The sequence below is a fragment of the Quercus robur genome, chromosome 5, assembly GCF_932294415.1.
Source record: "Quercus robur chromosome 5, dhQueRobu3.1, whole genome shotgun sequence".
Classification (NCBI taxonomy): domain Eukaryota; kingdom Viridiplantae; phylum Streptophyta; class Magnoliopsida; order Fagales; family Fagaceae; genus Quercus; species Quercus robur.
In genome coordinates, this window is record NC_065538.1 from 9190535 (window position 1) to 9314956 (window position 124422).

The 124422-nt window shown below is 33.6% G+C and overlaps 6 protein-coding genes and 1 long non-coding RNA gene across 7 annotated transcripts; 2 read left to right on the forward strand and 5 right to left on the reverse strand.

Annotated features, from left to right (window-relative positions):
* Nucleotides 1-26607: 26607 nt before the first annotated feature.
* Nucleotides 26608-37344, reverse strand: LOC126725070 (uncharacterized). The gene is made up of 2 exons (XM_050429570.1): nt 36335-37344; nt 26608-27045 (listed from the first exon to the last, which is right to left on the reverse strand). The coding sequence occupies exons 1-2, from the start codon at nt 36617-36619 to the stop codon at nt 26935-26937; spliced, it is 396 nt and encodes a 131-aa protein (XP_050285527.1). The 5' UTR covers nt 36620-37344; the 3' UTR covers nt 26608-26934.
* A 5992-nt stretch (nt 37345-43336) lies between these two features.
* Nucleotides 43337-45338, reverse strand: LOC126729002 (uncharacterized). Its single transcript, XR_007656454.1, has 2 exons — nt 45174-45338; nt 43337-43614 (listed from the first exon to the last, which is right to left on the reverse strand). It is a non-coding gene; the product is annotated as an uncharacterized LOC126729002 (long non-coding RNA).
* Nucleotides 45339-51834: 6496 nt separating this feature from the next.
* Nucleotides 51835-55386, reverse strand: LOC126727756 (receptor-like protein EIX2). The gene is made up of 4 exons (XM_050433674.1): nt 53724-55386; nt 53060-53676; nt 51951-51962; nt 51835-51882 (listed from the first exon to the last, which is right to left on the reverse strand). Exons 1-4 carry the CDS (start codon nt 55384-55386, stop codon nt 51835-51837), a joined length of 2340 nt encoding a protein of 779 aa, XP_050289631.1.
* Nucleotides 55387-67949: 12563 nt separating this feature from the next.
* LOC126727757 (receptor-like protein EIX2) lies at nt 67950-70673 on the reverse strand. Its single transcript, XM_050433675.1, has one exon. The coding sequence runs from the start codon at nt 70671-70673 to the stop codon at nt 67950-67952; it is 2724 nt and encodes a 907-aa protein (XP_050289632.1).
* Nucleotides 70674-89378: 18705 nt separating this feature from the next.
* LOC126727758 (F-box/LRR-repeat protein 25-like) lies at nt 89379-90859 on the reverse strand. The gene is made up of 2 exons (XM_050433677.1): nt 89711-90859; nt 89379-89567 (listed from the first exon to the last, which is right to left on the reverse strand). The coding sequence occupies exons 1-2, from the start codon at nt 90857-90859 to the stop codon at nt 89379-89381; spliced, it is 1338 nt and encodes a 445-aa protein (XP_050289634.1).
* Nucleotides 90860-97750: 6891 nt separating this feature from the next.
* On the forward strand, nt 97751-102250 carry LOC126725072 (IQ domain-containing protein IQM1-like). Its single transcript, XM_050429571.1, has 9 exons — nt 97751-97840; nt 98344-98864; nt 98966-99080; nt 99751-99816; nt 100103-100191; nt 100281-100368; nt 100819-101049; nt 101243-101344; nt 101444-102250. Exons 2-9 carry the CDS (start codon nt 98455-98457, stop codon nt 101894-101896), a joined length of 1554 nt encoding a protein of 517 aa, XP_050285528.1. The 5' UTR covers nt 97751-97840; nt 98344-98454; the 3' UTR covers nt 101897-102250.
* Nucleotides 102251-105171: 2921 nt separating this feature from the next.
* On the forward strand, nt 105172-109471 carry LOC126725073 (protein IQ-DOMAIN 6-like). The gene is made up of 5 exons (XM_050429572.1): nt 105172-105539; nt 105627-105827; nt 107507-107734; nt 107832-107945; nt 108105-109471. Exons 1-5 carry the CDS (start codon nt 105468-105470, stop codon nt 108816-108818), a joined length of 1329 nt encoding a protein of 442 aa, XP_050285529.1. The 5' UTR covers nt 105172-105467; the 3' UTR covers nt 108819-109471.
* The last annotated feature ends 14951 nt before the right edge of the window (nt 109472-124422 follow it).

Here is a 124422-nt window from a genome sequence, read left to right on the forward strand (position 1 = left end):
TCCCCCTCCCCCTCCCCCTCCCCCTCCCCCTTCGTACCAATGTAACCAAACACTTCTCCCAACACAATTCTCTCCTATTTTCTCTTTCCCTTTTTTTTTTTTTTTTCATCATCTCTATTTCACCCCCAACCAAACACATCCTTAAGGAAGGGGGAATGGTAAAACACATGGAGTGTCTTCCTTCTTCCTTGAGTCATTTTCCTTCCGTCTTCTTTCAAGAAATTAATACATTTTTTTACCGTATTTAATATACCTTTATGTATTACTTTTCCTTCCTCTAACTAAACATAAATGATAGAAAATAAACTCTTGGGCCCTACCAAAATTCCCTCCCCCCCCCTTCCAAAAAAAAAAAAAAACCAAACCCTTCTCCCAACACAATTCTCTCAAATTCTCTCAAATTTTCTCTCATTTTTATTTTTTTTATTTCATCCTCCCTATTTCACCACAACCAAATACACCCTTAAGGAAGGGGGAAAGGTAAAACACATGGAGTGTCTTCCTCCTTGCATGAGTCATTTTACTTCCATCTTCTTTCAAGAAATTAATACTTTTTTTTTTTTTTGACCGTATTGAATATGGCTTTATTTATTCCTTCTATTCATCTTTTGGCATTTTGGCACGAGAAAATGGAAATAGCTATGGAAAACAGTTCAAGTGGTAAATTAGCTTCACTATATATAAATCCGATCCGCTTACACGTACTGCTATTGCTACCGTTAATAAAGAAGAAAATGTTGATGCAATGTGAAAGTCTGAAAGAATGAAGCAGCATTCCAATCAATTGGCCAAGCGTTTGCCACGGAAATGGTTTAGTGGATCTAGTCCTCGTTTTCGGTGCATGTGTTAAGAGAATTCCAGGAAAAAAAGTTCAATTTCAGGCACTTGAACATGTTGATCTATCACCTAAGCCTACACTGGGATACTTTCCTAGCAATGCTCTTATATCTTCGCCTAATTCTGCATGTATAATGCGACTTACTTCCCCAAGAATACATACTTCTCTCTCAGTTATGCCATTGCACATGTGCCTCTATTTTATTTTATAATTTTTTTTTTGTTATTTGGAATTGGGTAAATATATAACAATATGATAAATTGCTAAATTAGTGTTTAAATAAATCTTATGTACTTGTAATAGACAAAGATTATATTTCTATTTGAATTTAAATATTAGTTTTATCTTATAAAGCCATATATTTATACTGCTTAATGTTGAATAATAAAGGATGTGAAAATATTAGTATTATTCAGTAAAGATTCACCCGAGAGATCTAGACTCCTTTGAAGTTAGCCATTTATTAAATCAATAGGTCTTGGTGGAAGCAACCATAAAGACTTGGACTAATTACACTTTCAATCTCAATAATAGTATTCACACCAGTCAATGCATAATAACTTAAGGGGTAAATTTTACTCATTCAACCCTAAAAATCACTCACATCAGGTTAAACATAATTGTGCAAATTGACAATTTACCTGCAGTAATTGTGTAAATATATACACAATTACTGTACATGTGCATATCAATTTATTTATTTATTTCTTTCTTTAGCTTCTATTTTTTTTTCTCTCTCTCCCCTTCTATTAAAATAGTATTGATATCCATTTTCGCAACACATTTTCTACAAACCCAATTCAACCAAGCCTGAGTTCCTCGTGGGTTCAATTCATGTATTATATTATATTTTATTCTTTTAAGCATGACTCAAGCCCATGCGACTTATTGGGAGAAATTGAGGAAATGTGGTTTGGAGGGTATGCATTGGCCGGTTTCTATCAGATCTTTTGCATGAGCCAGCCTATGCATGCTACCAAGTGGGCAAGGGATACTGGTTGCACCTTAGGCTTATGGAGAAGGTCTCATACCCAAATTCTCACCCCAAAAGAGCTTTTATGCTCTTGTTGACTGTGGCTCAACTTTTCTGCTCTACACTTTTTTTGCCTAAAATGCATAGTTGACCCTAAGTGGCTAGCCTTGTCTACTACAACAACCAAATGCAGACTCCAAGGACCTATCATGTCTAGGAAACATCAGCCCATGAATTTAGGCCATTTCATTTTCCAAATTATGCAAAAAGCAAGCCAACCCTTTTACCCTAATTAAAGCAAATCTGACCATAACCTCATTGATTGATACCTTGGGGTTCAAAGCCTCTTTTATTGACCAAAAACTAGTCACTAGCAGCACCCCAAACTCAATATAAAAGCCCCTATTCAGATTCAAAATGGAAGGAGAAAAGGAATTGTGTTTTACTCTGAGAGCAACACCCCAAGCTCAATACAAGAGTCTCTCTTCAGCTAAAAAACCAATGAACCACGTTTTCCCCACGAAGCTAAAACTTTAGAACAAAAGCTCATTTAGCTAGCTAACATCCTCACAATTCCGAAACCTTCCCTCTCTAGCTCACAACCTTTCTCAATTTCCTCTTCTTGCTGACTATGGATCAAAGTTTTGGACCCGTTGTGTACTTTTTCTACATTTTCTTATATTTCAGTTATGGCACCATTAGCCTTTGTTCATTACATTTAGAATTTTGGGCTTAATTCTCCACAAATAAACACTTCTAAAAAACCCAATGGGAGATTTGGGCTAAGCTTGCATTTTTGGTCCTTGTTGCAAAATGTCCCCAACAAATAGTAAAAAAAATAAATGAAGAATGAATATTATATTCCATAGACTGTAATATAGATAATTTAATATGGGAGCTTTTGAAAAGTTGTGTAAAAAAAAAAAAAAATAGTTCTTATGTTAAAATAAACAAAAATATTTGCACGAGCTAATAAGAATGCTTTAATGCCCAGTATCCTCTCTTCTACTACATTGACAAGTACACTTTGCATTTTTAAAACTTTAGGTAAGCAGTCGCCAAAAAAAAAGTAGTCGCTGAATTGATTAGATCTCATGTCTAATACTTTTTTTTTTATAATAATTTTAGAGGAATGATATGTTCACAATATTTTTACAACATTTTCACAACATTTTCACACCAAATCCTAAGTGGCAGGTTGTTACTAGTTGTTATTGTTGGGTTAAAAAAGTAATTTCAGTGTTAAATTCAAATTTGAACCAATAACAACTAACCACCTGTGATTTGTTGTGAAAATGTTGTAAAAATGTTGTGGACGTAGCACTTCTCATCATTTTATTAAACATGTATAATACTTTCGGACATACTGAATTTATAAGTTAAGATCTCTCATGTCTTGTTGTTTCATGCACATGATTTAGGCAATCTGGTGTCATGGAGTCTTCTTTCTCTTGCTTAGTGATTTCGCATTATACTAAAACAATAAAATTAAGATAAAAGAAAGTGGTTGGTTTGATTGAAAACGTTCATCAAATTAAATTTGAGATTAGGGATGTATGCTCGATTGTGTGTGCCAAAGGAATCGGACAATGTAATTGTTGAGTTATGTAAAGAAGGGTAAGAAATTGTATTACAGATGAGTGATTGAGAATACTCTTTTTCAGTTATTTAGGGGCTGTTTGGTTTTTGTGTTTCCATCACCCATAACTCAAAATATGTGGGTCCCATAGCTGAATGATTTGTTTGGGGATGCTTTCAGTTTTTGTTTTCATCACTCAATTATTTGATTTTTGAGTGATGAGTTATGGAAACTGAAAACACATTTTAGGTGTTTTCAATTTCCAAAACTCAGTTTCCATGGCAACTTCGTAATTAAACACACATGCATGGGACCCACTGTCAGTGCAAAGTCACACCAGCCCACCTTTTGATACTACTTGCAACGACTTTCTTCATCAATGGGAGCCAGATCACTCCTCCATCTTCATACCACCATCTTTTTTTTTTTTTTTCTTTTCTTTTTTGGTAAACTATACCACCATCTTCATACCACCACCGATCGAAGCTTAGACCCACCATCTTTTTCTTTTTTTTTGGTAAACTATACCACCATTTCCATACCACTACTGATCGGAGCTCAAACCCACCATCTTTTTTTTTTTTTTTTTGGTAAACTATACCACCATCTTCATACCACCATTGATCGGAGCTCAGACCCACCATCTTCTCCATCCTTCCTGACTCCACCGTTGGCACCATCATCTCAGTCTCAGACCCATTAATCTCCAAAATCAAGAAACAAACTTTTCAATTCAAACAATCTCCAAAATCTTTGACCCACTACTCTGTTTTTCTCTCTCTTTTAGTTTCAGATTTTTCATCAATGGTGTCGCTCGTCAACTTTTTCAGGGGAAAAACGAAGAGAAAATCATAGAAAAATGAAGGGAGAAAAACAGGGGAAAAACGAAGGGGAGAGTAAAGAAAAAAAAAAAGAAAGAGGAAAGTCTTATGACATGGGTCAATGTGTGGGTCCCAATTTTTTTAGATTTTTTGGTTGAAAACATAACTGAGTGATATGTGCCAAGCGGGTGGGTTTAGAAAATTGGGGTATTTTAAGTGATGAGTGATGAGTTACAAAAATTAAGTAAGAAGTGATGAGTGATGAAAAAAAAAAAAAAAACAAACAGCCCCTTAATGTTGGAAGAGATTCCTGAGAATCAAAAGGGTGATAAATATATATATATATATATATATATATATATATTAAGTAGATCTTCTGACCGATTAAAAAGATCTCTTGAGTATCGGTATCCGATTTCTAAAAAATATCTCATTTAACCATCTCAAACGTTACTTTTATCTATTATACCATACCATTTTATAATATACCTCACATCCCAACTTTTATTTTACCTTACAACACATTAAAATAATATAAAGTAAAATAAAAATAATATAAAAATATTTCACACTTCTCTCTCTAATCTCAGTTTCTCTCTCTCTTAACCACCCACCACCACCGCCAAGCTTCCCAGTCACACCACCCACCATCATCGAGCAACCTAGTCACACCACCCACCACCAAGAAATGAGAATAGCAATGCGAGTGAGTGAAGGTGAGGTAATAATAAAAAAAAAAAAACAAAAACAAAAAAAAAATCATTCAACCAAAATGAGAATCATTTTCAATCAAACCAACACAGTAAGTAAAGAAGAACATAACAAGAACAGACCCACTAGGACCAACAACGACCAAACACGACCCACCATAATGACCCACCACGACCCACTAACCACCATGACCCACAACCCATCACACCAAACACCAGAGCCACCACCGAAACTTAGTCCCAAACCCACAACCCACCACGAACTAGGCCCACCATGTCGCTGCCACCACAGACCCAAAACCCACTCTTTCACACCGTCCATGCCGAGAGAGGGAAACCCATGCCGATCCACCAATCATGTTACCACCTTCAACGAGAGAGAGAGAGAGAGAGAGAGAGAGAGAGAGAGAGAGAGAGAGAGAGAGAGAGAGAGAGAGAGAGAGAGAGAGAGAGAGTGAGGTGATGTGTTTGAGGTGAATGAATAAAAAAGAATATTTTATTTTTGCAATTTAGTTATAGTACCTTCATAATTTTAGGATAGTATTGTAGCACAATTGTAAATTTTTATAGAATTAGAAGACCACGTAATGGGCTTTATTTGTGCTTTAATGCAAAAATATAGCATATTATACATTATGCAAGACCAAATACTATTCTCTTAGTATGGCTCCAACATATTATGGCATAGTTGTTGTATTGTTAATTTGTTACCATCAAATTAACAAAAAAAAAAAAAAATATATATATATATATATATACACACATTTTTTAATATACTTGCCCATAATTTTAGTATATAGCTTTTGCCACGTAATATCGTAAGGAAAAGCCGACCATGAAACTGTCATAATACGTTGAGAACCTAATAGGGGTGTTTGCAATGTGGTACGGTTTTGGGCTATTTTTAGCATTGCACTTTGCCAAGTGGTTTTGCCAAAACCATAACTGTACCACACCTCATTTCTGCAGTCACATGTGCAGTGCGGTGCAATTTAGAGTTTAGCCAAAACCATAACCGCACTGCACCTCATTTTTGCAGTTACATGTGCAGTGTGATGTATAAGATGCAGTTTAAATGGTTTAAAACCAGTATGTTTTTCAAATTTTGGGTTTTTCTTGCTCAGGCCAAAACTTATTTTTCCCTTTGATTTGGGCCATGTTTTAAACTATTGAGCAAGTTTTTCTTTATTTTGGGCTGGCTTTCCTAATCAACACTTGTTAGGGTTATTAATCTTTTTTTGTTTTTTGTTTTTTTTTTTAGAAAATAGGGTTATTAAACTAATAATAATATATTTAATATTAGAAAATAAATATATTAATATATAGAGAGGGTGTGGTGCGGTGCAGTTTGTGTGTTTTCTTATTATAAAATCGCAAACTACACTGCACCGCACCATGTGGTGTGGTGCGGTGCACTATTACTTGTTGTATGGTGCCATTTTGCGAGTGGTTTTGGTGTGGTTTGTGTGATTTGGTGAACACCCCAAGCCATATATAAGGTTACGAATAATATTTTGATACATTATGTTAAGGAATTTTTCTATTTACCATCATTTTTTGTTTTTATTCTTTATGATAATATATATATATATATATATATTTATATAAGTGGGTGTATAAAGGAAATTTTTTTTAAATGTACATATTTTTTTCCTAAAAATGATTCAAGTATATAATTATGTAAATTTACAAGTTTGCTACCGTAATAATGTAAATTTACAATGACACTATTCATTTTACATTTAATATTTTATTCTTTCTTTACATATCTCGACGATAAATAAGAGAGTGAATGATGGTTATTGTGTGTGAAAAAAAAATTAAAAGATTACAAAAATTTAATATTTTAACGAAATGTAGTATGAAATAAATAATCTAATATAAAATATTTTGAAAAGTGAGTATGTAAAAAAAAAAATGTAGGTTATTATACTAAAATAAAATGAAATTTTTGCACAAATTAATATGAATGCTCTTAATGCCCATCATTGATGAAAAACATATTCGTTTTTTTTTTATCTTTTTTTTTGGTACGAGGTAGGCATTGCTAGATTGTACTTAAATTTTTTTTTTTTAAGAGAGTTTCAACTTATGGCGTTTGCTCTTGATGACAACTATTTATTATTAGACCAAGACACCAATCAGTTTTTAGTGTAGGCAGAGATTGAACCCTAGATCTCTTATTCAATCTTCAGAAGTTTTACTAGTTGAGCTAATTGGAACCCACTAGATTGTACTTTAATTGATTAGAAAACATTGTTCCTCTACTATTAATTCCCATACCATAGACATTTCCTCGCTTACTTCATTTGGTAAGTATGCATTGCAAAATATTTTTGTCAATGAGCGAAGCCGATCATCAGTCAGCTTAGAGAAGACCATATCTCATGCGCCTGGCGCATATGAAATTTTTCCCAACTTAGAGATGTTTTCTCTTTATTAGTTAATTATCATGAATGGATAAAAAAGAGAAGCAAAGAAGTCATAGGAAAACAACAAATGCACCCAATTTAAAATATTTTTAGTAAGTTGGTGTATAAAATTTTGTGTCTTGTAACTTTCCACTGATATTTGTGTATGACTTGAGTGATTTGATTCAAAGTACTAACAGTATCCAATCAGCCTGAATCTCCCTCTCCCTCTAAGAACTGAACAAATAAACAGGACTACAGGAGAGACATAATTGCTTCCTTTCTTCATCATACTTCATAGACCACTTTCTCCAAGCTACACGTAAAACTCACAAATGAAAAGCAGAAAAATGTTTACAATGTGGAGTTTCATATTATAAATTGTATTGTGTAACTTCATATTTCCATTCCTGTGACGCCATTGTGATTTTGGCACCAATACAATTGATTTGGATTTTATTTTATTTTTTTATTTTTTATTTTATAGCTTTTACCAATCCAAGCTGGAATGTAGAACTGAGGTCATGTGTCAACCCACAAGGCACAAGTCACAACCAAAAGGTTAGGAACCTTGCCCTACCTATATTAATTAAAAAAATTTCAGACTATACCAATTCAAGAGCAGAATTAACTACAAATTGGCAAACACATTCAATGATAAGATCAGTCGTCGTCTATCCAAGTTTCTTTTACACTTTCCATTGCTCTTTTTATAGTACAACACAATTTCATTCTATGCAATCTGTCTCATTTTCATATGTTGCTTTATTTTTTGAGAACAAAAGCATATATATGTGTGGTACAAAATAATATGTGTGCTCTAAAAGTAAAGTGCTAAGAATTATCTACTTCATCAGATCATGCATGTTACAAAATTTAAAAAACTTTTACAGGGTGTGTTGTACGAATAGGTTCGGGCAATTCAGATATACGGTCTATAACATTACATAGAAAGCTTGGTCCAAAATCCAAATTAACAGTGATGTTGTTGAAGTATGCTAATATAAGAGACACACACCTAGATTTATATACATAATATAGGGACGGTTTTTCTTAAAAACCAAACTTTTTTTTTTTTTGAAGAATCCTAACAACAATGGCACTTGGAAAAGGATTCCTAAGCACATTCTGAAAATAATTACTACTTTTTATTAATTAAATTGAAAGAGTAAAATTCGTTCATATGGCACTTGGGCCATTCTCAGTTCTGTAACTCTCTCGTATGAGTCGTATCTATCGAGAGTGATGGGCTTTAATATTTCTTTATTTGTAATTAATGACTCCAATCCCTCTTCTCCAAAAAATGCCTATAATACTCTTCAAAAAAAAAAAAAATGCCTATAATACTTAATGGGCTGGCACATATTCCTACTGGGCCTTCTTTTTTTTTTTTTTAGTAGTAGTAGTCATTCCTTTTGTATAACTTACATAGGAACTAAAATTCATCAACTCACTCCTTGGGTTTTTTACCCTGAGGGTTTGGTTTCCCTTGACCCCCCTTTGCCTCTTCCCAATAAAGCTTTCCTTATTTACCACCAAAAAAAAAAAAAAAAGCAGAACTAATGAGCCCCAGAAAGTACTTTAGTTTAGCTCATTTTTAATTTAGTATTTATATTGTGCACAAATGTGTTCTTATGGACACTGATGGATGCTGAAACAACAAAGAAACTCATGGTGTAGTATTTACAAGGAGAGGAATTTATTTTCGATTATAATTATATCAATATTATCATTGTTGGAATGGAATTTTAATCTATCAATATTGGTAAATCATCCTTCTCTTTAAGCCTAAATCTCATTAGGAGTTATTTCATCTATAAAATAACAATCTATCAAGTCTCTCTTCAACAAGCCTCTACAGTCAGCATTACTTCAAGCAGCCATAATTACAGAATTTAACCCAATTTTATATCAGATAAAATACATCAAAATTTTAACTTAGTTACAAGAAAATGTCATACTATGAGTCAACACTAAACTAGAATTGACTATGACTAAAAAGATTTAAAAAAAATATATATATATTTTAACCCATTTTTACATCAAATGAGGGAAACCATTGATAAAACTTTGTAATTCACCTAAACAACCAGTTATAATTTTTACCAACTGTTTTCTAACACAAAATAAAGCTCTCTCTCTAAACAAAACTTTCTCTTTTTGTTTAATAGTCGCCAAATTGCCTTATAATTCTTAATAAGCTCTAGGTGAAACATAGAGTTAAATCAATAATTTTCCATTTTTCTTTGTTTTGTTAATGTCCAAAATTCAGAGAAATGAATAACGGAGATGAGCAGATATTCCAAATTTAAAAACGATTTTGTAAATTTAAGATTATAATTAATAAAATTAAAAGATTGAGAATTACAATGTGCATATTTGGAAAGCGCAAAGAAGAGGAAAAAGAAAAAAAAAAAAGAAAAAAAAGAAAAGAAAAAGGGGGAGAGAATGGAAAAAAGTAAAGGGAAGAGAAAGAAAATAATGTTTCCTCTCAAGTGTGTGGACTTTGGTTCACATTTTCAACGAAAATATCCATAGTTCAAACCAACCTCTTCTCCATTATTCTAACTATTGATCAACCACCAAAAAAAAAAAAAAAAAAAAAGCACTACAATGCCACAAAAAGAAAATTAAAATTGTGATTAATCAACAATAAGATTTTTTTTTTTGACATCCGTTGATATATTCACCAAAAACTACAACAATAAAGTTTTAGTCACAAAAATTTTTAAGTTGGTTATGAATCCTCAATAAATTAGTCAAGGTTGACCACATGTATTTTTTTTCCCCTTTATTCTATTTTATTTAAAGTCACACTCTTTATTACTTCCTTAATTGATATGTTTTTTTTACTTATTCCTACTAATGTCGTACTATATATATATATATATATATATTTTTTTTTTTTAACTTATGACGTCTGATCCTGATGATAGTTCTTTATTATTAGACCAAGACACCATATTGTTATTATTATTATTTTTTTTAGAAATTTTTAACGTATGACGTCCACACCTGATGATAACTCTTTATCATCAGACCAAGATATCAATCAGTTTTTAGTATAGGCAAGGGTTGAATTTCAGATCTCTTAATCAACTATTAGAAATTTTACTATTTGAGCTAACTTGAACCCACCACCATATTGTTAATTTGATGGTAACAAATTAACAATACAACAACTATACCATAACATGTTGGAGCCATATATTAGGTTACCAATAGTATATTGATACATTATATTAAAGGATTTTTCTTTTTACCCTCATTTTCTATTTTTTTTTTCATTATGATAATAATAACAATAATTATTTAAATAACTTTTTTGAGTTTTTTTAATTGTTATTTATCAATTATTGGGTATTTTCTTAATAAAATAATATTGCAAGAAAAAATAGGATATGGAAATGGAATAAAAGAAGTTGGAAGATATTTGTGCTTTTAGAACTTGAGAATATGTGTGGATTCCAATTAACTCAACTGGTAAAGTCTTTGATGGTTAAATAAGAAATCTGGAGTTCCATTCAATCCTCGCCTATACCAAAAATTGATTGATGTCTTGGTATAATGATAGAAAATTATCATTAGAAGCGGACGCCATAGGCTAAAGTTATCTTAAAAAAGAAAAAACCTTGAGGATATATTTACAGTGAATTGATTTACGTAATGCACTCATATAAATGTAAACTTTTTTTTTTTTTTTTTTGGGATAAATTACTTACTTTTTTGGTTTGGAATTGTTGGGAGAGGAATGATATAAATGTTCTTTTGTTGAAATAGAATCAACACATTACTCCACTTCCTATACGTTACATCGTTTCCAATGACCTTTATATATATATATATATATATATATATATATATATATATTTGTTTTATAACTTTATCAAATATAAATACATAAATTTATATAATAATAAAAATATAATAATAATTGATGCTTAGATTTATTAGGGTTGGATTGATATAATAAATTAACGATTATCCCAAAAATTTAAATTGTTAAAAAATAATAAATTTAATCATTTAACCATAATTTAACATGGTATGTATAGTTCATTGGCTTCTTTTCCTCAAAAAGAAAAATTGGAAAAACTATAATTGTACTTCCAAATAAAAAGTAAAAGTGGAAGACTTTAAAAAAACCAATACATCTTTTTTTTTTTTTTTTCTAAAAAAAAAAAAGTGTACACAAGTAAACAAGCAAAGCATGCCCAACATTAAGAGTAGTTAACAACATAGTGAACATTATTAAAGTGACACACATCTTAATAATACCTTTAGGAGAAATTATTAGGTCCATCAGGAGAATGGCTGAAATGATCTTCTCAATCAATGAAATGTTGTCATATATGCAAATTAGTGAGTCACCTTCCTAATTAGCACCAAAAAGAAAAAAAAAAAATCACCAGGTAATGTCACATATGCATAGGTGGCAACGTTTTATTGGTTGGGAAAATCAAGAAGGACCACTTTAGTAGTTCTTTGTTAAACCTAATAATTTCTCTAGTTGTAGATGTTAATTCTTGAATAAATTCCTAAAATTTTGGTATGTAGTTTTTATTTCTCCACACACGAAGCAACTATGTTTATATATATTTTTGTAGATTCCAGTTAACTCAATTGGTAAAAAAAAAAAAAGAGGTCTATATATATTTATTTACTATTTTGGGGGGAGGGGGCGAAGAAAGGGTTGGTAAATAAACTACAAATTACCAGGAGAAACAGAAGAAGACGATACAACCTACAAGCATCAGACATATCAAAATGTCTGAGTTCAGATTGTTCATGAGAAAATTGAGCCAATGCTTCAACACTCTTATTAGCCTCTATCTCTAATTCTAACCACATGCAGGAATTCTTAATTACCACGGTTGAACTTGAAGCAGTGGAAACGAAACCTGCAATTATCAATAAAAGGATTTTAAAATAGGATTAGCCTTACCACCGTACACTCTTGGTGTGATGTTCACTTCATAAGTATAAATGCTTGTGGAGTGTGAGGGGCAAGGGTTAGGGTTCAAGTCTCCAGAAGGGAGCTTCACACACTTATACATTTAGATTAAGCTAGCATAGAAAAAAAAAACAGGATTAGCCTTTAATAATTCACTTAAAAAAGAAGCAACCACTAATTAAAGCTTCTAATTTGATAACAAAGCTGGCTAGTGAACTGTGAACCCCATAGAATTAGATAAAGCTAATAAACCATCGTTGTATAAGCAGCTACAACTCAACTACAACACTAATTGTTGTTACAACAATTTTCCTAGTAAACCCACAAATCAAATGATCACCACCGTGATCTGAATAAGGCCACCGCCACTAGCTGGACTTCAATTTTGATGTCCTAACTGAGCTATCCCTGTTTCATTTAACCTAATCAGATGCCAGGGGTTTCCATTTAACTACTAGCAGCTCCACATTGTAAATATCTATATGTTTGGCCCTTTAAAAGGTTATATATATGATCAATGGACATTGAATCCAAAATTAGGGAACATATATCACTGTTTAGGTGGAAATCAGGTATCTAGTTACATTGGTCTATGTAATAATTTGATAATGTATGTCTATTACACACACCCATTTATACACACACTAGTTATGTAGTTATTAAAAATCTAAAAAGCATGTGAGGAAAGAAAAATTGGAATTGTTAGATTTAGACGAGATGTATGTACTATTAGATTTAGGGTTGTGGGGAAGAAATTTGGGAAACTCCAAAACAAAAATTGAAGAGAAGCACAAACAATTAGAAGCATTGACTTCTATGAATATGGCGGACAATATTGAATTAGTATAGAAGGTGAGGGATGAGATTCAGTCACTACTTTTCCAAGACGAACTATTCTAGAGGCAGAGGTCGAGATCAATATGGTTATCAGCAGGCGACAAGAATACAGAATATTTCCACCAAAGAGTTAGTCAAAGGCGGCGGAAAAATCAGATCCATGGTTTCTTAGACGAAAATGGCCAATGGTGCACCTCTTAATCAGATACGGCTAGTGTGGCTGAAGCATATTTTTAGAATTTATTCACATCAACAAACCCAACAAATTTGGAATCAGTGTTGGACGCGATGGATAGAGTAGTAACTCCTGACATGAACCACACACTACTCCAACCATTCACTCCTGAAGAGGTCAAGCGAGCTCTATTCCAAATGCACCCCTCAAAATCAAGAGGACCGAATGGTATGTCCCCGTTCTTTTTCCAAAAATATTGGCACATAGTTGGAAGGGATGTTACTACTGTGGTATTATCTGTTTTGCAGTCTGGTCATTTTTTGCATAAAATGAATTACACCCATATTGTACTTATCCTAAAAAAAAAAATGAACCTAGATATGTCTCAGATTACTGGCCTATCAGCCTAAGCAACGTAGTGTCCTGAATTGTATCTAAAGTGTTAGCCAATAGGCTGAAATTAATTTTGCCAAATGTAATATCTGACTCCCAAAGTGCTTTTGTTCCTAACCAGTTGATTACTTACAATACTACAGTGGCTTTTGAAGTTTTACACAGGATGAGGAACAAAAGGTCAAGAAAGAAAGGGCAGATGGCAATAAAACTGGACATTAGCAAAGCTTATAATCGAGTAGAATGGGCTTTCCTTCAGCAAATTATGCTCAAATTGGGAATTGATAGGAGATGGGTGCGGTTAGCAATGGAAACAGTCCATACTGCATCATACTTGGTACTTATTAATGGTGAACCAAAAGGATATATCACCCCATCCCGTTGTATAAAGCAAGGCGATCCACTCTCCCCATACCTGTTTCTATTGTGTGTAGAGGGCCTATCCTCATTGATCAGGAAGGCAATAGAGTCACAACAACTACATGGAATCTTATCATGCACTAATGGAGTTTGTATATCTCATCTATTATTTGCAGATGACAACTTTATTTTCTGCCAAGCTACAATGGAAGAAGGCCAACGCCTTCTAGAAATTCTAGGGCGGTATGAAGTGGCATTGGGGCAAGCAATCAATAGACAAAAGACCTCTATCTTTTTTAGCAGGAATACAAGTCAACATGTTAAAACAGACTTCCAAAACCTTTTTGGAGCACGGATTATGGAGAATTGTGAGTCCTATCTTGGATTACCTATGATGTGTGGTAAATCAAAGGTTAACACCTTTAAGGATTTACAGGAAAGGATAATCAAAAGAGTCATGTGTTGGAAGGAAAAATTTATTTTAAAGGCAGGGAGGGAGACCCTTATCAAAACAGTTGCTCAAGCTATTCCGACTTACTCCATGGGTATTTTCAAAATCCCAAAAGCTTTATGAGACACAATTAATTCTACTTTGGCAAAGTATTGGTGGGGGTAGACAAAGGATGAGAAGAAAATCCACTGGATAAATTGGAAAAAATTGTGCAACCCAAAGGAGAGGGGTGGTATGGGGTTTAGGATATTCATGCTTTTAATTTAGCTTTGCTGGCAAAACAAGCGTGGAGGCTAATCCATCAAAACCACTCCTTATTTTTTCGGGTTTATAAGGCTCGATACTTCCCAAATTGTTCGTTTATGGAAGCTGAGTTAGGGAATAATCCATCCTATGTATGGCGAAGTTTACTGGCTGCAAGGGATATACTCAAGGAAGGAGCACAACGGAAGGTAGGGGGATGGTCAATCCTAGTGACGGAACTATGGTTGGACTTATGGGGGCAGTGCCCCCCCCCCCCCCCCACCCCCATTTTTTTTTTCAAATTGTATGTATGTGTTAATTTTAGCAAATTGTTTCAATAAATTTGCATTTTGCCCTCTCAACAATGTTATTGATCTTTTTAAAGGCCATAAAATTTTTTATCGATCTAAAATCTGAAATAAATTTAACAAGCTCAACAACAAAACTTAACAATAACAAACTTAAGCCCAAACAACACCCCAAAACAAACTCACGCAAAACACAAACAAAAAATAAAATAAAAAATTCCTAAGCCAATTCTAACTAGTCTAAGTGAACACCCACACATATTTGACAACATACAATACACCCAAAAAAAAAAGGTAAAATAAAAGGTAACAAAAAAAAAAAAAAAAAAAAGCTTAACTTTCTAAATTGAGAAGTGCAACATTCACAATATTTTCACAACAAGTTACATATGGTAATTTGTTATTGGTTTTAATTTGAATCCATGACTTAAATTATTTTTTTGCCCACTCATAACAACCAATAATATCCTACCACTTACGATTTGTTGTGAAAATGTAGTAAAAATATTGTGAACATATAGCATTTCTCTTCTAAATGAATGCTTATTTGGAGTTTCAAAAAATAAAATTATACTTTTGCCCCTTCCTAACTCTAAAGTCCTAGCTCCGTCTCTGGTCAATCCATTAGAGTGTCAGCCCACAGGTGGCTGTCCCATAAGCCAATTTTCCTTGGTGAGCAACAACACAACTTGATGGTAAACCATACTTTCCAATGGGATAGGGAAAAAATACATGACCTCTTTGCACATCGGACACGTATGGAAATTTTGTCTATCCCGTTGCAAAGTTATCCGACTAGGGATGTACTGGTTTGGAAGGAAAACAAATCCCACTCTTTCTCGGTGAAGTCAGCTTATCAAGTTGCCATCAGGTTGCAGGAACAAAATCGTGTTGAATACTCCACAGATGGTAGGGACAGAACTCATTGGAAGAAAATTTGGAAGGTGAATGTGCCCCCAAAGGTCCGCAATTTCATTTGGCGAGCCTGCTCAAATATACTGCCTACCAGGGAGAGCCTACATGGGAGAAGGGTGAATGTGGATGGCCGGTGTGAACTGTGCTGTCAACAACCAGAATCTGCAGGTCACTTGCTGTGGGAGTGCCCTTTTGCAAGAAATGTATGGGCATTATGTCCGGGGAAAATCCAAAAATGCCCAAACGAAGCCAATGATTTCTTCTTGCTGTTCAAAATGTTGGTACAGAGGCTCTCTACAGCGGAATTAGAAAAATGGGCAGTGGTATCTTGGGGAATTTGGAATGCACGAAATAAAGTATACTTTGAGAGTGTCCAACCCCAGCCCAATGCCATTTTGGCAGGGGCTGTTGGGTTCTTGCAGGAATACCAAAATCTCACCAACGCACAAAGGAACAATGGATAAGCTATCAGATTTTAGTGGCCGAAGATGAATTGGAGTACCCAAGCAGCGTTACCCCTTCAGCAATGGACTTTTGTTTAGATGTTTTTATGCTTGTATTTGATGCTTGTATTAGAGGTCTAACTCTTCCCCTGTTTCGGATGTGCCTGAACAGGGCTTATACGCTTTCTTGTATATCGTTTCTTCAAATCAATAATATTTCTATCTTTTACCTCAAAAAAAAAATTAGGAGTGTGCATTCAACATGATCATCTTTTAAGCTTGGGTGTTTCTTTTTTCTTTTTATTTTTTATTTTTCATCTTTAAGCTTAGCTTGGGTCATGCTTAGATTAGCAAAATTGTTAACTAAGTAATCTGACTCACCTAGATGAAACAGGAATATCAAAACCAATCGAATAATTCTTGATTTATTTAATAAATGGTGCAATTAGTTGAATGAAAATCCAATTTTTTTAGGCTAGCTACCCAATTCTACAGCCCAACATAATTCAACCTGATCCCTACGAATTAGGTTGGATTAATTTTTACAAGTACTATGTGTTGGTTTGTTTACATAAAGAATTTAAGGTTCTATTAGTTTATACATACATACATACATATATATATATATATATATATATATTATACTACTTTAAAAGATAACAATAATGTTGAATTTTTTTAATTTTGCTACTTTGATAAATTAAGTGACTACAAGTCTACAATAACATGAATGAACCAATATTAAGAACATAATTTTTTTAGTAATACCTCTTTGCCAGATACTGACGTCTTTCACTTACTAAAGTGGCGTCATAGTAGCTTTTCCAAGAACCAATTCACCTTTAACACTGTAATCACATAAAGCCAATCCTTTATGTCATCGAAAAATTTGAAATAAGCATGCCTCCAAGTCCTATTGAAGAAGAGAATTCCACAAACTGTCCAAAATCCAATAGCAAATCCAACCCCCATACCCACGTAGAAGTTGAAATTTTCAGAGTCATCTTCAATTTTTCCTATTGATGTCCTGTCCGGGTATCCTTCCTCTACTATACAGTTTTTTTTGAAGCGGACCATCATAAAGTTGAGGATTATTAGTGTAACTGAGTGAATCAAAAGTTTGAAATTGGACTGCAATAATAGGATTTCTAAATTTTGAGAATTCAAAATGCTTGATGGTATCTGGCCTTTAAGAAAACTATCGATTAGTTTAAGCACTAAGAGGCTTGAACTAAGATTAAAGAACCAATTGGGAATTTGGTGAAAGAAAACATTTTCTGAAAGGTCAAAGACTTGAAGAGATGTGAAATTGACAGATCCAAGAATTGGGTTTATACCATTGAGTCCACATTTTCTCAAGTGCAGCTCCTTTAGAGATGGGAACTTACTCATTTTTTGAAGCCAATCAACTTCTTTGGAAAGTTAAGTGTGGCTCAGGTCAAGGTATTGCAAGGAAGAGAGAGGAGACATCCAAAGAAGGTTTTCAACAGAAAGGACAAAATTACGTCCAAGATCTAGATGGCGAAGGTGTGACAAGTTTCCAAGTTGCTGAGGAATTAGTCCATAAAATCTAGCATTATGGAGGTCAAGATGTCTTAAACTGCCCATTAAACCAAGGAATCTTGGAATAGGATAATGATTGAAATTATTCAAACTCAAGTCCAAGTAATTTAAAAGTTCTAATTTGAGTAATGAAGGACTGAGCTCACCAGCTAACATTAAATAACTGAGGTGGAGCTCTATGACTCTTCCGGTTATGTTGTCGCAGCGTACTCCGTATCATGTGCAACAATCTTCCCCATTAGACCAGGATGAGAGTAGGTTTTCAGGATCAGTGAAACCACGTTTGAGGCTTAGAAGTGCTTGTTTCTCCTTCTCATTTCAGGAGACACTTGATTCAACTTTGAAGAAGCTTAAACTGAAGGTTGCAGCGAAGAACCATAGTAACAAAAACACACGAGTTGCAAAAGACACACCCATGACAAAGCAATAACAGAGAAAGAGGAGGGTTCAAACTTCAAGGAGAAGTTGGAAGACTTTGACTTGTTGACTTTAGCCAAGCCCCAAAGATCTTACCCGTCTTTCACGGAACGGAGTTGTTGTTCAAAGTTCTAACCCCGTTTTTCACGCTCTTTTAGTCAATTTTTTTTTTTTTGTTTTATATATGGCGCAAAAGTAATGCCCATTATTTCTTCCATGAGAATATGCTATATTGCTCTAAGTTCTAACCCCGATTTTCACGCTCTTTCTTTTTTATTTGCCCTTGTGGATGCAGCAAACTTTTTTGGGAGAAGTTTCTGCCTTTGGCGCCCGACGGTACCTTGGAGGATTAGTCCCAAGCAAAGCCTGTGTATACCTTGGGAAACCAAAAAAATATATATACATATAGCGCAAAAGTAATGTCAATGATTGAGTAAAATCCAATGGCAAGCTGACATCTCTTTTCTCGCAATATTTCTATTCCATAGCACGCCATGGGTGAGAATATAGTAAATAGTTATTTTGTAGTTGTAATTTTTTCACTAAAATTTGTTGAAAATAATTTGTTCATCCTAAATTTTAAACAATTTCTATTCGATTCAATAGGCCTACTTCGGTCCTATTTGGTCCAATTTGTCCGCTCGGTCAATTTCAGTCCCCTTTGGTCCATTTTGAAATAATTGGGATTTAAATTAATTCTTTTTCTAGGTTTCCTTTTCAATTTTAGCTTCAAATTTCGATTTTTTTCTTAATTTTTGGGTTGAAAAGTGTAGAATTTATTATATTTGGACTAAACTCTTTAGTTTTGAGTTAAAAAATACAAACAAATATTGACTTTAAAAATTAGAAATATGAGCCCTAAGAATGCAATAAAAATAATAAATATTAAAAAGTCCCATTCGGTCCATTCTATTTTATTCGGTCTACTTTGGTCTAATTCTGTCCACATTGGTCCTATTCTGTGCACTTCAATCCTATTTAGTCCACCTTTGTCTATTCTGTCTATTTTGTCCACTTCAGTCCTATTCAGTCTACATTGGTCCTATTCGGTCCATTTTTGTGTGCATAGAGAAAAATATATGTTTAGGTTGAGAGCACCTATTCTAAATCTAAATTTATTTTAAAAAATATAGATCTCAAACTCGTAATACCCAAAATCTTAACCATAACATTTATTATTGCTACACATTTGTTGAGTAACATTAATGTAACATTTCAAACCACTTCGATCTGTCTAAATTTAAGTGAAAGTCTTTTTAAACATGAAAATTATGAATATACAAACCTAATCTTTAAAGTAGTTACTCATTTATTTTAAAGCCATTATTTTAAATCAATTGCATGAGCTTGATTATACCTTCAAGATAAATAAATAAATAAATAAGTAATGTCAATGATTGTTAGAAGGTCAGAAAATGATAGTATACAGTAAATACACATCTAGAATTCATATTATGGACTTTTTTCAGGCACTTAAGGCTCATAATTGAGTAAAATCTTGTGAATGTTCTCTCAATGACATGATTGCATTATTGCTCCCAAGTGAAGAGATCATTTAACGTTTATTTGACTTCTTTCACATAATGGCGTAAAGATTTTACATCACTATCAAAATCATCAAGAATTTAACTTGTTGACTTCTTTCATTTATAATTTTTTTGTGTTGTGACTATTTAACCTTTATGCATTTTCTACCATGAAGCATAATTTTCTTCTAAGACCGTGTGTCGAGTGTCCAACTACTGGTGGCCTAAAACCTTTTGTAAGTCTCCTTAATTTTATTTTTCTTCAGTAATTACTAATCATTGATTAGTCAAATAAATTAAATTTCACTAGTAATTTGTGTATGGGAAGCACCAATTAAGCTATAAAACTAATTTACAACTTGAAGTATCTAGATGTAGCAAATAATTCCTTCCATCAACATTTGAGGAAAAAAAAATTGAAAAAAAGCATTGTGCTAGTTATGTAATTATCAAAAGTAGATGGGCATGTGAGGGAAGAAAGAGATTGGCGATAATTAAAGGGGACGTATTAGGGCGAAAATGGCTCACTACCACTGTTTCCCAAAAAAATTAGCAATGTACCACTGTTTTGAAAATATTTAGGGATTTACCACCTTTTTTGAAACTCAAGTTTGTAAAACTCGAGTTTGCCGTAAAACTGGAGTTCCAAAAACTCGAATTCTTTGAAAAAATGTACTTAGAAAAATTTTGAAAATTTTTCCATGGTACTCGAGTTTATCGCTACACTCGAGTACCCAAAAAGTGGTAGATCCCTACATATTTTTGAAACAGTGGTAGATTGCAACATAGTTTGCAAAAAGGTGCTATTTGGCTATTTTCACCGACGTATTAGCGTCAAACAGTCTCTTGCAACTATGATGTAGTGGGAAAATTATTTGGTACACGCAGAATAAATTATTTTGATGTCTTACTTCTTTTTCTGTTTCTAGTTTTTTCCCCCTTTTACTTCAAGATGAGATTACAGTCAGCCTTGCGTTATTTCAAGCAAAACAAAAAGAAAAAAAAATCACTCTTGCATTAATTTTTTAATGACTAATCCCTATTGCATTAGGCATAAAAGAAATGCATCCTTAATAATTAATATATATGTTTAGTTCCTTTAAATGTCTAGTGCTACACATGTTATTGAAATGAAGAACATAGAGGCTGTTTGGTTTTTGTGTTTCTATCACCTATAACTCTGTTTTCATCACTCATAACTCAAAAATGATGGGACCCACAGAGAGAAAACAAATCCAAACACGGATTTGTTTTCAAGTTTTGTTTCTATCACTCAATTCTCTGATTTTTAAGTGATGAGTTATGGAAACTGAAAACACATTTTAGGTGTTTTCAAGTTATAGAAATAGAGTTATGATGACATTTTCGTAATTAAACCCATAATAAGGGACCCACCAGTCGCAACTTTTGACTTCACTCTCCTCTTTTTTTTTTTTTTTTTTTTTTTTTTTTTTTTTTCACTTTTCTTTCTTTTTGTCTCTCTTCTTTCTCTGTTCTTCAGTTCGTTCTTTTTTTCTTTTCTTTTTTTCTTCCTTCCTTTTCGCCTTTCTCATCTCAGTTCATTTTTCATGTTCTTCTCCAAATCAAGGCAAACCCAATTGACTAACCCACTCAAAATCAATCTTAGCACAAAAAATTCCAACTCAATCAACATTGAAACCTCTAGGAAATCAAACCCATAAATCTAGAAAAATATATAAATTCGCATTAAAAAAAAAGAACAAAAACAAACAAACAAACAAACCCATAACAGTTTGGGCAAAATCTCAAAACACAAACAAACTCAGAACACATACAAACCCAGAACATCAAGGGCAAAAAAAAAAAAAACACACACACACACACACACACACACACACAAACAAACCCAGAATTCGCCATCAACAACACCAAATCCGTCGTCAACAAACCTAAATCCACCATCAACTCGCCATCAATAGCACCGAATCCACCATCAACAAACCCAAATCCGCCATCAACAACACAAAAGCACCAATGTTCTCTACCTTCCTTCTCCAGTGGAAAACTCCTCATGCAAAGCGACCTCGACCACTCCGATTCGGGGCTCCAACGTCATCGTTCTCTCCGCATCGTTCTCTCCATTGTTCCCATCGTTTTCTCCGCACCAAGAGAGAAGCTTGATCTGCTGCCTTGATCTGCTCACATTGATCTTCTCGTCATTAGTCTGCTTGTGAGTTTGTGAGCTCCGACGCCTGGTGGAGAAGAAGGCTGAGCTTGTGAGCTTAGTGGTAGAGAGTGTAGGGTGAAGAGAGAGAGAGAGAGAGAGAGTAACAGGGGTGAAGGGGTGAAGGGAAAATGAGAAAAGAGAAAATGATGGGGAATGGGTTCCGCGGGTAGGCTTAACAGAAGGGTCTGACCAATTTACAAGTATGGGTCCCACAAAAAAGTAGAAAAATTGAGTGATAAGAAGCTGAGTGAAGTGTGCCAAACGGGTGGGGTATAGGAAATTGGGATATTTTAAGTGATGAGTGAGGAGTGATGAGTGACGAAAATTGAGTGAGGAGTGATGAAAAAAAAAAAAAAAAACCAAACAGCCCCTCAGTATTAAGGGGCATTTAGTTCACTGTAATGTACTTTTAATGTAATGCATATTACGATGATGTGATATTAAGATTTTTGTTTTATTTTATTTTTGCAAACATTATCATAATTTAAAATTACAAAACAATGTAATGTTGTATTCTTGTATTAAGACTACATTAATATAAGATTACAATAATGTAATATTACGGTGTAATGCAACATCATGGTGAACCAAACGCTTCCTAAATGATTATAGAGTAGGAATCCCTTGAGAAAGATCACAGGGTACATAGCCAAAAGTTTTATCCCATTCATAAGAAAAGATTGCATATTAGAACCCAATGGTGCATCAAGCACTGATAATTACCGTAATGTAAGCATACAGATTATAGAATTCCCTGGAACCAAGGATAGAGTTGAGAGCAGAGCTTCATACCGGTGAAATGGTAAAAGTGACTCCAGTATTTTTGAGACTTTAATGTATAAAGTCTTTTTTTAAGATAGGATTGATATTCAATTTATGTTGTCAACTTCATGATAATTGCTCCTAATCATCTAATTAAGAATCCAATCAATTTTCGATATAGATAAGGTTTGAACCTTAATTATTTTGTTCAATGACAAAAGATTTTACCAGTTAAACTACTTAAAACCCAAAGATTAGTGGCAGCCCAATTGTGTAAGATTTTTTTGATAGACAATTGTGTAGATTTGTGTATTCAATACGATTTAGACTATGAAAATTTTTTTTTCTAATTAATTGACAAAAAAAATTATGCTGACATATCAACATATTTTCAAGCCAAAAATACAATTTAAACCTGCCAATTTTGCCAAAAAAAATTATTTAAGCTCTATAAGTTTGCAATTACTCGTTTAAGTCCGATAACTTTGTCCAAAAATCATTTTAGTCCTTCGAGTTTGATATTGGTCATTTTAGTCCAATAACTTTTCCCAAAGATCATTTTAGTCTTTTAAGGACTTATTTAGTATGCATTTGGATACAACTTATTTTGCTGAAAACTGAAAATTGAAAACTAAAAACAATAAAAAAAAAAAAAAAAAAAAAAAAAAAAAAAAAAACGCAAACGTCCAAGATGTGGACATGAATCCAAACTCACCCTTAGTATGGTAACTTTGCCCAAAAATAATTCAAAACAAACAACTTAAAAGACAAATTAATTTTATGTAAAGTTACCATATTAAAATAACCAATTTCAAACTTAAAGGACTAATTTTTTTTTTTTTAGAAACACTTAAAATGACTAAATTGATTTTGGAGTAAAGTTACCGGACTAAAATACTAACTTCAAACTTAAAAAAATAAAATGATTTTTAGACAAAATTAATAGGTGCAAATTGCATTTTGTTTTTCCTAGCTAATTTCAATATGAACTCCGCTGTATTCATCAAAGGTAGTTACTGATACTGGGTAATCTCAAAAGTCTATTGGAATTGGACAGACGGCATAGAATATTTATTATTTGGACTTCTCGGTTGTCATGCAAACTTCCGCATCCCGCATCAATATATGATAGGTCGAGCTCTGTGACTCGACTGGTTTTGTTATCACATCGAATTCTGTCCCATCTACAGCAGTCTTCTTGGTCAGACCAGGATGAGAGTCGGTTCAGAGGATCAATGAGACCGTGTTTGAGGCTTAGAAGTGCTTGTCTGTCTTTCTCAATGCAAGAGACATTTGAGTCTGCATTGAAAATGCTTAAACTGAATGTTGCAGCAAAGAACCATAGTAAGCAAAACACATTAGCTGCAAAAGACACACCTATGACAAATCAATAACAGAGGAAGAGAAGGTTTCAAAGAGAAGTTTGAAGGTTCATATCAAATTGGTTACTGCTATCTAATGATACTATAGGCTTTAGACCTAACGCTAGAGATCAATTCTTACCCCACAAAAGTTTGGAGGTTCAAAGCAGGTTGCTACAAAGACTTTGACTTGCTGACTTTTTTTGTTTTTTTGTTCGAGGGCTTATTTTCCTTTGTGTACCGTCATTTTCATGCAATTACTCCTACAATGAATGGGAAAACTTTACCTAAAAGTATGTTGGTCTCATGCTTTGCATAAATGTATAATTCAATTATGTTGGTCTCATGCTAAAACAATAAACTTGGTCTTTATAGGATTCTGATATTCATTATTTAGATCAATAGGAATTGAGTAAGCAGGAAAAGCTTAAAGAGGATTCATAGAAATGAACATCTATCAAAATAAACATAGATTTGCTTTAATAAGTTAAATAAGCACATTTTATTAGCCACAATATTTTTTTAAAAAAAGCAATATAAATATAAATCAAGAACAAACAATTAAAAAAAAAAAAAAAAAAAGATCGCATATGGCATACCTTTGTGTTTTATGGATTTGATTGAATGAACATATCACTGATTTTGCCAAAAAAATTATGCTTTAAGCCAAACCATATAATAAAGGCTTAAAAAAAAATTGATGTGTATCTAACTAAAAGTTTACTTAGTACTCTCTAGTTTGTACCATATGGGATACCAAAATTACTTTTGCATCATAGATTATATGCCAAATATTTGTGGCTAAAATCCAATAAATTGTTAGATTTTTAGAAAGGACAAATGTTATCAGAATCTATGAATACAAAATCTCAATTGTTTGTCAATATTTGTACTTATGGTCATCTTTATGCTTACGATGGACCTACCATTTTTGTGCATTTGTGTATTAAAAAAAATATTCACTTGTGGTTTGAGGCATCACAAATAGTTTGGTCCAACTTGCTATAACAAATATTGAAATACTTACTTGATATTCAAGTAGACAACATAACTATTTAAAGAATAAAAAAGAGAAAAAATAAAATAAAAGGTAGAAAATTCCTTGAGTTTTGCCCAAAAGAAATGAAATGTGGATCCAATTTGATTTGGGATACGGGAATATATAAAATAATGGGTGTTGAGGTTAGATTATACACTTCCATTTTTTTTAGAGCGATTGTATATTTTCCTTGACCATACATCTCCATTAGTTTACATTGTACATAGGGCTGAATTAAGACTTGAAAAATGAGTAGGAATGTTGGTTTGATTAGTTGGGATTACGAAAAGATACAAATGAGTGAAGAGGGGTGTTGAATGCTAAATGATGAGTTAGAAGTTGATTTAATTTTCTTTAAAAAGAAAAAATAGAATTGATCAAAGAAGAAGTCAAATGACAGAATCTCGTGCTATTCAAAGGCTTGAAGGTATCCATGGTAGAAGATTGTAATGTCCAAAATTTGATGTCTTTAATTTTTGAAGATGCAGTTAGTACTAAACTAAACAGTTTCACATTGTCAGTTTCTCACTGGAATTTAACTACGGCATATGCGTTTAGCTGGGATGTTAATTTCATGCTATAAGCTTTATCCTAATTAAAGTCCATGTTGAAATGTTACCACTGGCCAATATCATCTTTCCCGACCTTGATAGAACGTTGATCCTCTTCTATATAGACCTGTGAATTTCTTGTTAGCGTATTGAGAAATCTGTTTGTCCTAGAACCCCTGCTCTCTGATGGAGTCATCATTTGGTTCTAATTTTCCATTCTAAAGGTTGATTATTTGGTGAACTATGGAAATTTCCATTACAGTTTTGTTGATACAATAATTAAGCCATGAGCCCTGTTTTGTCAAGTACTTACTACTTAGGCTCATGATTGAGTAAATTAGCTCTTAATAACATGATTGCATTAGTCATCTCAGAGATCAATGCTCACCTCACACAAGTGATGTGAGGTGATAGCTGGTAGGTTAATTTGAAAACCGTCTTTCACGTATGGCGTAGAGATTCCTCATCAATATCAAACCCAATAAAAATTTGACTTGGTGAATAATTGCACTTTACGTTCGGTGACTTGTTAACTACTATGCATTATTTTCCACCATGCTGCATAATTTTCATGCAAGACCATTCAAATCTCCGACTTCTTGGTGGCCCATACCTTTTTTTTCCTTCAGGAATCATTGAATAGTCAAATAAAATAAAATTTCACTAGTAATTTTGAAGCTTAATTTGGTCTGCCTAATAAAATTTCTGATCTTTTTTTTTTCACCTCCAACTTTTATTTATTTATTTACACAAACTGAACTAATTTCTTAGATAAATCACTACTTGAACTAACTAAAAGTAGCAAATAAGAAATTCTTTCAGCATTCAATTCAAATTGATAACAATGAATTAAGCGTTGTGCTAGTTATGTAAATATTAAAAGACAGGGTATGTGAGGGAAAAAGAACATTTGTAATAATTAAGTAGTTGTCATTGCGGTTACATCAAGACTGCGACATTCTCGTGCCCTCGGGACGTGCCTTCCGCTTCAAGTCTTCATTCTGTTTCATCAATTCTTGCACATTAGCTGTCAGTGCTTGAATTTGTTGAGCCATTACCTCCGGGTCCAGCGGTGCAATAGTGTTTGAGTCCATCGGTTTTGCGGAACTTAGTCAATCAGAGAGTTCGACGGCTTATGGTTTGTTCCCACAGACGGCGCCAAACTGATGACGAACGATTTCGCCTCATCAGTATGTTCCTCATCAGTATGATGAACGACCTGAGATCCTATGTAAGAGAAAACACTAAATGGATAATGACACTGGTTTGGGGCCTGCCAAGGATCCTTCGATACTTAAGTTAGCTCAAGCTATTTAGGAATCTCAATTCTATAGAGTAATTTGTGTGTGTCTTTTCTCCTTTTACCTATCTTTCTTGGCTTTATATAGCCTTATGCTGAGTTAATGCTCAGTATAACGTTGCACGGTAGCTAGAGGATTTAATGCTTAATGATGACCATTTAATCCTAGTCTTTGCTATCTGTATCGGATCTTTAACTACACATCATTGGATGGCGATAATGGTTCCATGCTTATTTATCACTCAATCATTAAATGTTGTCTGGAATTAATGCACTTACACTCATCCATTCTCTTACTCGTCATTATTATGGACTGTTTGCGACTGATAGACAACAATTGATGCACTACTCGTTAGTACCTCAAGTTTATTTTAAATGGTTGGGTAAAATAATAATACAATAACCTACGTGGAATAACAAGAACATCCAAAACTTTTTTGAAATTATCAATTTAATCCTTTAACACAAATGGTGTTACATGCCTGCCACATTAATAACATGTTTTATCCTTTTACATTTGGAAGAGATAGTAATCACTCTTGCATTAGGCATAAAAAAGTATCATTGATATTATATATGGTCACGTATCCTTTCACACCAGGATGAGATAGTAATCACTCTTGCATTAGGCATAAAAAAGTGCATCATTGATATCATATATGGTCATTGTCACGGCCAAAACTCAATTACCGTGGGCTTTTGGGCTCAAACCTTATATATTTGTGTTCTGGGTTGGGCTTCTCCCTCAATGGGAGGTCCAAGAAGTGGCTTTACTTTTTACTGATATAATAAAGATGTTATTTTAGCCCTTAATTTCCCTTCTCATGGCCCAACCGAGGTTACAATCACATAGCCGCACCCTTTCCCTAAGTTCCAAGTAGGATCTCTTTGTTCCCAAGGTGGGTGTCTCCTTACTTCACTCGTGTTACTTTCCCTAATTTTTCCATCCCCTGATCCATATTCCTCTTTTTCTATTTATAGCCTCCCCTTAGTGGGGTTGTCATGATGGGGGGATTTTATCATGTTAGTAGATCCATCTGCCCCATATTCTTGATCAGATGGGACCCACCGCCTACTGTAGATGTGACTTCCTGGTAACTTGTGCATGATGTTGGTTACTGCTCGATGGGCGAATTCCCCTAAGACATTATCCTTAGTTCACGACAAACTCTTGGGTTATTTAGGCCAAAGATTTGGTAGGCCCCTCTTGGCTCGGCCTGTGGGCTAGGACAAGCCGAGCACATTGTTGCATGGGCCTACATTTTGGGATTGGGTTGACATACTTGGTCTGTACAATCACGTTTCTTGAATTGTCTAATGCGACAAGTGAAGAACATGATTAAAAACAAAAAAAAAAAAAAAAAAAAAAAAAAAAAAAAAAAACAAAACAAAACAAAACAAAAAAAAAGTGAGAAATAGGGATATTAGGGTTTAATGGGAGAATAGAGAGATGGGAGGGACCTTAAGGAAGGGGGAAAGGGAAAACACATGGAGTGTCTTCCTTCTTGCTTGAGTCATTTTACTTCCATCTTCTTTGATCTCCACTCTGGAATTGCTCTTCTTGAATTAATGACCTCTAAGATTGGAATGAAATTTACTCTCAATAGATAGATCAGCATGCATGCGTTAATCTTCCTTGTTCATGAGAATCTAAAGAGCTCATCAATTGTTAAACAGACGTAGTAGAAAGATCCTTAATTAGTAGATTCATCAATATTGCAGCAACCACGTAATCATATTCTTCTGGCAAACCTATTAACATTTTTTCAACAACCTTTGGTTTGTAATTTCTTCTCCGTAAGTTATCATGTGACTAAGAACCGCGGAGGCATGGAACTCATGCTCTTGGGTCCAACATGTCATCTGGATTTCTTTCGGAAGTTGCTTGGACTTGGGCTAACATTGCTCTGATTGTTTGTCTCTGCCTCGCCAAAATTAATGACCACAATGTCGTTTAGATCCAGTGATGCACCATGTTACTTGTCCATTATTTTATTAAAAAACTCTTACATATTTAAAATTGTTCAGTTTAATAATTTTTTTAATCATAAATTGACTCAACAATTTTAGATAGATGAAAAATTTTTAGTGGAATGATGAACAAGTAGTGTGGTACAAAAAGTTGAATTAAAAAAGAAAAAGTTGAGTTTTCAAAAGAAAATTATTTATTTAAAACAAAGTGAAATAAAATAATATAACGAATGTGATATGGGTTTATTTTTATAAAATGTCATTGTATTAAATTCAACGAGTTATATATTTTTTCTAATATTGTTATATATTAATAAAACTAGGGTAAATTGCAAATTACACCCTTAAAGTTTGGAGGTGATTGGATTTTACACCTTGAAATTTCAGAATTTGAATTTTACCCTTGAAGTTTAGGGTGTTTGGATTTTACACCCTAATGTTTCAGAATTTGGATTATACCTCCTAAAGTTTGGGAGTGTTGGGGTTTTATACTCCAAAATTCTGAAACTTTAAGGTGTAAAATCCAAACATCCCAAAACTTTAGGGAGTAAAATTCAAATACTCTTAAAATATAGGGGGTAAAATCCAAATTCTGTAACGTCAGAGTGTAAAATCCAAACACCTCCAAACTTCAGGAGGTAAAATCCAACATACTTTACCCAAAAGTATGTTGGTCTCATGCTTTGCATAAATGTATAATTAAATTATGTTGGTCTCAAGCTAAAACAATAAACATGGTTTTTATAGGATTCTGATATTCTCTATTTAGATTTTAGATCAATAGGAATTGAGTAAGCAGGAAAATCTTGAAGAGGATTCATAGAAATGAACATCTTTCAAAATAAACATAGATTTGCTTTAATAAATTAAATAAGCACATTTTATTAGCCACAATATTTTTTAAAAAAAAAGAAATATAAATATAAATTAAGAACAAACAATAAAAAAAAAGATCACATATGGCATACCTTTGTGTTTTATATATTTGATTGAATGAACATGTAGGTACTCAAGAATTTTTTTCCTTTGGCTTTGGCTTTTTTGGCTTGATTGCCTTGCCTTGCCTTGCCTTGCCTTGAATTCTTTTGTCCCACATTGGAAAGATTTCCTCCCCCTTTCTACCTTATAAGGGATGAGCCAATGAGAAAGAGTACCACTAGTTTGGTTAAGGCAATCAAGCCAAAATAGCCAAAGCCAAAGGCAAAAATTCTTGAGTACCTACAGAACATATCACCAATTTTGCCAAAGAAATTATGAGCCAAACCATATAATGAAGGCTTAAAAAACAAAATTGATGTGCATCTAACTAAAAGTTAATTTAGTACTCTCTAATATATGCCAAATATTTGTGGCTAAAATCCAATAAAATGTTTAGATTTTTAGAAGGACAAATGTTATTAGAATCTATGAATACAAAATCTCAAAAAAAAAAAAAAAAAATTTTGAGAAACATACAAAATCTCAATTGTTTGTCAATATTTGAACTTATGGTCATCTTTATGCTTACACGATGGACCTACCATTTTTGTGCATTTGTGTATAAAAAAAATATATTCACTTGTGATTTGAGGCATCACAAATAGTTTGGTCCAACTTGCTATAACAAATATTGAAATACTTATTTGATATTCAAGTAGACAACATAACTATTTAAAGAATAAAAAAGAGAAAAATAAAAATAAAAGGTAGAAAATTCCTTGAGTTTTACCAAGAAGAAATGATACGTGGATCCAATTTGATTTGGGATACGGGAATATATAAAATAATGGGTGTTGAGGTTAGATTATACATTTCCATTTTTTTAAGAATGATTGTATATTTTCCATGACCATACATCTCCATTAGTTTACACTGTATAGGAGGGCTGAATTAAGACTTGAAAAATGAGTAGAAATGTTGGTTTGATTAGTTGGGATTACGAAGAGAAACAAATGAGGGAAGAGGGGTGTTAAATGCCAAATGATGAGTTATAAGTTAATTTAATTTTCTTTATAAAATAAAATAATAATAAAAAAGAAAAAGAAAAAGAAGAAGAAGAAGAAGAAGAAGAATTGATCAAACCTCGTCCTATTCAAAGGCTTGAAGGTATCCATGGTAGCAGATTGTAATGTTAATTTGATGTCTTTAATTTTTGAAGATGCAGTTAGTACCAAACTAAACAGTTTCACATTGTCAGTTTGGCTGTGTTTGGTTGCCGTAAAACGTTTTCCGGAAAATACATATTTTCCGGAAATGCTAATTTCTGGAAAAGGAAAATATTTCTGTGTGTTTGGTTGCATTTCAAAAAATTTTCCGGAAAATATTTTCTAGTGTTTGGAAAAGAAGAAAGGAAAACACAAATCAGAAAACACAACCCAGAACACATCCAGAAAACCCGCCGGCGCGAAGGCGATCTCGCCTTCGCGATCGTTCGCGCCGGCGAGATCGTCGATCGACGAGCGCGTTCGTCGATCGCGCTCGTCGATCGACGAGAGACGAGCGCGCTCGTCGATCGACGAGAGACGATTGCGCTCGTCGATCGCGATCGTCGATCGCGCCGCTCGATCGACGATCGCGATCGTGCACCGTGCCGCTCGTCGGCGCGGTGCGATCGTCCCTCTCTCTCTCTGATCTGGGCTCTCTCTTCTCTCTCTCTCTCTCTCTCTCTCTCTCTTTTTCCGGAAGTGAAATGAAGTGAAAATGAAGGCAGAAATCATTTTCCGTGGTCAAACGAAAAATTCGTGGTCAACCGGAAATGATTTTCCGGAAAATAACGTTTTCCGTGACAGCCAAACACCGAATTTTCCGGAAAATCATTTCCGGAATTAGTTTGAAGTCAATTCAAACGCACCCTTTCTCATTGGAATTTAACTACGGCATATGCGTTTAGCTGGGACGTTAATTTCATGCTATAAGCTTTATCCTAATTAAAGTCCATGTTGAAATGTAACCACTTGCCAATATCATTTTTCGCGACCTTGATAGAAACGTTGATCCTCTTCTATATTGACCTGTGAATTTCTTGTTAGCGTATTGAGAAATCTCTGTCCTAGAACCTCTGCTCTTTGATGGAGTCATCATTTGGTTCTAATTTTCCATGCTAAAGGTTGATTATTAGGTGAACTATGGAAATTTCCATTACAGTTCTGTTGATACAATAATTAAGACATAAGCCCTGTTTTATCACGTACTTAGGCTCATTATTGAGTAAAATCTCATGTGTATTAGCTCTTAATGACATGATTGCATTAGTCATCTCAGAGATCAATGCTCACCTCACACAAGTGATGTGAGGTGATAGCTGGTAGGTTAATTTGAAAACCGTCTTTCACGTATGGCATAGAGATTCCTCATCAATATCAAACCCATCAAGAATTTTTTTTTTTTGGTAAAAAGGAAATTTCATTAAAACAAACTAAAGGCTACCAGCAACAATAGGAATAGCCCTGATACAATACACACCCTCCTTATCCGCACTAATAAGATCTAGCAAGTCCACAGGAGGATCCTGATACACATAATAACAACAATCTTGGAACACACCTTTCCTAGCTAAAAAGTCAGCACAAAAATTAGCTTCACGATACCAATGCCCAATCCGAACTTAGCCAAATTGGGATATCAACTGTCTACAATCATCAACAATAGGCATAACAACCCGGTTCGAATAATAAGGATCTCTAATAATATCAACAACTGCTTTGGCATCAATTTGAATATCAACATCTTGAAGATGCATGTTATGACAAAGGTTAAGGCCATCACGAAGAGCCCAAAGCTCAGCTATAAAGCTTGTGGTGACTCCGATGCATCTAGAGAAGCCACCAAGCCAATCTCCACAATCATTCCGAATGATGCCACCGCAACCAGCTCTACCAGGATTCCCTAAGGCTGATCCGTCAATGTTTAAGCGAACCCAACCAGGTGAAGGCTTCTCCCATCTGATCCGGAACATCCTTCTGCTACCTGCAATTTTAGGATTCAAAGCACAATGCAAAAACTCAAGAGCTTGGAACACCGCCTCATTGTGAACACCAGGTCGAAAGTTTTGGCCTCTAAACACCACATTATTCCTTTCTTTCCACAACAACCAAATGACAAAAGGAAAAAGAATTCTCCACGGTGGCTGATTGGGCACTCTGCACCCATGATCTTTGCAATTCTTTTCAAGCCAAATGTGGAGGCTATCCTCAAAGAAGTTGTTGTTTGGCTGAACCCCCAGGCTAGTCCAAGTTGTTTTTGCCATCTCATAGTCCCTAAGTCTATGAATAATGGTCTCAACTTCCCTTAGACAGATAGGGCACCTATCCATCTCACTAAGGTGCCTTTTAACAAGGCAATCTCCCACCCCAATGCTATTATGCAAGCATTGCCACATGAAAGATTTAATACGCGGTAAAGTATCCACCTTCCAAACCCAACAACCCATAAACTCCTCTTCCTCCTCACTGCATCTAGTGGCTAAAGAATACGCTAATTTGAGCTCAAAATCCCCATGCTGATCACCATTCCAAATCAACCTATCTTCCTCAATAGAAGTCCCCAAAGAAAAAGGCATGGCATTAATTTCCATAATAACATCATTTGGAACTTGGACAGAAACTTTTGACCAATCCCATCCATGAGGACCAAAAACCTCTTTAACTTGGAGCCTCTCTTCTTCTTCAAGGAGAGGACCTTGAATTAAAGCTCTTAACGGAGCCTTTACAAACCATTTGTCATGCCAAATGCTCAAACTACTATTTTGCCCCAGAATCCACCGAGTGCCTTTATGGAAAACCTCACTGCCCTTTTGAATTGCTTTCCAAACTCTAGAGCAAGGGAGCTTGTCTTTAGCTTTAGCGTGCAACCGACGGCTAGTACAATACTTGCTTCTAAGAACCTTTGCCCACACAGCATCCTTCTCCGTCCGGAATCTCCAATTAAGCTTGGCAAGTAGAGCTTGATTCCTTCCCCTAGCTGATTGAATTCCAAGACCCCCTTGCTCTTTAGCTTTGGTAACTTTGTGCCAACCAACCCAATGTGTTCTTTTCAAAGAATCCGAAGATCCCCACAGAAAATTGCGATTAACTTTATCAATATCATCCAACAACTTCTTGGGTAACGCCGTGCATTGCATGACATAGGCAGGAATAGTAGATGTGGAGGCTTGAATGAGCACCGTTCTGCCTGCAAGTGATAATAAATTAGCTTTCCACCCCGCCAACTTCTGCTTGACCCTATCCAAAATGAAATTTTGATCTTGATTGTTCCCTCCCCGGTGCTTCAAGGGAAACCCAAGGTACTTTCCAAGATTAGGAGTAGTTTTATAACCTAAAATATCACACAAGGATTCTCTAGTATCCACGTCTACATTTGGGGAGAAATAAACTCTAGACTTACTCTCACTGATGGATTGGCCAGACCTAGTACAAAAGTCATCAAGCACATCCCTAATTGTAGAGCAATTCACATGATCCGCCTTCGCAAAGAGAACCAAATCATCTGCAAAAAACAAGTGAGAAAAAGCCATCCCACTTTGAGAGCTTTTGACAGGAACCTAACTCTTTTCACTACACTTATCTTCAATGATATGCCCAAGAACTTCCATACAAAGAATGAAGAGGTAAGGAGATAATGGATCACCTTGCCTAATTCCACACGAGGGGAAAATAGGCTCAGCAATTCCACCATTAAATAGAATAGAAGTGGAAACAGATGAAACACAACTCATGATGAGATTAACCAAATTGTAGGGTAAATTTGCATTAATCAACACTTCTCGAATGAAACTCCATTCAATTTTTTCATAAGCCTTTTCAAGGTCCACTTTAATTGCCATGTAGCTTCCCAGCCCCTTCTTATTACTAATAGTATGAATCAACTCTTGCACCACAATAGCATTGTCTACACTTCGCCTCCCTGGCACAAAAGCTAATTGGAGAGGGCAGACCAGCTTATCAAGATGAGGTCTAAGCCTAGCTACAATGATCTTAGAGACAATCTTGTACACCATATTGCAGAGGCTAATGGGGCGATAGTTCCCTAAACTTTCCGGGCCCGCTATTTTAGGAATTAGAACAATATTGGTTCTATTGAGGTACTCGAGGATTCTACCTTCTTCAAAGATATACATAACTTCATTCCTCACAGATTCCTTTACAGTGGGCCAAAACCTTTGGAAAAACCCCGCATGGAGTCCATCCGGACTAGGGGCTTTGAACGGTTTGAGAGCCCACAAACCCTCTCTGATTTCATCATCAGACACCAGTAAATTCAGGTTGCCCTTATCATCTTCCGACAAAACCGCTTGCCACCTAGAGGGTTGGGGAATATGTAAAGGAGAGGAATCAAGGGTAGTCGAAAACAATTTACTAAACCCTTCTCTAATGAAAGATATAGTCCCACCCTCACTAGTAATCCATTCTCCCATATCATTTTTTATCCGCGAAATACGGTTACGTCTTCTCCTAACAATTGTAGACATATGATGAAAAGCAGTGTTTCTATCACCCTTAATTAGCCGATTAATGCGAGACTTTTGCACCCACAACTCCTCTTCCTGACAAAGAATATCATTTAACTCTTTATGCAAAGATTTCTCCAATTCCACCAAAGAATGAGAAGGAGTTTCAGCCAAAGCTTTCTGGGCACCATTCAGCCGGGCTAAAACTCGCTTCTTCCTCCTAAAGATATTTCCAAAGTGGTGCTTATTCCAATCCGAAGCCTTCCTGGAAAAACAGTCAATAGCCACTTGGAGAGGTCGATAAAGACCCCAAGCTTCCGAAACAATCCAGGAAAAAATAGGTTAGACAACCAAAAGCTTTGAAATCTAAACGGCCTAGGAAGACGAATCCCAATACTCGGGTTGGGTTTGAGAAGCACCGAACAATGATCAGATGCACATCTTGTAAGATGAGTCACCTTCGCATCGGGGTGAGCAACACACCAGTTTGGATTAGCAAAGAAACGATCAATTCTTTCTTGGACTAACGAATTAAAATTACGTCTGTTAGTCCAAGTAAATCGAGGCCCAGTGAACCCCATATCTATCATGTTGCAATAATCAAGACAGTCTTTAAACATCAAAGACCTATTTGAGTTAACAGCTCTACCCCCAAACTTGTCCCCAACAGCAAGAACTTCATTAAAATCTCCAGCTATTATCCAAGGTTTCTCATGCAGGTCAGCAACATTTTTAAGATTGTTCCACAATATGCATCTTTCATGGAATCTAGTACTGGCATAAATAGCAGAAAAAATAAATTCAAGGGAAGTTGAGATTACCTTCACTAAAACGTGAACCTCCTGCTCAGACATAGCTAAATGAGTAATCTGCACTTTTTCAGAGTTCCAAAGAAGCCAAATTCCACTAGAGAAACCAATCGTGTCTGAATGGATGGCTCCATCAAACGGCAACCTATCTGAGATATCCCTGGCTCTATCACCACCAATTCGAGTCTCCATAACAACCATAATAGCTGGATCATGACAATTAACCAGTTCCCTAACATGATTTTGAAAAGAGGGCTTTAAAGCTCCTTTGCAATTCCACACAATAATACTCATCATTAAGCAATATAAATGACACAGACAAACTATTAGATGGACGGACCTAGTCCGCTTCCTTCATCAAATGCTGGAGTTGGTTCCCATACAAAAGGGATGTTGACCCACTCACTGGTTGTAGATAACCAAAACCCACAAAAGGCAAAGCAACCCGTTAAATAGAGAGCTATTCCAGCAACCAAGACCCACAAAAAGTGGAGCAACCCGCTGTACAAAGCCAGCACACCAGACCCACGCAAGCGCAAAGGAATTCGCCTCCAAGTTGCCAGATGGAAATTAGTCCAATTTCAAAGAGAGACCCACTTTCATGAAGCATCCAAAAACAGAAGAAACATACACCAGGTACCTACACCGAAGCCAGGTAGACCAAAGGAGACAGCTATTGTGAAGTTTAAGGGACAGAAAGATAGGTTAGTGAATACTGAAATTTGGGTTTAGATTTAGGGAACTGTAGAAAGTTAAGAGAAACCCACGAAAAAAAGTGGGTAGAGAAGACCCTCACGATGGAGGTGAAGACGCGCCACACGGAGGTGGAGAAAACCCACACAAGGAGGTGGAGAAGCGCCACACGGAGGTGGAGATAACCCACACAGGGCGGTGGAGGAGGCCACACGGAGGTGGAGGACAAACCCACACAGAGGTGGGAGAGAAAGATCGATGAGAACTCTTGGCCTGCGAGTAATTTTTCTTTGTTTGAACTAACCCATCAAGAATTTGACTTGGTGACTTATTGCGCTTTACGTTCGGTGACTTGTTAACCACTATGCATTATTTTCCACCATGCTGCATAATATCAAACCCATAACCTTTTTTTTTTTTTTTTTTTTTAGGAATCATTGAATAGTCAAATAAAATTAAATTCCACTAGTAATTTTGAAGCTTAATTTGGTCAGCCTAATAAAATTTCTGATCTTTTTTTTTTTCACCTCCAACTTTTATTTATTTACACAAACTGAACTAATTTCTTAGATAAGTTACTACTTGAACTAACTAAAAGTAGCAAATAAGAAATTCTTTCAGCATTCAATTCAAATTGATAACAATGAATTAAGCGTTGTGCTAGTTATGTAATTATTAAAAGACGGGTGTATTAGTGTCAGTCATTTTCTTGCAACAAGCTAAAATTGGAATAAATTATTAGATATTTTTAGAATATAACAACACAGTACATAGTAGTGATGAAAGCTCACCATATTATTAGTATGAATTATTTTGATGTCTTTTTTTTTTTTTTTTCTTCTTCTTCTTCTTGGTGTGTGTGTGTGAACCCCAACCAAATAAACCATATCCCTTCAAATAATTATGTGGTTGTCATTTATCCTGATACTTCAAGATGAGATCACAATCACTCTCACGCTTACCCCATTTATAAGAAAAGATTACTAGAACCCAATAGTGAATGGTGCACCAAGCACTGATAATTACCCTGATCTAAGCATACAGAATACCCTGGAAGTGGAACCAAGGGATAGAGTTGAGAGCAGAGCTTCATACTGGTAAAGTGGTAAAAGTGACTCCAGTATTCCTGAGACTTTGATGTATAAGCCGGTAGCCCAATTTCATGTTATTGATATAGGGCTATCCCAAAGTCCATTGGCATAGAGTATTTTATCAAGAATTGTTGTTACCTAATGAGAGAAACTTCTTATGGGATTCAAATAAAGAAAAAAAGAAGATTCACTTGGAAATGCTGGAACCCAAAGTCACTTCACCAAAAAAGGGGTGGTACTTTGGGGCTCGATGCTCTAAAGCCCAGGAACATAATCCCTATTAGCTTTAGCTAAACTGGTGGCTCAAAAACTGAAGGAGATTTTCTTTGGGCCTCAACCTAAAATACTCAAAACAATAGACCCAATTAGACCATGTGGCCTCTTCTAAAAAAATAAAGCTTGACTACGTGGTCAGTGGTAAAGTAATAAATTTTTTTTAATAGCACAACTAAACACACACACACAGAGTGTATATATATATATATATATATATATACACACACACATACTTAAACTGTATAATATATATATTCAGTAAGTCAATAATCGATATTACATTATTCAAAAAAATTGTAAAGTTGTGATATACAACTATGTTTATGTTGGCTTTTATTTTGTGTCAAATTTGATTGTATTTTGTTCAATCATTTCCCTATATTTTTGTGGGATTTAACATAAGGGTTGAGTGTGAGAGTTTGGTGAAAATCTATAAAGAATAGTGAATTCGCGACTGATTCGCAATTGGCTCGTGAGTGGACAACCTGTGAAAGGCTACGTGAGAAACACATGCTGGAATTTGAACAGTCTCATGCTAGGTAGGATTTCGCATGTCACTTCGCAACTCAAGCCAAGTCACGAGTGACTTGCGAAACCCTCTACCTGGAGCTTTTTAAAGTGTGTTTTCCTCATTTTTACGAACATTATATAAGCTTACATTACCCACGAAATTATAAGGAGTTTTTCTAAGGAACTAGTAAAGACATGGCTCGTTGAAGCTCGTTGGTAACTGGATGGTTTTTTTGATATTCATGTACTCTAACTTTATTCACTAATGGATCAATTTCGGCTTGGAGGACCGTGAAGAGGTATTTCATCGAGTACTTCGGTTTCCTTTTTGATAATACATCTCGGTGTTATCTTGTATTTGCATCTCTCTTCCCTTAATCTTTAAGCTTTATATTTGTTATTGCTTGCTTGTGGTTATGGCTTATAGAGTAGTTAGGTTATTGCGTATCATTTACACTTGTTCCGCACTTAGATAAATTAGAGTAAAAGCAATTAAGCCATGTTTTTAAAATTGAGAGTCTAAACAAGTTATAGTGTTTTACACTATTTGAGCTTTCAAAAAAAATCTTTCATTAATTTAAAATTTTTAAATATTTCACATTAGGATATGACAATGTATGTGTTTGGATAGCACTGAAACGTGCGTTGCATTTTGTGAGTTGCGTTTTCTCCTTCTTCTTTTTTTTTTTTTTTTGGTTAGCTGCAGCAGGGGACAGCGACTACTGTTCATGAACAGTAGCCGCACTTTTCTACTTTTTCGTCCCTTTATCACATCAGTGGGTCTCGTGCATTGTTCACGAGACCCACAAATATCACTTTTCAGCAACTTTTTTTTATTAAAAATGGATCACACAACACTATTCACACATTTAAAAATTATTTTGCTACAGTGTTTTTAGTTTCAGAAAAAATAAGCTCAATCCAAACAGACCCAATGTTTTTAGAAAACATAAAATGTTTGCAAATCAATTAATTTCAATTAGTTTGAATTATAAATATAAGTTTCAATGTCTTACAAATATAATGTAAATAGGAAATATATAATAATGAAAAAACTAAATGAAACACATTCTTCTGTTTATGGATGAAAAAGTAGCATATGTCCCAAACTTTGAACCATAAAAATCATAGCATATTTTCTTTTAATGGAAAATACAAGCATTCTTATATCCCTAACTGTCTAAATGAAAAATGAAAAAAAAGTTTTTTTAAAATATTTTTATTAAATAGATTTACTTATCTATTTTTACGAACATATGGTTTAAATGCTCATACATTTTTTTTAATAAATAAATGCTCTTAAATTTAATAAGTTATATATGAAAAAAAAAAAGTGAATATTAAAAGAAAAATGAGATATTAATACTCATTTCAAATGATTTTTTTATGCAATGTTTTTCTTTAAATATTAAATGGGCCAATAAATAAGAATGGTACATTCTATAAAATTTTACTCATAAATAAGGAGAGGGGGGAGAAATTCAAAATGCTAGAGGGCCATGGGCCCCCCTCCCCTCTGCCAATGTTTTTGATGAAACATGAATTCCGTTTGCAAAAGTTAAACTGAAGTGTGAGAACAACAATCCAAAGCAAACTCTAGGATTTTTAGTATGCACGCACCATGGCATTCCTGCTTAGTATTTTATAATTGTTTGACGATAGGCTTCCGCTCTTCGGCCTCTCTTTTTTGCCCATTTATTGAGTAAAACTAAAATCTCATGTATGTGCTTCTTTAATTCCTCTATTTATGCAAACCTGTTTAGTGGCCTTAATGATATGATTGCAGGTCGATTACCATTTCAAGCTAGATACCCTACCCAATATTCCACTAGTTGATATTGATGAGTACAGAAAAATTGATAAGGTCATCCACCTTAATGGACGATCTTGTGTCATCATCAAGTCATCAAAGAAAAAAATGTAACCGTTCAAGTACATTCATCATATTAAATGCCGATCATTACTTAAAGTCTTAAACTCCCATTAAGATAATAACTGTTACACACAGATAATATAATCACCTCTAATTATATGAACTTATGAAGGGAGGTATTTATAAGCACAACTATTATCTAAGTCACCTATAAAAGGGGACAGTTCTCCTCATTTGCGAATATATGAGAATAAATCTTGAAAATACAATCTTCATACAAAATACATAAATTAATTCTAACTTAATATCAGTGTTGGTTGATGTCTTATTTCAAATCAGGAGAAGAAAAAGAATCACTTGGTGGGCTGAACAAAGTCACTTCACCAAAAAAGGGCTGGTAGTTTGGGGCTTGAATGCTTGATGCTGCAAAGCCCAGGAACATGGCCCTATTAGCTAAGCTAAACTGGAGGCTAAAAAACTGGAGGGGATTCTCTTTGGGCCTGAACCTTAAAAGCCTAGTATCTAAATACAAGAAACACTAGACCCTGGCAGCACAAAAGGTCCTGATCTAGAATATGGGCTGCTTGCATTGCATGGGAGGAAAGAACATCTTCGATAAAAGGAGTGAGAAATGTCATTAATGATGGATTGGCGAAGTTTTGGGAGGATTGCTGGTCTAGTGTGGGACCTTGGAGTACAAACTGGGGCATGACAACAGAGAAGCCAATCAAGCAGTTGACGACTCCCTTGCTAAAAGAGGATGTCACCGATTAGAACTTTTTGTACACCATTCTAGAGTCCCCCTTTCAAAATTGCTTTTGTTTTAGCTTTGCATAACTCTAATGAACCTTTGATTCTGACTACTTGTAGCTAATTTTAACGAAACCTTTATTACCAAAAGAAGAAAAACTTTTATTCTTGTGACACTTTAACCTCTCCTAATGGTTCCTTGAGGCATTTCTACTAACTTTAATGGAGTTCGATGATATGACAATTGCCGACATTATCTAGTGATAAATAATTGAAGAAAAATGTCTTTTTACTCTCACATTAGCGGTTCTCTATAACTTTCTCATTCAATGCTTATTTGGGTTTGTGCTTGTTCACAAGGTGTAAGCTTTAGGGTAAAATATTAATTTTCTTCTTACTATTTTCCGATAGGTGATGTAGGCACTTGACTTATCATAAAATTTAATTAAAGTTAGTGAAAATGCCTGATAGAGTAAAGCATAGAGAGGTAAATATCGCAAAATAAAGTACATCATTGCTTTATTTTTTTTTATTTTTTTATTTTGTATACAGGTAGGAAGCCACAAGACACAAACCACATTTGTTTCAAGATAACAACCCTTGAATCCACAAAGAGAACTCCACCCCCCCTATAAAAGAAGTAAAAACTCTTTGAAATATTATTAGTCCAAAACCAAAATGTCTTGGGAGCTATAGTGCATTTAAATAGGAAGGGAGGAGGGAGTCTAGGGCTGCCATGATGTCCTTAAAAGAACCCTAACTGTACTCCTAGGGTGGCTAGGAGACACCTAAACCCATAATTTGTGTTAAACTTAGGCTAAGAAAATAGGAAAAATTACCAAAAAAAAATGCAAAATTGAGAAAATTACAATATTAAATCCTAAAGTCTCAAGGAGACATCCAAAAAGACATGGCACCTTATTTTTCCATTTAAATCAAAAGTTATAAATAAAATAAAAATTACCATAAATAGCAAAAAGATTAATTAAAGATCTAAACAAATGAATTGACCCAAAAAAGTGATGTAGGTCATGGCTATAAGGTGATGAGTTTTGATCCTCATGACGATTCCCTTCAATTCACTAAATTTCATGAGATTTCGTCGTTGGCTCCAATGATTTCTATAAGTACTTTTCTACTTTTTGAACTTTTTACATGTTTAACTTCTAACAGTCTCTTTGTTCAATGAAAGTCAGTGTTATTCGATGCATCCAAAAATATTTGTTTCTTTGAATGGTAAAGGAATGATCATTTGACTTATAAGAGATTAGCAAATAAAAAGTTGGAGTCAGTGTATCTTCAACCTAATAGGTTCTTTAACACTCAAATTTGCAAAAGTAACCATATGTCATAATTTGAATAATCATTTGACAATTAAGAGATTGACAAGTAACTAATAATATATGTTTATTCATCAAGAGAAAAAAAAAAAAAAAGTGACCATTAAAAAGGCAAGGATAGAGCATTCTCATCAAGAATGCTATAAAATATAACATTTAGCATCTTAAAAAGTTACTTCATTCATTTTAACAACTCACTTTACAAAACACCCAATATCAAAGGTTCTATTATTTTACCATTTCATTTAAATATTATTTTTTTATTCTTTCTTTATGTTTTCTTCATTCTTTCTTTATGTTTTCAATTAGCTACCATAACTAACTACCACAAGTACCCGGCAACATTACTGCGTAGTATTGGAGAGAATTATTCTTAGCTTTTTTTTTTTTTTTTTTTTTGGGAATTCATTCTCTTAGCATTCAATAATTGATAAGAATCCATAAAACACTAGCATCATTTATCAAAGAAACAATAATAGGATGATCACTTATTAAATGGAACATATCCATTTTCATTTATATTGTTGAAATTTTGCATCAAGTTTGAGATGTCAGCAACCATAATTTTTTCCTGCCAACTTGGTGTGCAACTAAAATTACATACTTGAGCTACTCTTTTACCATTACACATAAACAAAATTCTGCAGCAACCAAGCCTTTTAGCTTTGACAGCATCTTCCACCACGGCTTCTTGAGTTGCTGCATTAGCTGTTGATGCTCCACTGCTGGCAGCAGCTATCCAGTACAGAAATCCACCAGCTACCCAGTGCAGAATAAGAAAACAGTAGCCCACACTCTGCAGGCAGCAGCTATCCAGTGCAGAAATCCAGCAGCTACCCAGTGCAGAGGAAAAAGCAGCAGTTAAATTAAAGCCAGTGCAGAAGAAAAAACAGCAGTTAAATTAAAACCAACAGAAACAATATCCAATATAGATGGGAGGAGGTAGTATCACATTATCTTAAAGTCCAGCAAAAATCACATCAATTGAACTATTAATCAAGCCAAAAAATTTTGTAAATCACTTGGGGCATCTAATGAAGACCAGCATTGGTATGAACCCAAAAAACACATGACCAACAATGTCTCTAGACTCAAACAGAAAATAATAGAAAAGAAGATGCTATTACACAATTAATTTCTAATTTTTTTTTGCTAGCTAAGAAAAAGCAGGTAAAGAGAAAAGAAAGAAATAAAACTGACAAATCGTTTTGATTGATAAACTACACATCAATAGTAATAATCCTTGAAACAATTCCTTGATTTAACCTAGTCTCATCATCATCTATTATCCATGAAAGCAAAATCCTCCCAATCCAACAATTTGTTAACACAAGTCTTTTGTAAAATGAAAAACTAGTACATGAACAATGAAAACTAAACATTTTCCTTAGTTATCTTAGCAAACAAATAAAAGGAAATAAAATTCCAGTGCATTTGGCATTAAGTAATCCATCAGAATTCTCAAAACCACCCAACCATCAATCACTAGTTCACATACCAGTTCTATTTTTATTTTTATTTTCATTCTTTGTTTAGGACTTTTGCTCAAGCTTACAAGTGCAGCCCATGATAACAAAATCCAAACACAAATTGTCAAAAAGCAACCAAATTTGCATTGATCACACCATAAAAGGATCAAGATATAACATCAATAAAAGCAACCAATCCATTTGTGAAATCATAGCAAAACTCAAAGCTTTCAATAAACACTCTAAAGGCAGTAATCTAACTATAATCTGTGATTAGACAACAATTTGAGAGAGCTAATTGAGAAGCCAATTGAGTAAATCATGCAAAATAAGGTAGACAGCACAGGGAGTGTAATTTTAGATCACTAATTTTAGATCTTAGTGATAGTAAATGTTCTCATCTAGGCTATTAAGGAGAGTTAACATCAATTTGCCCTTCTATGATACCAGTGTAAAGCGGCATGTATCGTTGTGAGTCCATAAGTAGATAATGTCCAGTCAACTGAAGTTCAATATAAAAATTAGAACCAATAAAAAGAGTAAATAATTACAACTAGAATAAATATGAGTTCTCAACAACCAAGGAAATGAATCCAGATGTCTAAAGGTACAATGCCCTGCTTCTCAATAACCTTTTAAAATTTTCTATAAACATCATGTGTATAAGCACATATGCCACTGAATTCAAACATGATGTATGAAATTTCATACTAGTATAATGTTCATGTGTGAGCAAAGTTTGATTTCATGCGTGTAGAGAAAAATGCAAATCTGTCTAAAATCTGTTCAACATATAAAACTCTAAAGATGATACTAGAATTTTAAGGAGGAATTTCAGCAAACACAAACCTGTGCCTCACATTCAATGCTGTTATCCTGAGGAGTGAAGCAAGATTGCTGGTATCGCTCTAGTGTTTTTGGTTATACTGCAAAAAAAGAATTGAATTAGATAAAATTATAGGAACAGAATTAGAAACCAAAAAAAAAAAAAAAAAGTAAGGTGTACCTGACAAGAGAGAATTAGAGATGAGCCGAGGACTTGTCCGCCAAAGCTCAAAACGACGCCGTGCACTGGTCAACGGTGGTTTTGGAGTGCGAAATTTGGGTAAAGCTTTTAGCTCTAAGATCAGATCGGGAAGAACTGAGCAGCAATACAAGACCCACAAATATGCAAAAGACCATGTCATAATTTTCGAATAGTTTACTTAGTTGAAGACATTATTACTCACATGTTTGTGACTATAGTGTATTGTTTATTGGACAAATTTGGAGGAATTTCCTCAAACCTATTACATGATGATTGGTAAAACTATCAACGTGTTAATTAACTCATGTTAAAAGTCATGTGTGTACATATGAATGGTTTTATTAATTTTTTTTTTTTTTTTTTTTTTATGGGAAATATGGAAGAGATTTCATTCCAATAAAGAAAGGTGTACACAGTGGCAGGAAACCTGCTAGTACAATAGATCATCACTAAGAATTTCCTGAATACAAGGGGGAGGGGATCCTCTCCATATTTTTGTTTGGCCTGTGCGTTTAGCTTCTAAAGCTAAATAGTGGGCAGCTCTGTTACCTTCACGCTTCAAGTGATGAAAGGAACAAAAACTGAAGGAGCTGGTTGCTACCCGAATATCCTCAAGGATATGACCAAAGTCACTGCCAGAAGCTTCAGAGATTAAGTCATGAATAATAGCTAAAGCGTCGGACTCAAAAAGAGCTTGGTGGACTTGCATTTCAGCGGCAAAGAGGACACCATGAAGCAAAGCATATGCTTCTGTGACTTCAGCAGGAAAACAGGAAGAAAGAACCAGGCTGAGAGCACCAATGGGGACGCCTGAGGAATCCCGAATGACAGCTCCAATGCAAGAATTACCACCCCCAACATCAGTGGCACCATCCACATTGATCTTGAAGAAACCGGCAGGGGGAGCAGTCCAATGGACACGGGCAGGAGGAGGAGCAGGGGGAGAGGAGAGCCTAGCATCAACAAAATCCAAATGGGCTCTTTTTGCAGTCTCCCAAACCATGGCTGGCGGAAGAGCAGAGTCCCCATAAATGGCTTGATTTCTATTCCCCCATATTGACCAAAGGACAGTGAAAAAGAGAGCTAAATCCTTGAATAAGCCTGAATCAATGACCTTTGATATAGAGTCCATAAAAGATGCATTTGGGGAAGAAATGCTTACAGGGCAATCTGGCCAATTAGCCCAAGTTAGGTTGGCATGAGAACAAAGAAATAAAGCATGTTGGATAGACTCGATTTCCTTGTCACAGATAGGGCAAAAACCAGAGACATTTAGACCCCGGCAGCGTAAATTTAGCATGGTTGGGAGACCGTTTCTGCAAACTTTCCAAGCAAAAATCCGGATCTTTGGGGGGATATTCAGATGCCAAATTGCTTTCCAGAAGGAGGTTTGGCTGTGTACAGCAGAACACTCACCAAGATTATGATCATCTATTATGCGCATAGCTATGTAGTACGCGCTTTTCACAGTAAAAGAACCTCTTTTGTTACCTACCCAAACAAGCTGATCGTCAGGAAGTCTAAAGCTGATAGGAATCTTAAGGATAGCAGCAACCTCGTGGGGAAGAAAGATAGATCTTACCAAATCCATTTTCCACCATTTTGTATCCTCATCAATGAGAGAAGAAACCATTGGGAAGATGCCAAAGTCTAATTGAGGCGAGGTCACTTTATAGGTGGTTGGAGTTGAGAGCCACCTATCTTCCCAAATGTGAATCCGCTTACCATTGCCCACCCTCCATCGAGTACCCTCCTTTAGGACCCGAAGACTATTATAGATGCTCCTCCAAGCGTAGCTTGGATTGCTTCCAATTCTTGAGTTAAGGACATCCTCAAAAGGAAAATACTTAGCTTTATAGACCTTTGCAACCAAAGAAGTGGGATTAATGAGGATCCGCCACCCTTGCTTTGCAAGTAAGGCAAGGTTGAAGGCTTGGAGGTTCCGGAAGCCCATGCCACCATATAGTTTGGACTTACACATCTTTTTCCAACTAACCCATGCAAGTTTTGACTCATGGTTCCTTTGGCCCCACCAAAAGTTTCTCATCATGCTTTCCAAGTCGTCACACAAGGTTTTTGGAAGTTGAAAACAACTCATTGTATACGTGGGCACCGCTTGTGCCACGGCTTTGATAAGAATTTCTCGACCTCCAATGGAGAGAAGTTTTCCTTTCCAACCCGCTAATTTCTTGCCCACTCTCTCTTTAATTTCAGCAAAGACTTGAGATTTTGATTTCCCAATCAAGGAAGGGAGGCCAAGATACTTCTTGTGTTGAGAGTCTTGCATTGGTCCTAAAGAATTTAGGATCTCGTCTCTGGTTGCATGAGAGGTATTTGGGCTGAAAAAGACCGAGGACTTGTCGGGATTTATCTTTTGCCCAGAGGCAGATTCATAAACTCCGAGAATGCTCATGAGTACATTGCATTCCATGACCTTAGCCTTGCAGAATAAAAGGCTATCATTCGCAAAGAAAAGGTGGGTGATGGCCGGGCAGCCCCTACAGATTGAAATTCCAGAAAGGGCCGTATTTCTTGCGGCTTGATGGATAAGGGCAGAGAGACCCTCGGCACACAGTAGAAAAAGCCCCGGAGAAAGAGGGTCGCCTTGGCCCAGGCCCCTCGTGGGAGTGATGTAGCCATAAGCTTCTCCGTTGATGATGACAGAGTAAGAGACTGAAGAGATACATTTCATGATCAGAGAGACCCAATTGTTATGAAAACCCAATTTTTCCATGACTCTTTTGATGAAACCCCACTCGACCCTATCAAACGCCTTGCTCATGTCGAGCTTGATAGACATGAAACCGTCTTTGCCTTCTGTTTTGTGGTTCAAATAGTGCATAAGCTCAAATGCCACTAAGACATTATCAGTTATAAGCCTATCTGCAGTAAAGGCACTTTGATTTTCAGCTATCACATGGGGAAGGACAGCTTTAAGACGGTTAGTAAGGACTTTTGAGATGAGCTTATACGTGACGTTGCATAAACTGATAGGCCGAAATTCTGTCATTCTAACTGGGTGGCTTGTTTTTGGAATTAAAGCAATGTTAGTCTTATTTATTTCAGTCATGGGCAAATTAAGGTTTAAAAAATTCAGCACCATATCAGTAATATCTCTACCAACAATATTCCAATATCTTTGAAAGAATATAGCGGACATACCGTCGGGGTCGGGAGATTTGGTCGGGTGGATTTGGTGGAGGGCCCGCAAAACTTCTTTACTGGTAAAAGTTTTAGTAAGCTCAGCATTCATATCATCTGTTACCCGGGTTGGAATGGTGTTGATGACCTCTTCAATTCTATTGGGAGAATTGGATGTATAAATCTTTGAAAAATAATCCACTGCTATGCGAGCAATGCTGTCTCTGTCATCACACCAGCAGTCATCATCATTCCATAAGCTCAGAATAGAATTTTTCCTTCTCCTCTCCGAAGCTCTAGTGTGGAAGAACTTCGTGTTCCTATCCCCTTCTCTATACCAGTGAATTTTGCTTCTTTGATGCCAAAGGATCTCCTCACTATCCAGAAGACCATTTAATTCCTTCCTTAAATCATTAATTTCTACACTGTGCGAGCCATCCCGATCAAGAGTGGTTAGAGTATTCAGTAATTTCTTGTGCTCTTGGATTTTCTTAGGAATGTTACCAATGACATCTCTACTCCATAAGGTCAGTGCAGAAGCACACAAGCTAAGATTTGAGTTGATACCTTCAGGTGTGTTTTCAAGACTTCCCCTGTTCTAAGCGGCTTTCACAATGTTGTAGCAATCATCACGCTTGGCCCACAAAGCTTCAAAATGGAAACAGCGGTTCCGGCGAGGGGGAGAGGCAATAGAGTCAGTAATTTTCAGTATGCAATGGTCAGAAGTGGAATCAACAACATGATAAACCTTGCAATTGCTGAACTTGTTTGACCAGTCGGAGTTTGCAAAGGCTCGGTCCAGGCGGAGATAAACTCGGTCACTGTTGTCTCGCATATTGCACCAAGTATACTGGGGCCCTGAGAAGCCCAAGTCTTGAAACCCACATAAATTCACCGCCTCTCTAAAGCCATCCATTTGGCGTTGAGTTCTAGGGGGGCCACCTGATTTTTCAATCACAGACAAAATTTCGTTAAAATCGCCGCAGCAAAACCATGGCAGAGAAAATTGGTTATTTAGATAAGAGAGAAGTTTCCATGAATCTTTCCTTAAATTGGATTCGGGGTGACCGTAGAAACCCGAGAATCTCCAGGTGAAGTTGCTGTCCTGCTCAGTGATGGTTGCATCAATGTGATACTGCGAGAATGATTTAATTTCAAGATTTACATCCATAGACCAGAAGAGAGCAAGGCCCCCACTTCGACCCCGGCTGGGACAATTAGACCATTGGAGAAACCCAGAGAAAATTTTATTTTTTCCATACGTTTGTGTTTTACTTTGGTCTCCACAAGGAAGACTAAATAGGGAGTCCATCGCCGCACATAATCGCGCAACGTATAAACTGTCCGGGGGTTCCCAATTCCCCGGTAGTTCCAACATAAGGCATTCATTGTGCCCGGCGGTGCTGCTTAACAGCTACCGCCGATAATGCAAGAGTATGTTCGGAGTTTTGTGGGAGCATGTCGCAGAGTCTTTTTTGAGGGTGAGTTTCATCTAAGTTATCATCAAAAACTAACTTACCCGGTCTTTTAGTCCCAGAGAGGTTGGCTTTTTGCTCACCGTGGGCTTGTCTACCTTTCTCACGGGCTATTCTTTTTAATTTTGTTTTTCCATTCTGCTGAGATGGCTTAGTGGGCGAGTTGGGCTTCTGTATATGAGTGGGGCTACTAGGACGAGTTGGGCTTTTTAAGGGGAGTTTGAGTGGGCTACTGACTTCTTGGGCTTCCTGGTGAGACTTTGAGGTGCGGCCCACTTCAGAAACCACGTCCATAGCTTCAGCACCTGAGCCTACAGCCCCTTCCTTGTCACGTGAGGCGAGGTCTGACTAAGAGAGTTTGAAATTTGAACTATCACTGTTCTTTCCCTGAAAATCCACTGCATTAGAGCGTGAGCTTTCTTTTCTGTCAGAATTTTGGGGCTTCGCAAAGCCTCTGTTTTCTTGGTTTACTTGAATTTCCGAAGGTGCCCCTGGTTTGGAGGTGGAATCCGAAGGGTTTGTCATTGTTGGAGCCGATCTTCCACTTGACCGGCCTGATTGTTCGTCTTCAAAGCTCCAACTATTTGAAGATTTTTGCTTATCCCCACTGCTTTTCTGGTTGCCTGTGGCCCGCAGCCATTCTCCATATTGCTTGGGAGAATCCGGATTGCCAGAAAAATTTGGGCAATGCTTTTCATCATGACCCAAGAAACCACAGACATAGCAAAAAGAGGGCAGCCTCTCATATTTAAAATTAACCCAGGTTTTCTCCCCGTCGAAGTTGAGAATATTACCTCCTCGATGAAGAGGCTTATTGAGAGGAATGTTAACTCTGATTCTTAGAAATCTAGCTTGCTTCGTTAGCCACATTCGTTTATCTGTTTCAAGGTAGTGCCCCAAGCTGTTGCCTAAATCTTTTCCAACATCTTCAGATAGATTTTCGAACGGCAAGCCCCATATTTGAACCCAGAAAGGGGCATGCGTGAAGGTGATGTTTGTGGCTGAAAGACCCCTTTTCCATCTGCAGAGGAGAAGCAAGTTGTTCTCAAAATTCCAGGGGCCGTTCCTTTCAACCCACTCCAGTTGAAACCCTGAGTTAAACTTGAATTGAAAAAGATTTTTCCCCACATCTACTATTCGCAGATCCAATCCCATCTTCCAGGCGGCTCTGAGGGTATTTTTCAAAGCTCTCTAATTATGTTGTCTATCCGTGAGAAGCTTGCCGAATAAACTAAGAGCACACTCCTCCATTAGGTCCGATCTGTTCATGGAGGAGATCTGGATGTCTTCTTCTTCATCCTTTATGAGGCGTAGGTGTTGCAGATCCTCTATTACAGACACGTCCATTTTGCTGAGGGTAGAAGGTAAGAGTAAGGTAAGGAGAGCAGGGGTTTGGAGTTAAGGGAAGGGAAGACCCTTATCAAGAGGGAGAGAGGCTCGGGGAAACCGAGAGGGAGAGCTCCTAGGGAGAGAGAAAGCTCCTACTGAGGGAGAGTGAATGGTTTTATTAATTACTACTAAGTAGTGGGTTAGAGAAATTTTCTTTTGAACCGGTTTGGTGGTAAATATTTTCCTTGTTTATATATTATTATTTTTTTAAATACCAAAACAAGCTTACATTACCAGCTGAACAATTACAATCAACAAGTACAAAAGATACTTTTTTTTTCCTTTGGTAAAAAGGATAATATAATAAAGGAGGGGAGCTAGCCCCCACCAAAAGGAACCCAATGTTCATACACCATACCAACATGGTCCAAATTAAATAGCAAATACACATTAGGAGGCTCAGGAAAAAAAAAAAAAAAAATCCTGAGCTTGGTAGACACCCCTCCAAGCAAGTCCATCCACACACTTATTAACCTCCCTATAGCAGTGGCAGATCATAACTTGAGGAATTCTCCTTAGACTTTCCCTGCAATCAGCCACTTAAAAGTAAGCACACGCATATAACCCCTTATACATAATATACGTTTCACTAACATTGTAGTCAATCTGCAAGTTTTGAAACTTAATTAGTTAAATAAGGAAAAAGATAACCAACTAGGCCAATATTTTCTTCTTTAAAGGACTAGAACCATATAGATAAATAGTTCTTACAAATCATATACAAGAATTATATATAATATGTAGGATTTTGTTCATGTATGTTTTATGATAAAACCAAGATGAAATAAGAACAAGTATATTTTTTTTGCAAATGATTCTTTCTGGCCTGTTGAAGAGCATGAACCAGTGCCACCTCTTGAAGTATACACAATGAATTGCAATATTCAATAGTGGTGATGTGAATATGAGAAGCATGGCCAGTATGAAGCTTAATTTCAATTCAATAATGTTGAAATTCTAAGAATTCATGTTAAGCCCACGTCTTTGATATTCTATTAGTAAATCCTCCTACTGAATTACATCATATGAAGTGAGAAATCAAGCTATGCATTGAATAATAATATTTAAAACTCCTCTCCACCACATATTTGATGTATTATGTATATTAGTGTATAACCCGTGTATATGCATGGTACAATTAAAAAAAATTACAATTACTCGCATATATGGATTTAAATTATTCTCTCTCTCTCTCTCTCTTATTTTTTTATTTAATTTCTTTTTGATATACACTTGAGTTTACTCTTTTTTTCTTTTTTTGTTTATTGAGTTTTTGATGATTTATTTATACTATTAGACTTTTTGTTTTTTGCACCTCATTAACTCACCTAGAACAAAAAATAAGAAAATTTAAATAGGACACGTGGCAAAAAATTGGACAACAACTGAAATCCAATTTAAAACCTAATTGAATTTTCTCTCAGCTATACTTATTAATATATATATATATATATATATATGTATATGAGAAACAATATAATGAACTTTATTTCAAGAAAAACTAACTAACTACAAATATAGATTGAAGCTAAAGATATGCTATATTTGTGAAATAAATTTTAAATCACTATCACATTAGCTATGAATTAATTATATCTTCAAAGTATGTAACTTTAGAATTAATATTAGGGACATATTGTTGGAAGCAATACCTTTTAGCTAGATAACGATGTTTTACGCTTGCTGAGGTGGCATCCTCTTACCTTCTTCAGTAACCAATTCATCTTTAGCACTGTAGTCACATAAATCCAATCCTTTATATAATCCGCAAATCTGAAATAAGCATGCCTATAGGTCCTGTTGAAGAATAGAGTCCCACAAATTGCGCAAAAGCTAGTTGTGAATCCAACTCCCATACCTATATAGAAGCTAGAACTTTTATATTCATCTTCTTTTTTGCCAATTGGTGACTTATTCAAATATTCCTCCTCTATTGTGCAACTTTTTGGAAGAGGATCACCGTAAAGTTGAGGATTGCCAATGTAACTGAGAGCATCAAAAGATTGAAGCTGAGTGCCTAAAGGAATTTTGCCAATGAAGTTGTTGTATGACAAGTCCAAGTGACTAAGAAATGTCAAATTAGATAAGCTTGGAGGAATTTTACCCGATAGATGATTTTGAGAGAGATCGATTGACTCCAACTCTTTCATGCTCCCTATTTTTTCTGGTATATTACCCATCAAATGATTTCGAGACAAGTTCAAAAAACGTAACTCGGAAAGAATTGAAATTTCAACTGGGATTGATCCAGACAAGTTGTTACTTGAAAGGTCTATGATCTTAACAAATGCAAGGTTCTTTTCATATTCCAATTCATTCCCTTTGGGAACCAATTTAAGATTCTCAATATATGATCCAGAATCATACATATATCGTAAAGAATTAAAAGAGATGTCTCGAATATTGGGTTCCCGTATTGCCATGGCACTATATTTTTCAAGCACTTCGGTATGGTTCCTGATAGACTATTATTTGCAAGGTCCAACACTCTAAGAGAAGAAATTTGGCATATTTGTAGAGGTATATGACCCTTGAATCTATTTGATCTTAGACGGAGAATTAAAAGGTTTGTCATATCTCCAATCCAGAGTGGTATGATGTCTGACAAATGATTATCACTTATATCAATGAGCCTAAGATTTGAGCAAATTTTCAATGATGAAGGAATTTCTCCAATGATGCTATTGTTTTGTAAATGCAGTGATTGGAGTGCAACTAAAGAACTCATGGAATAAGGAATTCTACCTGATATATTATTGCTCCCAAAGTTTAAACGAATCAAAGACGGCCAATACTTCCAGCAATGAGAAAGCTCCCCTGATAAGAGATTGTTTGATGCATCTAAAATCTCTAATTTATTCTTTACATTCCTTTGTTGGCACAAGAAATTGGAAATGGATCCATAAATTGAGTTGTTAGCGATATTGAGCACTTTGACCTTTGTAGACAATTGTGGCATTCGACCTTTGAAGTGATTAGATCTTAAATTTAAGATAGTAGAATTCAACACAATACCTGAGACATGCCCTTCTATACGGTTGCTAGAGAGATCGATTATTTCAATGCTCGAAGTCCAATTCCATAACCAACTCGGAGCCTTGTCTGAAATTCCTGTCTGGAACATTTCTAAAATTTTGAGGGATCTTTGTGTTTGTAGCCATGTAGGAAAGTTAGGACCTATCTTGCAGGAGCTCATCCAAGCATATTCAAGTTGAAAAGGTGGAACCCAATTAGAGTTCACATTAAAGAATAAAGATGTAAAAGACATATCTAGGTACTTTAATTTGGAGAGCTTAGTGAAATGTCCTTCGTCTACAGTGCCTGTTAAGAGATTATATCCAACAAGCAACGCCTTTAAATTTGAGAGAAGTCCAAGACTCTTTGGAATGTTGCCGTTCAACTGATTATCATAAAGGAATAAATCTCCCAAATAAGATAAATTTCCAATGGATGAAGGAATAGGACCACTTAAAGAATTAAATCGGAGATCAAGGTTTATTAGGTGCTTAACCCGCCCTAATGACTCAGGAATTTTTCCAGTTAGGAGATTGGAATTCAATAATAGAGATTTTAATTTCTGAAAATTCAAAATACCATGAGGTATTTCGCCTTTCAGAGAACAGTTCCTTAGGTCAAGCACTAAGAGACTTGTACTTATATTAGAGAACCAATTAGGTATCTCATGATTGAAATGATTATTGGGGAGATAAAGGACTTGAAGAGATGTGAAATTGACAAATCCAAGAGATGGGTTTAGGCTATCAAGTTGACAATCTGCCAAGTATAGCTTCAAAAGAGATGGGAACTTACTTATTATTTGAAGCCAATCAACTTCTTTGTGAAGGTTAGCAAAGCTCAGGTCAAGGTATTGAATGGAAGAGAGATTAGACATCCAACGAAGGTTATCTGCATAAAGGTCAGAATTACCTCCAAGATTTAGATAGAGAAGGCCTGAGAGGTTCCCAAGCTGATGAGGAATGACTCCAGAGAAGTTTGCTGAATTAAGGCCAAGATGTCTTAAACTACCCATTGAACCAAGGAAACTTGGAATAGTAGTACAATTAAATTTATTCCATCTCAAGTCCAAGTAATTCAAAAACTCTAATTCAAGCAATGAAGAACTAATCTCACCACTTGACCTGGTATACGAGCTCTGTGACTCGACCGGTTTTGTTATCACAACGAACTCTGTCCCATCTACAACAATCTTCTTGGTCAGACCAGGATGAGAGTCGGCTCAAAGGATCCGTGAGACCTCGTTTGAGGCTTAGAAGTGCTTGTTTGTCTCTCTCATTGCAGGTGGCATTTGAGTTTGCTTTGAAAAAGCTTGAAGTGAAGGTTGCGGAAAAGAACCATAGTAAGAAGAGCACATGAGTTGCAAAAGAGGCACCCATGACAACTCAATAACAGAGGATGAGAAATGTTCAAAGAGATGTTTGAAGATTCATATCAAATTGGATACTACTATCTCATGACACTATAGGCTTTAAGCCTAACGCAAGAGATCATTGATTACCACACAAAAGTTTGAAGGTTCATAGCAGGTTGCTGCAAAGACTTTGACTTGCAGACTTAGTCTGTTTTTTTGATCGATGACTTATTTTCCTTTCTGCACCGTCATTTTCATGCAATTATCTAAATTCTAGGTGGGTGCTATCCCCTGGCTTGAAGGTATCCATGGCAATGTCCAAAATTTGATGTCTTTAATTTTGAATATGCAGTCGGTACTAAACTAAAGAGTTCATATTGTCAGTTTCTCATTGAAATTTAACTATGGCATATGCGTTTTAGCTGGGATGTTTCATGTTAAAAGCTTTATTCTAATTAAAGTTCATGTTGAAATGTTGCTACTTGCCAATATCATTTTTCCCCACCTTGAAAGAAACGTTGATCCTTTTCCATATTGTCCTGTGTATTTCTTGTTAGCTTATTAAGAAATCTGTTTATCCTAGAACCTACGCTCTCTAATGGAGTTATCATTTGGTTCTAATTTACCATGCTAATGGTTGGTTATTTGGTGAACTATGGAAATTTCCATTACAGTTCTGTTGATACTATAATTAAGCCATGAGCGTTCTCAGAAGCTCAGAAAATCAGAGTATACAGGAAATACACGTCCCAAATTTGAGTCGTGGTAGTTTCATTTGAACACCATCTTTCACGCACCGCGTAGAGATTCCTGATCAATGCCAAACTCATCAAGAATTTGACTCGGTGACTTATTTCACTTTTCGTTAGGTGACTTGTTAAACACTTTACATTATTTTCCACCATGCTGCATAATTTTCATACTAGACCATGTCTAATCTCCGACTTCTAGATGGCCCATAACTCTTTTTTTTTCTTTAGGAATCATTGAATAATCAAATTAAATTAAATTCCATTAGTAATTATGAAGCTTAATTTGGTCAGCCTAATAAAATTTCTGATCTTATTTTTTCACCTCCAACTTTTATTTATATATACAAACTGAACTAATTTCTTAGATAATTTACTACTTGAACTAACTAAAAGTGGCAAATAAGAAATTCTTTTAGCATTCAATTCAAATTGATAGCAGTGAATAAAGCGTTGTGCTAGTTATGTAATCATTAAAAGATGGGTATGTGAGGGAAAAAAAAACAATTGTAATAATTAAGTAAGATTTATTATTGTCAGTCATTTTCTTGCAACAAGCTAATATTGGAAAAAATTATTAGGTACATAGAAGTGGAACCAAGGGATAGAGTTGAGAGCAGAGCTTCATATTGGTAAAGTGGTAAAAGTGACTCCAGTATTCCTGAGACTCCAGTATTTCATGTTATCAAGGATTGTTGTTACCTAACGAGAAAAACTTCTAATGGGGCTCAAATAAAGAGAAAAAGAAGATGCACCTGGAAATGCTGGAACCCAAAGTCTCTTCACCAAAAAAGGGCTGGTACTTTGGGGCTCGATGCTGTGAAGTCCAGGAACATAATCCCTATTAGCTTAGCTAAACTGGAGGCTCAAAAATTGAAGGAGATTCTCTTTGGGCCTCAACCTGAAATACTCAAAACAATTGACCCAATTAGACCATGTGGTCTCCTCTAAAAAAGAAAGCTTGACTATGTGGCCAGTGGTAAAGTAATAAATTTTTTTTAAGAACACGACTAAATCCACAAAAATACACACACGTATATATAATAAAAATGTATAATATACATATTCAGTTAGTTGATAATCGATATTACATAATTCAAAAAAATAATCTTTCATTAATTTAAAAAATTAAAGATTTCACATTAGGATATAACAATGTTTTTAGAAAACATAAAATGTTTTAATTTCAATTAGATTGAATTATAAATATAAGTTTTAATATGTCTTAACATATATAATGTAAATAGGAAAATATAATATAAAAAAAACTAAATGAAACACTTTCTTCTGTTTATGGATGAAAAAGTAGCATATGTCCCAAAGTTTGAGCCATTAAAATCATAGCATATTTTCTTTTAATGGAAAATACAAGCATTCTTATATCCCTTATAACTCTCTAAATGAAAAATGAAAAATAAAAAAAGTTTTAAAAAAAAAAAATATATTTTTACGAAATAGATTTACTTATCTATTTTTACGAACATATGGTTTAAATGCTCATACATTTTTTTAATAAATAAGTGCTCCTAAATTTAATAAGTTATAGCTGGAAAAAAAAAAGTGAATAAGAAAAGAAAAATGAGATAATAATACTCATTTCAAATGATTTTTTGTGCAATGTTTTTCTTTAAATATTAAATGGGCCAATAAATAAAAATGATACATTTTATAAAATTTTACTCATATATAAGGAGAGGGGGGAGAAATTCAAAATGCCAGAGGGCCATGCCCCCCCTCCCCTCTACCAATGTTTTTGATGAAACATGAATACCGTTTGCAAAAGTCAAACTACCCAAACTTATTGGTGGAGCTATTGATGCTGACAAATATAAATCCATGTGTGCACGGGCCTAGTTGGATTGGTCTTTGGAGTATTTTTCAACCCAATCGGACCTTTTTGGGTGGAGAGATCACCAATGCAACACAGAGTAGCTTTAAAAACCACCAAATCTATCGTATAGGGATCGTAATGGAATTGTGTTGGGTCGTTGATTTGGGTCATAGGCCTAAAAATTTGGGTTATCATTCAATTATTTACACCCATTATTAAATAAATGAGTACAATTTATACCATAAAGATGTTTCGTCCACGACACATTTTCATAATAAATTATAGGTGATTAGTTGTTATTGGTTCAAATTTGAACTTAACATTAAGATTACTTTTTTACTCCAATAATAACAACTAATAACAACTTACCTCTTAGAATTTATTGTAAAAATATTGTGAAAATATTGTGGATATATCATTTCTCTTTATACAATTGATTCTACTTTTCTAATTTCATCAAAACTAAAGTGTGAGAATAACATGTCAACAACCCAAAGCAAACTCTAGGATTTAGTTATGGATGACACCCCCACCACCCTGTTGGAGATCCAATATTATTCTCCGTAAAATAATGGATTTGCATAATGGAGCCATTACTTAATTAATTACGAGAAAAGTTTTTTTGAAAAAAAAACTAGAAAATTATACACATACTGATAAATTAAGAAAAAAACGTGTATTGCAAGAAAATTACTAGCTAGGGTTTGGACCTAAGAAATTAAATTCTATAAAATAAAAGTATAAGATTTTGTATTCCTAGTTACAATCCAAAGAGAGCAAAGAAAAAGGAAATTACAAGAAAATTCCAAATTTACATCCCAAAAATTATGTTTGGGAGATAAGTTATCAAGTTGGGAGGTGTTAGACACTCTACCATGCACTCGCTAAGTTGATCTCCTTAAGGTACAAAGGCCAATAAAATAATCCACCATTTCAACAAACAAGGAATAATATATAGAAGTAATCCATGGCAATAAATTGACTCCAAATCCGCATGATGAACGAAAACATCCCGCATGGGAAACAACATATGAGGTTAGCAATGGACATGGAAGATAAGTCGCAATATGATCTGTGATAGGTATGGAACCATAGATCCAAGTTTTTTTGTCATGTAAATATGAATCATTCAACCCTAAGATCTGAATGACATGTGAATGTATAATCAAATTAAAATAGAAAATATTTTTTTTCTTTTTCATATTTTATGTGATGCACAAATAATTAGATCATGATTATAAAAAAAAATGCATGAAAATGTGATAAGAAGCATGAAACCCTAGATCTACACATCAAAAATCCTAGATCTAAATGTTTGAATCTATATAAACATGTATATGTGGTATATGATAATCAAATCTGAAAACCCTGATATGCTATATTCTAAAATGATAAGGGGAATTTTTTGACAAAATAAAAGTTGTTGTTGATCTCCAAAGACTCGTTAGTCTCTAAGTTGAAGACTTCACGCAAGATGAAGCCGTCAATCTCTAAGCTGAAGACTTCACAAAAGATGAAGTTGTCAGTCTCTGAGCTGAAGACTTCACGCAAGATGAAGCTGTTAGTCTCTAAGCTGAAGACTTCACAAAAGATGAAGTTGTCAGTCTCTAAGCTGAAAACTTCACAAAAGATGAAGCCGTCAGTCTCTAAGTTGAAGACTTCACAAAAGATGAAGCTGTCAGTCTCTAAGTTGAAGACTTCACGCAAGATGAAGCTGTCAGTCTCTAAGCTAAAGACTTCATGCAAGATGAAGCCGTCAATCTCTAAGCTGAAGACTTCACAAAAGATGAAGTTATCAGTCTCTAAGTTGAAGACTTCACGCAAGATAAAGCTGTCAGTCTCTAAGCTGAAGACTTCACGCAAGATGAAGCCGTAAGTCTCTAAGCTAACGACTTCACGCAAAATGAAGCTGTCAGTCTCTAAATTGACGACTTCACACAAGATGAAGCGGTTAAGCTGACGACTTCATCTTCTGACCTGTTGGCATCTACGCCTAGATAGGGAGAAAGCTGAAGGCAGGAAAGGATCCCATGAGATATGTGTATTAATGAGTGATAAGGATAAATTTACAATATTAGAATCACCAATGAAAAGGGATGAAGCGAATATGGATAAAAATAATGCTTACTCATATAAGGCATAAGTTGACGGTTTTAGATAAAGCCATCAGGCATAAGCTGATGGTTACATGTAAAACTGTCAGCTTCCATTAGAAGGTGTCAACAAACGAAGTGTAGGGAGTTCGTAAAACGCACCTGAGGGCAGACGCCAGTAAGGCTAAAGGATGTAGGGTAAGCTGACGACCCTGATACAAGTTTACTTGCTGCCCACGATTACATATATAAGGAAATGTCTTCCTCTCCACGTTTGGCGCTACTTAAAAGGATTCCGCTAAATACGCCCAAAGAAGACTCCTATAAGGAAAAGACTTCTAGTCCAAGGAAGAGAGGTCAACCCTCTACTATTATAAAAGCCCCAATACCCTCACCAACTAAGGTACGCATAATTCACCCCAACTCTGGTACTCTAGAGTTGTGAACAAGAGATTTCTCTAACTTGACTGTCGGAGGGTATTTGGCCGGTACCACACCGGTACTCCTCTTAAGGTCTTCAGCTTTTATGTTGTGCAGGTTCTTGTCAAGAGCACGTGAGGACCGTGTGGCTCATTGGTGATTTTTTCAGCATCATCATAAAACATGATCACAAAAGATCCATTCTAACATATTTTTTTGGATTTTTGAATAAGAAACAGTAACTCAGTCCTAACTCTAAAGGTAGAGAGTACTACCAGCATGCAAATTCCGAATTATGATCGGGTAATGGCTAGGGGATGAATTTTAGTTCTCTTCACTCCAAAGAATTGTTTGATCTTGAACCTGTAGAGTTCTTCATCAGTTTCAGTTTCTTTGAAAAGATAGTGGTAGTGACGAACTTTTCTTCACTTACCAATGATGATGATGCTTGATGCAAAGGATGAATCCTATAAATCTAAGCTGATTTGTGTGTTTTTATGAAAGATGTATGTAGAAATATGTAGAAAAATAAATGAAAATTCGTAGCTGTTGGGTATGGGGGCTGAACACTAAGCACTATAAAGCTCTACATTAAGTTCTTGAAAAATCTTGTCCTCCAAAGTTTGCATACCTCTAATATTTAAAAAGGATATTATTCTCCTTGTTATTATTTTTTAATCAATATTCTCCTTACTTTTAGGCTCTGCTTGGGAGTTCATAAGGAAATGGAATGGAATGTATTTAAGTAAGAGAAAGGAATGGAAAAGAATGGAATGGAATGAAATTAAGTAACCGTGATTGGATGTTTTAAAATAAAGGAATGGAAAGGAATAAAAATGAATGGAATATAAGTAATCCTGTTTGGGAGTAACATGGAGAGAATAGAATGGAATCATTTTATGACAATAGTACTATTAAACCCCTATTTTAAAATAAATGGTTGAATATATAGGGATATTTTGGGAGTTTTAGTAAAAAAATCATTAAATCTAATTTCATTCCCTCCCATTCCTCCCAATATCGGGGGGAATAAAAATTTGAGGTTTTAAGGGAATAGAGAGGAATAATTATTCCCTCCTATCCATTTCATTCCCTCTCACTTAAACTTCCAAACAAGGGAATGGACTATCCATTTTCTCCATTAAAACTCTCAAACAAGAGAAGGGAAAAATATTCTAAAATTATTATTTTTTATTCCTTTCCATTCCATTTTATTCTCTCCTCCCAAGCGAACTTAAGAACCAAAAGTTGTGCATTTGAATGAACATCTTTTGGGCCAAAATGGGCATTTGCCCCTTTAGCCCAAAACAAGTAGTAAAATGTCCATATTTTGAAACTATTTAGCCATATGTCCCCGTTTTAAACCCGATTTTTTAAAAATCGAGTTTCAATGAAAAACTTGATTTTTAGAAAATCGAGTTATAGGCAAAAACTTAAAATTATATATATATATATATATATATATATATATAAAATTACATGGAAATTGAATTCCATGTAACATTTTCCAAGTTACTAAGTAACTCGATTTTCATTAAATCGAATTTCAAAACAGGGGCATTTTGCTAGATAGTTTCATAATAGAAGCATTTTGTTACTTGTTTTGGGCGAAAGGAGCAAATGTCCATTTTGGCCACATCTTTTATATTATAAAATGTGTACCACTTCATGTACCATTAATAAAAAATTGACACTTAGCCACGTTAGTCATGTTTGCCTCTCCCGTTAGTTGAGTAGCAAGGTTTTGAAACTCAGACCGGACCGTATGGTCCGACCGGAAAAACCTTGAATCGTTCATTTTTACAGTTCTTTTAGCATCAAAAACCACTTTATGGGAAAAAAAACAGGAACCCGTGCAAACCGCGGTTGGACCTCACGGTTTTGAGAACCGTGATCAGACCGCTTCTCACGGTTCCCTACTTCCCTTTGAATCTAAACCTTAAAAAAAAAAAAAAACACACAGAAAAACAAGCTTTAAATTCTAGAACTGTGATCAGACCACTTGGCCGGCATGCATTGGACTTATTTCAGATCTGGAACCAAAAGATTTGTGAGGGGAAAAAAAGAAAAAAAGCAAACTGAGAAGAAGAAGATGACAAAGTAGGGGTTGTGTGAAGTTGAAATAGCAAGTTAGCAACCAAACACAGATCTCCAATCACAGCCTTCATCTTCGTCTTCTGCTTCTATTTCTTCTTCTTTCTTCTTTTTCTCCTTCTTCTCTTTCTTCTTTCCGTGGAGACTGCTGTGGTTTCTCACCTTCTCTTAGTTTGGGTTTGTTTTGAATTCTTTTTTTCTTTTTTATGTTTCCAATGGCATTGGTTCACGTGACTTGACTTGGAAGAATCTAGAGCCCTTCTCCTACACGTGACTTGGAAGAATCCAGAGCCCCTCTAGCTACACGTGACTTGGCATTGGAACAAGAAAACTTTTGATTTTTGAAATTGGCAAAATGTTTCAGCCAATAGATTTGCAACTTTGAGACTGTAATGTGACTATTGATAGATTGATAAGTAACAAATAAAATATTATAAGTACTTTGTTAATATTTATAATTTTTTTTAAATGAAAAAATATAGTGTTATAAAATATTTCACAACTTTTTGTCACAATTATAATGTAGCAAAGTTTGAATGGTAGAGGAAAAATAGTGAGTCAACGGATACAATTAAGTATATAATTATTTTAATTTAAAATTACTAAGTGCCCTTCTAATTCCTATATTATTATAATATTACTATCACGAGTTTATCTAATCAACATATAAATAAATAAAGAAATATTATATTTATGTATGCTTAGGATATTTTTTTTTTTTTTTGAGAAACAATGTATGCTTAGGATATGATATTTCTTATTTGTCCTATGAAAGTTATGATATAAAAAAATATATTTGAAAGATAGATTTCTATATTTAATTGGGTCATTTAATTTAATTTTTCTATTTATACTAATTTAGTATATTTATTTATATATAAATAATTATTAAATTAATTATGACGTCATCACGGTTCGACTTCAGTTCGACCTTAAAAATTTTGAACCTCTCCCTTTTACAGTTCAATGAACGGTCCAAATCTGAAAACCTTGTTGAGTAGGAGAAAAAAGAGAGGGGGAAAAAGTAGTGAAATATGGAGGAATACATCATTTATGGTTCAGAAGATATTCATTATGTGCATTTGATGCTGAAAGTGAAACCAATAGTTTATCTCTCTTAGTATTCTGTGTGTGTGAGAGAGAGCGTAATCTTTTTGAGGAAATATTAGAAAGAAACACAAATTTCTATGACACTTGAGTTTAGACTAATTAAAAGAGAATAAGTGCCAATCAGCACTTGTGTTTTTCCTATTCAGAAACACTAGTCAGCTTCTAAATTTTCAGTTTTTATTTTTTATTTTTTAAATTTAACTTTTTCTTAAGAGATAAATTAGTCTTTTAAGCATGTCAACTCTATGTTAGGAGAAGGTATACATTGCTTCAGGTGTATACATCATCTCTCTCACAGCAGGCGGTTCCCACACAAAATATAATTCTTCTTATTTTAGATAATGTGTTTTTACTTCATTCAAATTTTAATTAATAAAATAGAATAAATGCATTATCCAACCACATAAATACAATTAAAATCGTATTTATGTGGTTGGGTAATTATTTACACTTAACTTGGATAATTATTTACATTTAACTAGAAAGTTAACACTATTTGCAGGACTCATTGCACACCCTTGATACAATGGTTACTCCACAAGTATAATTAAGTGCTTGTGAGATGTGGGGGGCAAGCTGGAAAGAACTAGAGTTCAAATTTCTAAGAAGGAGTTTCATACACATATATACTTAGATTACGTTAAAGTAGAATTTCTATCCTGTAAAAAAAAAAAAAAAAAAAATTGCATAGAATTATATGTATTTGCATGTTTACCATAATCAGAATTGCCAACCAATAGGATTTTTTCTTTTAACTAAAATTCTATTAAAAAATTTTATGGACCAATTAGAATTAATTTTAGATAATCCCTTGCATGCATGTCTTTGATAGGATCATAAATCAAACCAATCAGATTTTAACATTAATAATACAATTATCTGGACTTTTTTGAACATAAAAAGAGTCCAACTTTCTTGGGATTACACACTTATAGTAGTAGTAATAATAATATAAACAAAGAGAATGAAGCATTGCAAAAGATGGTGTCTATACTAAGTCTCAAAATACGAAAATAAATTAAACTAATTGCTACCTATAAACAATTCAACTAAATTGGCAAAAAAATATTAATAATTTAAGGATGTTAGTGCAACTAGATTAAAGTTCAAGGGTTATCCATGCACATTATCACATGCTAAGCTCTTCTTTAAATGACTAGCACCATGTAAAAGTAATTAGTTCTTAGAGCATCTATAGCAGTGGAGCTAAAAATTTAGCAATTTAGCTCTACCAAAAGTTACTTTATTTATTTTACCTACACACATGCTGCAGCGGTGGATCTATTTTAGCTTTCAACACAATAAAATAATATAAATATCACAATAAAATATTCATCATATACAACATCATCATCTCTATCTTTTTCTCTCTCTTCCTCTTCGTCTCTCTCTTCTCTAATACAGAGCAAGCAAACCACCACACCACAACAACAATCACACCATGGCAACAATCACACCACAGCAAAAATCACACCACGACAATCACACCAACACACCACGACAACCACCACCACCGACCCACAAGCCACAATCCACCGACCCACATCCACGAAACCCACTGATCCACAGGCCACAATCCAATCAGATCACACCCACAGCACAAACCCAGCACAAACACAAACACAAACACAAACCCATCACAAACACAAACACAAACTCAGCACACATACACAAATCTAGCACAACTCGGCGGTGATGGGGCTCGAGTAACAGATTGGTGATGGGGCTTGGGGAGATGGGGTCTCGGCCCGCCAGAACCACTCAACCCACGCCCACCAAAACCGCTTGACTTGCGGCCACTAGAACTGAAGGCCGATTGACCCGAGCACCACCTCGATCGACAAGCTCACTAGTGAAGCAGAGAGGAGATGAGGGAGGCACTAGAGGAAAAAAATGAGAAGGAAAAAACGGAAGAAAGAAGAGAAGCCGGAGAGAGAGAGAGAGAGAGAGAGAGAGAGAGAGAGAGAGAGAGAGAATAATTTAATGAGAGAAGAGAGAGAAATTTAATAAAATATATATTTTTTTTTAGCTTCTTGCTACAATGCACATTTATTTTTAAATGTGCACTGTAGCTGAGAAGCAAAAATTTTTGCTTATAGCTCCATTGCTATACTCTTCTTTTGTGATCAGTGGTATTAAAAAATAGTAATATAGCTATTTAGTACCACTACTGTGAGTGCTCTTACGCATCGTGCGCGGAAACTAATAAACCCTGACATTTTATTCAATGTATATTTTAAGATAAAACAAAGATATAATATCCAGTACACCAATCAAAAAAAAGAAAAAAAAGAAAAGAAAAAGAAGATGCAGTACATTTTTATTACCAATGATTCGTTCTGGCCTCTTGAAAAACATGAACCCATGCATATCGCTTCCTGAAATATACAAAAGGACCTACAATTGTCAAAAATACTGTGTGCATATATATAAAAGTACCATAAACAAAATTCAAAATGTAAATTAAATACATGGGTTAATGTACTAAATCTATTAAACTTGATAAACTTATGCCATTGGTATTGAAATCCCAAATGAGCATGCTGGCGCAGAAATAAAATATTATTAATTTATTATTGTTATTCTCTCCAAAAAAAAAAAAAAAATTTCTTATTGTTATTATTTCTTCTCTAATCTACTTTTTTTTTTTTTTTTTTTTTTTTTTTTTTTTTTAATGAATTTTGAAGTAGACAAATACGAAGAAACAATAATAAAATAGCTGCCAATAAAAAATAATAATAATGATGAAATAGTTGAAATTACAACCCGTATAGTTTAATGACTAAGGGCATGTTTGGTAGACTGTAATAGGCGTTGTAATATAATAATTATTCCTATAATTTAGTTATTCTTTAGTTTGGTTATGTTTTTATTACAAAGAGTTATCATTGCTTATGAATTGCTATTGTTCAAAATGAGGAATAACTATTCTTCTTTAAAAGGTTGTATTAGCTATTCCTTAGTAAGTGCAATAATTTCAAAACTTAATATATTTCCCAATAAGCAAACTTTCCATATACATCTAACAATTATAAAAATAAAAAATCATAAAAAAATAACACATATTTCTCTTAAATTTAAAAATAACAATTTTTAAGGAGATATAATTATATGAGTAAGATATTTCCTAAAATAAATGTTAAGTTTCCTTCTAATGTTATAACTCACAATCAAACTAATGAATATGTTTAGTTATTACATTACAACACACTTTATTACTAGTAATAAAGATTACAATTCCTGTCGTAATCCTTATTCAGTGTACCAAACGTACCCTAAATAAAAGTCCCTTTTTACTCCATATTTTTTTAGATGATTCTTAAGATAGTTATATATTCATTATATGATTTTTATAAATATTTAATTAAATAATTGGTATACAATCCATCACTGACTAGATTATGACTCCATTTAAATGAATATAAATAACTCTAAATTTTTTTTAATGAAATTTATATACTTAAAAAAAATTATTATAAATTATAATTCAAATTTGGAGGTCATAATTAAGCCTCACTATTTTAACTTTTAAAGTTAAGATTTCTTTTAAAAAATAATAAATAAAAAATTGGAGGGGTATTCAATTCGTGGTATTCACATAACTTTTCCCCCTCAAACCTTTCTGAACTAAATTTAAAAACTCCATTTCAGAGCCAATAGGCTAACTTCAGATATAGACTGAAGTTAAAAGACAATTTTTTAAATTAAAAAAAAAAAAAAAAAAAAAACAAAATCCAATTAAATTAATCACAATAGCATTAAACGGTGAATTTATAATGTATTCAAAGCATAATATATAAGAAAAAAAATTTACTTTTTCAAAGTAGGTGGCTACAAGTCTAAAACATTAACATGAATAAACCAATATTAATGACATATAATGTTTGATGTAGTACCTCTTAGTAGATAATGATGGCCTTTCACTTGCTAAATAAGGTGACTGCTTCTTAGCTTTTCTAGTATCCAGTTCACCTTTAGTATTGTAGTCACATAAAACCAATCCTTTATGTCATTGAGAAATTTGAAATAAGCATGTCTCCAGGTCTTATTAAAGAAGAGGCCTCCACAAACTGTCCAAAAGCCAACTGCGAATCCAACTCCCATACCCATAAAGAAGCTAGAATTTTGAGAGTTATCTTCGGTTTTGCCCATTGATGTTCTGTTATGAGCTTCTTCATATATTGTGCAATTTTTTGGGAGAGGCTCACCACAAAGTTGAGGATTACCAATATAATTGAGTGCATCAAAAGACTGAAGTTGGGTGCTTGAAGGAATTCTACCAGATAAGTTGTTGTATGAGAAGTCCAAGTAACTAAGAAATGTCAAATTAGACAAGCTTGGAGGAATTTCACCAGATATATGATTTCGTGAGAGATCAATTGACTCTAACTCTTTCATACCCCCAATGTTTTTTGGTATGCTTCCCATCAAATGATTTCGAGACAAATTCAAAAAATGTAATTCAAAAAGAAATGAAATTTCAATCGGAATTGACCCAGACAAGTTGTTACTTGAAAGATCTATGATCCTAACAAATTTAAGGTTCTCTTCATATTCTAATTCATTTCCTTTAGGAACCAACATAAGATTTGCAATGTAGGAGCTATAGCCAAAGTTGTACTCTAAAGAGTCAAAATAAGCATCTTGAGTATTGGGTTCAGGCACAACCATGGCACTAATATTTTTCAAGCAGTTTGGTATGGGTCCGGATAGGCTATTATTTGCAAGATCCAATACTCTTAGAGAAGAAAGTTGGCATATTTTTAAGGGTATATTTCCCTTGAATCCATTGGATCTTAGACGGAGAATTATAAGATGTGTCATTTCCTTAATCCAAAGGGGTATGGTCCCTGACAAATGATTATCACCTATATCAATAAGCCCCAAATCTAAGCACTTTTTCAATGATAAAGGAAAATCCCCAGAGATGCTATTGTTTTGTAAACGCAGTGATTTGAGTTCAACTAAAGATCCCATGGAATAAGGAATTTTACCTGATAGACTATTGCTCCCTAAATTCAAATGGATCAAAGATTGCCAGTACCTCCAGCAATTAGAAAGTTCTCCCCAAAAGTGATTGTTTGATGCATCTAAAACCTCTAAATCATTCTTTCTGTTCAGCTTCTTGCATAAGAAAGTGGAAATGGGTCCAGAAAATGAGTTGTTAGCTATATTAAGCACTTTGACATTTGTAGACAATCGTGGCAACCTCCCCTTGAAGTAATTAGATCTTAGATTTAAAACAACAGAATTCAACAAAATGTTTGGTACATCCCCTTTTATTTGATTTTTAGAGAGATCGATCGTATTAATGTTTGAAGACCAATTCCAGAACCAACTCGGAGCGTTGCCTGAAATTCCTGACATGGGCATAACTAAGAACTGGAGGGATCTTTGTGTTTGTAGCCATGGAGGAAATTTGGGACCAATCTTGCAGGAGCTCATGTCAACTTGTTCCAGTTGAAAAGGAGGAACCCAATTGGAATTCACATTAAAGAACAAAAGTGTATGAGACATATCTAGGATTTTCAATTTCCAAAGTTTGGCAAAATGCACTTCATCTAGGCTGCCTGTGAGGAGATTAAATGATATAGATAATGACACTAAATTTGAGAGAAGCCCAAGAGTCTTTGGAATGGTGCCATTTAACTTATTTCTAGCGAGATTTAAGTTTTGCATTTCAGATAAATTCCCAAGGGACAAAGGAATAGGACCACTTAAAGAATTTCCTTCAAGATTGAGATATGATAGATGCTTAAGCTGACCTAATGACTCTGGAAATTTTCCACTTAAAGAATTAAGTTGGACTTCAAGATAATCCAATCTTTGTAAATTGAAAATGCTAGGCGGTATATTGCCTATCAGTGAATTTTCACTCAGATAAAGCTTTAAGAGGCTCGTACTGAGATTTGAGAACCAATTAGGTATCTCATGATAGAAATGATTTTGGGAAAGATCAAGGACTCGAAGAGATGTGAAATTGACAAATCTAAGAGATGGGTTCAGGCTATCAAGCCCACAACTTGACAAGTATAGCTCAGAAAGAGATGAGAGCTTACTCAGTATTTGAAGCCAATCAACTTCTTTGTGAAGGTTGACAGAGTTCAGGTTAAGGTATTGAATGGAAGAGAGACCAGACATCCAACGAAGGTTATCTAAATAAAGATATGAATTACCTCCAAGATCTAGATAGTGAAGGCCTGAAAGGTTCCCAAGTTGTTGAGGAATGAGTCCACAAAACGCAGCATTGCTGAGGTCAAGATGTCTCAGATTGCCCATTGAGCCTAGGAAACTTGGAATACGGGAACAATTAAAGTCATTGATACTGAAGTCCAAGTGATTCAAAAACTTTAATTCAAGCAATGAAGGACTGATCTCACCAGCTATCCCATTTAGTATTAGCTCTATAACTCGACCAGTTTTGTTGTCACATCGAACTCCGTCCCACGTACAGCAATCTTGTTGGTCAGACCAAGATGAGAGAGGGCTCAATTCCGAAAGATCAGTGAGACCTTGTTTGAGGGTTAGAAGTGCTTGTTTCTCTTTTGCATGGCAAGAGACATTTGATTCTACTTTGAAGAAGTTTAAACTGAAGGTTGTTGTAAATAAGCAAAATAAGAAAAGCAAATGAGTTGTAAAAGGGGCACCCATGACAAGGCAATAACAAAGGAAGAGAAGTTTTAAGGTTCATAGCATGTTGGAGACTAATAGCTCATCCTAATATAGTGATTATTCGTAAAATCAACTTTTAAAAAACCAAAAAAAAAAAAAAATTATGAAGACCTTGACTTGTTGACTTAATCCAAACACCAAAAATCAATACTCAGGTTTTCTTCTAAAAAAAAAAAAAAAAAAAAAAAAAAAACTCGTGTTTCACATAGTAATTGTGATTGTTCTCATTATTTTGTATCAAAGTCGTCAAGACTTTGAATTGTTGCCTATTCTATATTTCGGTTAAGTGGAATCTCTGTTTGCCTGCAAAGTGTTTGATAATTATTTCAAGATTATAAGACATTTTTTAATGACCATATTGAATCTGGCTTTATTTATTCCTTCTTTTCATCTGTTGGCATTTTGGCACAAGAAAATGGAAATAATGCTTCTAGAAAAAGTTGTTAGCTATGGAAAACAGTTCAAGTAGTAAAATTAGCAAGGTTTTCAAAAAAATAAAGTATTAAATAAGCTAAAGTAGCGATGGGTCCCTCTATATAAATCAAATCCGCTTACACATACTGCCATTGCTACCGTTAATAAAGAAGAAAATGTTGATGCAATATGAACCAATGTGAAAGAAAAGAAGCAGCATTCCAATGAATTGACCAAGCGTTTGTCACGGAAATGATTAGTGGATCTGGTCCTCGTTTTCGGTGTGTTGGAGAATACCAGGCAAAAAAGTTCAATTCCAGGCACTTGAAGTCTTGAACATGTTGATCTATCACCTATGTTTACACTGGGATACTTTCCTAGCAATGCTCTTGTATCTTTGCCTAATCTTGCATGTATAATGGGACTTACTAGCCCAAGAATACATACTCACTTCTCTCTTTCACTTATGTTTCATGTGCCTTCTCAAAAAAAAAAAAAAAAAAAAAATTATGTTTCATGTGCCTCTATTTTATTTAATTTTATAATTGTATATATATTTTTTATTTGGAAATGGGTGAATAGATAAGAATATGATGAATTCTAAGATTAATTAGAGTTTAAATAAATCTTATGTACTTGTAGTAAATAAAGATTATGTTACTTTTAAATTTAAATATTACTTTTATCTTGTTTTTGTAGTTAGTAAAATACGGTACGTGTTTAATACTGTAAATATACGGACGGGTATAATTCGGCATTTTTTATAAAATTACATTTCAAAAATTCAGCATAAAAATACGGAAACTGTGAAAAACGGTATGTGTATAGTACGAGTATCATACGTTTATTTTTTTTTTTTAAATCGTAACAAAAATACAGAAACATTTATCATATTTTTTTTATACAAATACAATAATCTTTGCATCATGACTATTTAATTCTTATTAAGTATGTCTAGAGTCTTATAATTCAATTAGTTAACACATTTTGATGATTTTTATTTTTGTTCTTTTTAGTCTAAAAAAAAAGTTCATAATTTTTTTTAACATTTAAAAAAAAGATAATGTCAGAGTTACAGATTATTTTACAACATTTTTTACAAATTACTAATATAGCGAGTAGTTATTGATAAGTAAAAACGTGATGTTATTGTTGAAAATAAATAAAAATTAGTAAAAATTGATAGCAAAAATATTTTATAAAATTATTGTAAAATAATTTATATCTGTAGCATTGAGTTTTTTTTTTTTTTTAAATGGTTAGATTTAAGTTTTATAATAAGAAATAATAAAATAAGTATATTAAATGGGAATTATTGTGTTTAATATATTTTTTTTAGAAAGTGATTTGATAGTTTTTTAATATTTTATTCCTACCGTTCCAATGTTTGATTGACGCCATCACATGAGTAGGCTTTATTTAGTGTTTTATCCATTTATCCTACTTTGTCAGGCTATTTTTACCCGGTTGTTGAGAAATTATTGGTTCCTCCGGGAGGACCACTGATGTGGTCCTTCGACTCCTGCTAGCCAATAGAAAAGTGTCACGTGGTCATTTTTCTGATTCAGCTTCACATCAGCACTTACCCATTATCTTAACTCTTGTTAACAAAACCAAACTAAGGTTAAAACTCAGCTCCATACTTACCCACAACCTAAAACCCAAAATCAAAGACTTGTTCTGCCTCAAGCTCTCACTTCTTCTTCCTTCTACTTCTGATATTCGCTCTCAACTCAATCTTTCTTTTTCTTTTCTTTTTTCTCTCTATGGAAATTTTTTATTGTTGTTGTTTATTGTGATTTCTGGGGTTCCAATTCACCTTCGCCGAAAACCATGGGTTCTTCGGTGAGTCCATCGTGACTCCACTCTCTCCATGCATGATACAAGTCACTGTCGTTGCCTCCAGATTTCTCTCCTCTACCATGGCTTTCTCGAAAGGTACTTCCCATTTCCAATCTCTAGGTCTTTTTTAACTCTTGCTCTCCGTTTGGTTACAAAGAAAATATTATAGCAAAGCAAGTTAAAAAGCAGAACCGAGTTTTTTTTTTTTTTTTTTTGAAAAGATTTTAAGTGGTTTTGGATCGGAATAACTCACCTCATCCGAGTTAAGCAAAATCTGAGATTAGGAGTTGTATTTTCTTCACTTTTTTTCCTTACACTTTCTCAGTAGCCAAACAGAGGAAATAGCATAATTGTAACTATGCGTATTGAAGTTGAAGCATGTGTAGAGATTGATGCGTACTAATTAAAGTTTTTCTCTTCTGTTTTCTCTACATTTTTTTCTTGTTTCCTAAATATTTGGCGTCTTCAAGTTCGTTTTGGTGAGGATTCTGAATAAGGAAATTTACTTTTAATTCATTCAGAGAAGCGTCTCTCTATGTTTTGGTGGATTCTCTATAAAAAAAAAAACTTTATTTGTGAATGGATTTGAATTTCAATTATTTTTGTAGTAGAATAGTACAAAAGAAAAGAAAGAAAAACTTGCTTGTGAATTTGAAATGTGCTAAAAAAACGTGCCGTTAAATACATAAACGGATCTCTACCAATTTGTTGTCGCCTTTGGTTTTTTTTTTTTTTTTTTTTTTTTTTTTTTTTTTTTTTTTTTTTTTTTTGCAGTAGTATCGGCATATCAAAGGAGGAGGACTGTATTTTAATTTTGATTTTGGATTTCTGGCTGAGTTAAGGTAATGGGTAAGTGTTGATGTGGAGTTGAATAAAAAAAAAAAGGCCACGTGGCACTTTCTTATTGGCTGGCAGGAGCCGGGAGGACCACATTAGTGGTCCTCCCGGAGGAACCAATATTTTCTCCCGGCTGTGAATGTTAAAGCTATGAATTTAACAATTTGATTTTTACGATAGCCGTAACAAACGGCTATTATACTTTTAGTTTAAAAAAATGCGTTTACTTCCATACCAATGGAAACAAAACGTTGGAGAAAAGTTTAATTTTAGGTCGATTTGGCAAGGATTATTTTTTCTAACTTATTTTACTATTCAATTTATTTTTGTTATTATTTATAAGTCTCACTGCTTTTTTTGGTACTATTCATGAATTTTACAATACTATTTCAATTAACTTTTACTTTTATTTACAGTACTTTCAGAAAAAAGTGGATCCTAAACGGACTCTTAATCTTATGAACGTACGTGTATTGTACGTTTACAAGACACGTATTTACTAACTAGATTGTGGAATTATAAAGGGTATTAAAAATAATATTTTTTAGTAAAAATTCACTTTGGAGATCTAGACTCCTTTGAAGTGGCCCATTTATTAAACCAAAAGGTCTTAGGGTCTATTTGGATACCGTTTATTTTGTTGAAACTAAAATCTTATTACTTAAAGTATTGTAAATAAAAGTAAAAGTTAATTGAAATAGTACAGTGGAGCTCATGAATAGTGCCAAAAAGTGCAGTGAGGCCATGAATAGTAGCAAAAATAAGCTGAATAGTGAATTGATCTATAATTTTAATCCACATCCAAATGCACACATAGTACCTGTTTGGGTACAACTGAAACGCAGTGCGTTTGCATTTTAGTGTTTTTCTTTTTTTTTTTCATTGAGAAGCACGTTTTAGTGCTTTCCAGTGGGTCTCGTGCACTGTTCACGAGACCCACAAACTTCTTTTTTCAACAAAACTTTCATTAAAAATGGGTCCCACAACACTATTCACACATTTAAAAATTATTTTGTACAGTGTTTTCAGTTTTCAGCAAAATAAGCGGTATTCAAATGGACCCTTAGTTGAAGCAACCAACAAAGAATTGGACTCATTACACTTTCTATCTTAGCAAGAACACTTGCATTAGTCAATGCATGATAGCTTAAGGGAAAAATTTTGCACATTCAACCTCAAAAATCACCCACATCAACTTATGTAAAATTATGCAAATTGACATTCAAATTACAGTAATTGTGTAAATATATATGACTATTGTTCATGTGCATATCAATTTTTTATTTATTTTTCTTGCTTCTTCTCTTTTTCTGTCTCTCTCCCCAATCTATTGAAATAGTAAAAATAAATAAATGAAAAAATGAATATTATATTGAAATAAAATGTAGGATAAATAATCTAGTATGAGTATTTTTGAAAATTTATTGTGTAGAATCAAAAAAGTTGATCCTTATATTAAAATAGACAAAAATATTTGTCACAAGTACACTTTGCATTTTTAAAAGTGACTCCAATTTTCTGAGACTTTTATCAGTTTATGAATAAGTAATGGCCACTATCACGTACTTTTGATGCGATAGTCATTCTACAAATATAAGTGTTTATGAGGTGTGGGGGGCAAGGGCCGGGATTTAAATCCGTAAGAGAAAGTTTCACATACACATATACTTAGATTAAGATAGAGTATAATTTCTATCTTTTTTTTTTTTGAGAATCCATCTTCATCTTATTAAAAACATCAGCCAAAGTCGGCTAAGAGAACATCCAAAATAGGTGGTGGAACATCCTCCATCCACACTAGTACACCATCAATAGTTTTTGCGAATTTAGCTAAAGAATGAGCAACTGAGTTCCCGGATCTACGGGTATGAGAAAAAGAAATGCAGTTACAGTTAACTAAAATTTGCTTGACGGAAGAAATCAAATGGCCAAAAGAAGAAAAAGAGTCTTCTTTTTTCCTTAAGGCCGAAATAACCACCTCGGAGTCTCCCTCGACAATAAAAGAGGGTAGATTGAGGTCCATAGCAAGGGTGATAGCTCGAACCGCTGCAAGAGCTTCAACTTCGTCGGACGATGATGGCATCTTAATCTTTTCTGCCAGGGATGCGAGAATATTTCCATGAGAATCACGTACGGCAACTCCCAGCCCTGCTTCCTCTGTATCTTTGAATAGCGCACCGTCAAAGTTAATTTTGATGAGCGGAGGAGGCGAAGGCTCCCATCTAGGCTGAGGACGTTGAGGAGGGAGAGACTGCAGCGTTGGAGTTTGGTTTGCCTCTGTATACTCGTGGAGCATCTGCCTAGCTGAAGGGACAACCTGGGCTAGCGGGAATGGTCTGTTGCTGGTGCGAATCTGGTTCCGACGCCTCCAAATGGTCCATGTGATCGACGCAAACAGCTCAGGACTCTGGTCTTCTTCCAACACGAACCTGGCAAGCTCGAAAAAGTTTGAAAATTTCTTAGACCTGCAAAACAGCCAAAGCAAGTCAGTTTCCCAGATGGCTGAGAGTATAATTTCTATCTTGTATAAAAATAAATAAATAAATAAATAAGTGGTGTCCCAATTTCGTATTATTGATATTAGGCTATCACAAAAGTCCATTAGAATTGAACGATGGCATTAGAGGCTTTTACTTTTGGTAGGCTGGAACATAGTCACATCACCAAAAAAAAGAGGGCTGGTATTTTGGGGCTTGATGATGCTGCAAAGCCCAGGAACTTGGCCCTATTAGCTAAGCTAAACTGGAGGCTCAAAAACTGAAGGAGATTCTCTTTGGGCCTCAACATTAAAAACCGATCCAGTATCTAAAAAAAAAAAAAGGAATAGAGGATGTCACCAATTTTAGAATTTATTTTTTTATTTTTTATTTTTTATTTTTGTAAATCATTCTAGTCGTCCTTTGACTCAGACTATATGTAGCTAATTTTAACGAAACCTTTTATTACAAAAAAGAAAAAAAAACTACAAGCAAAACAAAAATTATAGGCAAGTAAATTCAAAAACATATTGTTAATATAATTGTGACAAATTAACAATACTAGAACTATACCATAACCCTATAAAAAAATTAAAAAAAAAAAAAAAAAACCTACTCCATAATATGTTGGAGCTATATATATACTAGGTTACCAATAATATATTGATACATTATGTAAAAGGATTTTTCTTGTTACCATCATTTTTTTTTCTCTATACGATCATTGTTATTAATATTTTAACTAGTTTTTTTTTTTTTGTTTGTTTGTTTTATTTTATTTTATTTTATTTTATTTTTATTTTTTATGATTTTTATTTATTAATTATTGGGTATTTTCCTATTAAAAAATATTTCAAGAAAAATAAGGATATAGAAATGGAATAAAAGAAGTTGGAAGATATTTGTAGCTTTAGAATCTGAGGGATATGTTGAAAATGGACTGATTTAATGAACTCTTATATTTAAGAGGCCTTTTTTGTTTGAGATTTTCATTTTTTTTTTAGTTTAAAAATGTCTCTACACCCTTATGTTTAAATAGAGACAAAATTAAAAGACAATCTGGTAAAAATACAACTCTAACTCCCACTAAAACATTGCCAAAAAAAGACCAACTCTTCTATTGATTTTCAAAATTGCTTTATCCATTTATAAATTAGATTCTCAAAATAAAAATATTATATATATATATATATATAAAATAAAAACACAGGTTTTTTTTTTTCTTTGCTTCAAAATAAACATATAATATTTGTTCATTTTTTGAAACTAGACTTATGACACTCCTAGTTGTATTAGTAGTTCTTCTTCTTCTTCTTCTTCTTCTTCTTCTTCTTTTTTTTTTTTTTTTTTTTTTTCCTTTCTTTTTTACAATAATACAATGTAGCTCCTTGGTCATGCTGATGCACGTGCACATCTGTAGATCCCATACTTTTGTTAAAAAGAGGGTCTATGACACAAATTTTGTGCCACTAATTAATTAAGGACATCATTTTGTCGAAAAAAGAAAAGAGCATCATAATCTATGACACAAATTTTGTGCCCGAAGACTGTTCTATTACCTTAGAAACCTCTCAAGAATATAAATTGCATCAAAGTAAACGTATTCATCAACTTTTTTTTTTTTTTTTTTGAAACTAACGTATTCATCAACTTGTAATGCTAGAAAATTGAAATAAGTTAAAAGGTTTTTTTTTTTTTTTTTAATTGAATATTATTAGTAGGGAAATGCTAACAGATACATTTAAGATAATGGTTAATAATTAATTTAAATAAAATTTTTATGGGGAAAAGAAAAAAAACAATTAATATTTTGACAGTTTTTTCTATTTCCTATAAAAATAATGTCAAAGCTTTTTTAAAATGAATTGTTAACAATTGTCTTAAAGGCGCTCGTTAGCATTGTCCCTCCCAATTGTTGGGTCCCAAATAATATTATAAAAAAATAAAAAATAAATAAAAAACTATCAATCCAAAATAACAATACACACAAGAACACAAAATTTATGTGGAAAACCATTTCTCTTGCAGGAAAAACCACGAGACAAACTCCGAATAATTTCACTATTATCAAATAAATTAGAATAATTTTTGTGTATGTTTCATAGCTAAAGAAAAAAAAATCTCTCTTATTTTTCTTTGCTCTCTCACACAAATTTTCTTTCTCAAAGACGGCAATCATTTCTCTTTTCCTTTTTCACTATGCGGCACCCTATTTCTTTTTTCTTTTCACTGTGCGGCACCCTAATACCTAATAAACCTTATTTATATATAAACCTTGCCGCCACACCATCCTTGTAGCACACAAACTCCTACTCAAACACAAATTGGATCAAGAGGTCTCCTATTTCTAATAGAATTCTTTCACTACATGGATTTCTTGCCACAAAATCGGGCTAGACCCACAACAATCTTCCCCTCCAACCCACCAATGGGAGAAGATCTTCATTCCATCTCTTCAATTCAATTTTATGTCAGTTAAGTCAACGCAAGGCTTGACCTTTTTCATTATCTTCACTAATAATTAATCTCATCGTTAATCCCTTTCATTCTCAAATAATTAATCTCATCTTGGATTTCTTTAATCCAATCCCTTGGCTCCCCCTCATTAGAAGCCCAATTATTCTTAAAGCTAACAGTATGATGATTTCTAGTAGTCCTCTTCTCAAGGGGTTCAACAATCTCTAGTGGAAGATATTGCTCCCCTTGCTTAAGATCTCTAGGATCTTTCACTTTATCATCATCCCATGTAGCCTTAGCATCTTCATATTCTTCATCACCTACCATTTCCTCTTCTGAAGCACTAGTAGGCAATGAGAATTTCACCCTCTTGGTTTCAATACCATTAATCCCAACATTTATCTTTGGAGTCTTCTCAAAATTTTTAATCTCATTGAACTTCTTCTTCTTCACATGAGTCCTGTACAAACCGCAACGTGCATGTCCTCTTGCAACAACCAATGGCCCTTTAGTAAATTTCCATCTTCCATTACCAAGGTAGTTACAATAACCTGCTCGATCCATAGCCAATGTAGAAAACACATTTATCCTTAAATCTGGAACATGTTGCACATCCTTCAACATCATAGTGCCACCAACATTGGTTTCAATGCACACATCACCAATTTCCATAATTTTTGAGTAACTAGAATTACCCATCTTCACTGTACCAAAGTCTCTTGCTTTGTATGTGATAAACAACCCCTTTTTAGGGATAATATGGTGGGGGGCTGCAGAATAAACGACCCACTCAACATCATTATTAGTAACATGCTCACATTTTTGCTCTTCAATAGAGAGCACCACAACATCCTCATCAATCATAGCAGCTGTAGTGTTTTTTCTCACTATCATTCTTTTCATATTTTCCTTTATTTTGTTCCTTATTCCAATGCCAACAATCTCTTCTTAAGTGACCATTTTCCCACAATGGAAGCTTTCTCTAGTTTCCTTGAACTGAGATCTATCTCTTGATTGTGACCTACCATTGAATTTTCGATCATTAGGTCTTCTGCTTCTACCTCTGCTCTTGTTCTCCATGACAAAAGCTTGATCTTGTGCATTGTCTATATTTGCATATCTCATGCGAACCTCTTCATTTAAAATCAAATCTCAAATATCATCATATTTGAGTTTGCTTTTCCCTGCAAAATTACTCATCGTCATTCTCATGGCTTCCCAATTGTTTGGTAAAGAAGCCAAGAGTATCAATTCACGAACCTCATCATCAAATTCAATTCCCATCATGGATAATTGATTAGTATTTGTATTGAACTCATTTATATGTTGTGCTACAGAAGTGCCCTCTGCCTTCTTCATATTAAATAACTTCTTCATCAGATACACCTTATTGTTAGCCGACGGCTTTTCATACATGCTAGACAAAGCCTTCATCAAATCCACTGTGGTCTTTTCTTTCACAACATTGTGCGCAATTGATCTTGACAGAGTTAATCGAATAACTCCCTTGACAGAATAACTCCCTTGACAGAGTTAATCGAATAACTCCCTTGACAGAGTTAATCGAATAACTCCCAATACCTGTCTATCAAGAAGGTTCTAGTCTTCATCCTTCATAGTTTCAGGTTTCATCCCCAAAAGAGGCAGATGCAATTTCTTCACATAAAGATAATCTTCAATCAGCTGCATCCTCCAATACACGAAGTCTGTTCCATCAAATTTCTCAATTCCTGAACCCTTGCCTTCTTCTCCGGCCATCACTTTCACTCTAACCTAGTTCTGATACCACTTGTTGGGTCCCAAATAATATTATCAAAAAAAAAAAAAAAAAAACACTATCAATCCAAAATAACAATCAACGTGGAAAACCCTTTCTCTTAAAGGGAAAAACCAAGGGACAAACTCCGAATAACTTCATTATTATCAAATCAATTACAATAATTTTTGTTATGTCTCACAGCTAAAGAAAGAAAAAAATCTCTCTTATTTTTTTTTTGCTCTCACACACATAAATTTTCTTTCTCAAATACAGCAATCCTTTCTCTTTTCTTTTTTCACTATGTGGCTCCCTATTTCTTTTTCTTTTCACTGGGCGGCACCCTAATACCTAATAAACCTTGTTTATATATATACCTTGCCGCTACACCATCCTTGTAGCACACAGACTCCTACTCAAACACAAATTAGATCATGAGGTCTCCTATTTTTAATAGAATTCTTTCACTACATGGATTTCTTGCCAGAAAATCGGGCTGGACCCACAACACTAATTTGTTTGTCCGATAGTTTGGATTTTAAAGAAGATATCATTACTATTTTCTAAAATATATGACACTTTGTTTTCTGACATTGTTCTATTATTATGTAGCTGACTCAAAAAAAGTAGATCATCCTTTTCAAAAAAAGAAAAAGAAAAAAGTAGATCATCAAAAGTAGACAACTACTTTAATAAAAAGAAATGGAAGAAATGAGCGTTTTTCTGCTGAAAATCCACTATACCACGGGCAATAGTACCTAGTGAAAGTGAACTCTTAAATCTTGACCGAGATTTGTACTTCTCCAGCTCCTAGAATTTCCCCTAAATACAAATCCAACGGCTCACAGTATTATACAAGCCTCTAGTTTAAGCTCCAAGACCAAGAGTGGTTCAGGAAAAAGAGAGAATAAAGTAAATCAATGGGCCAAACTATACACGAAAGCACATTTTTCAACATAAACACTTATAAATACCTTCCTTCCTATGCATTAAGCCAACCACCACCACCCCACTGATTCATTCACGAGTACACTACTGAATGTACTTTGTAAAACAAGAAAATGGAAGCAATTCAAACCTGGGTCTCCAAGAACAAGCTCACCACCATTGGTCAGTATTGTAAACCCTCTTTCTCAATTAATATGATCCTTTCTTCTTCTTCTTCTTCTTCTTCTTAAATCTATGTAGTAAAAATACTAAGACCCTAACATGTAAGTTCTATGTATAATATAAATTGTGGTAATTGAAACATCAGAATAATTTTGTGAATTATCAATATACTCATCATCATGAAATGGTTACTATAGGGGCACTGTGGGCATCAGGAATTGGAGCATCACTAGCTTATAATTCACGTAAAAGATCTCACCTCAAGCCAAGCCTAAAGCTTATTCATGCCAGGTATGTACATCGGCCTCATATATTGTATCAAATTGTTTTTTAAGTTCTAAGAAGTGTGTGTTTGTGTGTTAAGATACTAACAAAAATCGCGTGCCTTCTTTGTTGCTAGGATGCACGCACAAGCTTTAACACTGGCGGTGCTCTCTAGTGCAGCAGTCTATCATTACTACGAGAAGAGTACCATGGAGCACGGAGAGAGTAGTACTCATGATTCTCCAAAGTGAGAAAGTTGTATTATTGTATCTGATCTGTGGATCTAAAGGGTTCCCTTTCCCTTCAAATTTATTTATATTTCTGGATTTTTATGTAGAAGGGAGAAGTTTCCTATTCCGATCGAGTTCCATTTTTAAGTGGATCATGATGTTCTATTGTAATTATTAATCCAGGAAACCTATCTTAATATCAATCATATTTGGTTTCATGTTCATAAAGTAAGGTTGATTTCTTTTTGGTCCTCAGCAAAATTTGAATACTATACCAATATATCTATCAATAATCATGTAAGGGAAATGAAGAGACCATAAATATTTTATTTCTTATATCTAACAGTGTGTATGATATGATGTGATAGGATCTGTAATATTGAAATCGAAAGTAAAAAATAAACCATCATGTTGCTACACATGTACAAAGCAAATGTACGATCAATTACTTGATTCTAATGTTAGTACTTAATGAAGAGCATGCATATTGATGTTTAATTGATCCTAATTTTAGTACTTATAAAAGAGCATATTAATGTTTTTGTTCTTTGATATCGAAATTTGTTTGAGATTCTGAAGCATAAGAGAGAAGGCATTGGCTGAATGTTTGAAATTTGATACCCATTAGTTAGATGTTGAAATTAAAATGAAACATAAAATATATTCCAGAGAAAGTAGAAGTGAGAACATAGAAAGTTATGTGGTTCAATATGGTATAAAACCATTGATGACTAAATTTTTTAGTATAAAACCATTGATGACTACATCGATCTAACAAAATAGCATCATATTATCAATTATTTCTTACAATGAACCCTCTATAGGAATTAGGATTTGTTCTACGTGGGCTTTAGATTAAATTGGGGCTCTTGGCCATTGTACATCATCTATACTATTATTTAAAGTGTTTCTCCTATTTTAGATTCTTTTTTTTTTTTCAAAAATACACCTACATTCTTATATTTATATAGAGATAAAACTAAAGGACAATTCAGTAATAATATAACTCTAACTCTCACTAAAACATTGTCTAAAAAATAGGGTCAAATTGCTTTATTCACTTATAAATTAGATTCTCAAAATAAAAATTACATATAAAAAATAAAAATAGTTTTTTTTTTTTTTTTGGCTATAAAATAGGACCACTAAGTCTAATGTTTTCACTAAACCAAAAATAAAAGCCTCTTCTTGACAAATCCTTTTGAATAAAGATTTAGAAATTTATATGATTCTAGATTTAGTGGAGATAAATCAGGAACGGACGCCATAAGTTGAAATTCTCTTAAAAAAAAAAAAAAAAATTAGGTTCATTTTGTTGTCTCATTAATAAAGTGTACAATGTACAAATTTACAATATGGAATCATAGTCATAAATGTTCTTTTGCCGAAATAGAAGTAACACAATATTACTCCACTTACTATTCCCTACATCATTTTAAATTACATTTTTATAAGAGATATAAATATTTAAATTTATAAAATAATAACAATAATTAATGTTAAGATCCATTAGGTTAATTTGGTTTAATATGATAAATTATAGATTTTTTCAAAAACTTAAACTATTAGAAAATTATGAATTTAATCTCTTAACCATAATTTTAACATGATAATGGTATAGTTCATTGGCTTGTTTTCCTTAAAAAGATAAATTGGGCAATACCATAATTGTACTCCAAAAAAATGAAAAAGTGTAAGACTTTAAAAAACAATACATCCATAATAATAATAATAATAATGTACACCAGGAAAACAAGCCCAACAATAATACTAGTAAAAACAGAACATTAACATCTACTTCAGTTTTAGATGCTAATCCCTGGGGAAAAAAATGCCTCCAATTGTGCTATGTAGTTTTCATTTTCATGCACATGAAGCAACTTCGTTTTTATTTATACACAAACACACTAGTTATGTAATTATTAAAAACCAAAAAGGTATGTGAGAAAAGAAAATTGAAATTGTTAGATTTAGGCAAGACGTATTATTAGAGGTGTGCATTCAACATGACCTGACCCAACCCAATTAAACACCTTGAGTTGCTGATTCGGTGTTTTTTTTTTTTTTTTTTTTAATCATCTTTAAGCTTAGCTTGGGTCGGGTTTGGATTAGCAAAATTGTTAACTGATTAATCCGACCTACCTAGATAAAACAGGAATATTAAACCCAATTGAATAATTTGTATCCATTTATTTAATAAATGGTACAATTAGTTGAATGAAAACCCAACACAATTCAACCTGATCCCTACAAATTAGGTTGGGTTAATGTTTACAAGTACTATGTGTTGGTTTGTTGATTTTTCAACCCAAAAAGTTTGAGTTAGGTTGGAAAATACTTCAAACCCAATCTAATCCAACCTAGGCACTCTTGGGTATATATATTGCTAGTCAGTAGCTCCACTAACATGTTTGGGAAATTTTAATTTTTGCAAGAGGTACCCATTTTTCATCACAAAGTCAAGCAGACCTATAATGTTGCAATGTAGTGAGTGCACAATTGGAGGTCCCGTTTGAATTTAGCCATTCTTTGTTAAGGAAGGTAACAGCGTACGAGGGATACCAATTTGGTTCCAAAGTCCTCAGCAAAGCTAGTCCATTAACACACGTACTATAGATTCACGGTCCTTACCGGTTACCACACACAGTACATGTTACAAGATTAAAGCCCTCTTGAACCCAACACTTCTTGAACCGGAGATACTATTATTTACACACGGTCCAGTTAATGAGTGCTCTTAGAGAATTTATTAATAAATCATTTTAGGAAAGTTTTGATAAAAAAAGTTATTAAAAAAATCAGTTGTTTTTGTATTTTCTTAAAAATAATTTCTAAAAAGTTTATTAAACCAATGTCCTTAAAATGTCCATTAACCTTTTCCTTTACACAAATCTAAAGGCTTTGTTTTGTTTGGTTAGAGGGAAGAGAAGTGAAGGGAAGGGAAGAGAAGATAAAAGTATAAGGGAAGAGAAAGGAAAAATAAAGGGGAAAAAATGTCTTTGGATATAACAGAGTTAGAAGAGAAATGAAAGAAATGGAATGTATTTTACACTTTATCATTTTAATTAATAAAGAAATAAGGATATTAATGTAATTTCACACAAAAAGTCAAAACTTTTTAAGGGAATAAGATTATAAGAGTAATTTTATGGACTTTGAGGGAAAGTTAAAAATACAAAATTGGTGGGATCCATAGAAATTTTAGGATCCTTTCTCTTCTCTTCTCTCCCTTTCCCTTGAACCAAACATAGCCAAAGAAATGACTAGCTTCATTGGATTATTTTGGTTTTCTAGATTCAACAGATCTAGATAGTAGAGGGATTTAAGGTGTTTAATCATTTTACAATCAGGTATATATGCAGATTTTTTAAGGGGAACTCCCCTTTGGTTGTAAAGGCCCAAGGGATGGAGTCCTTTCCACATAGTGGTGAAGCTACGAATTTTTTACTGGGGTCTAATAGTAAATAGATGATTAATTTTTTTATTAATATATACTACATCTATATATACTATGTACAATTATCTAAAATAGTATTATAAACATAATACAATATACAATACAAGGGTTTTTTTTTTTTTTTTTTAATTTATAAATATATACAATACTAGTTAAGTGGATTAATTTCCCTATCGACCTAGGCTTTCAAATTAAATTACAGCACATTAATTATAATGATACTAGTCAAGTCCAAGATGTATGATCCTGGCCCAGTGAGCCTAATACAATGAATTTGTAAAGAGTGGGTCAAAGAACTAGGTTTTAGCAAGTTAGACAACGGCTAGAACTAGATTAAATGACAATCAAACACAAATAAGAGATTTTGATATCAATGGATTTATAGTCCGAGAGAGTTTCACTTTTATAAATTGATCACAATTGGGTATAAGTACAATTTAGATTGCTATAGTGTTCTCTCTTTATTTTTTCTGATCCCTACCTCACGGAAGGTCTCTTACATTATATAACTCCCCATGGACCATCTTGATCCTACACTTGTTGATCATTTGAACATTTACTTGAGTGTCTGTCCTATTAGACACCCTCTCTAGTTTTCTGTAAGTTGTGGTAGCCAAGACAATACTGTTCAGTTGTCTCTTCAACATAAATGCGGCTAGGAAAGTAGCTGTAGTGCATTCAATGCGGTGATAACAACTTTTCCTAAGATATTTCTAAGGTCCCATCGTCCTTGGACATTCATGATACACATCTTTATCACTGGAGCTTTCTAGAAGGTCATCGTGATTGTTGGAAAACGTATTTGTGACGTACTTATCATATGCGAGGATATATTCCTCCTCGGACTATCATCCTATCTGTATTTCGCTCATTGAGTCATGGGTTTGAACCATTCATTACCATTCACTTGTCCTTGGATTGCTCGCGTTCTCGGTCAAGGCCTAAGGCCCAATACATGATTTGGGCTCTTAACCTTACAATACTAAAATAAATAAATAAATTATTAATAAGTTAAAAGATGGCTACAAATTAGACAATAATCATTGAAATGCATAAAGAATTGAATCAAATAACTAATCATATATTTTTTTTCAAATCAATAATAATTTATTATATTCAAAGTGATATAAGTTTTGCTTTTGAAGTGTATGAATTTTTAGCCATATACATGGTCATTCTCTTAATAACTCTATTGTATTAGAATTGGATTAAGTAGTACTAGAAGTCTTGTATTTTGTAAACTAAAAAGCACTCATCTAAGTATTAATTACTTGAAGTAAAGAAGGGGGAAAAAAAAAAAGGAAAATGGGAGAGAGAGACGAAGGAGAGAACTAAGGGAATGCAAATTGCAAATCTTGGCAATATAAATGGCACTATTGGAGTAATTTTTTGAAGATGAAGAACGGTGTATGGAGCAGAGCTTCCTTCCATTGTAAAAAACCAAAGTAAGCCAGAAAGACTTTTTATTTAAAATAAAAAATAAAAAAAAGGAAGGAGAAAAATTTTGAAAACATTTTTCTTTCTTGAGAACATTGTTAAACCAAAGGAGTTTCTCCAAAAAACACAAACAGAGAATGGGGTCAGAATAGTATCTTCCCTACTCAAAGGTCCAATATTCTGGTGTCCCAAAAGTCCCATCATCGATGATCTTCTTTCCTGTCAAATTGTTTCATAAATGATAGAGCATGAATATGCTACACATTTATTTAAAAATGTCTTGCGCAACTAGTAGAAATAATTTAGAAGCCAAACCACAAATTTACAATAAAATAAGTACAAAATATTGCTAATGCAAAGTCCAAAGTAATCTTACAAAATATTGCTAATTCCATAAAATCATGTTAACTGAAATTCTACAAGATGAGTCAAAAGTAGCACGTGAGACCATTCTCAACACTTCTGCATCCTACAAAGGTATACCCTTAAAAGATCTTTGTATATGCATATTCCCTAAAGTTTTCAATCTTGGACTCTTCAACTAATACCACCAACAAGAAACTGGAAATTCTCCAAGGTTTTTGCATTCTCAAAAAAATAATTGCTTAGGATTTCTTTATCTGCACTTCCTCTACGATTGTCAATCTCAACAGTCTTCAAGCAATGCCTCTAACATGGAAATGGAAGGAATTTGCAACAGCTAGAATTCTCCCCTTTATAAACGGGCTTTTCATATGACAGCTGAAATATACAAGCAACCAGTTAGTTAGCAATATGTAAAGGCCAATAAAAACACCATCTTGAGTTAAGAGTCTCAATAGCATTAAGGGAAAAAGAGAAAACGTTGAGTGAAAAATCAAATTATGATTGCAGTGACAATCAGATTTTACCGTGAAATTATTTTCATCATCGCACTAGTATTGTAAAACTACCTTTGCCACTTTTGACATCGATTGTCAAGCAAATTTTTATTTATTTATTATTATAAGTAATTAATTTTGCTAAAGTTTTCTCTTATCCCTATCTTCTCTCCCTCTTGTTTAGATTCAGATAGAAGCTGCTAGAAATTCTGTAAAGCAAATTATGTTCTTCTTTGCGATAATAACAGATAGGTTACTTTTTTTGCTAAATAACAGACAGGTTACTTCTACTTGATATGGCTGACCCTTTGATTGATGATACAAAGTTTTGGGCTCATAAATGATAAAACTTATTAAAATACTCATGTTGGGAAATTTCTACACGAGAACAACAATTACTTGGAGAAAAGACAAAGACTTCTCCTTTATTTTTAATTTTGACTTTGAATCTAAACTGCTAAATTGGGTACCTGCCATAACCTCACCTACACCTCATAAAAGTGGAAGTTCTATGCCGATACAAACTAAATTGCTATGATTTTCCTGTAGTAGTGCAATTAGGTTTCTAGATTTTGCTATCAAGTTCCATCCTTATTGCTTTCTGTACAATCATCCAATGGGGAATTGAACAAAGGCAAAAACTACAACGATTTTGAAAAGCGTAACTAAAAAAACAGAAAGAAAAGAAAGTTTGGATCACTAAAATCTGTATTTTGGTTCTGGATTGTGTAGATCAAGGGATCATTGTCGTAGTGCCCCTAGGTGAAGCCTAAAAAGGAGTTGCAGTAATTTCAATTATAGAACATATTTGCTTAAAAATCAAACTAGTAGATTGTATGTGCTTATTATATCCTCAATGCTTGCAAATTTTAAAAAAAAAAAAAATTAAAGATATGAATAGCTATATCATCAATCAAATGTTTATATTTCAAGTTTTTATAATATAAAATTATGTATAAAAAATAAGTTTATTGATTAAATAATAAATAACATCCTATTTCAATGAAATTTGACATGCGTGTTACTAACATAAATAGCATGCAATCCAACGGATTAAAATTTTAAAATTCACATCTAATAGAAAGATATATGAATAGTTTGAAGGGTTTCTCTCTAAATTATTTTGGAGTGAAAACCTTGTCTATAATTAAATATAAAATTCCAAATTTTGATGTTATGTTTGTTTTGCGCATGTTTTGGGGGTTGGGGGGGGGGGGGGGGGGAATAACAAGATTTCACCATAAAATTATCAGACCATTCTCCTTAAACAGGCATCATATATAGAAATAACAAACATTTAGACAATAAGGACTTCCCTAACTATTAACTACACCAAAATCCTTACCACATGAAAAAGAAACCTGCTTAGCATGAGAAGTAAAAACATATAACAAGAATCATCTTTTACAATAATGAATTTGTTTAAAGCAATCAAAGCAGTATTTAGCATCCTCATCAATCAAAAAATAGGGAGCAAAATTCAAGATTCTAAGAAATAAATAAATATAATACCTTGAAAGATATTTTGTCATAATCATCTGGCTTATAAATGGAGCCGGCTTCTATAGTCAGGGAAGTCCAGAAGAGGAGAAATCCAGAGCAAGCTATCCACAAGTTCGCCAATTGCATATCTTGTAAATGACAGTGGAGAAGATAAAATCAAATGCAGGTGCTTGACATTATATGCTGGTGATGACACGGTTTTTCTCAATCTTTTTGGAATAATCGCATTCTTCACAAATCAAACAAACAAACAAATTAGACTTTTACAATAAATGTTAATATTTGATATTCAAGAGAACAAATGTAAGAAAAGAAAAATTAATACAAAAGAAATCAATGAGGAAGATTAGTAAAAAAATAAATCAAAAATACCTCGGCCGACTGAAGTGACAAACTCAATAACTTTGAATTACTCAGCTTCGAGAGGAATTCAATCTTCTTAACATTCCAAGGAACATCAGGACTAATCATGCCATAAGTAGCTACCGACAGATTCAAAGCATTCAATGATGATAACGATATTACAGAACGAGTATAATGATCGAATCTACATAATTTAGGAGCATCAAGCTTGACTTCAACTAGATTCCAGCAAGCCAGTAAGGCCAATGATTTTAGCTGATCACTTGAAATCTCTATTCTCTTCAGCAGAGAGCAACAGTTTAGTTCTAAGGTCTCAATGAGTGGAAGTTCAGAGAGATGGTCATTGAGCCAATCGTCTGTTATACATGCTTGTAACTTTAACTTCTTAAGATTTTTACAATGGACCAGGTTAATCTCACATGATGTCTGAACTATATGAACACTACAAAGATTTGGTGCTTCCAACTCAACTCTCTCGAGGTCACGATTTTCTTCAATGCCAACAGCCATTAATCCATGATGACATGACAATTCTATACCTTTCAAACCATAACACCATTTCAAATTCATGTCTTCTAGCGCAGGACACCGAACAACTAGGCTTTGTAAAAACTGATTATCCATATGAACTTCAACTAAACACACTTTTCTTAAAGAGGACATGTTTATAAGACCACCAGTACTACTTGTATCGAACTTACAGCGATGTAAACTTAACAAACTCAATGATTTAGAAAGCAGAACACTCTGAGGCAAGCAATAACATACACTAGCAAACCTTTCAAAATCAAGATTCAGCTCTTCCACGTTACTCTCAAGTGCAAAGCTAAGCCAACGGTCAACGCGAGACGCTGATTTCTGTCTACCCAAGCGGTCGCTAAGTGTAAAATTCTTTACAAGAAGCCTCTGCTTTCGTCGGCTCTCTAAATTCTGCTCCACAAAACTGTACAAGTCCCCTCTCTTCAACCAGACATCCCGGCCTTTCGCGATTTTTGATAACGAGTTGAAATAGGTTTGATCAAACCGAAGAATTGGGAATGTCGACCACACATGTTTCCATCTTTTGGCCAATATTGCACATTGAAAAACTTGTTTAAATGGAAGGAAGGAGAGGATGTGTTGTAGAATAGGTTCTGGCAATTCTGATATACGGTCCATAACATAGCATAGAACAACTCAAATTTGAGAAGAAACGACGTTGTTGAAGTATGCTTATGTAGGAGACACTCTTGTGTATATATATATAATACATAGACGGTTGTTCTTATAAAACTAAGTAGAAGAGTCCTAGGACAGTAGGACTAGGAAAAAAAATTCCTAAGTAAATTCGAAAAACAATTATTACTAATTTTTATTAATTATTAAGTTAAAATAGAATTTCTATTTTATATAAAAATAATAATAATAATAATAATTAGATTAGATGAATCATGAATGAATAGAATCCGATTTCATTCCAAAAGCTGAAACAAATCGGATCTCGTCCTATTCGAAAGTAGTGGGCCTTGAAATATTTGTTGTCCGGTATTTAGAATTAAAGGCCATGCCCACATCCTATTAAAACAAAAAAGCCTATGCTCATTAATGGGTTGGCTCTGCGCACATAATTTGGCCTGTTAGGCCTTTTTTGTATGAACCCAAAAAAGTACTTTAATTATGCCTGCTGCAAGGTCTAAATAAGCTAAAGCGGAACCATAGCTATTTTTTAATTTTTATCAAGATAGTTATTTGTATGGTCTCAAAAAGATAGTTATTTGTATTGTGCACAAATGTGTTCTGAAACGGAAACAATGTTAGCAAAGAAACTCAGTTTTTTTTTTTTTTTTTAGGGGCCGAATAAAAGCTGAGTATAATCTAGATTGAGTTCAGACCCAACCCACACTCAACTTTAAAGAATTGACCCAAACTCTCTCTCACCCAAAATTCACACACTTGGGTGGGGTTGGGTCTCTGGTGCGTAAATCGGATCTGGATTGAGTTAACTTCTTTCTTTCTTTCTTTCTTTCTTTTTTTTAATAAAAAAATATTTTTTTAATAGTGTATTAGTCAAATGGTTCATTAATCATCATACAACTTACAATAATATTAAAAAGTTTAAACTAATTATAACTAAATTTAATATTGATCATGCCATGCTATTTTTAAACGTGACAAATTTTATTTATAAAATATACCAACAATTTAAAACCTGAAATACTAGTTTACAACATTTTACAACCTATGACTATTTTACAATATTTTTACAAATTGTTAATGTGGTCAACTTCTTACTAGTTTTTATCCTAGTCCATCATTGTCATCACTTTTCCATTAACCAATAACAACTCACCACATCAGTGATTGGAAAATTTTTTATAAAAAAGTTTGTATCTCTAACATTACTCTTAATTCTTAGATTACATTTAGATTGCTTGATTTTCTTATTAACAATAGTTAATCTTCATATCTACCTTAATTCAAATAAATTAACTTATAACTGAAATGACACATCTCTATGCACAAAGTGCTTAAGGGTTTAGGGGGAAAAGGGGTTCGATCCGCGGGTTAAGAACATATTGTAATTATCCAAAAAAAAAAAAAAAAACCTTATATAAAATCTCACCAATCACACCCCTAATGAAAGTCAACTAAGCAAACTCAACTAAGCTAAACACGCAGCCTCTTGAAATAGCAAAAAGTTACTTGTATATGCATTCCCATCTCCGAGTCCCAGCCGTAAATTAAAAGCCTTAATACAATTTTATTTACGTAAGACCTCTATCATGGACGGCAACAAAAAAATATTTTATGTTTTTTTTAATAATCGGGCGAGTCGGGTTGGACTCGAGAGTGACCCAAGACCTGAAGCAAACCAGAATATATGGCAGAACTCAACCCGAGTTTCCAATATTCTACCCACCCAAGACCTGAAGGATTTGATTTACTTCCAGTACTTTTTTAACTAAAATCTCCTTTTATTCTAATGAGAAACTTTCATATCACCCATTAACTAAATAAAAAATGGAGATTAAAATCCACTACCACTTGTCATTGTATATTTAAAATAAAAGGAAACTTTTAGTTAAAAAAGTATTAGAAGTAAGCCAAACCCAGACTTGAAAGGTTAGGTAGGGATGGGCGTGTCTGTGCTCAGCCCTAAGTACGATCATACCAACACTAATGCACTAAATTCCATCATAACCTAGTTATTTATTTATTTATAATTAGATAGTTGAGAGTATGAGAATTTGAATCTTGGGTGTCTTTATTATAAATACTAAAAAGTGTTAGTTGAATTATTAGGCTTTTGGCCAAAGCAACTTAAGATTAGCACTTAAAAGAAGAGGAATTCCACTAAATCACATTTTTATTTGCAATGATGTAAATTTTTTTTTTTTTGACATTGAACTCAGTTAATAAAATCATTGTGGGAATGGTACTATTCTCTATCTGGACAATCTATCTTGGTAAAATCGTCCTTCTTTCTAGCCTAAATCTATTCTAAACACATCAGAGTTTGATTTTGCAATTTTCAATAGATTGAGTTGCAATGGAAATCATGGAATAGCTATCAAAAATTGCCTTTTGATTGATTGTGCATCAATTGTATACTTGTCAAAACATTGAATCTTGATCGATCGAGACTTGAACCAGTGGCATAAAAACTTTTCACAAATTCTTCTTTTTACTTCATCCTCACTCTTTGATCTTGAACATTGTATAAAAAATTATAGACTCAACGATTATTACATTGTCATGGAATTTGCAAATCTAAAACCTAAAGCTAAATATATGAAAACCCTAAGAGTCTTGTATTGTCTGGTTTCCTTTATAAGGGAAACTGTGATTCAAACCCCTTCTTCCACACTTGGTGTAACAATTGTATTATTATTTTTTTTTAAATGAAAAAAAAAAAAAAAGAGAGAGAGAAAAGAAACAAGAAAAGAGCACACATACAGACACATAAAAAAAATTAAAAAAAAAATTTCTAAAAACATTAAAAAAAAAAAAGATTAAGGGCCTATTTGATTAGTTATCTCTAACCAACATTTTCACATTTTAAACAATCTTACATACTTTTCAACACATTTTTTCACTCACATTTATATCAAAAACACTCAAACTAACTTACCAAACACACAGGTAAAAGGGAACTCATCAGAAAAGGAGACAATGGGGACATAAGGACCAAACACACAGGTAGAAGGTGTCCCAGTAAAACGGGTGAGCATCTCAGTAGGACTAGGATCGATCTCCTATAAGAAAAGGGAAAATCTGGGAGCCTAGGAATGCCTAGAAGAGTGATACTAATTGAGGATTTTTGTTTAGAACCCAAATTGATTAGACAACTAATTAATCAGTTAATTAGCAATTAAGTTAATTATGCGATGACAATTGTAACAATTCAATCACGTACACATGCAGCCACATCATCATTAGATGAATTTATTGATGTGACGAATACAATTAAGTTTCAGAACGTCTACCCGTACATGTTACTGGCCAAAACTTTTGGCCTACTTCAAGGATTGAAGCATTGATTACTGCAAATCTGCAATGACACATTAGATTGGTGGCTCTAAGGTTTCACACTTGATCACCAATATGTTATGCAAGTAGGGTTCGAAAACCATGGTAGCAGACTTTAATTCAAAATAACCCAAGGTGGACCGAGTTGGTTGAATTCTCGATTTCAAAGTATTTGTACTAAGCTCAATTGGGTGTGCTCCTCAGTTCGAGTCCTGCTACTTGCACTCTGAAAAGAATTTCCTGGACTAATCCTTTACCTTTTCGTGACCCCACCCAAAATGAATAGTGATTATTTTCTAGTTGAAACTCTTGAGAATACACTAAAATAAATAAATAAATAAAAAAGAGAAAAAAAGAAAAAAAAAAGACTTTAATTCAAAACACGTCAAAATTTGAGTTTCACAACTTTTGATGGATTAAAGTTGCAAGGAATAGTTGTTGAAAACTGTATTTCATTCAATTGACTGATGGAGCATGGATTGAATATCTCTATTGAAACCAGTTCGAGTCCTACTATTTGCATTTTGAAAAGAATTTTTTGGGCTATTGTTTTACCTCTTCGTGGTCCTACTTCAAGTGAACAGTGATTAGTTTCTGGTTGAAACTCTTAAGGATACACTGTTAATAATAATAATAATAAAAAAAAAAGACTTTAATTCAAAACACGTCAAAATTTGAGTTTCACGACTTTTGATGGATTAAAGTTGCATGCAATAGTTGTTGAAAACTGTATTTCATTCAATTGACTGATTGAACATGGATTGGAATATCTCTATTGGGACCTCTTGAATGTTGATTGATGGAGACTAGATGAAGTGGCCGTCAAAACCTAACAGAAAGTCTTCTTTTTGAATTGTATTTTCACACTTAATTTGATCATGGACATTGTGTAAAACATTATACACTTAATGATTTTACATTGTAATGGAATTTGCCAATAAAAAACCTAACACTTTAAATATGAAAACTCTAAGAGGTTTGTATTGGAGGTATTAATTGTTTGGTCTCTTTTATAAGGAAAACCATAATTCAAATCCCTCCTGCATTTAGTGTAATAATTATATTATTAAAAAAAGAAAAACACATAAAACAAAATTTTTTTCTAAAAATTAAAGACAAAATTTTCATGTAGTACTCAAAGAATACTACAGGAAAATTTAGAATATTAACCTTATGTGCACATTTAATATTCACATTGCTACTAATTAAATGCGAGATGTGAGTACTATCTTCCTTTTTTTTGCTTTTCTTTTGCCTCTTTATTTTTATATATATTTTTTTTTGAGAAACAGGTGTGACTATCTATCAAGTCATATTACTTCTAATTTGGTCATATGATTATTACCAACACGTATAGAAAGTCAAAAAACTAAAACAAAATTTTCTCTAAAAAACAAAAAAACTAAGTTTCTTTCAAAGATAACTACATGATAATTTAGAATATTAATCTTATGAGCACATTTGATATTCACATTGCTACTTATTAAATACGAGATGTGAGCACTATCTTCCTCTCTTTTTTCTTTTCTTTTTTTTTAGAAACAAGTATGACTATCTATTAATTCATATTACTTCTAATTTGGTCATAATGATTATTACCAACACGTATAGAAAATATTTCTATCTGAATCTGTATAACAACCAACAAATGATGGCCTACATGTTTTACTTCTTAATTGGTCGGTGAATACTTAGTCAAAAGAGAGACTAGGTATTTATCCAATTACGTTTTTTATGGGGGGGAAGCATTATCGTCCACAAAGCGTGTGGAAAGATTTCAATTTTCTACTTTTTAACTTTTTTTGTAAGTTTTTATGTATTATTTTCAACTAATATGGAGATGAGTTGAAAGTGACGCTGCTGTGTTACAAGGAAACACTGAATATTACCTGCCGTCCTCGATTGCCAATAGTACTTTGAAAAACAAATAAGGAGGTGCTATTGGTGATTTTGCTTAATGTGTGACCCACAACCACAATGTGACTTGTGTGAATTCAACATTAACAAAACAAAAAATAAAAAATAAAATTAAGGAAACAAGAAAACATCAATTTCTTGGAAAATTCATTGCCCTATGACTTAGGGAAAAAAAAAAATTGACAAAAGGGATTTAATGAAGTTGCTTTGGTTGCATAGATAACCTCTTGACGTGAAGAAAAAAAAATGATGTTTTTAACTAATACATATGTACATATTGTTGGGGGAAGATAACACCTTGAGAGATTTCAAGGGATCAAGGGATTTTTTTAAAAAAAATATTTTTAGTGCTAGATCAAAAAATTAATATAACATGGCATCATTTAATTTTAAAACGTAACTCAATAGATTTGGACCTAAATATGTAGCTAGTATTAATTTATCAAATTTTATTATTAAAAAAAAAAAAAAACTCAATTTGTTTTCTTACGTATTAAATTTCCACTCACGTGTGTATATAAACACATTGTTTTTTTGTAATTTCGGCATTGAAGTGTTCAAAAATACACATGCTTTTACACTTGCACGAAAACAACACGTAGGGCTTCAATAATATAACCATCACCAATATAATCCAGTTTGTAGAATGGAAATCCTCCCTCCTATTCATGACGTTTGACTTAATATGTACTCCCAACTACAATATGTTTTGTTGATTTTTATTTTTTTGAACTTTCGGTATTTTATAGAGAAAGAAAAATAAAATACACACAACACTTGGTCGATGGAAGATTTTTATACCAATTTGCACATTCACATATCGCATCAAATTTGACAACACGATAAGTACGTATGGATTTGTTTCTATACATTCATCATGAATGATAAATCAAAACAATAGACATAAAATTGAATACAACTAAAGAAAAGTTATACTCTCCGACATGATAGTAGTCCGACAAAATCCAATAGATGTGTGGCTACAATATAGCTTTCGTGTAGTTTGTGCATAGATAAAGACTTGACAAGATCTTTGCCCCTCCATACAGGCCTATATTTAGAATAGTAGTTTATTGTTTTCACGGTCGTTGCTTTCTGTTTCTCAACCCTTACTTCACCTGCTGATGTTTCTTGGAACATTCTTTCTAAGACAATTATGACAACCTTTCTCTTTCTCTCTGTCTCTTTCCTATTCCTGTTTGTAACTAAGAAGTGAAAGAAAACAAACTTTGGTCTTTACAAAGAAAACTTATACTATTATGTATTTGACAGATTCTTCCTTACATTTTAGTTGGGTGTAGAATGAAAAAACAAAATCTAAGTGTTTATCACCTATTTTTTCCAAATAAAGAAAATCAATAAAGGTTAAATGTGTGCAAGTTTGAACCCTTCAAGTTCAAACCACTTGTGGCATTTTCAAGTCACACGATTTTTTTATCCCATTCTATGACAACTTGCTTTGATGAGAACAAAATTTCAAAGACTACCATATTTTCTGCGATCTTTGTCTATTACGTATTTGAAGGTACCAGCTCAGTGAACTACACTTTCTTGGCAACTTCAAAGCATACATAGTATTATATATAAAGGAGGGAAATGGTCATATATTTTAAAAACTAAACTAGAACAGTAACACACACCACACTTTCACAAAAGAAATGGAGAGGTATACCTCAGACAAGAACTCTGAACGACCTGAGTTTGTATCTTCAGGTGCGAATCTCAAAGTTCTATTTAATTGTTCATTTCTTTTTTGTGTTATTTACTTAAAGAGTAATGGCTGTAGAAATAATCATGGTGTAGTTCTGAAACATGTAACTATATGAAACATTATTCTTAACATTTTCAGAAATCTTAACACTTAGAATGGAGCATATTTTAACCAAAAAATTAAATGTGGTGAGTTATTCTTAGAATGAAACATATTTTAAAAAATAAAAATAGTAATAAATTTTGATTGCTTTTGGAGTGCATACCATCATGAAACTTATTTCTCAGCTCTCATGAATACCTGTGAATCCATGTGATGATAGAAGCTGATTGGATTCTTGTTATAGTCTAAGTATGAAAATAATATGGCATTAAGAAAAATGAAACATTTTTCCTCCTTTGCTGTGTTTTTAAACATGACTGCATTTTTATTTCAGTGAAAAATACAATTTTATAATTCTTGAAGAGCTTGCAACTTTAATTCATTTGCATAACTTGTCGAGCAGGTTGATCTGTCAAAATTCACACACTCATAGCCTCACTGCTTTAAAACTAGTGGGATACCCTTTTCTTTTCTCTCATCATCATTTATAGAGACTGTAAGGCAAGAAGAAGTAATGGTAAGATTCATCAACTGTGAGTCCAAGGAAAGGAAGGATATCTTCAAGCAAGATGATCCAAGTGACATTGATAAATATGAGGGGTTAGATAGCATGATTATTGAAGAAAAGGAAAGTGGGATAGCTAGAAGATCCAAGAAGCGGAAAGTGGAAGGGTTAAGGCTGCAAACAACTGTTTCCTTCAAGAAAGTGTTGCTGGATGAAAATAGTTCTGATTTGGAGGAAAATACCAATGATTCAAGCAATAAAGTGTATCCCGCGGTCTCTTTGCCTAAACCTGAAATTCGGATTTCTTCAAGGACTACTAGTGAACATAATGCAGCTGCAATTAAGGTGCAGAAAGTTTATAAGAGTTACCGGACTAGAAGAAACCTAGCAGATTGTGCTGTAGTTGTTGAGGAGCTCTGGTTTGTTCTATTAACAAAACTATGTTTCATCTACCTACAGCTTATATTTCCAATTCAGAATTTTATTTTGTCTAATTGTTTTGTTTTTATAAATTTTGTAGGTGGAAGGCAATAGACTTTGCAAGTCTTAGGCATAGCTCAATATCATTCTTTGAGTCTGATAGATCAGAAACTACTATCTCAAGATGGGCACGTGCTAGGACTAGGGCTGCCAAGGTGTGTACATATTACCATCATTTACGCTTCCTAGGTTTGCCGAAATTTTATAGATGAAAAAATTTTCAAGTCAATTGTTTCAACAGTTGGGGTCAACTCAGTCGTTTTTTTTAAGACAAAAGTCATTACCTTGAAAAATATTTAACTTTGCTTAATTAGTTTTGCTATTTGACCATGACTTAAAATGCAATCAGTCTATTTCACGATAGATTTAGATTTTATTTTCAAGATCTAACGGTGTATAAAGTGACACTAAATGTATATTTAGATTTTAAATATTTATTTTAAATCATGAAATAGATTCATTTTAAATGGAGAGCATCCTTTTTCAGCAAATTGATGTAAGGTAGTATTTGGATTGCGTGTCCAGTGTCTGCGCTTCCTTTTTTTTATTTTTTATTTAGTAGTAATATTTGACTTTTCAACAATATCAGTGGATCCTGTGCACTGTTTATGGGATCTACAAACCTCATTTTTTAGCAACTTTTTTATTAAAAATAGGTCCCACGATACTATTTACACATTTAAAAATTATTTTGCTACAGTGTTTTCAGTTTTCAACAAAATAAACTGTATCTAAATAGACTCTAAAATTCATATTTTTCATTGTCTTACAAGAACTCCTTTGTATGTTATTGAATACTGTATAATACCATATGGTTGACTGTAGGTTGGTAAAGGTTTGTCCAAGAATGAAAAAGCTCAGAAATTAGCTTTAAGACACTGGCTTGAAGCGGTTAGTCCACATTCTACATTCCATATGTTTTATTTTTCCTTAATATTGATTGTTTCCTATAGTCATGGATTCTTATAGATTTGACTCAAAATTTGACTTAACTTGATGACTAAAAAAATTGACTTTAAGTAATTAGGAAATCTTTTGAGGTCTACATACAATGCCCTTTCTAAAAGGAAAAATTATGATGCATGATGAGAGAAGACCAAGTTCTTTGTGTAATAAGGGGTTTGGAATCATAAGAAAATGGATTAAGCTATGTAAATTTTCTCCTTGTGTTGCACAGATTGATCCACGCCATCGATATGGACACAATTTGCACTTGTATTATGATGTTTGGTTTGACACTGGGAGCTCCCAACCTTTCTTCTATTGGTAAAACTCCAACAACCTTTAAGATGTTTTTAGCCTTCTTTTACTACATTAATTTCTTAATGTATTGACTATTGACCATAAAAATGAAGGTTGGATGTTGGAGATGGCAAAGAAGTAAATCTTGAGAAGTGCCCAAGGACCAATTTGCAGCGTCAATGCATCAGATACCTTGGACCAGTGAGTATAATTGATCTGTTAACTTATCAAAGACACTTTGTGGGGCAGGATAATAATTGATGCTACCAAACCTGGCCTTATGTTTCAACGCCAATTTGGCATGTACAAAGGACCTTTCTCAATTTTTACATAAAACTCATTCTCTTTATTTTTGAATACCATTTTCACATTAATAATCAGAATATGATAAATTTTGGTCAGAGTGAATATCGTTTTCCAAATGGTACAATCGAATTATAGAGGCATATAATATTCCTAATTTTTCATTGCTTAAAAACAAACTTGAATTTGAAAGTAATAATCTTGCTCTTCCTCTTTTGATTTTTGTTTCCAGAGTGATCTATCATATAACAAGAAGAAAAGGCCTTTAGACTTTGGTAGTATGGTGGTCATAGTTGGCTTGTTAGGTTCATTTTTTTTTTTTTATAACTTTTAACTTTCTCTTGGCAGAAAGAGAGGGAAGCATATGAAGTGATTGTAGAAAGTGAGAAGCTTGTGTACAAAGAAAGTGGAATGTTAGTGGACACAGATGATGGTACTAAGTGGATATTTGTCCTCAGCACAACAAGGAACTTGTACATTGGGAAGAAGAAGAAAGGCCAATTTCAGCACTCTAGTTTTCTAGCAGGGGGTGCCACCACCGCAGCTGGAAGATTGGTGGCCCATAATGGGGTTCTTGAGGTATCTATGGTTGCACGCAAATATATATATATATATATATATATATATATACACTCTTCATAGAATCAATAGTTCAGAATGTGTCCTCAATGTCTAGAACAAAAGAAGCAATTTTAAGGGGCAATATGCAATAATGTCATCTTCTAAAGAGATCGTATCCAAAATTTTGATGTATACTTTCTCATCTTGTTAGGCTATATGGCCTTATAGTGGTCATTATCACCCAACGGAAGAGAACTTCTTGGAGTTTATTAGTTTCCTAGAAGAGCACCATGTGAACTTGACCAATGTTAAGGTAATTTCTTCCATCCTCTGTCACATTGGTGTTACATAGTTGGTACAAATTCATTTGAGTTTGATTGAATTTGTGTGCATCTGAATGATTGAACTGCAGAAATGTGCCATAGATGATGATGATCCAACATTGAAAGTGACCGACAAGGAACTAAAGTTGGAGTCAACGAGGGGTTCCTCTACAAATATCAAATCATCTTACACAGAATCAGTAGATGTTGATGTGCCTAACAAGGAGGCTGCCAATGTCACAATTTGTCATGATGAAATAGGAACCAATGTGAAAGCTCCGGCATTCAAATTGGCTAAGTGTTTGTCACGTAAATGGAGTAGTGGAGCTGGTCCTCGTATTGGGTGTGTTCGAGAATACTCAGCACAGCTTCAATTTCAGGCACTTGAACATGTAAATCTATCACCTAGGACCATGCCTGGATACTTTCCTAACAATGCTCCAATTCCATCGCCAAGACCAAGTCCCAAAATCCATCTCTCACCTAGCCTTTCATGTATGGGACTTCCTAACCCAATGGTTCATGCTTCAACTAGTGACTAGATTATAAACCGACAAGTGAAATTTTTTTTTTTGGTCTGTTAGAACTGAAAGGTTCAGGGCTAGTGGCACTTTTAGGACCATTGGTGTTTTTTGTGCCCTTATAGTGTGAGCCTCTAGTAGTGTCATAAAAACAAAAAATAAGGTACAGAAAGGGACTAACCTATACTGATTTTATTTTATTTATTATTAATTTTTTTTTTTTGCCTTCGATTTATGTAAGTTTATGTAATTTAAGATGGGTCAATTATTCCCCCTGAATTTTTTATAACCCTGTTCAGTGGCGTGGGTATGTTCTTTGTAAGATTTGTTCTTGTATTCATAATTAAAAGGTACTTTCAATAATATAATAAATTTCCGTTCTCTTCCTCTTCCTCTGTTTTTGTGTCTATCCCCAACACACTTGCATTTGATTTCTTGTAAGTTTGCTATTCTTAATAGCCTCTAAAGCTATTCTTATTGTACAAAGATGGATTGATCACGCATAGAAATCAAGTTGACTAATATCACTACACTCTTAATTGGCTATTTTAACTAATTTAGTGCAATTTATTAAAGTAGAATAATATTACTACACCCATGGTTGACATAATACTACTTTTTGTCTTCAATTGTGGAACTTTATTGCCATTGCTGATGATCAATTTAAGGTATATTGCTTTCAACCAATTAGCCAATGTTTTTGCAATTACTAATGAGTCTTATAGCTCAATTAGAATTTCTTGGTATTTCCAATTGAGACACTCATAGTTCAAATCTCCTATTTCATTTGTAACTATTGAATTTATCTTTAGGAAAAAGAAAAAAAAAATTATTTTTATTTTTTAATTATCTTTTAGTTCACATTACATAGCTCTCAACAGGTCAAAGGAGATTCTCAAAAAAAAAAAAAAAAACAGGTCAAAGGTAGCTCATAGACACATGGGATAGGAGGCTCTATAAATTTCAATGAACCTAATTAAGGTTTCTTTTGGAGAAACTATAAACTCATTAGAAAGACCCTTTCTTTGGAGAACTATAATCTCTCTCTCTCTCTCTCTCTCTCTCTCTCTCTCTCTCTCTCTCTCTCTCTCTCTCTCTCTCTCTCTCTCTCTCTCTCTCTCTCTCTCAATTCAAAAGTTATGAGGGAAGGGGGAATTGAACCCCTGGACTTCTCACTAAAAAACCCATGAAGTGTTAGTTGAGTTACAAAACTCTTAGTGTTTATTCTCTAATAGTGAAGATTTTTGCCATTCACTCAGGCACTCTAATAAAGGTTGGCACACTACTAAACCATGCAAGCCTCTACTTGATTTTCTCTCTTTTATCTTTACTTTTCACTAATATTGCTAAGATCCGGAAATTTACAACATCTTTTAAAAGACTTGAAAGCTTTCAAGAAGCACCTAAAATTTTGACCAAAAGGTTAGAGCACTCACAATAAAGATGCTAAAATAACTCAAAAGTTATTTTAGCATCTCAACCACACAAAAAAGGCCTACAACAAAGTTGCTATAGCTAAAATGTTTTGAATAACCATGTGGGTGTAAAATGAAATTGTCAGTACTAACTCTACATTCATTCACACAACAGATCTAAGGACATGATGAAGATACTAAAGATAAACTACGATCAATCTAACAGATAAAAAGGGATTTAAATGTCACAGAACAAAGAAATTGTTCCATCTACGTTTCCATGATAATTTCAAAACAATCGGACTGATTGAAAATCGAATTCTTGTGCATTGAGTCAAGGCATACAATTGAAGTCATAACTGATTTAATGGTATGAGGAATAACTTCTTTTTTTTTTTTTTTTCAGATTTGAAATCCCTACACATATTGCTAATTACATTCATATCAAAATCAATATTAACATAAAATCCTAATTCAAGGGAATGCATCATTTAAAAACTCTAGCAGTATCTTCTTTCCTTCCGAAAATCATTTAAGTTTTATGTCTATTCACACAAAATAAGCTTCAAGGATAGAACTTTTTCTTTTTCTTAACACTTACCACATTATCAAATTCTGTTTAAGTTTAGGAAAAAACTTAAGTAGTCTTAGAACATTGTTTCTCACAAAGGGTATGGGCCCTATGGTCAGTGGCGGAGCTAGGGATTTATATTTGAGGGGGCCAAACATAAAATTAGACAATTAATTATTTCTGTGTATATACTAATTATATCCATACTAACAGTAATGTACATACAATTTAATAATCAAAACCCAAAAGTGTATTATTTCTGAATTACCAACTCTTAAACTTGTCCATGAACCTAGATTTTTCAAATTAAATTATCACCCATTAAATATGATGACTAAAATTTTAAAAAAATACTAATAATTTAAAGATTTTTAAATAAAAGACAAACAATCATTCAAATTTCAATATAAATAAAAAAAAAATAAAAAAATTAAAAAAGCTATAACTACAACCAAATACATGTTATATTATTTTATATATAAAAAAAATGATAAAAATAATATATTTTAATCATATACATTTATGATGTTATGATACATTGATTATTTTAATATTTTAAGAACAAATAAAAATATGAGAAACTAAGAGTAGCCTACACAGCTACACAACTGCTTTTGCCAGGAGTATTTTAACCACATACATGGTTATGTAGTGAAGGAAAATTATTTAAGTGCTACATCTACAATATTTTTACAATAATTTCACAATAAATCCTAAATGGTAAGTTATTATTAGTTCTAATTTTAATTCACAACTAAATAACTTTTTTGCGCACACATAACAGCTAATAATAACTTACCACTTAAGATTTATTGTAAAAATATTGTTAATATAATATTTCTTTATTAAAATAACTCTACTATATATATACTAATTTTTTCAAATAGGGGGGGCTAAGGCCCCCTGGGTCCCAATGTGGCTCTGCCACTGCCCATGGTGAGACCCACGTGTGAGGTCTGCTCATTTTGTGAGAGCCTAGTACACTACTTTAAACTACTGAAGAACTGTTCAAAAGTTTAACCGAAATGCCACTCATAGTTAAATAGAAGCACAAGATAATTTCATCTAATTTATGATAGGGTGATATATCTAATTGTTTTAAAATTAAAAAAAAAAAAAAAATCAGGCAACTGTTTCATCCTTGAAATAAAAAAGAAGAAAAATTGCCCATTTAGTAGACCCAGTCAAATCATCCAACTAAAAACTGATCATAATTCAAATGAAAGAAGAAAGTTCGTGTTATTTATAGCTTTTGTTTGTTATAACAAGTTGGAAAGCAAAGAACCACAAAGCTCGTCCATTGAAGGGTTAGTAATAAGAATATTTCTTACATGGAGCGGCATCTCTATATAAAATACCAAAAAGTCTTTAGTATCCGTTATAGTATTTCTTTTCTTCACACTATTTCTCTCTTTACCTTTTCGAATTTCAAATTTCAAACTCTCTCCCATTAAACTCTTAAATCTTAATAAGTCTTAAACTCTTGACACTTTAACTTAAGCCAGAGCGCTCTTTGCAGTGTCAAAGTTCTTGTTTTTCCTAAAGCATTTTCCGAAAACACTTTGCTTTCTAAACACAAATCCGTTTCCAAGTGATTTTTACTCAAATGGGTGCCTCAGGAAAATGGCTAAAATCTCTTATAAGTCTAAAGAAGCTCCATACAAGTAAAACCAACCATGTAAGCCAAAACTTATAACCCGAACTCCTCGTTTATGTTTTTCTCTCGTTTCCTGTGTTTTCATTGTTTCTGTTTTTGTTTTCTTAGGACAAGGTGGTAGGGGACAAGAGTACCAAGAAGAAATGGAGGCTATGGAGGAGCTCATCAGAGGGTACGAAGAAGGGCAAGGCGTCAGATTCTTCCAATGCTGCCATGGCTGCTGTGGTGAGAGCTCCACCAAAAAATTTCATGGTGATCAAGCAAGAATGGGCTGCCATTCGCATCCAAACCGTGTTTCGAGGCTTCCTGGTAAATGGGCCTCTCTAATTTTGCTTGTTCTCAATATTCTTTGCTTTATTCTTACCGAAAGGTAATATCTAGACATGGTTTTCCGGTTTTTTAGAAGGAACTACTTAGCTGTAGATCGTAAAGTTGAGGTCTTTAAGTCATTATTTGTTCTAATCTTAGGTAGCTGATGAGTAAGTATGTGCTCAAAAAACTATCAAAGAAATTATTATAATCTTACACCAGTTTTTGATCATCAGTAACTGTTATATATAAATTGATCTTTCCTTATTAGTCAATAGGTCTCTGATTTTGCAGTTTTAAGTACTATGTAGCTCACAGATAGAATGTGAAGCTATAGATTATGAAAATATTAATGAGTTACTGTGAGTTTTAACTTTTTGTTTTATTTATTTATTTATTTTGAACTCAAACAGCCTTTTGATGCTCTTAATGTAGATATCATATGTTTCTTTTAGACAAGCTTCAGACAAAGCTTGTAAAACTTTAGCCATGATCCTTGTAGCTCAGCAGCATAGCCTGCTCTCCTTTATTATAATGTTGGTTTGTGAAATTGATCTCAATTACTATCCCGCACCTTCTAATCTTAGCACTAGATGTCAATACTCTGAAGTTTAAATGTGTTAATCTAATTCTCTGTCACATTAAAATATAATGACTAGTATGACTTATTTATTATACCTTGGATGAAAAGTATTTTTGGGCACTATAGCATCCAATTTTGGGTGTTTAGTATAGAATTAAGCTCAATTTTTATCTGTAAAAGCTTTACCATTTACCTTTAGAAGGAAAAATTAATGCTTTTTAGCATCTGCAAATTCAAATAAAGGTTGTTGGAAAGTTGATTGAGCTCAATGAATATCTGTAAATGTATCTTTAGTTAGTAAGGTTGAGGTTTTCTGGTCACTTTGAATTCCAAATTTTACTTGTTGGAAGTTTGAGCTCAATCACACAGTGAAGTAATCTAATCTTAACACTAGATAGGTTCAACATGTTCTTTTTTGAGAGTTTTATTTCCTTAGCAACTTTGAAGGAAAATGGGCCCAAGCTTGAATATTAGGAGGCTGCATGCATTGGTGTCTGTTTCAGTTTACTTTGTAGACTTTCTGTTTGGTGACAAAAGAAAATGAAGAAAAAAAAAATAGTATGAGTTTGCTTTTTGATTATCTACTACACCAGAAACAGTGTCACTATCTCATCAATTATAGGTAAAATAATATTCTTTTGCTTATTGAGTCAGGTTCTTCACTCTTTCAAAACAAAACAAGAGGAAAAGTCAGTATTAGGAGTGCATTGTCCTGCATTCCTCTGTATTGTAAGCAACCAAGCGAAGAGTGAGATTATTAGTCCATCCCAAGTATCAGCCCATTAAGAATTTAGCCCGGGAAACTTCCTCAATGATCCTCTGTGTGGACTGGGGTGTTGCAGCTATGTGATCTCTGTATACCTATAAACGATTTGATAATTGTTTGGGAAGGATTCCATTAATTGTAGATCACATTGTTCTAACTGTCCACATGCTTGGTTGAAGTTTTCTGCTCTTTTTTCTTTTTTACTATTTTGCACAGAAATAATTCCCGTAATCAAGTAAATCTCATTTATGTGATTTTATATTCCTCTTTTGTGCTTTTGAAATACTGTTTAGGCACATCTGTTTAGTGGCCTTAATTACATAATTGCAGGCAAGACAGGCATTGAGGGCCTTGAAAGCAGTGGTGAGACTTCAAGCCATATTTCGTGGCCGGCAGGTAAGGAAGCAAGCTGCTGTAACTCTAAGATGCATGCAGGCTCTTGTTCGGGTTCAGGCTAGAGTAAGGGCACGGAGTGTGAGGATGTCCCCAGAAGGGCTAGCTGTGCAAAAACTGTTGGATGAACATTGCAACCTTGCTGATCCCATCAAGCAGGCTGAGGTATCATATGCTATTTCAAGATTTTATAATATTATTATTGTGAGGATGTAATTAGTGAATATACACTGTTAATAATGTGTATGTTGACTGTCCTCAGCAAGGATGGTGTGATAGTCCAGGAACTATTGATGAAGTTAGAGAAAAGCTACAACTGAGGCAAAAAGGAGCTGTCAAGAGGGAGAGAGCAATTGCATACTCCCGCTCTCAACAGGTAATTAAATTGAGAGGACCCAACTATTTTCCTTTGGTAAGATAGTTAATGAAATGAATACATGGCCTAGTTAAAGATTCCTGGAAAGAGATTTATGTTTATCAATTGGATTTTAAATGTTTACTTAGTCATTGATCATGTTGAATTTTTTTCTTTCAGCAATCAAGAATGACTGCTAGTCCAAATACAAGAACCAACAAGCCAGTGACTTCTCTCAAGCAGCAAAGGCTGGATATGAACAGCACAGGATGGAGCTGGTTAGATCGTTGGATGGCGGCCAAGCCATGGGAAAGCAGATTAATGGAAGAATTCCATACTGATCTCTCAGACCAGACTCCATTGTCAAGGAAAAATGAATGTCAAGTTGTCAGTTTTCATTCATATTCTTCAGATTATGAATCAGTAAAAGTAAAAAGGAACAATGTCACAACCAGGATTTCAGCTAAACCTTTTACAGTTGGTCAAATTAGTAGCTCATCATCTTCCACCCCAAGTTCTGAATCTCTATATGATGAGAGTCATGCATCAACTTCATCCTCATTTGCATCTCCAACTCTAATGTCCAGTGAAACTCTCATGAAGGACACAATAGAGGAGAGGAATATCTTTACACCCAGCTACATGACTCTCACAGAGTCAACCAAGGCTAAGCAAAGAGCTTGCAAGTTTCTTTCACATAGTATGCAGAGGAATTTCATGGAGGATTTTCAGTTTCATAGCAAACCAATGGTAGTTTCTAATGGAGACACAAGAAGCAGTGCTGGTTCTAATCCTTCAGTTAATTGGAGCAAAGATCTGTACCCACCAGTACCATTGGGTAGGGCTGGTCAGGTAAGATATCGTTGGGAGAGTAAGAGTTGCCATAAGTACTAAGAGGCATGGTCAAACTTAAATGTTTAATATATGGGAGTTCAACAGCCTGTTGCCCCTTGCGATATTGAATCTGTTTTGAGTAAAATACATAATTGAATCAAAGTTTAATGTGGAAGTACCCAAAAAATCAAAGGAGAATTGCTTGAGATATGAGCATTTGAAGTAGAGATATTCAGAGTGATTGTGTTCATGGAATTGAGTATGCACTACAATTTCTGATGTAGGTTGTTCAATGAAGATTGAATGGCATTTGTCATGTTTGTACGACTTTACAGACAAGGTTTGATTTATGTAATTATCTGGCATGTACAAGAAATTATGACTCCAACCAATTTCTGGAGAATTGGATGTGATATGGTTACTTAAAGTATAGATATAGGAGTGAATATGTTCATAGAAGTAGGACTTCACAGACAAGGTTTGAATACCTTTGTGTTGTGTCTAGGATTTCAAGTATTGTTTGTGTATGTAACTATGTGGTTTTCATGTAGAAGTTGCACTAGGAACACATAAGTTCTGGAAGAAGAGCTGCCTGAGACAGGGTTATACAATTTAGTTTGTATGTTCCATGAATATTTAGGAGTGTTGTATTGTGCTTAATGTACTAGACTTCTTGTATTTCAAGAGTATATTTAGAAATTACTTTAAATTAATGTGAAAAATCATCAAAGCCATTGTTTTTTGGTAGAGTGCTTTACTTCAAGTTAATTTATCTCAATCTAAAGTGCTAGTTGAACTGCAAAATGGATAGAGAAAACATCAACCAACCAATTTCGATCCTAATAATATTCTTAACCTTGTGCTTTTCTCCTATTCCAATGGTAACTATTGGCATTTAATGCCTGAGTTCGGGCTTCAATAGCTCAATAATGGACCTACCTTAGCACGCCCCTCCTGGCCCAAAGGCACCCTAACTTTATATTTTTAAGAAAACCCCCTGGGCCCTATGCTGCCTTTCCTGTTTTAAAACTTTCTTTTATATATATAAAATTTCTAGATAAGTGAATTTTCATAGTTGGCTTTGGTCCCAATAATTACACTTGGACTCATAAGAATTAAAATGGTCAAAAGGAGGCTTAAAAAGAAAAGAAAAAAAAAATAATGGCTGGTTGGCCCCTGACATATGACGTTTCTAAAAAAAATTGATTCTTTAACATTTAGTACTTTTTTTTCTTCTAAAAAAAAAAGTACTTAAAAAAAAAATTCTATATTTTGTTCTTACTCTTTTATTTCTATTTTTTATCCTTAAATTTCAAATAGCTCCCAAAGATAGAATTCTAATTTCTTCCCTAGTTTGATTTGAGTATTTATCATTATTATTATTATTATTATTATTATTATTATTTAATAATTTGACAATTAGGGGTAGGGGGATTCGAACATTGTATGTCTCATTTGAAAATACCAATAATCGCTAACCAATTGAGTTTCAAATAGCTTCCAAAGATAGAATTCTAATTCCTTCCCTAGTTTGATTTGAGTATTTATCATTATTATTATTATTTTAAAATTTTTATAATTCAACAATTAGGGGTAGGGGGATTCAAATATTTAACTTTATTGTGAAAATGTTATGGACGTATCACATCATCCTCTTATTAACATTGTGGATATGTTGAGCTTTTCCCCCTTTTGTTCTTGACTACTATATATAGCTACAATGCTTGAAGTTTGGGCTTCAATGGCTCAATTTGATTACGCGAAGATATTATCTTCCATAATAGTTTTTTATACGCGTTGTTGGCTAGTCTTTGTTGATTTATTATGCTTTTTACATAACCAGATGCTTGCTTTTAGTAATTCATTATTTCCATTATGTAATCATAGGACTTCTCTTTCTTCCTATTCTCTTCTTTGTACATTTGTGGTTATGTTGGGCTTTTCCCCTATGTTCATGACTAATATATATGGCTACAATGCTTTAACTTGGGCTTCACCAATTGCTGAATATAATTATGACTATTGACTAGGCATTAGAGTCATATTATAAGTCTAAATTTTGTTGCTGATTAGTCTTTGTTCATCCATTGCTTATGCTTTATTTAAAAGAAGTTGCACAAGTTAATATCAAGGAAGTTATTGTTAGGGTTTTTAGAGCCTTGGATGATTTATAGTGTAATTGATCAACTTAAATAATTAACCAGTTATGAATTCAAAATATTTTCACAAATTTAATGACACCAATTAAGCAATAAGCCAATAAGTGCAACGGAAGATATAGAACACAACAATATGGTGATCCTAGGAAAACCAATGATTTGTCCTACAATAAAAATCCTGAAGGAATTCAAACCTATCAATCCTAAGGTAAAAAGATTAACTAAATAGTATTTACTAACAAGGCCATGTGTAGCTCTGAATCCATGGACTTTTCTACTAGTGAACTATGTCGCACGAAGTCCCCACTTGTGGCTTTGAGAACCTCTTGAAGATATAATCTCTACAACAAACCCTAGGATGACTCTATAGCTTCTACACTACAGCAGTAATACCATGTTGAATTTTCTTTATTTCCTCTTGAACTCTCACCAGTTGAATAGGTGGAGCTTGGATCTACACAGGGGCGGAGCCACGTTGCCCCTTGGGGGGGCTGTGGCCCCTGCCAAAAAAAAAAAAAAAAAAAAAAAAAAAAAAAAAAAAAAGTCCACCAGCCTATATAGAAATTTTAATTGCCCCCCCCCCCCCCAATGATGTACATCCAGCCCCCCCTCCCATTTCTGTTCAATTCACTCCCAGGCCCCAACATGCTCCAGTTTCAATTGTAGGCCTCTTTTATCTTCTAATAAAACAAAACATGGCCCCCTTATATTTAAATACCCAGAGGCACTACCCAACAAAATAACATTTTATCACCCATTCTCAATCTCAAAATCAGAACCCTTTCTTTTGCTATTCTTTTTAGAGAGGTACTATGTCTACAAAATTTTTATTATATTTTTACAAATCATAAGTGGTTAGTTGTTATTAGTTCAAATTTGAACCTAACACTAAGATTACTTTTTTACTCCAACAATAGCAATTAGTAACAACCTGCCACTTAAGATTTGTTATAAAAATGTTGTGAAAATATTGTAGACATATCATTTCTCTTCTTTTTATTCACTTCTTGTCTTCTGTGTACACGCCACCGCCCACTCCACTGGTACCAGCAGCCCCTAAACAAAACAAAACTTCAACTTAGCTCTCCTTTCAAACTCAGTCCTCACGATCCCCAAAAAAAAAAACCTGACCATTATTTTCTTTCTTCTTGCTTTCTTAAAATAAATCATTCAGAAGGTAAGTTTTCAGTTTTCTTTTCTTTCTTCAGCACTACACCTTCATCTCTTTTTTTAGTGTTTTTTTTTTTTTTTTCTTCTTCTCAACTATATATGCTTACTTAAATATTTACATGCACTTTAATTTTTCATATATTTTTAGAGAAATATATGATTGAAGGCATGGAGAGGTATGAATAACATCCATATAATTAATAATAGGAATGATGATAGGTTGACTGTTTAAATTACAGTGGAAATTTTGTTTTTTTCTTAAGTACAAATAACATCCATATAATTAAGTAAAAATTTCTAATTAAGAGTTTATTTTTTAAGTTCTTTTCAGGTTAATTTTTGAGTCATATTCTTAAAGTTTAAAGAATTATGAGCAAACGAAAAACAATTGATGCATTCTTTAAGAAAAAATATGTTAGCAATTCAAAATTTAGGATACCTATGGTTGTAGAAACAAATGTGGTTGTAGAAATAAATGTTGATACTTCAATGCTTAATGAACACCCTTCCAAATGTTCAAGAATTCAATTTGAAGAGATAGATCGTGATCCAGGATCACGTAAACAAATATGTAAATTTCCTATCAACAAACAAAATGAATCCGATGAGCTTATCTCAAAGAAGGTTCATATCAACGTAAAAATATAGACTGTCCATACAACAATGATAATCATCGTCATCGAAAATCGGCCTCCATATAAAAAATCCTGGCTACGCCCCTGGATCTACAAAAACTCACTTGCACAGCCAACTAAATGAATCACGTCAGATTTGAAAATTTGAATCTACTATTCTTGATCCGTCAAACTTTTAGTTGAGATTACAAAAACTTTTTTTTTTTCAGCCAATCTTGGGTTCGAAACTTCAACAAGACTTAACATTTTTGTCATGGATTGCCAAAATCTAGTCCGTGGACCTAACAATTATAGTATTTAATAAAATTATTCACGAAGATACAAGATGACTTAGACATGTGCAGCTACTATTTGACGGCAAAGAGAAAATCACAAATAGTAAGGGAATTGGTTCTTTCTAATTATTTTGGAGTACTGTTACGGAATAATCCACAAAGAAAATAATCTCCATGTGGCAATTATTAGAATAATAATGGTTCTCTATGATTGTTTGCAAGATATATTTTTCCATTTCCTTATTGAAGCTTTTGATTCTCTTATTCCCGAGTAGATCAAACCGCAGGCTGAAATTGACCCATCTTTAGCAAAATATTAATTATCCTTGGTAAGGACCACAAGTACTCACCTATATACCTAGTAAGAACCCATACACGAAAGGTCTACACTATCACCAATATCCATGGCAAAATTTGATTTAACTAATTAGCGAAACGCATTTGAACATATCTGAAAGTTTTTACTACTTGTTCTAAATTCTAATACTTTAAGCAGACCAAACTTTTAATTCTGGAATTGGCTCCAAAACTTGACTAAAATTGGGACACCGATATGATTAACACTCAAGTATACAAAGTTGGGGTACATATATGACAACTTTTACTTCAGTATTATATGTAAGAACACTTTTTCAATGATGCAAGGAGCTCTGATTGAACTTTATGAGACATTTCTCTAGTCTTAACCCCACTTAAGAAACACAAATGAGTAGTGCAGTAACATCCTCATATTCTTGTATTAGCTGTGTTGAAATTTACCATCTATTATGGTCCCAACATTCATGCTAGTTAGTTGAAAGGACCACATGTATCACCATCATCCTTACAATTCACTGTGATTTGTGATTCACTTAATCACATTCCATGCATCTTCGAGCAATTACACAAGATATGAGAACGATAATAAAACAACGACACAGAAAAACTTATGCATCATCAAATAGACAACACGATAGAATTGGTTCATGTGTCCATTACAAGATTATGGACATATTCTGCAGGTTTTAGACAGTATCCCGGATTCGTTATAAACTTTGACTACTTTATACTGCATATATGTAGCTGCTTTTATGTGAAAAATGAGAGATGATGATACATTCACAAACTTTCCACGTGGACGAATGCGCTAACAAAGGCAAGAAATAAGGATGCCACCAAAAACTGTAAAAAAAAATCAGATGACAACTGATGGGATCTTGAAGTGAAGGGAAGAAAAGGAATGAGATGCTTTCGTCAATTGGAGTAAATATTTATACTTTCTTTTCATGGGGAGGTTGCCATAAAGAGAAGGAAGGGCAAAGTGGGGGCAGTGGGGTCTTATAGGATGACTATTTTTCTTGTTTAACTCTTTTATATTTTATTCCATGGGGCACACATTCTAGTTTTGTTTGCTTTACTTTATATAAATTGAATAAAAGAAATAAATACAAACTTCATGTTTTTCTTTTCATATGAATCAAATCCCTGATTTGTTATGTGGTACAAAATGACATCAGCATGTCTCTCCTATTATTGGTGGCTGTGAATTATCATCGATTCATGAAGAAACAAAGATCCATGATAATTGGGTTTTTTCTTTTCACCTTTTTTAGCTGTCAATTAAAAGAATCTGTTGTAATTGTCAATGTGACAGGATGATAGAGCATATATTTAGTTTAGACAAAGTTATTAATTATATTTTTTCTTAGTCATGTGAATGACATTGAGGTAAAATCTTTGTGATGAGTTAGGTGGAGTTGAGTTTTATGTGTTTACACGTGTTTGTTCATGACTACTATTGTGCTTTCTTGTGATCACTAAAAATAATACTTTATAGGAACCTACAAGGTGCATATATATACATGTCAATTCTTACATAGGTCCGAAAGTCACTGCTTGACTCCAGAAACTCGCCGCTTAACCAATTAAAGTAGCTTTTTTATTGCTAATTAACCAAAACTTTTAGAAATCCACTTCTTTTTAGTATTATTCCTATTCATGTGTATTTACAGTGCAAAAAGAGCATAGCATCTATAGTCTCTATTCTCTTAGCCAATCTGATATTTGGTTTTTCTTCTTACCTTTTTCCATTTTTTTAGAGGTTAAGTTTGCAAAAGATAATATGCCTTGTAAGAAATGATTGTGTTCTTGTGTCCTTGTTTGGATTTTTTTTAATTGCATATATGTATTAAACATCTGTAATTTGAATATGTCATCAAAGGACGAACAAAGAGAGGTAGGGACAACAAAAAATAAAAATAAATTATCTTATAATTTTTGACTGAAAATGACACATACCAAAACCAATCCTCTTCAAGAGAAGACAAATGAAAATAACCCTGTTATTTTTTCATGTACTTCTTCAATAAGTTGGATAAAAAAACAAAAATCACTTGCTTCTAGTGTCCTATGATGGCTCAACAAATAAAGCAAAAGAGTATGGTGCTATTAATTGTTGCATGTGCAAGAATAAATCAAGAATCTTGTTTGGTCCTATTTCTTCCATCATAAGCATTCCAAACTCTTACTTTTTCTTTGAGAAGCAACAAATAACACGAAGTCATAGGTGCTTGGCAGCCTGCTTCACCACAGTAAAGCAATGTCAATGCTTTAGGGTCCTTTTTTTTTTTTTTTGTAAAAAAAAATTACTTTAATTTGTTAAAGAAATTTTTGCGAAATTAGGTTTCATACTTTCATGTTTTTGTAGTCACATCCGGAAAAGGAATTACAATATTAGTAGCTTTTACGTGTACACACAGTGATTCGTGTACACACAGTGATTTTTTGGATGAAGATTCCTAATTATACTTGACTATTCCTCTTATGATATATCATTAGATGTAACTAATGCTTTATAGGGTTGTGATACATTTTTTTGGTTTTTGAGAATGTATTTTGCATCTTGTTTATATATATATATATATATATATATATATAAAAGATAGAAATTCTACTCTATTTTTAATCTAAGTGTATATATGTGTAAAGTTCTCTTCTGGAAACTTGAACCCTGGCCCTTATTTCCTACACCCGACAACCACTTATACTTATGGAGTGATCACCATACCAAGAGTGCGCAGTGGTTGTTTAGCTAGTTTGTTAACTTCCAATATATTTTGCATTTTATTTCTTTATAGTATTTGGGAGGGTTTTTTGCAGCCATTGATCCCCAACTGTTTCCAATAAGGCTATGTTCAATATGGTCATATTTTACGTTAGAAACCACCTTGATCACGTTGGATACTTTGTTTCATATTTCCTAGGAACATTGTCGAAACCCTAGCATAAATGCATATAATAATGGTCTTATAAAGTGATTTGGCTAATGTTTGTTTAAACTTTAAACCAACTTTAGCAACAAAAAAAAAAAAAAAAAAAAAAAAAAAAAAAAAAAAAAAAAAAATCAACTTCAACTATAGTAGGACAAAGCTTTTCTAATTTAGCACCTTGAATCATTGAAAAGAAGTCAACTTTTGATGTGTAGTATATATTCACTTCAAGCTCAGCCAACTGAGATGAGACAATAACAGTTTATTTTATCTATTTCATTACTATATGTTTGGCTGAAGGTTCATCAGAATGTGAAGGCACTTTTTTCGATATTGCTTTTCAAATTATATTCACAGAAAGTTTGCTCTTCATAATATTCTTTCCCTTGTGAGTTGTGACCTGGTCCCCCCCATTAGTACCTTTAATGAAGTGCTTTGTCTGTAACATACTTTGTGAAACATATATACAAATGACCATTGTCAGTGTTTGGCTGTTAGGTATGCCGTAATTGTCATTATTCAATTAAGTCACCGTGCTTAATTATTCTTTGACACCAAACTTGTTATAGGAAGTCATATTTTCAGATCCAAACAACCAGAAAACGAAAAAAGGGAACCGACTGAATTAGTGCAACACTTGTAATATATCAACGTCCCAGCATATCATTAATCCTCATATAGTCATTTGTCAATGCAAAATAATACTTCCGTTGAATTATATAACTTAAGAGACACTCCAGGAAATATTCTAGATGCATATCACTGTTTTATTATATATATACACATAAAGTTTTACCCTTTTTTTTTTTTTTTTTTTTGGAGAAGGATATAATGTTTTACTTAATAGGAAATAAATGGTACACGTTCATAATTTTACATAAAATAATAATAAAATTACAGTGAGTCTCTTTTTATATTTACTAAGTTTAGATACATGAATTAATATGTAAATATAATTGGCACACAATTAGAGATATATAAAAAGGACACTTGGCATGGAATATGAGTGCCTTTAAAATCTAGAAACTCATGGTATTAACTAATAAGAAAATTAGAAAAACACTTGGCACAAATTGAAGTACAATTAAAATAAAAATTAGAGTCTTGATTGAACTGTCTCTCAATTTTCACTTCAATAAATTATATATATATATATATATATATATATATATATTTATATGATTTTACACCATTGGACGTGAATTGGAAAATTCACCATTGGATTTTTTTCTTTATGCTCTCCATACTTACAAAATTTTAAGGTGATCTAAGTTCATTAACTATCTCGTTTATAAAATATTTAAAATTTTAAGTTTTTGTATTATAAAATTATGCATAACATATGAATTTGTAGATTGAATAGTAAATAACATTCAATTGGCATCAATTCTTGCACATGTGATAAGACCATAGAGAATATGTAATATAATTAATTGTGAGGTTTTCAAAATATCAATCCCATAAAAAAAAATTATTAGGCATGTAACATTACTTAAAATTACACCATTAACTTGATCTTATCCTTCTGTGTGTGTGTGTGTGTGTGTGAGACAGTAATTGAAGTAAGGAAATGGTAAAACTTAGGGAAAATTATGAGGTATAGTTTTTTAGGTGTTGTATATTAGGTTTCTTAATTATATTCAATAATGTGGTTGCATTGACTGATATAACTCATATGACATTATATATTTTTCCTAACTACAATTGAATTCATTCATATTTCTTATTAGTCATGTAAATATATGATTGACTTTGATTAAGCCACCTAAGTAAAAATACATAAAGAATTGTAGAAGGATTGATCCTATGACATCTGCATTTGATGATAGCTCTTTATCACAAATTTCTTATTCAACTATCAAGGATTTTACCAGTTGAGCTAACTAGAACCCACATAAAATGTTCAATCTAATAAGATGTTTTGGTATAAATCTTTCCAAAATGCATTACAAAAGGAGCTTGCTACATTTGTTGATAGCTCTTTATCATCAGACCAAGACACCAATCAATTGTTAGTATAGGTGGGGATTGAACCACAGATTTCTTATTTAACTATTAGAGATTTTACCAATTGAACTAACTGGAACCCACATGAAATGTTCAATCTAATAAGATGTTTTGGTATAAATCTCTCCAAAATGCATTACAAAAGGAGCTTGTTACATTTGCTAATAGCTCTTTATCATCAGACCAAGACACCAATCAATTTTTTGATGTGGTGGGGATTGAACCACAGATTTCTTATTTAACCATCAGAAATTGTACCAGTTGAGCTAACTGGAACCCACATGAAATGTTCAATCTAATAAGATGTTTTGGTACAAATCTATCCAATGTGCGTTACAAAAGGAGCTTGCTACATCTGCCAACTTTTTTAAAGGTTGCCATAATAATTCTCAATACAAAAATTTATGCGTAATTTTGTAAGTTAATAAAAAAAGGAAAAGAAATAAAATTATACGTATATTTGACTTTTTGTTATTATTAGAGATTTTGTTTATATATATATGCTATGTACGAGTCATTTTTTTGTGTGTTGGCATATCCTGAGACAAAAGACACTTTACCTATAATTGACTCATAATTTCTATTGTGTTCAAGAAGACAATGAAGTGATTTAACAAGTGGTATTTAACGAAGGCACAAGATCGTTCAAGAAAAGCTAAAACTGCATGTCTCAATATCTTCTCAATACCTGTCGATCTATCAAGAATTAATGAAACTCGATACCTCACGATCTATCGAGATTTCTAATATAGCCCGCTATGTTTTATTCTAAGTGGCTATTATTTGTGGATTTTTGTAACGTAATAGGAGAGTCTATAAAAATGCCCATTAAACTCCTATTTAAATAAGGTGGTAGAGACCAAAAAGCGTAAGGTTTCCCACGACTTTTATATTGAAACCCTAGCCTCCACCCATTGAACCAGTGAGTTCAAAAAACAAAAGAATGAGATTTGCTGCGACTCTTGTGCACATTTGGGCTCTGTAACAAGGAAAGTCTCTGACACCAACAGTTGAAGATCTTAATGGTGCTCTGTGTGAAGCTGTTGCAAAATCAACTACAACAATCAAAAGGGTTGTTGTGGAATTAGTCACATGGTGAGATTTGTGCAAAGGAGTTAGTCACGTTAGTCACATGGTGAGATTTGTGCAAATGAGTTAGTCACATACTAGGATCCATGCAAAGGAGAATTTTTCTACAAGATCATGTCTAATTGGTGATTGGAATTGAGACTGGAATAACTCAGTAGGTTATACTATAGATAGTTACTTTGGGATAGACAAGTGGAGTAAAATTTCTTATACTTGTAACTGCTTGTTCTTGATTAGTAGATTCTTTCAAGAACAGTGATCTGAAATTCACCTAGTGGGGTTTTTTCCAGCAAGAGTTTTCCCCATCGTGATCAAATCATCATGTCAAACTTATTTTTCACTGTATTTAATTTAGTTTGGTGATTTGATTGTGCCTCCACTTGATTCACATGTGATAGCAATGCCTCATGGAGGTAAAAGGCATACAGGAAGTGAACTTCTTTTCACGAAGAAGAAGCAATGTCGGTATCTAAGGAATAAGCATCGGCTAACTCTGTGCCAGCAACCACGATAATACAGAGGATGCAAGCATTATCTGGAATGATTAGACATAAAACGTCTATAGTTGTCTTTTTAAGTCCGCCGTCAAATCCTAAGGCTCAATCTTGGATAGGCGGTGGAAACTACCAAGCTAGAGTACGGTAGGGGCAAAAGGAATTTCCGGTGGAGCGGTATGTAATTGGTAGTAATTAAGAAGTATGCCATGAATTTTATTTACCAAAACTATTTGGGTGTAATTCTTTATAGAAGATTTTTAGGATTGAGAATAATTTTTTTTTTTTTTTTTTTGATTTGGCTGTGATAGGGTCCGTTCAATAAAGAATCATATATTTTATTTAAATACTCTTTTTGAGTCTCATTATTGGACAATATAATTCTTCTTTCGAGTACATCTAGAGCAAGGAATCCCTTATCTAAAATTTCTAATCTAACGTATCAAATTTTTGCTTATGCTATTCCTTTTTTCTTCATTGGCATAACTCCAATCATTGTGAAGTTCATTATAGGAAATTTTTTGTATTGTAATCAATTTGGATAATTGAATTAATTAACTAAGGTCAATATAAAACCCATCAGAAAAGAACACACGGGGAGATTAAAGATAACCAAAAAAAAAAAAAAATTATTATAAAAAAAAAGGGTAAGTGATGAACTTTGTCCCTCTATATTTTGCCCACCACCAAACCTTGTATTTTTGGAAATTAATCATGAAAATTAGTCATGTTACTTAATCTATTCATCTAATCATCTCCTACCTGAAAGACTAAAAGGATCAAATGGGTATCTCACTTAAATTCTTACTTTTCCAAAATTTGGATTGTATACGATTTTAAAAACAAAAAATTTAAAAATTTAAAAAAAAATTTAAAAAAAAAAAAAAAAAAAAAAAACCTCACTTGACAAGAACAAATACATAGAGAATTTACCATATCTGAATAAATCTATTTGTAAGTCCTAACTATTGATTAGGACCATATTTATTCCGACAAAGAATAAAATTGGGACCTTCGTTTATGGGAACCATTTCCGTGACCGCTCTTCGAAGTTCATTAGCTAACAACAAAATTTTTCACACTTTTTCTTTAGCCACAAAAAATAAATAATAAACATACATATCCAAACTCTAAGGGGTCACTCCTTGCTTCAACCTAAAAAATTGTGTTAGATGAGCACTGTGAGAGTTTTTATTATTTATTTCTTAATGCTTTGATTTAGTGTTATGGTTTAATGATAAAGAACACAATTATCAGAAGCAAATGTTATAAGTTGAAACTTTACAAAAAAAATTTAATAAAAACTCAAATAAAAATTTGCAAATCATATTATCTCATATCAAAGTTTACCATATATGCCAATCTATCATCATCAATATCACTTTCATCTTCACTATCATTCTCCATTTCGTAATTATACTTAGTGTCCTTGTAAATTGTAATACTTCCGAATCAAGTTTAAAAGTTGATTAAGTGGTGTCTTTATACATTATGTAAGAACCAGATTTGGATCCCTAGCCCAAAAGGCGAATGGACTTAGGCTCAAAAAGCCCAAAATAATGAATTTGTAGAGAGTATGTTGGAAAACTGGGCTAAAATAAATTGGGTTCGAATGACAAGAAAAAGAAGATGGACAAGTTTTAATTACAGAAAATCATCCTCGGCTCGGTCTGAGGAGATCAGTTCTTATATATTGTTCTTAGGTTTGATTACAAGTTTGGTTCCTAATTGCTACAGTATTTCTTTCTTGATTTCTCGATCTCTCTCTCCCATTGCCTCTTCCTTCTTTTTTACTCTCTTCCCTTTTCATCTTTCTCCTCCACGTGCATGCCAAATGGTTAGTGTTGATACTTGTCCCATCAGCCATTTCCTAAAGTCTTCATGTAGTAGCTGTAAGGCTAAAAACCACTGTTCAGGTATCACCTCCACATTAATGCGGTCAGGAAGTTAGCTGCAAAGCATTTAATGCAGTGGTAGCAGCTTTTTCCTAAGATATTTTAGGACTCCCCCATGCTTGATGTCTCTACAATGCTTATCTGTACCAATAGAACTCCCTGGAACGTTCCCATGGACGACAGACCACCTCTTCGGACCTTAACTTTGGCTAGCCGAGGAGGCATTTATCCTCGGCCCACCCTCTTAAGCCATTATGACCAAAGCTAACTTCTTTATTTACTAACACAGTCTCTTCTTCGGACAACCTCTCGTCCTCGGCTAGGGCCACAGGCCCAATATATAAATAGATATTGAACTCGTGGGCCCAATACCCCTACATATTATATTCACTACTCAATTAGGACTTCCAAAATTGTTATTTCCCCCAACACATTATTACCTTTATTCTATAATGCATATATATAATCTTTCATTGTAATCATCATTATCACCTACCTTGGTCTTTGTCGTCTTATAATTCTGTCAACCTCATCAAGACTTTAGTACTAGGGAAACTTAGAAAGCATACATCCATATATTATTATAAAGAATATGTTAACGTAATTAGTCTTTCTTAAAAAAAAAAAATAAAAGTTAACATGATTAGTCCTTTCTTTGGTATATTTTCATTTTTTTTTTTAATAATTTGTTAAGAAAATGGTACATTACCTTTCCAAATCTGGGCATAAATCCACTTTTGGTTCCTATATTTTGAGTTCATTTCTATTTTGGTTCCTATTTTTCTATTTTACTGCTTTTAGTCTCTGAAATGAAAAAAAAAAAAAAAAATTCCATTTTGGTTCCTACTGTCATCTCACTAATAGAAATTGCTAACGTGGCAGATGGAGTACACTATTAATACAGTCAATGCTGATATGGCCATTAAAATAACATTTTTAAATTTTGATTTAAAATTTAAAACATGCCAATTGGCATTTTAATTAAAAAAATGTCACATCAGATAAAATAATTAAGAAAAACATTTCTAAACTTCTTATTTTTTTTAAATAAAATAATTAAAATAATTTTTTTTTTTTAATTTTTGGAATAACACGAAGAGCTTAAAACATGATTGTTCTTCTCAAGTTAGTCATATTCTTTATTTTCTTCCCCAATTACCATGTTTGGTTGCCCATATAATTAAAAAATAAAGATTTTCTTTTCTTTTCTTACAATTTCATAGCAACCAAACCCATAAAATCACTCAGATTTACCAAACACAAAAACATGTCCACAATTACATAAACAAAATTTCGGAACCCAAACCCAAAACTCAACCCAATTTTTTCAACAATTACATTGAGACAAAACTCAAAGACATTCAACAATTACACAAAGACAAAAGTAGAACCCAGATTTTCGGCCCCCAAACACAAAACTCAGCCCAAATTTTCTTATGCTTTCTAAGAAACCAAACACAAAACTCAAAACTCAAATTCCAAATCCCAAATTGATGAACAAAACCCCATATTCAAAACCACAAATAGCCACGGATTTAGAGAGAGAGAGCTGGGTTTTTGGCCATAGGTTTAGAGAGAGAGAGTTGGGTTTTCAGCCAAGGTTGAGAGAGAGAGAGGGTTGGGTTTTCAGCCAGAGAAAGTTGGGTTTTCAGCCAAGGTTTACAGAGAAAGAAAGCTAGGTTTTCGACCATGAATTTAGAGAGAGAATTGGGATTTCAGCCAGGGATTTAGAGAGAGAGAGCAAGCTCTCCTTCAGTCAGCCCCTTTAGCCGAAACCCACCTTTAGTCACCTCCACCTTCACCTTGAGTTTGGAGACTTTTGTAGAGAAAGATAGCTTGGAGAGAGAGCTTGAGATTTTCGTAGAGAGAGAGAGAGAGAGAGCTTGGAGATTTTGTTTAAGCTTTTAAGATTTAACTTTTATGTTGTGTTTGGTTGCCAAGAAAGTTTAATAGAAACTGAGAAAGTTACTAAAAAAGATCTCAATCTTTAAAATCCAGAAGGTAATTTTTTTTTTCCAATTTAAATTAGAAATTCTTTGTTTTAAAATTTTAAATTAAAATGCTGAAGTGGCATATTTTAAATACCAAATAATTTTTTAATATTATTTTAATGGTCGCGTCAGCATTTATAATGCCAACAATGCATTCTGTTTGCCACTTCAACAATTTCCATTAGTGAGATGATAGTAAAAACAAAATGGAACGCGTTTTTCATTTTAGGGACTAAAAATGGTAAAATAGAAAAGTATGGACCAAAATAGAATTGAACTTAAAATATAGGGATTAAAAGTGCATTTACACCTTAAATCTTTAGTTATTGAAGTTAAATGTATAGCTGTGGTCATTGATCATCATCTAATTGAAAATTAAGATACTTTTTTTTTTTTTTTTTAGAAACAAACACACACACATACAAGGGAAATGAAAATGGATTCTAACACAATATCACACCACAATTCTACTCAAAAGTCATGATAACTTTTAAGGAATGGTGAGATAAGTTATACTACACATGACACACTTTTTTAATCAAACACACACAATAGAGAGAGAAAGGAAAGATACTTTAAAGTTGTAAGGGAAATTCCATTATATATATATATATATATATATATAGTTCTTAAAACCATATTCATCTATTATGAAATAAATAGTTTGAATTTTATCCCATCATGAACAACATTTAAACAAT

What these genes read in the sequence shown, in the direction of transcription:
- LOC126725070 (XM_050429570.1), bottom strand. Translation starts at nt 36,619, where the DNA reads ATGATGAGTATTATTGTGTGGAATTGCAAAGGAGCTTTAAAGCCCTCT. An exon ending in AGGTTCACGTTTTAGTGAAG is followed by an intron (nt 27,046 to 36,334) that starts GTAATCTCAACT and finishes TCTCTTACATAG; the next exon opens with GATCTCAGGTCGTTCATCAT.
- LOC126727756 (XM_050433674.1), bottom strand. Translation starts at nt 55,386, where the DNA reads ATGGGTAGTTTAAGACATCTTGGCCTTAATTCAGCAAACTTCTCTGGA. An exon ending in TTTAATTCTTTACGATATAT is followed by an intron (nt 53,677 to 53,723) that starts GTATGATTCTGG and finishes TGGTTCCCAAAG; the next exon opens with GGAATGAATTGGAATATGAA.
- LOC126727757 (XM_050433675.1), bottom strand. Translation starts at nt 70,673, where the DNA reads ATGGGTGCCCCTTTTACAACTCATTTGCTTTTCTTATTTTGCTTATTT.
- LOC126725073 (XM_050429572.1), top strand. Translation starts at nt 105,468, where the DNA reads ATGGGTGCCTCAGGAAAATGGCTAAAATCTCTTATAAGTCTAAAGAAG. An exon ending in ATCCCATCAAGCAGGCTGAG is followed by an intron (nt 107,735 to 107,831) that starts GTATCATATGCT and finishes GACTGTCCTCAG; the next exon opens with CAAGGATGGTGTGATAGTCC. An exon ending in CATACTCCCGCTCTCAACAG is followed by an intron (nt 107,946 to 108,104) that starts GTAATTAAATTG and finishes TTTTTCTTTCAG; the next exon opens with CAATCAAGAATGACTGCTAG.
- LOC126725072 (XM_050429571.1), top strand. Translation starts at nt 98,455, where the DNA reads ATGGTAAGATTCATCAACTGTGAGTCCAAGGAAAGGAAGGATATCTTC. An exon ending in CTAGGACTAGGGCTGCCAAG is followed by an intron (nt 99,081 to 99,750) that starts GTGTGTACATAT and finishes GGTTGACTGTAG; the next exon opens with GTTGGTAAAGGTTTGTCCAA. An exon ending in CCCATAATGGGGTTCTTGAG is followed by an intron (nt 101,050 to 101,242) that starts GTATCTATGGTT and finishes TCATCTTGTTAG; the next exon opens with GCTATATGGCCTTATAGTGG.
- LOC126727758 (XM_050433677.1), bottom strand. Translation starts at nt 90,859, where the DNA reads ATGGACCGTATATCAGAATTGCCAGAACCTATTCTACAACACATCCTC. An exon ending in TGTCACTTCAGTCGGCCGAG is followed by an intron (nt 89,568 to 89,710) that starts GTATTTTTGATT and finishes TGATTTGTGAAG; the next exon opens with AATGCGATTATTCCAAAAAG.